This window comes from Erigeron canadensis, chromosome 7 (assembly GCF_010389155.1).
Source record: "Erigeron canadensis isolate Cc75 chromosome 7, C_canadensis_v1, whole genome shotgun sequence".
Taxonomy (NCBI): Eukaryota; Viridiplantae; Streptophyta; class Magnoliopsida; order Asterales; family Asteraceae; genus Erigeron; species Erigeron canadensis.
The window spans coordinates 1,516,132-1,660,310 of NC_057767.1; the positions used below are offsets into that span (position 1 = coordinate 1,516,132).

Below are 144,179 nucleotides of genomic sequence, written 5' to 3' on the forward strand. Positions count from 1 at the left end.
TCCTATGACGGTTTTTATATGAATAGTGATAAATTATCCCATAATATCATTAGTCATTCACTCTTTTCACATAAATTTTTTTTGGATCAAAATATTTAAAGGTGAAATTTTTAGATTAAAAGTTGAGAAAATTTCATTACATACCCCTGTGGTTTGCCATATTATCAAGTTTCACCCCTCTCGTTTAAACTTATTATTAGATACCCATATGGTGAATTTTTGTGTCATTACATGCCCCTGTCACAAACGTCCATTTGCACCCAGCCGTCAACCCCCTCACGTGTGTTCCACGTGATGGTATTTATGTCCACACGCATCATATTTATCTATAAAACCTTTTTTTTTCCCTCCATTACTCTAGAACGCATCATATTTCCCCCCCAAACCTTATTTTTTTCCCCCCCCAAAACTCTTTTTTTCTATAAAAATTAGGGTTTTCTGCATAACCCAATAAATTAGTTTTTACATACCATTATGGTAAACTACTGTTCGTGTGAAAATCCAGCAATCGTTCTAACCTCCTGGACCCCTAATAATCCTGGTCGAAGGTTCTATCGATGTTCAAGCAATGTAAATAATTGTGGGTACTTTTTTTTGGATCGATCCACCAATGTGTGATAGAGTTGTGGATATAATACCTGGGTTATTGAGAGGAAAAAACAAGCTCGAAGCTACATTGTGTATTAGAGATCAACAAGTATGAGAGCTGAAGATGTATCTAATTTGTAGTTGGGTAATATTTTTATGTATTTTAATCTGGGTTGTATGAATGAACACCAAGTTGTAATATTTAGTTTTTTTTTGCTTAATATTCTCCCTTTTTATGTACTTTATGAAGTTGTAAGCTTTGTGTGTAATGAACACCAAGTTGTAAGCTTTATGCTAATATTCTGTCAAATTGTAATATGCAATATATCTAGAATTTAAGCATGTTTGTAATGAAGCTTTATGCTTAATATTCTGTCAAATATTAATCAGCAATATATCTAGAATTCTGTCAAGCATATATATTTTGCCACTAAATTTTGCATTCATATACCAAAACTTGCTTATAACAAGCATCATACAAAATAGTGGCAGTTACATACCATATTACACCAAAATTAAAAAGTCATAAGTCATACAAATCATAAGATAGATAAGTCATAAGTCATACAATTAAAAAAATCAACAATACACAAAGTCACATGGCAGCAAATCTTTTGACTTTCATTTCGGGACTTGCATTTTTTGTTTGACTTGAAGCAGCCTAAAATTGACTTTGAGTGTTTGTAACTTGACTAGTTTGGGTTGGTTGGCTTCCTTGAGCTTGAGTTGTACATGGATTTGCTCTACTTGCACTTGCCCTAGTTCTGCTTGCACTTGCTTGACTGGTTTGGGTTGGTTGAGTTCCTTAGAGGTTGACTATCACCACAATATACAAAAACATTTAACTAAACAATTGCAAATACTAAACAATGTAAATTACAGGAAGCTAAACAGTTTACCTTGGTTTTTTCTTGCCTTTCTTTGACTTGTTTTGCTTACTTGAACTTGCTTCTGTTTGACCTTTGCACTTTCTTAAGTTATGTCCTTTATGCTTACACTTTGAGCATGTCACAATCTTGCCAATCCTAGATGATTATCATGATCATGCACAATCTCATAATAATCAGTTTCATCAAATTCATCATCATACATAACAGTGTCATCATTTGCAGTCACCTTTTCTACATTTGCAGTCACATTTTCTACATTTGCAGTCACATTTTCAATATTTGCAGTCACCTTTTCTACATTTGCAGTCACATTTTCAATATTTGCAGGCACATTTTTATCATTTGCAGGCACATTTTCTACATTTGCAGTCACATTTTCAATATTTGTAGGCACATTTTCATCATTTGCAGACACATTTTCTACATTTGCAGACACATTAACAAAATCATGCATAACATATTCAACATTTGCATTCACATTACAAGGTTCATCCATAAACAGATCAGCATTGATTTCAACATTCTCACAGCTTTATTGACTTGGACCTTCTAATAAAAGTCTAGTAAAACTCCTAGGGGTTTTTAGTTCAATATATTGGCTAGGTAAAATTTCAGTATCATCATCTAATTCTTCAATGACCACATTACTTTCACCAGTGTATTCCCAATTTTCAATAGTTGTTATTTTATGCTCAATGTAAAACTCAAACATATGATGCTTCCCAACATAAGATACCATTCTTTTCACATCTAAATCACAAGCAAAAGGTAGCAAGCCAATATCTAAATCAAGTTTATCAGGTCTTAGAAAATGATAGAACATTACCAATCTTGAATCATAACCTAATTTAGTAACAAAACGACTAAAGGAATGGATTGAAAACTTATCACTCTCTATGTAATCCACAACTAACTCTTTCCCATTATAATATATCCTGTTTGGAGGTTTTGTGAAGAATCCAGCATGGTGAATTCGTATTGAAAAATAGCTTGGAAAATTCTCTGTAATGCAATCAAATAAGAAAAATAAATGGGTAAGTTGAAGAAAATAAACAAATTTTGTATTTTCATTGATCAAATAAAAAACCCCCAAAAATAGTTAAAAAATATTTGGTCACTTACTATAGTTGTTATCTAGAGATCTCTGCTCTATTTCACCGAATTTTCGAGACCTAAACATTGAATAAACACTTTCTTTAACCATTGAGTCTTATTGATTGAAACCAGAGGGGTGAAATTTAAGGTTGGGGAAGACGAAATGGGTGTTTGGGTTGTGTGTAATCGAGAGGGAAAGCAGTTGGGTTTTTTTGGTAAGTATAAAGCATTAAAGTGAAAAAGAAATGAATATATATGATGCGTGTGGACATAAATATCCTCACGTGGAACACACGTGAGGGTGTTGACGGCTGGGTGCAAACGAACGTTTGTGACAAGGGCATGTAATGACACAAAAATTTACCATATGGATATCTAATAATAAGTTTAAACGAGAGGGGTGAAATTATGACAAACCACATAGATATGTAATGAAATTTTCTCTTAAAAGTTTAAGATTAATCTAAATCTTGACCTTGAGATTGCGTGGATCATAAGTTGACCCAAAATCCGAAATAGACCGACTTGAACATATAATACTCCGTAGCCTTTACTTTAGCTTAAACCCTAACAAGTAACAATAATAGTAATCTAACAAGTGTGCTAAAACCCTCTGGTCATACACAACCATTTCACACAGCCATCATCATGTACCGGATTCTGTCATCTTTAACTTCCTCAATCAGGTAGCACTAGCAGCCTTTTTTTTTTTTATATTTTACATATACTTATACATATATGCTGCTAAATAATATATTCTTGAGATATCCATGAAAGAAAGTTGATTAATTTTGTCACAAAATTGCTGCTTTTTTAACATATATATATATATATATTTTTTTTATTATAGGTCATCTACTTCAAGAAAACTGGTAAGAATCTAACCTACCCTCCTTTCAGATTTTTTCATTTTTTTTGTTAGTCTTTTACAGTTTGTTTTTTGTTTTATTTTTAAAGTTGTTTACAGTGTTACTATTTTTTTGAGCTTAAATCTTTTTGAGATGACTGTGATTAGAGCTTATATGTGGCGCTTTTATGCTTATCGTGTGATAATGTGATTGTATTTCGGTGATGGTTAAAACAGATTATTAGATGAGATGCTTTGAAATGACACCGATTATATTTTGTTTTGCATATATTCAAAAAGTATGACTACGTCGGCATTACGTTGCCACAGAAGCTATAATTATGGTCACTTAGTTAAAAAGATGCCCAGAAGTTTATTTTTATTAAATGATCCAATGTTCCTAGTAGATTGTTATTTTATGGAAAAATGTAACCTTTTTTTTTTGTAAGGGATATTTTTCTAAATGAGGGATTAGTTAATTCTATGATATGATTTTTTTTTAATGTACATGTTGTTCTTTTTATGCAAGTTATAAGGTTAATTTGATATCTATTAAGTTTTCATGAATGGCATATTCGAAGGTATCTAGTAGAGTTTCATGGAGCAGAAACTATGTTGCCAAAGATATCGAGTTTGGCACTCGGGCTAGGGCTTCCATGTTGCTTGGTGTGAACCAGCTTGCTGAAGCTGTAAAGGTCACAATGGGACCGAAGGTAATTTATTTAAGTGTTATCGAGAGTGTTTTTTGATCCAAAATGATAATTTTTAGAGAGTAATTTTGTAGGATATGTTTTTCTGTACACATTGCTATGGCAAATGTAGTTTAAGTTCACTGGCAGCACTATTAGGGGATAATTTGGTGGCTTGGGTGGGTGGGTTAGATGATGTGTCAAATTGAATAAATTTCTCCTTTCTTTTTGAAATTTGTAAATGTTGAATGTAGCAAACATAGTGATGATTTTCAGTAGAATGATATAAGACAATGTAAGCATATGAATACACATTAGATGGCTTTTAACACATTTCATTTTTTTTTTATATTTACTCGTTTGAGCCATTACCAGCAAAGGATATCTCGAAAGGACCCTGTTTTTACATAAGTGGTAGAAGTTGACACCATTAGGCTAGACCCATGTCCATGGAATGCTCATATCCTTTGGGATTTGGCAAATGAAAATGGAACGCTCTGCATATTGTATTATAAGAGTGTATATAATATAATCTAAGATACAGTTCTGCTCTTTTAATATTAAGTTAACTAACAGTATTATTTTTACTCCAAATTTATTTCTTGCAATCAGGGACGTAATGTGATTATAGAGCAAAGTCATGGAAGTCCTAAAGTCACAAAAGATGGTGTTACTGTAGCCAGAGGTATCAACTTTGAGGAGAGGGCTAAGAACATCGGAGCTGATTTGGTGAAGCAGGTTGCAAGTGCAACTAATTCTGTAGCTGGAGATGGTAAAATTTCCAACATAAGTAGCGTTGTGATAATTGATAACAATAGAGAAACTTTTCAACCAATGTCAATAGCATTAGCAATTAGGCTAATGGTTTATGCATACATATTTTGTGAAAGTTTTAATTTTTCCCCTTTTAGTAATATTGCACATCCCAATAAACAAAAGAATTGGTGCGTTGAAACAATCTCTCTTTGGGCCTAGATGTTCCATGAACTCATATGAACCCTGGTCACAACATGTTGCCTTTTTATCTACTAGTTTTTTGAATTCTCTTTGTCTTCCTTTGTGATGATGTCATTACTCTTGAATAGCTTTGTAGGACTAGGAGTCATGTTAGACAGGGATGTGCATATGGGTGGTACCAGACAGTCTGGAAAACAAAATACATTGGAACTGAAAGGGACCAATCAATAGCTGTCTGAACTCAACTTCGAAAAATAAAGACAAACAAAAACCAGTTCGGCTCTCTTTTTGAACTGGACCAGATTAAATTGAGTTATGAACCAACTTTTGAAGAAGTATTGAATCGAGGGCTGGATCTAAAACCGTTTTCTTAAACAATTTAGGACTAAGAAAGGATTAGGACCAGGAGTAGATAACTTCACGCATGCTTGTTTAGTCGTAGGAATTCTTTACCCATTCGAAGGGGTGTTAATTTTGAATTAGCTAGAACTGATTAACATCGTGTTATTTGTTAAGATCTCATTTCATCATATCTATGATGGCATAGCAAAGCTAAGAGATGTACTAAGTTACAATCAGCTAAGATGTATCGACGTTACGTTATGTACCAAGATCTTATTTGATGATGCATATGATGCTATTACGTTACAGGTACAACTTGTGCCACTGTTCTGACTCAAGCAATATTCACGGAGGGTTGTAAGTCTGTAGCTGCAGGCGTAAATGTTATGGATTTGCGAAGTGGTATTAGTATGGCTGTTAAAGCTGTTATAGCTGATTTGAAAAGTCAAGCAGTTATGATAAGTACACCAGAAGAAATCACACAGGTTTAATACTTCTCTTCAAATTTTTGCTTGAGTAGTGTTTGGATGTTCAGTAAATTTGATTAAGCGATATCCATTAGTCAAAATCAGATTTCAGCTGTAATTAAGTGTGTCACAAAAGATAGAGTTTGAATGCTATATGAAATTGAATAATCAGTAGTTTGAGCATCTGTCAAATTCTGGTTGTTTAAGGATATACATAAGAATGACCAATAAGGATCAAGGAAAATCAAGTGACTAAAAGCAGAAACATTTTTTCATCTTATCAGAAGATATGTTTGGATGTGCTTTTGTTATTTAAAAGTCTTAGTAATCAGTTATTTGAGTGTTTGGCGAATTCCAATTATATAAGAAATATATATGCATTATTATGTAACATGACCAATACGGGCCATCTTGATACAAAAATGAAGTGACTTTCTGTAAAAGGTCAATGTTTAAATTCACCTTTTCCGTTAAAGGTTGTAATATTTAGATAATCAGTGGTCTGATTGTATGACACTGTTGATTATTTAAGAAATTTATCCATCAAATGACGATGGTGAAAAGGAGAGATTTCTTACACGAGATGACAGTGAAATTCTAGAATTGCTTTATAAGAATCGGTAAATAGGTAAATCTTTACTATTTGATTATGATTTTTGGTGTTGCAGTTGGTACAAAACTGACTATTCAACTGAAAGCACTTTCTGTTTATCCAAACATTAGAAAAGCTGATGTTTATTGGATTATCTTTTTCAATGCGAGTCCAAACACTTCATTAATCCATTGGTATAGGGGATCATCCAAACTACAATGCTTTTCATATCGATTTTTTTATTCTGGATATCTTACTTCAATTAGGTAGCCACCATCTCAGCGAATGGGGAGCGTGAGATTGGTGAATTGATAGCAAGAGCTATGGAGAAAGTTGGAAAAGATGGAGTCATTACAGTTGCTGTAAGAATTTTATTGAATCATTTTTTTATTCATCTATTATTGCTCCTTTAATTTATTAGATTGAATATTTCTGCAGGACGGTAATACTCTGGATAATGAACTAGAAGTTGTTGAGGGGATGAAGCTAGGTAGAGGATACATCTCTCCTTATTTTGTTACCGATGTGAAGACACAAAAATGTGTATGTACTATCTCTGCAAGTTCCCTATCTTACTGTACGAACAAAACTAAAAACGTCATTCCCGTGGTCTGAGAATCTTTCTGAAAAGACCCATTGACTACTAGTTTGGCCTTTCAATGCTTACTTAGTTTCAACTGCTCATCACCAACACAGTTTCAATTGAAGTTGGTTTTGGCCGAAAGAGACCAAATCAGAAGTCATTGGGACTATTCAGAAAATATCTCGAAACACATGAATGGTTTTGTGATTTACTTTTAACTATATGTTGATAGTATTTTAATTAAGTTTTATGTATTGCTACAAGCCTACAACTTGCATCAAGATTTTCCTTCAAGTTAAGAAAAAGGGGGTCTGAAATGCAGATGTACCAATACGTCATTCTTACATAGTATTTAATACTTATCAATCTATTGTGCTCATCTTTATGTTGGTTACCAATTTGATCCCCCTATATTGGTCTATTGTTGACACTTAATTTCTAAAACAGAACATGGTTTTTGCTGCTACTAACAGTTTCTCATAGTATTCGAACATATTCTTTGGATGTAGACAGGAATTGGAGCATCCATTGATCTTCATTCATGACAAAAAATTATCAGACATGAACTCACTTGTCAGAGTCTTGGAGCTAGCTGTAGAGGTAACTGATACACGCCCTTTTCTTTCGTGTGGATCAATAATAACATAGGATTAGATGTGGCAATATTATCAAGCTCAGATGTATTGGTTAACGGCTCAAAGTGGGTAATTTTTTCTGTGCGTATAATTTCCCTGATCTGCAAAATAAAAAAAAAATTATGTTCCAATTTCGAAATTTCTAAAACTAATAAATTTTCTAAATTTGTGATTGCAAACACGTTTAATATCAATTATTTTCTTGCTTTTTTACAAAGCAATATGTAGGAATTATGCATTTGGATACACTTCAGTGACAGTTGACCACTTTGACCCGTTAGAGATAGAATGGGTTGAAGTTGCCAGCTATTTCATCATCTGGATATATATTAACCTTCCTATCATCAATTGAATCGCCGTAACAGAATCGTAGACCTCTGCTAATTGTGGCTGAAGATTTGGAAAGTGATCTGCTGACAATGCTGATCATTAACAAGCATCAAGCTGGACTTAAGGTAAGCCTTCGTATTTGCTTCAGTACTATGTTTAATGCCATTAATATGCCATTGTTACTCTCCTGGAACCCTTACCATAATAAGTTCAAATCTTGTAGGTGTGTGCGATTAAAGCTCCTGGATTTGGAGACAACAGGAGAGCCAATCTAGAAGACTTGGCAGTGCTTACCGGAGGGGAGGTGAGAGAAGCATCGATGTCTTTAATCACAACCAGAGGTGGCAAGCACTTCTGGGAGGTTGAGTAAGGATTCAAATTGTGTTCAATTGGGTTGGACTTATCTACATACACTTCTTAACAATTTTTGTGAATTTTATAAATAGTTCCCGTGTCAAATATGATCACATAAACTGCATTTTACAATATAAATTAGTACACCTAAGTTTCTATTTCCAACTTATTTGACCAGTATACTTCTTAGTGAAATCTTAAAGTGTAATCCATTTGACCCGTTAGATATCAATCACAATCAAGATCGACATATTTGTATAATTGTATGTAATGGGTTAAAGTGCCACCTCTCGTAACAACCATATATGGTTTATACACTTATACGGGTATTATGCAGGTAATTAGTGAGGAACGTGGATTAAGCCTTAATGATGTTAAACTTGAAAAACTTGGTACTGCAAGAAAGGTTTGTGCTCTTTTTTTTTAAATGTTTGTTTGACGAACCCATGACAATAAAAATATTCTGTGATTGTATTATGGTTTTTTGTGTACCAGGTCACTGTTTCCCTTGACGATACCATTATTCTACATGGTGCTGGTGATAAGAAGCAGATTGAAGAAAGATGCGAGGAATTAAGGTCGACCATTGAGAACAGTACTGCCATGTTTGACAAGGAGAAAGCACAAGAGAGGCTGTCAAAGTTATCAGGAGGCGTTGCAGTCTTCAAGGTATATATCTTGCACATGAAATGTTTAATACCACTATAAGTTGCAAAATGGGCTTGCTGGATTATTGGGTTGGTCCACGAACACTGCCTTTGCTTAATTTTGAAATATAATATACAAACAAATGAATTAAATATAATTGCAGAAACTGTTAGATAGTAAAACATGATCCAGTTGTTTTCGGTAAAGCATGTTTAGAGGTTGTTGATGCTCAAAGACACTTCAATTAAGTTTAAACAGTTTGCCTTGTTTCCATCTGGTTTATCTTTTTTTTTTTGTTTTATCTTGGACCCGTTATATATGTTATAACCTAATGCATAGCTTTTCGTGTGAGTTAAAATCGATCCCTAAAATAATTTCTTATAATTGCTTGTGGGTATTTTTCTGTAGGTTGGAGGGGTTAGCGAGGCAGAAGTTGGAGAAAGAAAAGACAGGGTTACCGATGCTCTGAATGCTACAAGAGCAGCTGTGGAAGAGGGAATAGTTCCAGGTAAGTTTATGTTGGATGTGGAACCCAAATTTGACTGTTTTGTTACTCTAAAATTCTCTTGGGGGTGTTTCAGTACTTATTTTAAAGTTGCTTATTATGCTTTATTTTTTATCAATCATATATTAATATATTCTTGTATCAGTTTCTCATGTAATTTATGCAAGATTCCAGTCACCATATTATGTCATTTGTAGGTGGCGGGGTTGCCCTCCTATATGCTACTAGGGTTCTTAAAAGCCTTGAAACTGCAAACGAGGACCAGAGGAGAGGAGTTGAAATAGTCGAGAATGCTCTCAAGGTATCTTCTTTGGTACTATAAATCACTATCATGATAGAAAAGCTATTTCTAAATGTAGATACTCATCTTTCTTTTTTTAGGCACCTGCTTTCACAATCGTCTCAAATGCTGGTGGTGATGGTGCCATGGTTCTTGGCAAGCTATTGGAGCAGGATGATCTTCATTTTGGATTTGATGCTGCCCAAGGTTGGTGAAACTCATTCTTTTATGCACAAATCTGGGTGTTTATGTAGGCGGTGTTTGGATTTGTGTTTTTGAGGGGATTATCTGAGTCACAATAGTCAGATTACTTATGGGTTATTATTTTCTTTTGTAAGTTTCATACCAGTTGCAACAAATTGCTAATTCAATGGCATATTTACCCATTTACTGTTTTTCATACCCTCATACGGTAGACATCTACTGCCATCTTATGGAAGGACTCTCTTTTCACATAAAGTGTTCTTTTCGTCGTATTATCCATTGAATCTATAAATAATCAGAACGTGTAAAAAACTCAAACTTTGGAAGCACATTTCCCCACCATACACACAATCTCACGCCCACAAACAACATAAGTTTTTTTTATCTACATTTATATGAATTTTATCTACAGAGAAGGATACTGACTTGCAAATGTGGTTCTTGTCTGTTAAACAGGCAAATATGTAAACATGGTGAAAGCTGGAATTATAGATCCTCTGAAAGTTGTGAGAACAGCCTTAGTAGATGCTTCGAGGTATATTACATTATTAATATATCCTCTATTCTTGAAAATTGCAGTACTTTTGTTTCTGAATCATTGAACATTAAGTTATTTTTGTGTCCACTTTTGACACTACAAGAGAAAAGATGCCGACATTTATGGCTGGCACTAAAGATTAATTTACTCTTTACTGGTTGCATGACGGTTTTGGGTAAAATGTAGGTATTTTCTAAACAAGTTTAATTGACTAGCTGACAATTTTTTTGGAATACACAACTAACAAATATACTAAGTATGGTCACAGTGACAAATAAAGAATTTGGAGGCTGTAAGTACTTGAATCTGGTGTGGCTCATCGATTCTTTCAATTGGTCTCTTTTTGTAGTTAAGTTTATTATTTAAACCTATTTGGTCGTTATTCGGAAAATATAACCCAAATAACTCATTTACATGAGTTGAATTCTTCTCCTCTAGTCTTCAGTGGTCAAGTTAACTCTCTTTTTTTTTAGAATGGCTGAAATCAAGTTAACTCTTTAATAGTTAAATTCTGAATGATGTTACTTGTCCAATTCTTACATCTCTTTGTCATTTGCTAACAAGCGCTGTTAACATGTGTAGTGTCTCATTGCTATTAACAACCACGGAGGCTGCTATTGTTGACCTTAAAGGAGAGAAAAACCCACTTGCAAATCGGATGCCTAACATGGACGATATGGGGATGGGATTCTGAGGCTATAAGGAGTGGACGATTATCTGCAGCAAAAATCTCTATTCTGGTATTCTACCGTGCAGGCAAGTACGCTTGCAACATATTCAAGTAATGGACTGGATTATGACCCTTTATTTAATCATTGAATTGTATCATTTTCCTCATAAAGGCTTTGGCATTGGTATTGTTGTAGGCAAACTATGATAGAAATGAGGTTATATAGAATTGGAATTTTGGAACATGATAGTAAGATTTGTTAAGTTCAGATCGCTAACGGTTCATTTGCATTTTTGTTAGCTTATGCTTTTGTTGAAGTAATTCACTGGGAATTATTGGCAACTTTTTCAGAGTTCATGTTTAGGTTATTTCTCAATACAAAGATGTCAGAAGATTGATTACAAAACTACTTGTGCCGAAATGTTTACAAATGGAAAGAGGTAAGAAAAAGAGCTAAACTTAAGAGTAATTTCAAAGATGACCAAGCTACAAAGATGGTTTAAGAATAAGCTGCATAAAACAAAATGAAAAAACATTCCAAAATGTCTATCTTCATGCTTCCATCCCAACTCGAATCAATATCCGTGACCAAATGAGCCTGTTTTTCTATCCGAGAACTTCCATAAACCAGACCCTTCCAACTTCCATGTCTTATTATCACTATCTGTTCTTTGTTTCTGCTACATTGCGGTAAAATTTCAAATGTCTTGCGTCGTTTCTTTGTCTTTGCTTTCATAGATGGGTTTTCCATATGATTCAATTGCCAAAATGCTGTTTTTTTTTCTCTCAAGATATTCAAACATGAATGTAGGAAGAATGTCCAAAATTCTTAATAAAGTTTGTGCTGCATATAGATATATGCGTGTTTTTTTTTTGTATCTATTTTATATAAAGCAAGAACATGGTGTTCTCAAAACAAGCATAATAATTCTTGTTGCTTACTCTCAGTAGCTGCTACAATTAGTTAGTGTAAACAAAGTTGCAGCACCCTTGAGATCATGGTCTTCATTGTGTTGTTGGTAGCTCACATTCTCTTCTTTTGTAAAAAATGTCACATTCTCTTCTTTTGTCAAGGCTTTGTCATTTGTTTCATTAAATAAGGTCTCTTCACTGTATATATGCAAAATCAAATACAATATGTACATACAAAGGTAAAGATGTGTACGGGTAAGAGACTACTAACCTTGGCTCGTTTATGTCGTCGAAATCAAATTTGAATTCATGTCTTTCTCCTTCAGGAATTTCATTGATCAGAAGTGGTTTGAAGTCGTCGCATATGTCATCCACCGGTGGCTTAACCTCCAAACAAATTGTGGAAGATGACGAGTTATTTATGTTAGCCCATGAATTGATCTCTTGCAATTGCACCACATTATCACCTTCACAACCATCATGATTCTCATTCAAATTATGTTCTTCGCCCAATATATACGTGTCATGATCTTGAACTTTGTGTTCTTGTTGTGGCGTTATTTGGCCAAGGTCAAGATCAAGACCATCTTGGTACATATTTGGATCATCTGGATTGCTAACAAGATGAAAACCGCAATCTAGACCATCAATCAATATTTGGTCGTTATGATGAAGCTGGTTCTGGATCTGGTTATGGTTATGGTTATGGTTATGGTTTTGGTTTTGATTTTGATTTTGATTCTGCATGGCATTTGCACGATAAATTGCAAGCTGGTGCAAGACAATCTCGAGCTCAGCTCGAGAATACTCAATCTGACGTTGTAGCTCATTTATCATCCTGTAACACCCGCCAACAGGATCATGAGCACGAATGTCAGATTGAAAAATAATCGTCCGCATGGCTTCCTCTTTTTTCGCTGGCTCAAGATATCTTATAATTTTCGTAATGTTGCTAACGCCAAACAATTTATGCGCGTTTTGAAATTGTCGTTGCCTATCGTGTGGAAAATAAGGTGCCAAAATGCAGTCCGGGGCACACTTTCTACGTTGATATCTACACGCGGCACAAGCTTGTGTTGTTGAGTTTGACCGTGTCGTGGATACAACAGACGACGGGCTAGGTGTTGCGGTCGTGACCGTGGATCGGTTGCTTGTGGTAGGTGATGGCACAATATTTTTGCGATGGTGGTGGTGGTTTGATATTTTGTTATGGTTAAGGTTACGATTATAAATATTGGACATAATGTGAGTTTGTTTGTGTTGTGTTGTTAATAAAAAGAAGAAATGTTTTTTGTGAAGAAATGCGGGTGCGGCTGCGGGGGGATTGGCGTGGGGGTGTTGGTTATTTTTTAAGGAAAAAATGTGGGATGATGGGGTAGCGGTTTATTAGGAACACGTGGATAAGATGGTTGTTTGACACGTGGTATTGGTCTTTTGGGTTTTGGTTATATGATGTACGTGTGTGGTTAAAATGATCAATCAACTGTTTGTCCGGAAATTAAGGTAACTAAATTTTACTATTTCCTTTGGTTAATTACAGTAGCATGTATACTCTCTAATGAACTTCCATGTAATTTCTTTTAAATTGTTAATGTATATCTTTTTAGTGAGTGGATCGACCAATCGTATTAATAGTTTGATGAGGTTAATTATGACAAATTAAAATGAAAACCAAATCTTGGTTTAAGAGGTAGGAATTATGATCGATTGTCAAAATGAACTATAAATAATAAATGTATTACAAATATATGGATTTTGTTAACAATAGGCAATAGCCCAATAACTATATATGACTACAAAAAATTGACTAATTGACTATGACTATGGTGAAGAAAAAAACAAAAAATTATATGATGATTATTTTCTCTCTTGATTTTATTAGTTATATATATGAGTTTGTAAGAGCTTGTTTGTAATTCATTTGTAGCTATAACATTGCTCTTGGACGACGTAAAACAAAAATTTGGAGTACACCAGTTTTACTAAAATATACTCGTATCTAATAACTCGCTAGTCATAATTTAAACTCTCGCGCTTAATACCATTGAAAGTTTTACAACATCCATACTTAAACAGTTAAACTAACATTAAATAAGCTCGAATCATATTATTTAAAGATCAAAACTGATAGGCAAGCCCAGGAATACCCAATCAGTGCACTGGACTCGAGCCTACTAGAATCAAGCCCAGATACAAGCCCTATGGACTCGTGTCAGAATCAGCAGAAATTAAGACCATATTTTTGCTCCTTGGATTCAATCTTTTCTCACTTGATAGAACTCCTTATTTTTGCTCGTTTTTTCTTTCGTTTGTAAGCAACTTTATCCTCGTTTTTCTGGACGTGCAAAGAGCATCAAAATTTATTGATGTTACGGGGAAACACTAATTAATGATTCTGCATCTAGCTAGATGATAGCTGTTGTAATATTAACATATTATACATATAACAATTACGTGTAAACGAAACGAATAATAAATCATGTATAAACATACAAATAATTATTATTAATATATAGAATAAATAAATAGGTTTAATTGATTACCGGCCTCTAACTGTTATGAGTTTTCTAAAGGATGGATATTGGAACTAACATTCAAAAGTATGAATATCGGATAATCCACACTATACTTCAACCAACTTCAACACACTAAATATAATGGAAGGATATTTATAAGACATATCTCTAAGACATCATTTTAATAACTAATGATGTCTAGGTCTATAAGTGTGTGACATCGTAAACTTAGGTATATTCCGAATATGTATTTATTTGTGACATGTACATATCCAGTGGCGACACTACATATAAATTAAGGATAGTCTGAATTACGGATCCGTTAAATACATGTAGGTGATCTTTTTTAAAGAAAAATGATGTACATTTTATTGATGTTTCAAATAAATATAGAATATCGTTCAATTTAACTAAATTTTAATTTTTGAAAGATTTTTATAACAGTAAAACTTATAAGAACGTATTTATACAAGAATGAAAGTACCAAAAGTGACAAAAAAATCTTAAAAACCGCAAAAATAGTCAAAAGAATCATTACAATTTATCGTTATCGTTACTTTTCACCGATATAAGGTTAGTGAAAAAAATGCTACGAGTTACTTTAAATTCTAGTTCTTCCACTTGACATATCCTAATAATAGCCTCTCAAAAGCTTCCCCGCCCAGGTGTGTGGTGGCATATTCGGTTTTGTTAACATGATTACTAGTATCTTATATTCCTTGTTTTTCGGTCTATAAAAAATGAAAATGATATATCTTTTTAATAAATTGGGCTAATAATCCCTTTTAACATCGAATCATGATAGTTATCAAAATTAATGAATTAAATTAGCTAAGATAATGAGTGAATTAGGCCTATCCTTATAAATCGTCTAAGCCACGTCCGACGTACGACCCGTTTTAGTGTGTTATCCCGTTCGTTTGTTCCGTTGTAGACGCAGTGGAGTGGTAGTCATGTGGGTCCCATTTTGTTTGAATGTGACTAAAATAAAAATAAAAAACAATTTTAAGTGTGTGCTTGCGTGTGTAGTATGTGTGCAGGGATATATATATATATATACACACATATAGATGTACACATAATGAAGAAGACGATGTACAAAGACACTAATTTAATACTCACTACGTAAATGTCTAATTTTGAATTGTCAAGTCTTCTGTTTGCAACTTTGACTATAAACTATTTTTTTGGTGTTATATAAAAGTTGGCGAATGTTATATCAATAAAAAGTACATTGAAAACTCAATCCGTCTATATATTTTATATAAAGTGTTATATAATATATACAAATATTTTTACGGTCAAAGTTTAAAGCAGAAGACTTGACAAGTCAAAATTGGACATTTAATATGGGACGGAGAGAGTATTTATTTTCATTTTTACCCCTGGACTTTATTATATTTTGCAAACTGACTGTTTCAGTTTTAAAAATTTTACCTCTAACCCCCAAACTTATATATAGATTTTTTTTAAAATATATAATATTTGTTTATTAATTTCTTTTTAAGTTAGTATAATTTTGTATAAGAAAATAAGATGTAATGTTATATTTTCAAGTAATGTAATGTGTTTTAATTATAATAAAATGTGTCTTTTTTTGTGAAAAATAAAATAATGGATGAATAGTGGAAGAAGTGGGGGTTATAAGGAGGGAGTGTTCTTGGGGTGTTTAAAAATGAGAGAAACTAATAAATAGTGAAAGCAGTGAGTTAGTTTTTAAAGTATTATAAGGAGAAGCCTTATATTTGTGAAGTTTTAAGATTCTATTAAGCTATTTTATTAAAAAGAATTTATCATTATCTATAGACAAATGTATGTGGTCACGGATGCGCCTTGATTTTCCTTGTTCATTTAAAACCCCACTTTCTGTCTGTCTTAGGTAGGAGATGTCTAGACTCTAGTTCTGTCCTTTCATGAATTTTAACACATTTTTGTTGCTAATGTTATTGATTATCGACATGTGGAATCTTTGTATCCGGTCACCATAATTTTGGTGCGTTGCATCAGATTGTTTTTTTTTTTCTTCCCAACTTGTTCAATGTTGTTCACTTGTTTGTAAGAATGGCATTGGGCGGGTTCGGGACGAGTAGTGTCAAACCCGAACCCGAAAAGGAATATGCAACCCGAACCCGATCCGATACTCATCGGGTACCTGATTGGGAACCCCGTCGGGGGTAAAATAATGCCCCAAAACCCGACCCGTTATGAATAGTTATTTTTCAATAATAATAATTACCAAAATCTTGTTTAATTTGATAAATGATAATGCTTTTGATGTTTTGAGAAATGGATATGAATGTATACATATATATAGTTATTGATATCGGGTCGGATCGGGTCGGGGTGGACATGTCCCACTCCCTGCCCCGAACGGGTTTGAGTATCGGGTATTCTCGTCGGGTATCAAGTTTCCCCGTCGGGTCGAATTATTTTTGCCATCCCTATTTGTTTGGATTAGTTTGATTCTATAAAAGGGTAGTTTAGTACAAGAGAATCTAATAATCTTATTTGCTTTCTTATTGTATGTATCTAATTTAAAAATCTTCAAATTTTTATCGAATTTACTCTGACTCTTAATTTTTCACAATTGATGTAACATATCATTTATGTTTAAAAATGATACACACAATAACATAATGACAGAAGTTGGGTACATACAATCCGTTCCGACTTAACATTTTATAGTGGTTTTAGACGACACCAATATCAACAGCTAGCTTTTGAAGTCTTTGACAAAAACCCTTTTCCTTTATACGGTGTTGTGATCAGAAAAATAACCTTTTTAACTAAATCTTCATACTCAATTTCATAAATAAGTCTTTTGAATTCTAATCTTATCAACTACAAGCCTATAACTGCTTTGACCGAAAATACCTTAAATATACTAAGGTTTAATAAACATCTTATAACATTAAATAAGTCTGATATAGTAGGGTGATCATCTATTTTTATGGTTTATCAAATAATCTTTTATTTTTATAAGTTATCTTCTTATTTATTAAGATAATTATAAGTTGATTATTATTGTTTATATGAGATTTGACATTTTGTCAAGAAAACCTATATGGTTTTGGTCTTTGATTAATCATTTGTTCTTGAGCCATTTGAATGCGCTTCTTCCTGCATCAGTTGGTATCCGAGCTCAGGTTAATTCAAATGGCTTTGCGTGATGGGAACCACTTTTTTACTCGCCGAATCGCCGAACGAGGCAGCGTTGAAATCGTGTTCTATTCACAAGATCGCAAGATCCAGTAAACGGACCCAAAAGATGTCATCTGGGATGAGATCATTGGGAAAGAGGAGCATTCTGAAGATGGCAATGATTACAAGTTTCAAGAAACCGACTCAAATGTTGGGGAAATTCGTGAATAACGAACAGATAACCGGATATAATCAAACTCTGAAAGGCGTGTAATCACTTTCAGATTGAATCAATTTGGCGGTTCACCCAAACTATTCAATTGGATACAATTCAGAGAATTAAGTACGTTCTGTGTGTTTATTATTTAAGAGAAAAGAACCAGAAAGAAGAAAAAAAAAAGAATGATCAGAAAGTTTGTTACGGGTTGTATAAATCCACCAGAAGGCAGTTATTTGCAAGGTTTCGAAATTGCCATTTTTAGTCCCTCAAGTTCCGAAATTTTAATTTTCGGAGGGATTTTTACTATAGCAATTTAGTCCCTCAGCTCGACCCCAGCCAGGGGCTGCCGCCCCTTGGACCCCGCTCCCAGGGGCGCTGCCCCCGGACCCCCGTACCTTAGGGGCTGGTCATAATAAATTCAAATAGGCGTGCACTCCGCACCACCAATCCTATATGATGTATTATTATGACAATACTGATCAAACAAGTTAACCCAATTACACTAAAATATCCAACATCAAAGGCTTTCATCCGGGATGAGAACTCCGGAAAAGAGGAGTATCTTGGGAATTGTAACACCCTCTATCAATCACCTCATGTGTTTGATGAGTATGAAGATGAAGAATGGTATTTTTGGACAACCGGTAGTCCATTCGTTAAAAGAAGAAAAAATTCTCGACAACAAGCTAGAGATAGTCCATTCGTTAAAGAAGAATGATCGATTTCATACGGTGATGTTGTTCAGGAAAGCATTATCTCATATCTTGAATTGTGGGATTTAACTTTGAGTTTTGAAAGAAAATTTCGTGGCCGTCATTTACAATATTCAAATACAATCTTGAACTTAAATATCATATTAAATAGAGATGTTATATTCTTGCAAGACAAGATATTCATAATTATGGAGATGGTTCTTTCAAGAAAAACTTGTTGTGCCATTAAAATTATTTGGCTAGTCACTTGCTCACTGCAAGTAGTCAAAGACCCAGATTTTATTTTCAACGAAGACAAAGAGGCGACTCAATCTTCCATTTGATCCAGGTGGTGCTTTACTCAAATTGCTTTGGTTTGCAGACAAAACTCGAGGACGGGTTTTTTCGAAGAGGGAGAAAATGATGCAGTAGAGTGATCTTCTATTTTTATGGTTTATCAAATAATCTTTTATTTTTATAAGTTATCTTCTTATTTATTAAGATAATTATGAGTTGATTATTATTGTTTATATGAGATTTGACATTTTTGTCAGAAAAACCTATATCGTTTTGGTCTTTGATTAATTATTTATTCTTGAGCCATTTGAATGCACTTCTTCTTGCATCAGAGTCAACAATAACAATTGTTTTAACAGTACAAACTATATGTATATATAGATAACAAGAATAAAAACTTAGGGTTACTTTTTGAAGAAGGTTTTGGCTTTATATGGAAAAACTTTATTTGAAAAAAATAAAAGCTCGTTTTATCAATTGGTTCAATTAAAAAAGCTAGTTGGTTCACTCATATGCCGATTTGTTTTAACTAAAAAATAGTCCTAATTAAAACGGTCAGTATATGTTTTTTCAACGCCACTCGTGTCGTGGTCGTAGTCTTTTTCTAGTACCCAATAATTTTCATTTCGTATTTTTGTTTGTCTTTTGTGTTCGATTATTGGTATTTGGTTATAGATATTCTATGTTAGGTATGTTTTTTATTCAGTAGCTTTTGCTCTAGTGCTCTCATTTTAAAACATTCACAATATGCTTTTTACACATAAAACTTATCATTTAGAAGTCTATATTATTTAATTTAGTATGTATACACTTACCTAGATCCAGTTATACATAGGTAATGTGTAAGTTATTTGGAAGTACAGGTTATGTAGTCTTAACCGTACTCACGTTACGAAGTTATCAGTATACATAAATCTCTGTTTAGTTGTTTCCAAGAGACATGAAATTAAGTAAATTCCCCACTCTTTATTCACCCAAAGGCAAAGCAATAAAATGGTTATTCACGGGTTTGATTCTCATCTTATATAATGGAGGGCCTTTTTTTAACCAAGAAAATGAAAATAGTCTCCCACTTAGGTAGAGATAAAGTCTACCTACATCTAAATCTCCCTCATACACCGTCAAAATAATAGGGCTTCAAACCCGCAAAAAACGACCTGAACAATTTTTTTTTTCTTTCTTTCAGAAGTGGTTAGATAATCCATGCTTGTTCATGACCATACATGTCAATTTTCAAATTTCGTCTACAATACGTAAAAGGGTAATAAAGTTAGTGTTTATATTTTACCTTTTTAGGTATTATATTTGATTTTCCATATTTTGTTATTATTATTATTATTATTTTGACAAGAAAAATGACTAATCCTCCAAACAAAATAGCCTAAAAATCCTCCTAACATTTTAAGAAGGTGACATGTGGTATCCACTAATTCTCTTTCCTAATCTTGCCCCCTGATTTTTCTATATGTCACCATCCAATAGTTAGGAGGATTTTTAGGCTATTTTGTTAGGAGGATTAATCATTTCCCTTTTGACAATTATCTTAAAATAACTAATTATTTACTCTGTTTACCATTTAATGTCTTAATAAATTAAAATGTTAGTGTTATTAATGATAATCTATATCAATATTATCTAATAAAACAACCCACCCCTTTTTTTTTCTTATAAACTTTCTACCTTTGAAAAACTAAATACACCCTTCTTTTTTATTCACTATTTTAAACATCTCAATCTAATATATTTATAATATCCTTAATGAAATAATTTACATTATAGATCCTCCAACATTTAAAATAACTACAATGTCACCTTTAACATCAATTACTTTTACATTTATCACCATCTTTGCCCACATCACCCCACCACCGTCACCACCACCAATATTCACTCTTATGTGATTGACATTATTCGTATTTATAATCTGCATAAGAAAATGGTAAAAACTGTATTAATTACATTATTAGGGATGTTATTTTTAAATCAAAACTATGAGCTGTTATTAAGTTTGTATATAGTTATACTTTTATCATGATTCATGAATTAGTTTTGATATGAAATATACAATTTTTTATAAATATTAAATAAAACGACTATCATTAGCATTTTTTTTCAATCAATCTCACAAAATAATATACACCACTTGCAAAAAATATATCTTTTTTTTTTTCCTGTTCCTTATTTCCTTTTAACACATTTATTTAGCGCATCAATTACATATCCAATAATCTAACGGTCCTGACTACTCAACCCTTCTTTATAAATACCTTTTTAAACAATCCGTTTTATCATGCAATACACATTCAAATCTAACCCAACGCATGGCTAGAATTCAAGAAGAGGTCACTCGACCTGTTGCAAATTTTCATCCCAGCCTTTGGGGAGATCAATTTCTCGTTCATCGTGAGGTTTGTACACTAACACTACAACTTATTAATTTTATAACTTCAATTAAAAGTGCAAGTGTTTGTAATGTGTAGTTCTAACTTTACAAATACTGTCTACAACTTTTATTAATTATTAATAGACAATGTATGTGTCAGTGTTCGTAAAGTTAAAATTACACATTATTGAGTAATGTAATCAATGAAATTCGAAAGTTTCCAACAACATAGGCCATGTTCATTAGACTATATGTTTGGTGAAAAAAAAAAGTTTTTGGATAATGAGATTACCATATATAAGAGCACAGTGACATACAGTGTCGACGTTGACCCGTTCTTGGTTCCAATTCGTGGTGAGGCATTCAAATGTCAATAATACTAGGACTTGCTTTTAAGCGTGAAAGTAATAATGACAAAAAAATGTTTTATGAGAAATGAGATAAAGTTATAGATCGAGCTTGTTCGAGAAGGTGAAGTTGTTGCACACTTCTAATCTTTCTTGTCTCCTCTTATAAATTGAAAAAAAAAAAATGTTCTTTCTCTCAAACATGAATATGTGGATCTAAAGAAGAACCTCTTGTTGTCATTTACTTGATGAATGAGTAAAAGTTGATTCCTATGAGGGTTAAAAATTAAACTGGAGAAAAATGAAGTTAATTAAATTGGCTTGTATTTTCGCTTTAGATGCGATTCCGTTGTGATGTGATCTACAACTTACTTGCAAGTCTAGAACAAATATTATAAGCATGGGAAATGCTAAATACAGCCTTAAAGGGTTGTATTTAACGTGCATAAAAATAATTGTACCTTTCATATTAAAAGCCCACCCCCTGATTTTCATGGTAAATGTACAAATAATTTATGCACCTTAAATACAGCCTTAAAGGCTGTATTTAGCAAACCCCAGTAAGTATTATCATTAATTGCATTCGAACTTTTCTTTTATATATGAAGAGTTTTTTTAATGAGGGCTATCAATATTAATAATTAATTTGATTTATTAAAATTTATACTTTGTTCTGTGAAAATTCAGCAGACTGTTAATGAAAACCCTTAGGGCTCATTTCTTTTTTAATATGTTGTAAAGTCCAACTTAAAGAGAAACTTTTTTTATATAAAAATTAATACCGAGTAATGACATAAACGTAGATATTCTCATGAAAATATACGTGTACGTACAATAAATTCCGACACGTAAATATACTTGAAACGGCCAACAAGCCGTAACCACAACTAATCAACAACTTATGAGTTATTCTTTGAAATCTGATATAGACCTCAAACCCATAATCATTGTAAAATATACTCTTTTACCTTTCCGAGTATACCTCATTCGTTAAAAACGGAACAATTCTTGGATAGTTGTGACCATTAAACGATTATAAAGGACCAAAAATGACAATTCAGGCCCATTGCTGATGACTAACGTTTGCTAAAAGGCCTATTGGCCTTTAACACCTATAGGACCAATTTTGCAACACCTTTTTAGCCACTTTTCGCAACAGCTTATAAACGACTTTTCATTCGATAAAACTAAACATTTTATATACCGTTACGAATCGCATTGGGTCTACTTTCAAACTCAACAAATAGATATATATTATCAAAAACTTGACCCATTTCAATCTATAAGCCCTCAAAATGGGCTTCGTCAATTTGACATCAAACATACTAAACCAATGCACCAATATGTGCAGATTTTGACAACTAAACATTTGAATTATATCGAACTCATTAGACTTGACATTTGAATTATATTGAATTATAATTTGTCATACTTTATTTTGAAAGCCGAAAACATTTATCGTCATAGTTTTTATATAGCTTATTATAGACTTACTATTTCAGGACCCCATGAGTTATAATCCTGGATCCACTGTGCAAGACACCTAGAAATCTTTTCATCAAAATCCCATATATGTAAATTAAGGACCCTCTTGATATTATATCTTGGATTTGCCACCGCTCGCTCGTGCAATAATATATTTATCAATTCACGACATATAAAGTGCTAGGTGTTAGAAAAAACCTTAAAATTAATTACTCTAATGATAGATTTGTGAGTAAATGTAGCAAGATCAAGCTCCTGTAGAAGAAATAATCGAAGGATTGAAAAAGGAAGTGAAGAATGAAGTATTGTTGGCCTTACAAGATCCAAAACAACATACTAACTTGCTGAAACTATTAGATGCTATCCAACGCCTCGGCGTAGCCTACTATTTTGGAAAGGAGGTCGACCAAGCCGTGCAACATATATTTGATAGATATGGCAATGAGTGGGAGGGCGGTAGCCCTGCCCTTTGGTTCCGACTTCTCAGACAACATGGTTTTTATGTTTCTTGCGGTTAGTACGTACAAATGAATTTATTGATCAAACTTACTCCAAAAGAATCTGACGAATTTTTTTTATATGAAACATCATAGATGTTTTTGGCCAGTATAAGGGAAACAACGGACTATTTAAGAAAGCATTAGTAACCGACGATGTTGAATGCATACTTGAGTTGTATGAGGCAGCACATATGAGGGTGCAAGACGAATTTGTACTAGATGATGCTCTTGTTTCTACAAAAGGTTATCTTGAGAACATAGCCAATGATCCTCATAGCAGCTGTACTCTCACCAAGAAAATACGGGAAGCACTTGAGCGACCTGTACAAAGAAGGTTGCCAAGACTAGATGCATTGCAATACATACCTTACTATGAACAAGAAGTTTCTCATAACAAGTCCTTGCTAAAACTAGCCAAGTTGGGGTTCAACCACCTTCAATCCCTACATAAGAAGGAGCTTAGCCAACTTTCCAAGTATGCATGCACCTATGAACTTTGCATACGTTTTCCTTTCTTCATTAGTCAATATATGATTCATAACTTGAATGTTCTTAGATCCTTCATTCGTCAAAGTTACTAACAAAATTTTAAGATGTTCGATCTACTCATATAGTTATCATGTTCATTTGTGCGCAGGTGGTGGAAATGTTTTGATGTTCCAAAGAATTTCCCTTTTATGAGAGATAGATTGGTTGAAAACTATTTCTGGATCGTAGGTGTTTACTTTGAGCCCCAATATTCTCATGCTAGGATTTTCTTAACTAAAGTGATGGCAATTTCAACAATATTAGACGATACTTATGATGCTTATGGTACTTATGAAGAACTTGATGTTTTCACCCAAGCAGTTCAAAGGTACATATATACATTACACACATATATGTAACTAGCTAGCATAGCTCATTGATGAGCATATGTAGGTTCACAAGTTTTAAAATATCTTAACACTTAAGTTCTTAAGTAATCTCATGTTAATGAAGCACAGGTGGTCAATAACTTGCATTGATGAACTTCCGGATTACATGAAACTGCTATACAAAGGCCTCTTAGATGTTTATCATGAAATGGAGGAACTCATGGGAAAGGAAGGAAAAGCACACTATCTTAACTACGCCAAAGAGGCGGTTAGATTGAGCATATATGCTTGTTTAATTAAGTTTGATCGATCTATTATTTCATAACTACATAAGTCATTTGATTGATACATATTATATATATATACAGATGAAAGAAATGATCAGAAATTTCATGACCGAAGCGAAATGGAGAAACGAGGGGTATATACCAACGGTGGATGAGCACAAATCAGTTACATTCATGAGTTGCGGCTACAAAATGCTTACAATTGCAAGTTTTGTAGGCATGGGTGATATAATCACAGACGGGTCATTCCAATGGGTTCTCGCCGAACCTCCACTTGTCAAAGCTTCATCAGCAATTTGTAGGATTATGGATGATATTGTTGGTCACGAGGTAAGTACACCTAATTATATTTATTTGTAAATTAAGCAGCCGCGCGCTAATCTCTTGCTAATATAAAGTAAGATTAACCTCGATATATCATAAACAAAATTGTAGGTGGAACAAAAAAGAAACCATGTTGCATCAATTGTAGAATGCTACATGAAGGAACATGGTGTCACTGAAGTGAAATGTGTCTATGATTCACTGAATCAAGGAGTAGAAGAAGCATGGAAAGAGTTAAACCGAGAATTACTTATATGTAAAGATGTCCCTCTACCTCTTATTATGCGTGTGATCAACCTGGCACGCGTAATGGATACCCTATATAAATATGAAGATACTTTCACACAAGTTGGACAAGAATTTATTGATCATATCAAAGCTTGTTTCATTCAACCTATACCAGTTTGAGTTTCCATCTTTCATTTAAGTCGCAATCTACAAAATAATCCTTGAGCCTTAATTAAGCTCCATCTTGTAGTATGTGTAATAATCCATCGACTTATTTGTAATAATGTTTTATTCCTATCTTATTAAGTAAAGTTTGTATTCAAACTTATTCTATATCTTAATTTAAATAAGACGTGCATTTTGTCAAAAAAGTTTTCTGACAACAATTTTATATAACTAGTATTTCCGGCACTGCAATATCCGGATGGGTCCACATCATAGATTTTTTTCCGCTATGTGAATCCTGGCAATATATGTATATTTGTATTATATATTCTTTTTAGTTTTTGTCATCTATTGAAATTTGACAATCTTGAATATTCTGTACGGCTATTAGTTTGTTAAGAGATAATTAACGATTTATTTAAATGTTTGTTCATAAACTTCATTTTCAATTGAAATTTGTATTTTTGAACTTCGTTCTAAAATTCGTTACAAGTTTGTTTATGATCCATTTAGCTTTGTGTTAAGTTTCGTGAAGTTTCAATACTTTCCGTTCATTGGAATGTAAATTAGTTCGTGTGTTCATTACCATTGATTCGATTGGAAATTTACACATGCTAGAATACATTTGGTCTAATTAATGTTGTTGAGACCGACCCCCTTTGTTTCTGCACCCATATAATCTCTTATTTAAAAAAAAGGAATTTTTTTTTTTGGGACTGAGTTTTTATTTTAAAAAAGTTAAAAAATTAAAAATTAAAAAACCAACCAAAAAAGAAAAATAGAGAGAAAAAATAGTAGTTCTCACAGTATACTCACAACATAAAGTTTTATATGACGAACTTAGCTCTTTGATATCTTTCAACAATTAAAATTCGAATGGGTAATATTTTACCAACTTATATGCATGTGGTTCACTACTAACTTAATATGGTTTATGTAGCTAGGTTTATATGTTGAGGGAATGATTGTGTAACTTTTAATGACAGACATGCATAGGGATTAGGACGTACATTTGTTCATATTTTATGCCGTTGTTTTTTTGTATTTATACCATTTCTACGTCGATCTTCTTTGTCTATCGTTTTTGTCCAAACTTGAAATACACACAAAATATATTATCATAGGTCTATTCTTATAGAAAATGAATGAAAATTTTCATTCTTAGACTACTTAATATATATTCAGTCATCCTTTATGAGAGTACTAGTTCAATATAGTTATATGTATTAACAACCATTTAAATAGTAAGCTTACAACTGAGTAGTTATTCATTATTTTGTCTCAATCTTTATTCAATGGATTATAATATTTATTTGCTCGGAATTAAATGTTGGGTATTTTAGTGTGATTGGATTAATCCAATATCGTCATAATAAAAATCATATAGAATTTGAAGTTACGAGGTGCACGTCTATTAAATTACTAGGGTGAAAATCTTTCAAAAATTTAATTTTCAGAATTTGAGTGACTAATTTAACAACTTTGAAAACCCAAAAGTAACGGCCTAAAAGGGTTAATGGGCCAAAAACCTCTTGTACGCACATACATTCTTCTTCTGATCGATATCTTTCCCTAGTTCTTTTCTTTTGAACAAGCATATGAAAATTATAAATCCCTGATTTTTATCCAAATAACTTAGATGAACCATCATATTGATTCAATATAAAAGTGATTACGCATTTTTCAGAGATTTCAATTATCTGGTTGTTTTGTTCTTTACTGTATATCCCAAACATTGAACACGGTTTTGCAATCCACACCTCCCCATAACATGCCCATGCTGCAGCCTCGGCGATGGTGCTCACACGACTTGGCTTCAGGCTGCATCCCATATGGGTGATGCCAATCCCTTACATCTATGCAATTCCATTTAAAATTTAAGACATTCATACTTCCCTTTCCTATTTTAAATAGCTACAAAACCAATCTTTGTTTTTACCACCCAATTTAGGTTAAAATTTCCCCTATAAATACCTTCATCTTTTGGTTTACACACATCAATGACATAGCCCACAAAAATAAATCCATGGAACTCATATTGGTGGTTCTCGCTTCCATCATTTTCTTGGTATTCTTACTTCATTACATAGATGTATATGGTAAAAGGAGAATGCCTCCGGGACCTACCGGCCTTCCCATCATCGGAAACCTTCTTGATATTGGACAAAAACCTCATGAGTCCCTAGCGAAACTCTCCAAGATACACGGTCCTCTTATCACGATCCAATTGGGAAGAGTCACTAGTATACGTGCTGGCGTCAACACCTGCCGCGGCCAGAGATATTCTCCAACGCAACGATGACACTTGTTCTGGGCGTACGATCCCAGACGCCGTCACGGCATCGGGGAACTATGACACATCCGTCCTATGGGTTCCACCCAACCAAGAGTGGCGAACCATAAGAAAAGTTGTCAATACATGCCTCACTCATCTGCCCAAACTTGACACCCTTCGTGACCTTTGGGAGAACGTTGTGGAGGGGATGTTGGATTTTCTTAAGGAGTCATCACTCAAAAATGAGGTTGTGAATATAGGAAAGTTGGCATTCGCAGTAGCACTTAACCAAATGTCCAATACACGCCTTTCACAAAATGTGACTAATTACCGAGTCCGATGATATTGGAGGGTTTAAGAGAGCCGTGAAGACATTGATGGAGGTCGATGGGAAATTTCCTATCTTGAAGCCATTAGACCCACAAAATATACGAAGACAGGCCAAGGCTGCTTATGGTTGGTTTGACAACGTGATCGGACGTTTATAAGTGAAAGGTTAAAGCATCGAAAGTCCAAGTTGCCAAGGTTTGGTGATATGTTGGATTCCATGTTAGATTTTAGTGAAGATAATGCAGCCGATTTCAATCTTATACACATCAAAACTTTACTAGTGGTAATTAAATCTTGAATCTCCTCTTTATTATATATATGATCAAAATGGACAAAAGACCAATTAAGAAATTTTGTTACTAATAAAACTTGACACTTGTTCAAATATGTATAACTCTTACTAACATAAATTTTAACATGTACCTGTCCAATCAAAAGCTAGAAACTGAAAACCTAAAAATACTATACTACTATGAAAATGAACTAATATAAGACATTTTTTTGCGAGGACAAACTGTCCTCACTACATGTCACTGTACGACATGATATTTGCGAAGAATTGATGTTTTAATTTGACCAAACCTTTAGCTAGGACAAGTCCTCTCTACATGGATCGCCAGGTCGGTACATACATATGATGCTATAAGCGCTAATCTTTTATTATACTTTGATGCTATAAGCGCTAATAGATATGATTGTCATGGAATGAACATGATACTAATTTAATTATAATTTGAAGTATAGTTTTAGTTTCTATCACTACTACAAATTTGGGGTAATAGAGACCAGTCAAATGAATAGAGATCAGTTGCTTTTTAAAATGGTGGTCCCTAAACTTAATCAACTGGTCTCTATATTAACATGGGAATAGAGATCGGTTGCAAAAGAATAGAGACTGGTTGCGTACAAAACAAGTGGTCTCTTGTTTTATATCTAACCGGTCTCTATTCTTAATATTAAATGCTATTTTTCTTAAAATGAATAGAGACCGTTTTATTTATAACAAACCGGTCTTTATCTCTCCCTCACAATCATTTTAATATTTTATTATATCAATTTTATATATAGATTTCTTAATATATCTTTTTTCTTTTCTTATAGTAGACTTATGCTTGCGTAATGCGGCGGCGGTAGGGTAGTGATGGCGGAGGTGGTGGTGGTGGTGGGGGCAGCAGTGGGGATGGTGATGGTGGTGAATGTAAAAGTAGTGTGATGTAAAATGTGGTATTGTAGTTATTTTAAGTGTTGGGAGATCTACAATGTAAATTATTTCATTAAGGGTAGATAGGGATGTTTAGATTAGTGAATAAAAGAGAAGGCTATTTTTGATTTTTCAAAGACAAAAATGTTAAAGGAAAAAAAATGATGGTTTGTTTTATTAGATAGTATATATATATAGATATCTTTTGTTTTGTATGATATAAATTTGTTACTTTATTTTAATTTGGTTCTTTTTAATATCACTATAAGAAAAGTGGGTCCATTCTTACGAATAACAAGCACACACAGTAGTGGTGGATCTTGACTCATCTAACCGCGGGGGGATGAAAGTAATGAGACCAAAAAATAAGACTAACAAAAATACTCAAGGGGTGCCAAAACTCACAATATCTTAAAATAACACTAAGAAAAGTAATTTTTTAGAGGTATAGCGGATTAAGTTACACTATTGGACGAATAAACGATGGGGGTCGGGGGGCCCTCGGTCCCCAATAAAGCTTTGCCCTTGCACACAACCTATATGTCCCATTTGTACAAGTGTTGAGCATATTGGGGCCCAATAGACCCAATGATTACACACATACATCCATACATTCATACTTATCGATGCATCATGTTAGGCACAATCGAATGATCGAGAAACATGTTGGCCTCAATAGGCCTAATGAGATTAAAAAAAACGAGGTTCAAGGCCCCAATGGGTCCATTTGAGTGAATGACGAACATACATAACTTATTTAGCCCGTTTATACAAAAGGTGAACATATTGGGGCTAATAGGCCCAACGATTAGACATACATACATATATACACACATCCATACTTGTCAATGAATCATGTAAGCTCAAACCAATGATTGAGAAACATATTGTGCCTAATAGGCCCAATGTGATAACAAAACAAGGTTTTAAGGCCCAAGAAGCCCATATAAGTGAATGATGAACACACACGACCCATTTAGCCCTTTATACAAGTGGTGAATGTATTGGGCCCAATGATGAGACACTCCTACATCCATATATATATATATATATAGGGGTGGGTTATTTGTAGTACATGTGTAACATGTGTAACTTAACTTACACACTTCTTTTTCCATCCATCTCCGACCACCACCATGATCATCTCCGACCACCGCCATGATACTCCGGCGACGACGACCATCTCCGGCGAGAGTTACACATGTGTAACTACATATTCGGGCTATTAGGCCCAATGATATAATATACGAGGTTTAGGGCCTAATAAGCTCATTTGAGCGAACGACAAAAAAATTAGTGTATTCTTCGAATTATAGTTAGATAAAATATATTTTCCATATTAAAAGTTAACAAACATGATAAAGCCTGTATTGAAATTTAACATGTATTTGTCATTTTTTCTTTCGATACCTTTGTCTTATTAGCCCCAGAAGCTGATCAGTTTTTGATAAAGTATAGAGGGTTGTTCATAGTAATGTCTCAACCCTAGGAACCAATGTCATAGATGTTTGACACATGTATCATGTGTTTTTTTTCTCATAATCTTACCATTCATCATGAAATGTGTCATGATATTATTTTTAGGTATATTTTAGACATAATTATTAGACAAATCTATCATTCTCTAATTTAAAACTGTAATCAATTTTTATGGATTTGTGACTTTGTATAACATAATACATTTATAGATTGTGTTGAAAATTAAAACAAATACAAATCTCTCTATATAACTAAGAGATAATATGTTTTTTTCTATGTGACACTTCTCTTTTCGTGCCAACTAGACTTTCTGCTTAGGTGTCATTTTTTGATAATTTTAATGTTTTTTTAAGATGTATTGACATTTAAATTTATATTTTCTAATGCTCATGTGACACTTCACTTGCCACGTCATTATTTTCCTACGTGGATATTTGTCTTTTTAATCAATTTTAATTAGCAAATAAAAAAGCTAAATGCAAGATTTGAACTCATGACCTCTGACTTTTAATATTATGCACAAACCACTTGATCTAACTTAATATTTATTTATTTTTTGCATACTACGGTAGATATTCATCGAATACAACTAATTAAAAGACATTGATAATATATTTTTGATCTTTGCAATTTACCTTTTTCCATCAATGTAATTATAAGTTACTTTTGGTTTACGTTCTCAGTCAATCACGCACAACGTGTGAGTTTGATCTAGTTTTATATATGCAACAAAATCTTGAATAAAAAAATATTAACTTGTGGCTAATGCTTGTCTTATAAAAATACCAAATAAATAAATTACATAAACGAAAAATTATATAACAAAATAAGAAAAATTGTGTTCAAAGAATAAATCAATAAAATTAAAAAAAAAAAAAAAATCGTCTCGTAAAAACACACATACACAAAAGAAAAATATTTCCCCAAATTTAAATGAATTGAACCGCCATTACTTCCCTCCACTTATCCAAAAAATTTTCAATTAACTCATTTTCCCAAATCTTATTTTTCCCCCCCTTTCTCATCCCTCTAAATCTGACAAAAAAAACAAAACCTAACTCTATCAGCCGCACCACTGCAATCAGCCTCCATCCCCACATCAGCGATTAATCTCCATCACAGCGGCAACCCAGCTACTTCAAGGTATTCTTTACATTGATTTTAAAGTCATTTATCGGATTTTATTCTTATTTATTTTTATAGTGAGTTTGAGAATTTTATGCTTAAATTAATAGATTGATTATAGTGTCTTTTTATACTTGGTTTTTTAACAGTGATTTAGGGCTTTGTTGAGTGTAGGAAATATTGTTAAGTCACCGTTTTGGTGCAGATCGATGCTTTGATGTACATTACCTCATACCTTTTGTTTAACTTAGGTAATTTTTATATTAAATATCTTTTGGCAGCCGACCTACTGATTCTTTTTCAATCTATTTTCTTGATTTTATATATAATAAATGTATTAGATGTGATTATGAAGTTATTCCAAACAAATTAGATATTAACATTAAAAGTAATAGTCTATTTTTTGTAATAGAGTAATTTTGGAAATGTAAATATCTGAGAACACTTTGTGCGATTCTTTCAGTTCTGACTTATAGTACTTGCAATGACTTAAATCATTCGACATTACCAGATTCATAAAATTAGCTAACTTTTTTACAGTTACGTGCTTCTGAGGTTGTCATGGATGGCTTGGTTTATGAACGTCATAACAAGAACGATACTGTTATTTTCCATCGCAGGATACAAGTTTGTTTTTTACAGTCGATGAATAAAATGTTTTTGAGCTTGTTTTATAATATTTAGTTGGTAATGTCTTTGGTACTAGTTACTTTTTTGTTATCTTTCTTTGTTTATCTTTCTTTGTTTGATATGACCTGCATATAAGATTCATTGAAAAATGGACCTGCATATGTCTTTGGTACTAGTTACTTTTTTGCAATGAATGGTCCTGCTGACTTTTCTTAAAATCTTTTGCATGCATGATTTGCGGCTGGTACATAGTGATCTGAAGCCTGTAAACATTCTTCTGGTATCTCGAGAGTATGTGAAAGTGCCTGACTACAAGGTATGGATAAGTTGCCACTCTTTCTTACAAGGTTTGTCTTTGTTTTAGGGCTCATCAAGGTCACCAAAGGATAGTTCTTATTCAAAAAGGGTTCCTTTGCTGAATCTACTTTTTTTCTTTGGTGATTATTGCTCTTTATATTCCATTTTTTGCTGTGTATACTATCCCATTTGATTCTTGTTCATGCACCCTCAAACTTTTTTTTTTTTTGCTTTCTTCTATCTCTGTTTTTTTAGCAGATTTATGGTTGTTTCCGACAGCAGATAAGCTGTGTTTTGAGCAGTTTTTCTTGACAGTAATTGGGCGGTTTTTTGTGCAAATTCATGGTTGTTTTCAACAGCAAAGATGCTGTGTTTTGAGCTGTTTTTCTGGACAGCAAATGGACTTTTTTTAGCAGTTTTTAGCAGCAAATGGGCTGAATTTTTTGTGCAGTTTTTTCGCACTAATTAGGCTGATTTTGACTTTTTTTTGGTTTGTTTTCGACAGGTGTATCATGGATTACAATCAAAAGTTGTTGCTCCGCATTGTTTTCGGCAGGTTTAATTCTTTGTTTTAATGTTTTTACTGGGTGAAGCTTTGTTCCATACTCATGAAAACGTAGAACATCTTGCAATGATGGAGCGTGTTCTTGGTCTGTTGCCTATGCACATGCTGAAGAAAGCATATTAAGTGTACTTCCTGTTTTGTTTTTCTTTCTTCCAGCGTTTCCAACCTATGCGAGAGTGCCTTGACTCTAACAATTACGACTAACCGTATGCTGCTTTAGGTCCAACCGTCCAACAACAAGAATGTGGTTACTATGTGATATGATTTCCCGCCTTTTGTAAGTAATTTCATATGTATTGTATTATCTAATTTGGTTCTTGCTATTTGTTTTCTTCTATATATATATATATAAGTAATAATATTAAACTTTTTTTTCTTATTATATTTGTAGATACCTTGGAATAATACAAGACATTACGAGCACTCACAGTTGGATGCTATGGTGTGTTTTTGGATAAGTGCAATTTCGATTCAAAACGACTAAAGTATGGACTATCCATTGAATTTTGACTTTATTATTAAGAATTTTATATGATTTTAAGAACATTAACTTAGTTTAGTTTTCTGTTTTTCAAAGATGTTTAGCTTTTAAATTCTATTTAGTGGTTTGATTGAGCATTAGGTACTAGTAGTTTGGATTATTATTGAGCATCAAGTTAATTTGGTTTTGGTATCTATTGATGAGGACCAAGTGTTTTGGTTTTAGTATGAACGTTGAGAGCAATATATGTTGTTTTGGTATGAATGTTGGGATGTGAGAGCAGGTTCTGTTTTGGTAAATATAGCATAGTAGGTTTCAGCAGCCATGGCAAGTTTGCTGCAGGTTCTTTTTTTTTAAATTAAAAAAATGAATAGAGACCGGTTGGGTATAAAAAAACAGGTCTAAAAGAAAGATTAGAGACCAGTTAAATTATTAAAAACTGGTTTCTATTTGTTTGGCGGGAAGATTATATAAGCGGGAATAAAGAATAGAGACCTGTTAGGTTAAATGGAACCGGTCTCTATCAGTAGCCATAGAGACTGGTTGTAAAACAGGTATCTAAAGTACTTTTGACCGGTCTCTATAGTTTTTTTTTGTACTAGTGATATTAAATAGCAAATGGACAATTTATCTAGTTCTTTTAAAAGTTGGTTTGTATTTCTAGCTGTAAAATGATACGATTTGGTACACAAAGTAACCGATTTCTTCTTTAATTTGTGTGTAGTGTTTACTTTTATCTGGAACAGAAACAAGCTCAAATACAACAGAATGGGCAATGACTGAACTTTTGCTTAATCCTACTATATATGTTCTCAAGGGTGCGCGAAGAAGTTTCTTCAATAGTCAGAGAAGATGGGAAAATCAAGGAAGCCAAGATCCTCAAGTTGCCATATTTACATGCTGTGACTAAAGAAACCATGAGACTTCATTTGTCTGCACCTCTTTCAGCACCACATAAAACCGAGAAGGAAGTTAAACTTGGTGAATACATTGTCCCAAAAAACACACAAATCTTGGTGAATGTATGGGCAATAGCGCGCGATCAAAGGTATTGGGAAAAACCATTGCAATTTATGCCTGAAAGGTTTTCGGGTAAAGAGGTTGATTACAAGGGTCAATACTTTCAATCTCTACCATTTGGGTCGGGTCGAAGAATGTGTCCTGAAATTCCCTTGGCTCATCGGGTGGTGAGCTTAATAGTCGCGTCATATGTATACCATTTTGATTGGAAACTTGCACACTCTAGAGAAGAAATGGACATGAATGATATATTTGGTCTAACATTGTTGAGGGCAACCCCAACATTTGTTAAATACCAATGCGCGCAATCAAAGTTAACATGTACTTAATTATCGTACTTGGGCTCAAGGAATAAACTCCATTATTTTGTTTCTAGGACGATTGTGATATATGCTTATGCGATTATCAGTTTGTGTACGTGTCACTTATAATAAATAAGTATTCGGAGTTTGCTTTGTACGAGTAATATATATTTATATTTATTATTTTGGTTATAGTAGTTCTAAATAACAGTGAGTTGTTATTTAGACGGGCCAGTCCATAAACGGGCTAAAACCGGGTTGAGTCAATAAAGTTAAATGTTTTGCAAACAGAACGGAGTCGGGTTGTCTGATTTACTTTTAGTTAACTATGATGAAACAATTACATATTTTGCTTTACAAAAACTATATTAGTCTGGCCTTTTACATTATATCATCTAAAATGTCAAAAACATTAAAGTACACTTTGGATAACCTTCGACACCCGTTCCCATTTAAAATAGAGTTTTGTTTTTGCACATTTGATCCGTCACCGATTGTTTACGTCTCATCTCCGTCATATCTCGTTTTTAATAGGGTTTGATATTCTTGTTGTTTATATTATTCGCTAGTCAGTTTAGAATCCGGTCAATGGCTAGCACCTTTTCGAGTTATCGCACCTTCAAACTCAACAGTCAGTTGTTATCCTTCGTATGTGTCAATCGAGCACATTCATTGGATTTGTTTTTGTTCTTCATTTGAGTTTGGGTAAAACCGTAAAAACTAAATTAAAAAGGTCCATTCCAATGATTCTGAAGATCTAGCGACACATCGTTTCACCTAACGTAATAATATATAAGTGTCGAGATTTTGACAATAACAATTATTAATGTACATAGACACATTGCTAAATTTTGTAAATAGCACTTCCGTCCAAAAACCAATTTTAAGATTTGTTTGTTTTTTTAACCATTAAGTAATTGAATTAATAAAGTGACTAAATGGATAAATAATGTCTATATCAATTAAGGTAATATAATTATTTTTTGTTTATTAAATCATAAAAACAGCTTTTTATTACTTAATGCATTAAATATTTTTGATTAAGTCATAACTTTTTATATTAACTCACTAACAAACACCACCTTAGCTAATCAATGTTTTAAAACCCATGTTTTTAGCTAATTAAGTTAGTTTGGTGCATGGTTTGTTTTGTTTTGATACCGAGAGTTGTCATTGGTCAATAAGTTATTACAGCAATTGTGCTTTTGTATAATAAAAGATTTATTTTTTTACAACGATTCAGTTAGTTTATTACCAAATATTCATAATAGAATCAATAATATTATCAAACTTATAATTCAACGAAACAAAGTTATACACTTTAAAATGACCTTAAAAATATAATAATCAAACAACAAACAATATTTCTTTATACACTATACGAATATCTTTTAATATAACATAATTTTATATATATTAAAAAAAAGTTAATGACACGAATTGTTCATATGGTTTACTGAAATAGTCATATTTCTTCTTTAAAGATTAAAAACCTCATTGACAGTCCTTTATAAGATGATAAGGTTTGTATTTAGTCTTTTGACTTGTTGACCGCCATCTCACCTCCGTTAACACCCTCATATGTCTCCCACATGAGGGGTATTTCAGTCTTTTCCGCCCTTTTTAACTCTAAACCTCATCTTTTTTCACTCCCTGGTCAAACAACCTAAAATCTAAAAACTAACCTAGATCTAATATACTTCTTTTACTTTTATACACATATAGTATCATCCCATTCATCATCTTCACCATCCACCACACTAATACTTTCATCTTATTTTCTCCCTTGATTCGTTGGAACTGTTTATCGGAGGAAGAAAAAAAAATCACCACCAAAATTAATATAACCAGATATTATGAACAATGAAAAATACCTGCTTATTGATAGGAGCAAGGCGAAACTGCCATCACGTGAATGACCAAAACAAAAGCAAAGGTATAGATCTAGGTTGGTAATATTCTAGATCTGTCTGTATATATATTTTATATCTATTTTATGGAAATTTAAAGGTTAGATATATATATATATATATATATATATTAAAATAAATAAATTGAAAGGTTGGGGTTATCGAGTCATTTGATGGATGTTCAGTGTTTTTTTTTTTGTTTTTTCCAATGTTCCAAAAGATGGTGAATTATCATATATCATGTATATATAGATATTTTAAATGGGGTGTTTGCATTAGTTGGAAAATACGGGTAATGTTTTTTTGTTTCAACATTAACATATCTTCATTTTCATCATCATTCTCTGTCACACTTAAGAAATCAAACCAACCAAAATCAAATCTAAATCCTAAAATATTCATACCCATATCCAGAAATTAAGAAAAACGTCATACATAATTCAAGAATCAAGAAATCAAGACAACCTAAAAATCTAAATACGGGATTTTCAATTTTCAGGCGAACCTCAACTGTTGGATTTTCAATTGTTGAGTTTCCACGGTGGATGGATGGATGCTGGAGGTGGTTGCCGAGAAGAAACACCAAAACAACCACCAGACCCATGGGGATCAATAATATTATTCCGATGGTTCTCGATGACGGTTTTAAAGTAGTTGCTTAACCACATCATCTATGGGGGCGAAAATGGAGACCGGTGGTATTGATATATGAGAGAATATTGTATGGTGGTGGTGCAAAAATAAAGACGGTGGATGGTGATGAAGAGGGTGGTGATTCCTTGGTGGGTTGTTATGGGTTTTTAATTTGAGAGAATAATATGGTTGAGAGGAAAGTTTAAGATATCGACAATGTTGTAATGTATTGCCAGTAGTTATTTTGAAGAAAAGGCTACTGTTAAGAAGATGAGATTTGGAGATCACAAAGTCGGAGGAAAAGACTGGAATACACCTCACGTGGGAGGCATGTGAGAGTGTTAACGGAAGTGAGATGACGGTCAACAAGTTAAAGGACTAAACACGAATCTTATCTTCCTATAAAGGACTGTCAATGAGGTTTTTGAGCTTTAAGGATGAAACATGACTATTTCGGTAAACCATAGGACGATTTGTGTCATTAACTGTTAAAAAAAATAACCGAGCTAATAGCTTGTTAACCAATCACATCGCTCAATTTCATCACATTAAGATTTGATGCTGTCATAAATATGAAAATTACGATTTAAAATTTACGGAAATCTTTATATATAAAAATTCAAATTTAACATACATACAAATCTATATTTATATTATAAAAAGAATAGCCTCCATGTTAAAAGTTACATGGGACAAATGTCTAAAATACCCTTAATTATATACGGAGTATTATACTATCAGTGATACATTATCCTTTTACATCAATTATCTACATTACTCAACAGTCGTCCCCGACTACCACACCATTGTCGCCATGAACATCGTCGCCATCATGAACACCACCGCATTACGCGGGTAAAAGGTTAGTATATCTAAATTAGTTACGCATGAAAGCCTATGGATAGCCATTATGGATGTTTGTTGATAAAAGGCAACTATATATATATATATATATATACTAGGACTTTTACCTCGCGCGATGCGCAGTTGCTTAAAAATATAGTTCAATTAAGTGTTGGCTAAAATTATATATATATGCTAACAATTATTAACAAATTGTTTTCCTGCTTTAATACTATATATGAACCCAGTCTATTATTTATGTTGTTAATTATTAATTAAAACCAAAAAATTTATTTATAAATGAAAGATTTTTCACTAACACCTTTGATTAACAACCATCATGAGATTTGCCATTAAAAATGGTCACCCAAAATCTAAGAAAAAATTATTGTAGTTGAGTAACAATAACAATAAAGCAAAGAAAAGATAGATCTTAATTAAGTTATGCCATAACTAATAAATTAAGAAAAATAAAAAAGACATGCAATAAAACACATAAAATATAACAAATAGGTTAACTTGCATATTGAAAGTGGTGAATAACAAAATTAAAGAGAAAACCTAAGAATTTTATATAATTGTGTCGATGAGCATTAAGATACATATTTGTTTAGAAATAAACAATATATTTACCACAAGTAATGTGTGTATTTTTGGAAAAAAAATCAAAATATATATTTAATGATTTTTATAAATATAAATAAATATATTGTAAAAAAATATTGGGATGCCACTTATGATAAATCCTATATGACAATATTTAAGGGTAGCTTTATAATAAGGAGGATGTCTTAAAATGCTTGGATAACTACTGTTTTATTAATTAGATATATATATATATATATATATTTGTTAAACTTTTTTGTTTCAAATGAATTATTATAATTGAAAAATAATAATATATAATTATCCAATATTTACTCATTATCTAAAGATATTTACAATTATATATATATATATACCAATAGTTTACACATTTTAGTCTTACTAATTATTTAATTATACATTTTGTAGCCATCAACTTGAAATTTTTATTCTATTCTTTAACATTTAGTTATTAAGAAAATCAACATATAGTTTAAAAAGAATGTTCATAAAATATTTAAAACTTTTTTTCTTTCGTATAATATTAACACTTATATAGTTTTAAATCATTAACTATTATTTCGTTAATTTAAATCGATTTTCATTTATTGGTACGAGAGTAACTACCCGCGCATTGCGGCGGCGAGATGGTGGGGTGATAGGTCATAAAGTGTGATAGTTCATGAGGTGTAATAGCCAAATGCCTTAACGTCCGGTTTCCGCCCTCGGATTTAAAAATTCATCGAAAGTATATCGAATGACATCTCTAATGAAAGAACACGAAATTTTAAGAACACCCATATAAAATCTATAATTTATCGATGTATGGTTTTTGAGATAAAATTTTTTGAATGAATTGGAGGAATAAATGATTTATGGAGGAGAGAAAAAAAATTATTGGTTGAGATTTTAAGAGAGAGAAAGGGTAATTTAGTTATTTTAGATAAATATAGAATAGATGAGATGAACATTTTGGGGAAATACTTAAAATCAATATTGAAAATTTAAGTTCAATGTTGAAAATATAGAGACTTTTTGCTTTATAATATAGTATAGATATATGTCAAAATCTATCTTTTAATTCGATCATGAACTTTAAATATTGCTCTTCAATCAATATATATATATATATGTATGTATATATATATATATCAATATAGAGTAACACTCTATTGAGAACACTTTTAAAATAAGAACGGTGAGAACACTTAAAAACATCATTTTGATGCATTAAAAGTCCATAAAACTAACACAGTGCATAACTAATTATCATTATTTAAGTGTTTAACAACACATTGATCCTTCAAAATCGAAAAAATCACGTTTTTTGTTTTGTGCATCCATCTTGGATGCATATTATCAAAATGATGCATCCAAAAAACGTGATTTTTTTCGATTTTTACGGATTCATGTGTTGTTAAACACTTAAATAATGATAATTAGTTATGCACTATGTCAGTTTTATGGACTTTTAATGCATCAAAATGTAATTTTTAAATGTTCTCATTTGTTCTCATTTTAAATTGGTTCTCATTTGATTGCCACCCTATCAATATATATATATATATATATATATTTGTATGACAAGTTGATACATTATTTTGAATAAGAAATAAAAGATACAAAGGTCATGTAAATTGTTATTTACTACTTTTACTAAACTTGGTTTCTAGCTACAATCTCCATTTTTCAAGTAATTGTACGTTGTAATATTTCGAATAAGATATAAAGTATCTTTAGAGATTAATAAAGAAAAAAATGTCAGATCAAAAAATATAAACAAATATTATCTACGAATCATAAAAGATGAAATACAATATATGTATTCAATGTTTTAAAAATTGTATTAATTTAATTTGACTTTACCTATATTTTTAACATTTAAGTATACATATTTAACATTTATCTTATATTGAAAGTTTTATAAATATTCAATTTATTTGACACAAGCCAAAAATCTAGTTTACCGGGAAAAAAAATATACACAAACTTCGGTCAACCTGGTCTGATTGGATCGACGGCCGGTACAACTAAAAACTCGGTACGGTCAAACCAAAAATTGTTCAAACTAATAACGAGCTACAAACACACCGATACCTAGACTATTTCGGTTCAACATGTTCTTAAAAACGTTACTGTCTTAAAAACAATCTTATGGATTGACGTGAGATATGAGTGTAGGAGTGATGAGCCCACCTTAATATTATTATAGTGATTCAGGTGTTTGTGTAATAGAAGGCCAAATCTCATTATCTATTCACAGTTTTGGGTTGTGGGCAAACATGTATGTTGGCTTAGTTTATTCGCATGTTTTAATTGTTTGTATTTATGTAATTAATCTATTCCAATAATACCTTATAATAACAATGGCGTGCGGAGCTATATTGTGGTTACATCATAACTTCATGATATATATAAAACTCTATATTTTTAGCACTATCTTAATTTTATGTATTTTATTTAATTTTAAAAGTAAATGACAACCTCAGACTGAAGTAATTTAATTTTGTAATTAAACTTACGTTTGTTAGTATTATGAAAAGCTTTTCGACAATCCAAAGTCCAAATTTTGACTCCACCAATGCTTTATAATAATAATAATAATTTTACACTCGTATGTTGAAAATTACATTTTTAGTATATGAAATATTACCATTGCACCCTATATAATTAAATTATAACACAAATCTTTTATTTTCAAATTTTAAGATATTTTCACTAGCATGTTATATCAATTACTTATATCACTCGACATTCTTGAGTATTAGCTCAGTGGTTGAAAGAACATCCCCTGATTCAAGAGGTATTGTGTTCAAACCTTAGGGTGGACATATGAAGTCTCTATGAGGGATTGACTTGGGTATACCCAGGTTCAACTCTAAAGGAACAAGGTTTACCCCAATTAATCGTAGTGTTTTCAGACGGATTAGTAGGGGGTTTTCACCCATTGGGTATTTAGGCAATTCTACTTTGTGAGAGCTTTCTAGCATTAACCCAGTTTAGACAACGTATGTTGGACCTCCCGCTGTCAAATCGCGACACGAAGTTCCAAACGAAATTCACCTTTCAAAAAATAACTTATGTCACTCCTGCCAAACTCGCCTCCATATTACGCGAGTACCTCTTTAGTTAATATGTAATATATATATGTAATCTATAATATAACTAAAAGAGAGGGTTGGGGGTACACTTGACACCCCTAATTCCTTTCTTTTAGCCTAATACTCCCCCTTATTAATCCTCTATTTTTTAATATTTAATTAATAAATGACTGACCTTTAATAAAAAGATCTTATAAAAAATCTTTATTTTTATTATCTATGGTATATATATATATATACAATCTAGAAAAAACCCTCACATACTTTTAGAAAAAAAAAACCCTATGGCAAAAAAAACCCCCTAAGATCGACTACCAAAAGGTTTTTCTATTTATATATTTTGTTCAAATTTAATTATTATTATTATTATTTAATATTGAATTTTTATATTATTGTTATTATTATCTCTTTTAATTTAGTTTGTTGTCCATTATAGGTTCATTATGAGTTATTCTTCAACAACAAAAAATAAGACCACATTAGTTCATCTTGAATATCTTAAGCCAACACATGTTAACCATCATCTATGACTCCGTGTTGTGCATGTATGGACTGTTTCGGAGTGAAACAACTCGAAGAAAATCAAAACGTTTGAGATGGTCTTTGTTGATGAATTGGTATGTAGTTTTCAAATTATATATTAATTGTATACTTTTTGTTTTTCTTTTCATTTAACTAAAGTTGAAAGAAAAATTGTAAACTGCAATCAATATTTTATGTGGAGTTAATTTTCATATGTTTCCTCTTTAACTTTCGTATTGATTAAGTTGTGATATTGGTCATATTGATGCTTTAAATCGTCTATATTTGATGGAAACCAAAATAAATGACTGTTTGTTCGCTAGCTTTTCGATGTATAAATAAAACACTCTTAAATTAGCTTTGACTAAAAGAACATCAAAAGTTGTCATCAAGAATCAATTTACTAAGAATATATATATAGATTTATGAAGCAAAAACTTACCCATCAAAAATTAGTACTTGATCTTTGTACACAATGCAATTTCTTATAGTTTTTAATTATTATACATGTTTATGTTTATTGATTGATATTTAGTTTAATATAAAAGTAAGCTCTGTTTCGACAGACATGTACATTATTAATAATACATAGAAACTTTATAACCAGATTTTTTCATTTTTTTTTAATACTTGAATTCCAAATTTTTAGCTTTAATTAATATATTCTGAGACTACCCGTCACATTGGACGAGCCTGAGCACTAGTTTAATATATGTATAGTAACAAGAAATTCATTCAATTTCTAAAAAATAATTTTGATTTGTTACAAAATAACACAAATTACATTTATCTTATAATCCGATTTATCTAGAAAAAGTAAGTATGTAATTAAGTACCCACAACCATACTTTACGGATTTTAGGTCCCAATATATCTAGATGGTGTAAGAAGGAGGTTAAGATAAAGACAAACTTACCTTATTATGACGGTGTAGATAAACTGCTTTTAGATACTATCTAAAATAAATAAAAAAAAAAAAAAGACCATTAGCATTGCAAAGCATGAGGATAGTTACCTTGATCCAACATTGTTGGTTTTAAAGTAAGTAAGCAGTCAATGTCTTTTTCCGCGGATTCTTGGATCTCAATACCCTGACGATGTATCAAGGAAGTTAAAATATAGATAACCTTACCCCTACCACAATAGTGCATAGATGCTACTTCCATAATCTATTCAAATAGAAAATAACCCTTTTAGAAAAAATAAAACATTAATTGTTCATCATGAACCCTACCACAACAGTCTTGTAAGACATGAACCCTCATTAAAATTCTAACCCCTTTTTATTCTGGAAATAGTTAAAAAAAAATAAGACATTAATTGTTCAACCCTCCTTTTAAGAAAGACTTATATGAAATTAACTAATTGGTCCATAATGAATTAACTTATATCCAAATCTTTATCGTACTAACTTACGTCCTAGACCTTTATATTCTAATATATCTTCATTGCCACCTTTACATCAGATGCATTTACATTAATTTACATCACTCGATGTTGTCATCATCACCAATAATCGCCGCCGCCATCCGTCGTCGCCACCATCAGACAGCCGCCCCCGCTGTCTCGGGTATCATAATAGTATTTATAAACTCAGTTTCTAAACCAAAAACATAAAGGTTTATTTATCTCTTAAATAGTCAAATAAAAGTTTCATAAAATAAACAATTACTCGTAAGTTATATTAAAAAAATTATCCATAAGAATTAATTTTAAATAAAATGTCTTTAAAAATTAATATATAATTTGAACGATTTAAACTTCTGACATCTGCTTTATGGAACTATATCGTGATTAAATTTATCATTTTTTAATAAAATAAAACATTTTTTTAGAAAACGTTGTATAGCGAGATATCCTTGATGTTGAATACTTAAAATTTTTATTAAGAGAATATGCGACTTGCAGCTATTGGATGTCTGGGGTATTAATTGATAATGTAAACTTGTATCATTCAATTATGTTCATAAAAAAAGACATGTTTATATGCAGCTAAACTGCTATATAAAAGTGACTATAACAAATGTAAGAATTTTATTCTCATATCATCAAGCAAAATTTAATCTTATTGGGTTTCACTAGCATATATAGATTTATAGAGTAGTGTTTTTTTTTTTTTTTTTTTTTTTTATATTTTTTTCCTCTAAATATGCGAAATACGTTTATACTCAATAATCATCTTCTCATACCCAAAATTTCACATTTTGGCCTCCCCTTCAACTACGCGTTGCAGCGGATACAATTGACACCACAAAATATTTCCTATGTACACCAACTAAGTCTCTACGGATGTCTCAAGAAAGGAGTTTTTCTGAGTCCCCTTCTCAAAAATGAATTTGGCAGTAATCTCCTACCAAATCGACACAATTATATAACCCGAGAACATGCTTGGTACAATATTCGGTAGTAGAATAGTACCATCAATAAAATGTAATATCTACATAAGCCAGCAAACGCTAGTGTATATATATATATATATATATATTTGCTACATGTAACCAAAAGATACAAAGTTCCAACATTTCTCCCTTTATTATGCCATAAATTCAATGTAGTCATGTGCAAGGTAATGTACCCAGTGTGTATATTCTACATGTAATAAACCAAAAGGAGAAGCCAACATTGAACAATTGTCGTTGCACTTGTCTAATGAGAATGCTTTTCGACGCTTAAGAATGGACTCAAGATTCAGCCACTTTAGTCAAGAAACTAACGATGAAGCTTAAAGGAATCATTACATTCATCTCTCATCTACAATGGGATCTGAAGTAAAGTTTGATGTTCAAGCTCACCATCCTGGATCCAACTCATATCTAAAAAAATATACAAATGACAAATTAATCAAAGTTTTAGAGTATATCATTTCAATTACGATTAGTAAATTGCTACCAACTTATACTTGCTTCTAATATTTTTACAAAAAGCCACATTGCTTCTATATAGAAACCATGCTTCTATAGAAACCATGCTACCAAGACCATTCCAAATGTGCCCAAGAATAACAAAACAACATCCATTATTCAAGTTGGCCAACAAAACAACTATCCTATGTTCGTTGATAAAAATCATCAAACCCAAAATTGAATGCGCTAGAGCTATTTTCACGTTTTATACCCATTGTCCAATACACTGGTCACTACCTTTACCACTATCACATAAAATTAAACAGTAGAATGGTATTTTGTACTTTCATTGGTTTCAAAGTTTTTACCTAAATTGGTTTTGGGTCAATCCAATCCAACCTGTCCATCCAATTAACCTATCTTTAGTAACCGGTGCAAGATGCGGTTCAAGAGTAGCAAAAGAGAGTGACCAACAATTAGCTATAACCTGAAAAAAGATGCATGCATGGATATAAACCTTTTTTAATTAACCAAATGTGTTTATTAGCATTTCCTGACTATATTACAATATCATGTCATTATTTCATAGTTAAAGGAGGCACACATTCGAGATGTGTAACAATACATGATAGCTTTTAGGCAAATGGGCCACTATTTTTGTAGTAGACCAAGTGGAGTTGACCCACGACCCATTTATAAGTAATTGGCCAAAAACTGATAAGTTTATATTGGATGGGGAAGAAAAATGGGAAGAAGAACCTGAACCGATGATGCCGTAGTGAGGAGGCCAACTACATTATCACCTAAAAAACAACCATCTGGCTTACAGAATGCCACACTTAAGCCACCCGTTCTACTATGTTGACCAGCAAACTCTGACAACATAAATGCGCCAGAAAGAGAGGATCTCTAATCGTCCTTGCATTAACAATATTGAAATACATTTTAGGTACCAAAAGATTAGAGTGTTACTTAAATAACATATCCTTTACTATAATGCATCAGGTTGAGGTAAGCTTAACTTTGTTTAAAGAACCTAAAACACCAAATGCAGTAAAATATACGAGGCAGAGCCAGTTAAGTAATGGTTGAATGGGCCAGGTCAGTTGACATAGAACACTTTTATCCAAAAATTTTTTGCATGTTGCAACTTCCATTACATGAAACATAAATAACTGTGTTGTAATATTAAAACTTGAAAAGTAAGTGTTATATCAGATCTAATCTAAGCAAAAAAAGAAGAAAATAAATAAAAATACTAATCCATGTGATGGCGTCGATAGCAATTCTGTAAATTTCAACTCATCAGCTGTAAATTGGGTGGCTGAAAAACCCAATTTATCCAATCAACGCATCAGCTGTATACACATATACCTGTGTATCGAAAAACATGTCTACAACCCATATTTTTAATCAACAAATCGTCCCAAAATCAAGCAAAAAATCAACAAATCGGACGATGACAATTGGATGATGAAGTTTCCCCGATGAATGAAGGGAACAATATGTGGTGGTCGATCCCAGAGAAGAAAGGAGGCGGTTGTGATGGAGGTGGTAGTGATGGTGGAGATGGGTGATGGAGGGAGGCGGTGGAGCGATAGGTGATTAGACAGAACCGGGAATAGATAGTTTTATGTCTAGGGGCATTTTGGGAATGAAAATTATGCTTAAAATCTTAATTCCAATACCTTTATAAGGGTTTATAGATAGATTATAGATAATCCCACTCTTTTCATACCGCCGAATCACCGGGACACACCATCTTTTACTAGTTTCCTTTCGTTACGTGGATCCGCTACACCATTGAATTAGGGTCTAGTCGAAACCATCCATATCAACACTTAGCCCACTTAACCCAAATGTAAAAAAGTTTATTCCCAACTCATCAAATAACAATATAAGCTCTAACGGGTTTCACTCTAATACCATGTGGTAATAAAAGGAACTGTCGAAAAACATATATACATTTAAATTTAGGGTTTATTCTTTTTCTTATGTGCATATAGGTGTCCACCCAACAACATACGAGTATATTGGTATAAATTGATTAAGAGAGACATAATTGTGACTATTTTGTTTGTTTTTTTTGACAAAATATTTTTATGACTGTTATTTTTTTTTCTTTTTCTCATTTTCTGACCACCTCATCTATACTATCTAATAAAGATACAACCCTCTTTTTTATTTGAAGCAATTATGTCTTTAAAATCTTATAAATACCCTTGGACTTTTTATAATACATCTATCGATACTTCTATACTACTATATAAAAATTATACTTCTATGTTTCACTACTATCCCTAAAAATCAAATATCTTTGTATCAATTACCATCACCACTTGACGCCGACGCCACCACATCGCAACTAATGTCATCGTCGCCGCATTGCGCGGGTACCATGCTCGTAATATCTTAATCAGAATTGTAAGGTAAAATTAGAAAACAATTATCAACTGATAGAACGTACGTATACTACTATTGATCACCTTATAAATACACCTTCATATTTTGGTTTACTCACCTACTACTGACATAGCCCAAATAAAACAAGCCATGGAACTCATCTTGGTTCTTTTTTCCATAATTTTCTTCTTATTCTTCCTCCATTGCATAGATGTATATGGTAAAAGGAGTATGCCTCCTGGCCCTACCGGCCTTCCCATCATCGGAAACCTTCTAGATATTGGACAAAAACCTCATGAGTCCCTAGCCAAGCTCTCCAAGAAACACGGTCCACTAATGACAATCAAATTGGGGAGTGTCACTAGTGTGGTGGCGTCAACACCTGACGCCGCCAGAGATATTCTCCAACGCAATGATGACGTTTGTTCTGGGCGTATTATCCCAGACGCTGTCACATCGTTGGAGAACTATGACACATCTGTCCTATGGATTCCACCTAACCACGAGTGGCGAACCATTAGAAAAGCAGTCAACACCTTCCTCACCCATTCACACAAACTTGACACCCTTCGTGACCTTCGAGAGAACGTTGTGGAAGGGATGTTGGATTTCCTTAAGGAGTCATCACTCAAAAATGAGGTTGTGAATATTGGAAAGTTGGCATTCGGAGTAGCACTTAACCAAATGTCCAATACATGCCTTTCACAAAATGTGACTAATTACGAGTCCGATGATATTGGAGGGTTTAAGAGAGCCGTGAAGACATTGATGGAGGTCGATGGGAAATTTAACATCGCAGACATATTCCCCGTCTTGAAGCCATTAGACCCACAAAATTTACGAAAACAGGCCAAGGCCGCTTATGGTTGGTTCGATGACGTGATAGAAGGTTTCATAAGTGAAAGGCTAAAGCATCGAAACTCCAAGTTGCCAAGGTTTGGTGATATGTTGGATTCCATGTTAGATTTTAGTGAAGATAATGCAGCCGATTTCAGTATTATACACATCAAAACTTTGCTAGTGGTAAATTCTTAAATCTCCTCTTTATGTTGATCGAAATAGATAAAGAAAAAAAAAGCAATTAAGAAATTTTCATACTAATAAAATTTGACAACCCATTTGTACAAATATGTACGTATAACTCTTACTAAGATAAAGTTAATCCAAGTCAACGTAGAAGACTACTTTAAAAATAGCTTTTCAAGGATATCATGCAGATTTAATACATACGAGAGTAAGTATTCGCGTTGCGGCGGTGAGATAATGGGGTGATAAGTTATAAAGTGTGATAGGTGGGTGTGATAGGAAAATGTCTTAACCGTACGGGTTCCACTTTCAGATTTAAAAGTTTATCGAAAGTATATCGAATGACATCTCTTATGAAAGAGTATGAAATTTTAAGAACATCCATATAATTTTTATAATTTATCGATGTACGGTTTTCGAGATAAAAGATTTTGAATGAATTAGAGGAATAAATGATTTATGGAGGAGAGAGAAAAAAAAATATTGGCAGAGAGTTAAAGAAAGAAAGGTTATTATAGTTATTTTAGGTAAATGTAGAATAGATATATTTTTAAACTTAATTAGGAGGCATTCAAAGAATAATTCCACAAGACTACCTTAACTACGAAGATTAATAGAGGTGGAATATTATGCATTTGTCAAGATTCAAATCTTCGTGTAGCGAAGTAGCGAGTAAAACTCACTGGCATGTGATAAATAAACCTAACAAATCAACCTAAAATCTTTATCACATGACAAGTGTATTCTACTCATTTTATTTCTCTTCCTTTGATGATAACACTTGACATAATCCTGCTGTTAGGTTGATTTATCATTTTCCTCACTCAAATGACTCAACCAGAGCTGGTTATATCATTGTCTAAGATTATAACTTATTTATATCTTGAATTTTAGCTTTAGTGTTAATAACGAGATTTTAGACCCGTGTCCAATATTGGACACGAGATTTACGATATTATCAATATTAGATTTTCATACATTTAAGTCATAAAAGCTTATAATTTTGAAAATATACGGTTCCAAGTGTTATACTTTGCAAGTTGTAGTACCATAATCTCAGGTTCGTCACTTTCATTATTAGCTGAGACATATTGATGGAATTGTTTGCCGTAGTCATTCCACAAGACACATGTTATAATAATTTTTCTATCATAAAATTTTTTGAAACCAGTTTTACTCATAATGTGATTTTTTTTATAAAAGATAATTAAAAATTTAAAATACAAACATACTTGTGATCCTCTAGTTGACGTTCAAGTATATGTATTTGATCATTATGTGGGTCTATAACACGAATAGGTTTAATTCCAATGATCTATTCTATGATAAATTGATAATTAGATAACAATTATGATTATTTTCATATTCTTTGATAACAATTAGGACTCTTGATTTGAGTGACAATTGTAACTTTAAACATTAATACATAAAGCTAATATATAAAAAAAGATAAATTATGTACTTTTTTTATTGAGAGATTATGGTGAAATTTTTTTAATTAATTAAATGATTGTAAATTTTAAAAAATTCTCTCAAGTTGATGGCTAAAAATAAATATAAGTTAAGTATTCAGGACTAAAAGTTGTAAATTGTTGATGGAAAACAAAAATGTGTAAATTAATGAGACTTTTTCTACAAATTAATATAAATATAAATATATACTAATATAATAATATATTTGAATAATGATTATTAGGATTTTTAAGTTATAGTTTATCTACATGATAACTTAAGCGAGTGTCAATTTGATAAAATCAAACGATTTAATTAATTAATAAGTAATTAATTAGTTCAACTGTCTTATGTCATATTAAGATTAAAATTGCATTAATTAAATAGCAAATGGACGATCTATCTAATTGTTTCAAGAGGTAGTTATATATTTTTGGTAAATATTTTATTTTAATTAAGCATGAAACATCATTACATTTGCTATTCAAAGTGATGATATCTTGTTTAATTTAATTATGTATAGGATTTATTTATAGCTGGAACTGAAACAAGCTCAAATACAACAGAATGGGCAATGACAGAACTTTTACTTAATCCTACTATGTTCTCAAGGGTGCGTGAAGAAGTTTCTTCAATAGTTGGTGAAGATGGGAAAATCAAGGAAGCCAAGATCCTCGAGTTGCCATATTTACATGCTGTCGTTAAAGAAACCATGAGACTTCATTTATCCGTGCCTCTCTTAGCACCACATAAAACTGAGAAGGAAGTTAAACTTGGTGAATACCTAGTCCCGAAAAACACACAAATCTTGGTGAATGTATGGGCAATAGCGCGCGATCAAAGGTATTGGGAAAAACCATTGCAATTTATGCCCGAAAGGTTTTTGGGTAAAGAGGTTGATTACAAGGGTCAATACTTTCAGTTCCTACCATTTGGATCGGGTCGAAGGATGTGCCCAGGAATACCCTTGGCTCACCGGGTGGTGAGCTTAATGGTCGCGTCGTATGTATACCATTTTGATTGGAAACTTACTCATGCTAGAGAAGAAATGGACATGAATGATATATTTGGTCTAACATTGTTAAGGGCGACCCCGCTTGTTGCTACTCCAACGCTTGTTAATTAGATACCAATGCACAAAATCAAAGTCGACATGCTCTTGAATATTGTTAATTGGCCGGGCTCAAGGAAACTACATTATTGTGTTTCTACTTTCTAGGACGAGTGATATAATTATCAGTTACAATAAATAATTATTTGGAGTTTGGTTAAGTGAAGATTAGAATATACTCTTTTTTTATCATACACCTAACATTGCGTGCATTAGGATAGGGTTTGCTATTTAGAAAAGGGGTGGCGGCTTAGCTTGTTGTTCGTTTATCTATCATCGTGTTGTAAAACAAGAATTTAATATATATATATATATATATATTACATTTATAAATCAGTGTATGTAAAACAAAAAAAATGATTTCATCGTGCGGTAATCTTTTCGGTAGTAAGGTACACACGTTGTTTGTCGGAATTCAAATTTTGTAGCAAATAAGATTGACCAAAAAATCCATCCATGGCATTCAACGAACGTACATGTTCTTCAACCAAACAAAGATATCCTATGAGAATTGATATTAATATCACACTATATATTTGATTATATTACCAGTATATTTAATATTTGTACAGATTACCATCTGTAATAATATTTATACATTGTGATAAAAATATTAAAACGAATGACTCGGATATCATCCTTATACCGAAAATAAAAACTATATCGCTTATAAGACAATTTTTTCATGTAGCCGCCAAAACATCACTAAACAACAAAACAAAGTTGATTTTTGACTTTTTATGGTAGATTGGTTTTGTGTGATGACATGTCATCGCTAAAAGATTTGTAATACTAATTTTTAATTTATTGTACAAGTCATACACACCGAGGACATAATTGATACGAAAAAGCTTTATATCCCAAAAAATCTTTTGGTAATGCATTTTATATTTTCCCTAATCTAAAATAAAATCCCGTCGAATCTTTGGTGCAACGATGTTATTTCAAAAAACTTCTCACTATGCTAGCGACACAATATTGTAGGGGAGGTGGGACAAATAAGGCCCAAGTCTAAGGCCCAATTACTGCAGGGCACGTAATTTTTTCTTTATAGCTATAGGTTTAATTATCTTTATTACTTTAAGTCCAAATGAAAAATTTAATAACACAATGGGAGTTTGATAAACAGACATGTAATGGAAAAATCAACAAAGATCAGATTAAACTTCTATAACTTTTTTTACTTACTAGCACGGTATCCGCGCAATACGATGCTGGTCATGACGATGACAGTATGATGGTGGGACAATTATTGATAATAAAGGACTAGAGGCGACGTCTAGGGGTATTTTCATGCATAGGTTTGATATGACAAAACGTAATATTTTTGGATAGATATAATATGCCAAAGCATTATGTTTATAACCAAGGCCGGTTTAGAAGGTGGCCAAAGTGGCCGAGGCCCGATTTTTTAGGGGGCCCAATTTTTTCTAATTTATTGTTATGTATATACTTATGTAATTATTTAAGCTTATTGTAAACTGTAACAATTATCTAAAAACTAAAACATATAATTTAACTCATAAAAAGCCCATGTATATAACTTTTATTAGATTAAACAAAGAGTTATCATTACTTATCGGAAACTCCAAACGGATCAAGAAGCGTCTTTTCAATATTTCATTGTTCCACTTTTCATTAATTTGACATGACAAGTATTTACTTTTGTTTATTATTTATTGTAACTAGATTTTTATCCCGCGAGAAACCGCGGAACGATTTTAAAACAACTAAATTTTACCAAAAATATATAGCTATATATAATGTGAAAGTAATGAAATAGCATTAGATATAAACCGGACAAAGTAAAAGTTGTACATTAGATATTACAAATAGTAACAAAAGATATTAAGCCGGGATTTATACAGGACATTAAGCGTTTGTTTAGCAAAACATTCCTGCTTGAATGAAATAAGCCATGACTTTGTTAGCGGTATACTAAAAATAGGTGGGAAACAAAGTGTAGACATTTTGACCAATTTTGACTTGACCCAACTTACCAGCAAAACTATTACACCCAAATTGTCAATTTCAACACCACATATATATGCCAAAGAAACATTCACGACAATATATCTAGACAAAAATAGGCACCAAGTAATTATCAAAATCAAATGTTAAATGACATTTGTTTTGTTACATGATTCACATGAAAACTTGTTTGTACATATAGCGTAAAAGGTAACAAACTTCCAATATTGATTAGGAGATCATTTACTCCTTTGAAACAGCTACAGGCCTCACATAAGTGAACACCTTTAAAGGATTCTTCTGACATTTGGGGCTGGCTAGCGGGGAATCCTAAACCGGGGTATGTAGTTCCAACACTCTTTGAAATTTGCAATGCATAAATGTTCTTGGTAAACTCTTCCCTTAACCTCTCTTCTTTCTTCAAAAAGTTTGGAGAAGCATATATATATGAACAAAAATATGATCATGAGAATATAAGCATCATAAATAATGGTTCAAGATAAGTTGAAAACAACTTCCAAAAGTGCCCAAAACATTAGCAAATCAGCCTCCAAATTACATACTAATAAGAAACAAGATCAAGATAAGATGAGAAAAATTATATAGATATAGAATGTGTGTTTTTAAGAGAGAGAAAAAAAGGCCTGAGTGAAAATGAAATACAGTAAAAAAATCAGACTACTATCTAATATTTTATTCATTCTCTCTCTATTCGCCCTTCAGTCCTTCACTCTATTTCCTTCTACTTTCAAAATTTAAAAGACCCGCCCATTTTTACACCTCCTCTAACACACACCATGTACTACAACCTGTCTTATTCCCCCTCCCAAATACCCTGCCACCTTGACACCTAGCAACCATACTCCCGCCAAACACCTTATTTGAACACCTGCCTTATTCCCCCTCCCAACACCCCCCCCCCCCCCCCCCCCACACACACACACACACCAAATACACCATAAAATACGGTGGTCCAACTTTAAAGTCATGATTTTTATTTTACTTTTTCTTATATATATATATATATTTTATAATAAAAAATGACTAGTTTTCTAGCTGTGTAACCAAACAATATAATGTTTTCTAACACTTTTTGCAATTCAAAAGTATATAATATTAAATACTACTACCTTAATTTTACTTACAAATTTTTTGGTTGAAGCATCATGATTTTATGAAAATAGCATCTCAAAAGTTAAAATTCATATATACATTTGACGAAAATGTATAAAATATTAAACACATACATTTAATATAATAACAATAAAAATCTTAATTAACTTTGAGTACTGCAAGGGTATTATCAGGGGTTAATATATGTACTGCAGCTGTACATATTTATGGGTACTGCAATGGTATTATCAGGGGTTAATATATGTACTGCAGCTGTACATATTTATGGGTACTGCAAAGGTATTTTGCAAAGGTATTATCAGGGACGGTTTTTGAACATTCATAATATTTGAAGGTTAAATTTGTAATTATTATTTTAATTTACTTCTTAGCTGTACATATTTGTGTACTGTATTACTTTAACAGTATCTATTATTTCTCCATAAAAAAAATTAAAAGTTAAAATAAAATATTTAAAATGAGACAGGTGATAGAAATATACATTTAGGTGTATCAATGCTTTTTTCTAAGGGGATAACTTAGATGATGTTAACATTATTTTGGTTGGATGATGTTGCTCTTACAAACCATTAAAATCATGAAGGACTTTTTGACATGTGTAAAAATTGATTTAAGTTAGTTTGTGAGAGCAACATCATGCAACAAAGATGATGTTAAATTCATAAATCATTTTACCTTTTTCTAATATACTGTATCTTGCAACAAAATTTACCGTATTCCTAAAACTTGGTTTGGTTCGGTTCTTGCTCATCTTTTCTATTTTCTTCCGAGGAAAATCTGGGGTTCGTTTCTTTCTCCCTTATAATAAAAAAAATCCATCTTTTATCTTTTAGTCTTATTTATTTATTTATTTTTGCTCAATGCAATCTCAAGTTCTCAACTCTATTTGCTAATCATTTTAGTTATTTAATTATTATTGCTATTATTATTTAGGTTTGATATTCTTAATTGTTGAATCTTGATCTATCCCAATATCCTTTATTTATCATATGGGTATGATAAAGATTGAATCTTTTTTGCTTTGATTAACTTGTTATATAATATTTTGGATGAAAAGATTTGTTGGTATTTAACTATTGTTACTTTTAGCCTTTTAGGGTTCATGGGTAAACAGATGAGGTTTTTTTGTATATGTTACCTAGGTAAGGAAAGTCTTTGACTTCGATGTAGCGGCCTAATCACGTTATCCCCGTGACTGTTTTCGAACTGATTCGGTGGCCACCCCTAATGTTTAGCTAGTGAGGTTCGAACCCAAGACGTCTTGTGAGGACATTACCTTGGTGGTGGTTCTAATATGTTATAAATTGTGTATTGAAAATAAACAGAAGTTAGACAAAGATGGCATTAAAGAAACTTACAGCAAGACCTTGGTTGTTATATATGATCATCTGGGCGAATTAAGTTGAAACGTATCCAAGTATATGTGTTTTCTGCTGTATTTATTATATTTTTAAAATTTTGCTTTCGTTATTGTATGTATCTGGCCTATTATAACTTGTAAACTGATGACAATGTTCTGTATGATGACGATTCCCCATTGTCAAAAAATTGGAAAGTACTGTTTACCCGATAAAGAGGTCATCAGATACATACAAAAAAGATCAATTAGTTTATAGTTTGGTTATTACAAGGTAGGATTTGTAGTTCAATACATAGATATGTTACATATGTATGTATGTAGTAGTTTGATGTTAATTTGCTATGCAAGTTTATATAGAATACATAGCTACAGTTGAATAATGTAGTTGTATGTATGATTGCTGCAGTTGCCCTGTCTAATGTCACATATAAGAATATCCTTTTGTGCTATGTTTGTGTGGTCTTGTAATGTTTCTTTTTGCTGTGGTTACATAACTATGTGCAAAATTGAACACTGCATGTATCAAACCATCTTCGTTGTTGTTGCCCTGTTCCCATAGAGTACATAGACAGAGTAACTATTGAATTGTGCTATCAGATTTAGGAAAATAATCTAGAAAATGCATGGAAGTGGTACTTGACTATGTTTCATGGGTGTTTTGCACTAAAGTAATGCATCCATATTGTATAGCAATGTTTTTAAAAAGTTTTGCTAGTTCCGGTAAAATTGGTTATGAATATGATTAGTTTTGGTAAATTTAGTTCTGGTAATAGTCAAACTTGAGGAAGGTTATAAGAGTTGTTATATCCCCCGAACTATATTTGCTTTCACGATATATGATTCTGATTCTTTAGCTTTTGATAATTATTATTTAAACACTATTTTCTACACCCCAGATAATCACTTGAGAATCAAGCCCAAGTTTACCAATATCATGCTTCCTAGGATGATTTTCTGACACAAGCATCAATCCTTTATATTTTAATGTAATCATGTTGATGTTATATTGAAGATAGTTATGCTTGTATTGGTCACAAGAATGATGTATAAAGAACCGGAGGTTCTTTCTTATTATTTGAAACAATCACCTTTAGTTGAGGCATCATGGATAATCTTTTTTTTTTTTTGTGGTAACTTGTATTAAAATGTTAGACCTGAAATAAAAGTATTGCTACATTGCAGAGTGTAGAGTGTAGAAGATATGACTGTGAAACCAACAGTTGCTCTTAGGGCTATATTCGTCGGAGGTATAGCCGCCTTTGCTAAGATCGCAGGAGCCGTTAAAGCTGCAGGTGGTGCAAAGCTAGGTGCAGCTGCAGTTGCTGTGACAGCTGCTGCTGGTGCCACCATGTCAGGACAGAAGCAAGATTCTAACCAACAAACCAAATGAAAGCTTCATACAAGTAGATAGGCGGATGTTTTGAATAATCTAGTCAAGGTGGTTTGCCTTCAAATGTGTTTGTGAACTATTGAGGGGTTTGGTCCTACCGGACAATTCTGAACGGTATATGTTCTACTGAACTTGTGACTTAAATAGTTATAGTTAATTTGATATAAAAATGGATACATGTAGTTTTGTAGTCATGTATTCTGTATTTCACCTATAAAATGGTGACTGTTAATAGTACCACGATAGTCTGAGGATCGACTTTCATGTACTTTCATGATTGAGTATTTACCTTCTTTTGAAACGAATGTTTTGTTTCCAAGAAGAGCAAGTTGCGTAAACTAAATGAGTTTTCCTGTTTCAGAATATGGAAGGATTGTTTTTGTAGCAGAATATAACAACCAAGCTGTCACTTGTGAAATAATTTGCTTACATGAAGCAATTACTCTTGTTCTCAAAGTCCTGGGCAATGAGATAATTGCCAAACATATTTTGTTGCAAAACATATCCTTGGAACGGGTGATTTTCAAGCGAACTTTTTTTTAGTTTTCCTTTTTTTTTTCTTGACTACGAATTAAACCTGCTCTACTAAAAATTCAAAGTAAACAGTAAACTAGGCATCAGATATGTTAACCATAAACGAGTTCGTTACATGACATAAACATTTGTACCTAATTATCTGTTTATTTAAAATATAGTTTCCTAAATTTTGGGATTTACTTGTTATGATTCTACACTATAAAACGGGATCTAGGTTTTGTTGTTTAACAGTTTCATTGTTTGATATTGAATAATAAGAAGCTTGTTCTTGAACCTTTTGATTCCTTTTAAGACTTTGAATAGTCGTTAAGCTATTGAGCCATTTGATTGCTTTTGTAACTGCATCAGGAAGTCTATTTGTCCCTGTATCATATTTGATAATATGGGCATAACAAATTAGGCCTTGAAAACAACTTCAAGTGTTTGTACTTTTGTGTTATTTTATTTGGTTTATAACTTGAATTTCAGTCCAGTTTTTGAGCAGAGCACAAAGGTGCAGTACGTAGCTTATTAGACAAGTTTGTTAATTTGGGATTTAAGGCTTAATTACAATATGACTAATTAGGGTCAATGTAATTAATTAACCCATTGTCCTAGAGATCACGATACAGTACAATTAACATATGAGATTATGGTAGCGGAGTGTAACTAACTATGACTCAATGGTTAAGTAATGTAATGACCTTTCAATTTGGCTATCTGATGTAAGTACCTTTCATTTTTCTTCTTTTAATGTATCGGTTGACCTGTTGTACCGGTAGCCGATAACAATGTTAGTTTTACTTTGGGATTATGGCACCAGAGTGTAACCAACTATGACTGAATTGTTATGTTATGTAGTGATCTTTAAAACTGCTATCTAATGTAATAACCTCTCATTTTTGTACTTTTCATGCACTGGTTGGCCTGTTGTACGGTCATGCTTACGGTTGTGAGTTGTGAACTCCAACGAGATGGATGGTGGATGGTCTTAGACTCTGGCGAGGTTGTAGTGGGTGGTCTCAGTCTCATTTTTCCTTCCATTCAAGAGGTGCGGCCATCTCTCTACCGTCTCCACATCCGGACACGTGCCACCGCTGATTGCTACAAATAAAATAAACAGATGTCAGCCGCCACCCAGACAACCACCGTCTTCATTCCCTGTCAAAATTCCCCACTTTTACCCCATTGTAAACCAAAGTTGTTGGATCTTGATTGTGGTGGCAATGGGATTGCCGAATCTTTATGGTTAACGATGATGGGGTGATCATAACATAATCCGATTTGGGGATTAGGGTTTGAGTATGATTATTATTGAATCGTGTTTTGAAATCAGTTAATGTATATATGCATCTATCTATATCTAGTGTTGATTTGTGTTCGGGATTGAAATTAGACATTGAGTTACAGTTTCACATTTGCTCTCTGGAAAAATTGTTGTTACCGAAGATAGTGCTGGAAATAAGCCGAAAAAGATCACCAAAGTATTAAGTCGTCGGAGTAACCCGGTAGGATACATCAAGTGAACAAAACAGGGAGGTTCTTACATCAATTTTAACACTTTCATAGGTCACTACATTACATAACCATTCACTCATAGTTGGTTACACTCTGGTGCCTTAATCCCTATTCTTTTTTACGTCCAACGTGACGTTACCGGTTACAAATAGGATGTTACCCGGTAGGATACATTAGAAGAACAAAAATGAAAGGTACTTACATCAGATAGCCAATTTGAATGGTCACTACATTACATAACCATTTAGTCATAGTTGGTTACATTCCGGTGCCATAATCCCTTAACATATAGCTAGTGATGTGAATCCAACTAAATAGTGCAAATGAACATTGTGACACATTTACATATTAGCAGATAGTGTTATCAGAAAACATAAGTAAAGCATCTAATTGATGTGGTGACAGCAAAACATTAGACAGTGAAAATCAAAACTAAGCAAAAGATGCAACGAACGGAAAGGTGCGTGTTTTAATCAAATGTCTATCGATATCACAGAGCATGTGAAGAGTCTTCGACAAAAGATTGTATTTTACAACCTTTCCATTTAGGTTCATCACAACGAACGATTCCTTTTCTTTTTCTCCCATCACAATAACCAGGACGTTGAAACCAATCCCAAGGTAGACATGTGCCAGGTTTTAAGAAACGCCGCAATACTAGTGTCTTCGTACTTAACAATGCTTCTCATCGACCAACTAGAATACCCATCCTTCATCTCATAAATTTCCAAGTGTGTGGGATTAGGATCGCCGCACAAGCAAGCAACAAACAACCACGAGACTCAAACAACTCTTTATAGCCAGTCCTATCCAAGGTTTTCGGGAGTTGTGTGATTCTATGGTATGGATTCTCTGCATCTAACTTGAATTCCATAATCCAATTTGTATCATCTAACCAATGAATTGCATCATTCCAATATACTCCCCTGTCAAAATTCCCACAAAGCCATGTCCGAAGATATATATGACCAAAACTCCAACAGCCAGTTTCTGAAGAGTAAATCCGTATTTGAATGCAAAGTTTTGGTGGTCTAGGGCTACTAGAAACTATCTGTTGACTATGCAGTATTTTGTAGTGTGGTGATTTTTTAGGATCATAAGCCAGTCTCATACGGTCCGATTTCAAACCATCTGGAATGCTGGTGGAAGCATCTTAAACATATTATTGCACGGATTATATACGTAAATCTTTCTAGGATTAGTTTGGGTAACACACAAAACCAAACCATTGCATGACTGCAAAACCTTCACATTACTGCCCGGGGGGATGCTACTATCCAACGAGACGAAATCGTGTTGAAAGTGGTCATTGGTAGAATTTGTTTTATGGAGAAAGAGACCAGACAGAGGAGGGATATTTGGAAACCGGGTGAGTGTAGATTGAAGAAAGCAGGGGAGGTGATGAGAGATAATCAGCGTTTGGATACGGACTTTAAGAAAATGAGTGAGATAAGAGGTAAACGGAGTAAGATTTCGATCAGAAGGTCGTCGTTGAACACGACTTGGTGCACGGATGATGAAGGGTCGTCATCCGCCATCAGCCTTTTGGATAATGAAACTCTAATGTTATTACCACCCTCGGCCATGAACGCAAAAGAAAACCCTATAAATCGCAAATTTGACGACTTAGGAGGTTTTTAGTGATTAATTAGTTGAGGGTGGGTACGCCTATTTAAATTAGAATTTGAATCCCTACGTATAATTTAAGATTAATTGAGGATATGACTTACCCTATACGGATCTTATTCATATTTGGAAATTTGGAATATGGTATGTATGTATACCATTAATTTTGAATATCTTATATTGTAATCTTCAATTTTTTGTGATAAATATGCCTAGGCTTAGGACTTTTATGGGGTTTTTATTTTTTGTCAACTGTAATTCTATATGAAGTGGAGTTTACATACTAGAGACACGAATTTGGGTCAAGTCCATGGACCTACAACTCGTATGGCCTGTTTTGTTGGCCTGTCTAGTTTGTTATAATTAGTGATTAAAAGTTTAAAACATAGGATTAAGGTTAATCATCGGTTTTGGTTGGCGTTGTTAGCTACATGAGCTCGTGTATTCTTGTAATAATCATATGTATTTGGAATAATACAAGACTCCAGTTATTGTAATCATTGTTCGCGTTCATGCTTTTTTTTATTTTTTGGATTGTTTCGATTTAAGGATTCCACACTTATACATATAGTTGTTAACCACATAGATCCAGGTGGCTCTGGACTTACAAGTGCTTTCAGAGTCACCGGTTGTGTTCCATTGGTTCGAGGTTAGATTTTCAACAATTCGTAAGGAATTGTCGTTCAAGTTTCAGTATCTTTCTGCATCAGATTTCGATGATCTGGGATTTGCTGTTGGTGTTCATAATCGAATTTTTAGATATGAGGCTAAAGCATATGCCACTCTTGCAATGTGAGGAGATCCTGCACACCTCTGAAAATTACACTAGATTATACATTTGTATGTAATTCTTGTTTATTTGCAATGTAATTAAGTTTGTAAAAAATGCATAGATACATGTGAATTATAAAGTTGTATCAATGTTAATTATCCCATTGTACTCGGGTGCTAGAGATCTCGATACAGTACAAATCAACATATAGCTAGTGATGTGAATCCTTGTTCGATGGTACAAATGAACATTATTGTGACACATTTCGGGTAACATAATAGCCATAGTACTGTTATCAAAAAACACAAGTAAAAAGCACCTAATTGATGTAATATATGACAGCAAAACATTAGTGATTGAAAATCTAACCTAAGCAAAAGATGCAATGAATGGAAAGGTGCGGAATTTAATCAACTGTCTGTCGATATCACAGAGCATGTGAAGAGTCTTCGACAAAAGGTTGTATTTTACAACCTTTCCCTTTAGGTTCATCACAAAGAACGATTCCTCTTCTTTTTCGCCCATTACAATACATAGAACATTGAAACTAAACCTCACGTTAGACATGTTCCAGGTTTTAAGAAACGCCGCAATACCAGTGTCTTCGTACTTAACAATGTATTTCACTGACCAACCAGAATACCCATCCTTTATCTTATAAATTTTCAAGTGTTTGGGATGTGGATTATTGACTGCACAAGCAACTAACAAACAACCACGAGAGTGAAACAACTCTTGATGGCTGATGAACTTATCCAAGGTGTTCGGGAGTTGTGTAGTTCTAGAGCGTGGATGCTCTACATCTAAATTAAAATGCAAAACCCGATTCTTATTATCTAACCAATGAATTGCATCATTCCAATACACTCCACTGTCAAAATTCCTACGAAAGTATCTTTCAGGAAAATTATAACCAAATTTCCAACTACCAGTTTCTGAAGAGTAAACCCATGTTTGAATGTAAATTTGTCGTTCAAGGCTACGAGGATTTATCCATCGAAAATGTAGTATTCTGTAGTGTGGTGATTTTGTAGGTTCATAAGCCAATCTCATACGGTCCGATTTCAAAGCATCTGCATATATCGGTGGAAGCATCTTAAACATGTTATGGGACGAATTGTATACATAAACTTTTCCAGGATTAGTTTGGGTAACACACAAAATCAAACCATTGCAGGAATGCTTAACTTCCACATTACTGCCCGCGGGGATGCTGCTATCCAACGAGACGAAATCGTGTTGAAAGTGGTCATTGGTAGAAATTGTTTTATGGAGAAAGAGACCAGACAAGGGTTGGATATTTGGAAACTGGATGACCCGTAGATTGAAGAAAACAGGGGAGGTGATGAGAGATAACCAGCGTTTGGATACGGACTTTAAGAGAAAGAGGGACACAAGAGGTAAACGGAGTAAGATTTCGATCAGAAGGTCGTCGTTGAACAAGACTTGGTGTACGCATGGTGAAGCGTCGTCATCCGTCATCAACCTTTTGGAGGATGATACTCTAATTTTATAATTACCACCCTCGGCCATGAGATCAGAAACGCACACTAAAACCCTATAAATTGACGACTTGGAAGGTTTTAAATTAATTCGATTAATTGAGGATATGGGCTACCCTGTACGTATCTTAATATAAATTATATATATACCATGAATTTTGATTATCGTATAGTAACCTTCAATTTTATATCAGACTATATGAGTGTGTGATGCATACTTGTCATAAACATGACTAGGCTAAGGACTTTTAGGGGTTTTTCTTTTTGTCAAGTGTAATCCATGTGACAAAGCATACTCGAAAAACTGTACTTGTAATGAACTCTGACTTTTTTGAGTGTTTATGTACAAATTTCAGTCTAGTAAACTCGAGTTGAATAAACCAGAATTTGTTATTAATTTAGTGTAATTGAGGGATATGATTATGATACTTTGGGTTTGGAGGTACGGAGTGTACGCCTATTAAGTGAATAACATCCCGGACCTTGAAAGCATTGCAATAACTGATGGTTGCTGTTAATTTTATAATAACTGATTGACAATCTTTGATCACATAATAGTAACGTTTTTTTCATGAGATTTACAAGAATGACAACTTTGAAAATTGAATTGCATGAAACATGGAAAAGTGAAATGTGCAGTAACTTTGAAAATGAATAGCAATATAGGCTAGCTACTGTGGGCTAGTTTTTCACTTCATCAATTTACATGCCATATTCATGCTTTCATTTTTAGTTCTTTATTTTCACATACAAAAGTCTTGTTTCATTATATTATGTGATCTAATTTAAACATGTGGACTTTCCAACTTCTTATAAATATATATCCATGTAGAGATGCATGAGTACACAGAGAACACATATTGAGTTCATAGTTATTGCAACTTTTGGGTGTCTCTGTCTTGAGAATTATACGTGAGAAAATAGATACAAAACACGAAATACTTTTTAGCGAACGGGTTCTAGATTTCTGCCAAAATCTTGAACATTACTCTTTGTATTATCCCAAAACAAAATTTGTGTAACCCAGGCAGATAGGGTCGAATTGTTGTTTTCGGAAAGTGATATCACGATACAAAGAGATATCTGGTTATTGATTTCTTACCCTTGTAACTTGAAATTCCCCAACAATCGAAAACAACAATTTTACTGAAATCAATGGCGTCTACGATGAAGCATATGACTGCTAATTTCTACAAGCTCGATAAGTTTGAAGGAATGAATTTTCGTAGATGGCAAAGGAAGATGCACTTTCTCCTCACCACCATGAAGGTGGTTTATGTGCTAAGCACTCCTTGTCCAGAAGATGGTGATGATGCTACCGTTGATCAAATTCGGAAAAGGAGCAAATGGAAGAATGATGACTACATTGCTTGAGGATTAATCCTCAATGGTATGTCTGATGCTCTTTTTGATATTTACCAAAACGATGCTTTTGCTAAAGGACTATGGGACTCTTTAGAGACCAAGTATATGACTGAGGATGCCTTTAGTAAAACGTTCCTTGTGAGTAATTTTAATAATTACAAGATGGTCGATTCTAGACCGGTCATGGAACAATACAATGAGCTCATTCGCATACTTGGTCAATTCACACAACATAAAATGAATATGGATGAGACTATTCAAGTCTCTAGTATCATTGATAAACTCCCTCCGTCGTGGAAAGAATTTAAGCATTCTTTGAAACATAAGAAGGATGAGTTAACTCTTGTTGAGTTGGGTAGTCATTTGCGTATTGAGGAATCTCTCAGGGCGCATGATATTGACAAATCAAAAGGCAACAATGTTGTTGGCACGTATTCAGTCAATATGGTGGAACATAAAAAATCCACCGGATATAATGACAAGAAGGGGAAACGTAAACATCAAGAAGCTAACAAAGTTGGTCCCAACAAGAAGTCTAACTTGGCTTGTTGGAAGTGTGGCAAATCCGGACACTTGAAACGGGATTGCAGAGTTAATATTGGTAATAAAAATACCAATGGATCTGGCACAAGCGGTTTGGGAAATGGTTTTAACAACCAAAACTCGAAAGGTCAATATATATATAATGATTCATTTGAGAATTATTATGTTTCATATATAACTGAGGCTGATTTTGTGCAGGATGATGATGTTGCGTGGTGGGTTGACTCGGGTGCTAATACCCATGTGTGCAAGGATAGATGTTGGTTCAAGACTTACGAGTCAGTGACTGACGGATCAGTTCTTCATATGGGAAATGAGTCAACAGCCCCAATACTTGGACGTGGAAGTGTGGATTTGAGTTTTAATTCTGGAAAAGTTGTTTCTTTATTTAATGTTTTGCATGTACCACAAATTCGTAAAAACTTGGTTTCAAGTAGTGTTTTAAATAATTGTGGTTATAAACAAGTTATTGAATCTGATAAATTTGTTTTGTCAAAACATGGCATGTTTGTTGGTTTTGGTTATTTGTGCAATGGAATGTTTAGACTTAACATTAATCACATGAATGTCAACTTTGCTTTTATTTCAACTTCTAGCATAAATGATTCTACTTTTTGGTATGCTAGACTAGGACATGTACACTTTAAAAGAATGCAAGAAATGTCTAAAGATGGATTAATACCGGCCTTTGACATAAACTATGAAAAGTGTAAAACATGTATGTTGACAAAGATCACTAAGAAACCATTTCAAAATGTGAAACGTGATTATGAAATTTTGGAATTAATACATAGTGATTTATGTGATTTGCATGCAACTCCTACTTTAGGGAATAATAAATATTTTGTGACATTTATTGATGATGCTTCTAGATATTGTTATGTTTATTTATTACACACTAAGGATGAAGCATTAGATAAATTCAAAATATTTAAAGCTGAAGTAGAATTGCAACAAAAGACTTTGATAAAAAGGCTTAGAACGGATAGGGGAGGTGAATATATTGATCAAACATATTTCCAATCCGTTGGGATAATCCATGAGACTACGGCTCCGTATACACCACAACAAAATGGTATATCAGAAAGAAAGAATAGGGTCCTTAAAGAAATGGTTAATTCCGTGTTATCCTATTCAGGTTTAAGTAATGGATTTTGGGGGGAAGCTGTACTTACAGCTTGTTATTTGCTTAATAGAGTTCCTAACAAAAGGAACAAGATTACACCTTATGAACTTTGGAATAAAAAGAAACCAAACTTGAATTATCTTCGGGTGTGGGGTTGTAGGGCTATTGTAAAATTGCCTGATCCCAAGAAGAAAAGTTTAGGTGAAAGAGGTATAGATTGCATATTTATTGGATATGTTGAACATTCCAAGGCTTATAGGTTCTATGTTATTGAACCTAATGATTCATATGCGATTCATTTCGTAATTGATTCAAGGGATGCAATCTTTCATGAGAATCGTTTCTCATCTATACCTAGACCAAAGGATATGGTTTCTAGCTCCAATGGAACCGATAAGGATTGTAATGTTGAAGTCTCTGAAAAGGCTGTTGATCAGTCACTTGAGCTTTGGAAAAGCAAAAGAGAAAGGAAACCTAAATCATTTGGACCAGATTTTCAATTATACTTAATTGAAGGTTCCAGTGATGATGCTTTTACCCAATATTCATATTGCTTCAATGTTGAGGATGATCCAAAAACATTTGATGAAGCAATGAAGTCTCAGGATGTTGCCTTCTGGAAAGAAGCAATTGATGATGAGATAGAATCCATTATGGGCAACAACACTTGGGTGTTGGCTGATCTACCTCCAGGTTGCAAACCATTAGGTTGCAAATGGATTTTCAAAAAGAAAATGAAGGTAGATGGAACTATTGAAAAGTTCAAGGCAAGGTTGGTCATTCAAGGCTTTAGACAAAAGTCTGGAATTGACTATTTTGATACTTATGCTCCAGTGGCTCGTATCTATACCATTAGACTGCTGATTGCTTTGTCAGCAATTCACAATCTGGTCATTCACCAGATGGATGTGAAGACAACATTCTTGAATGGTGACCTGGATGAGGAGGTTTATATGAACCAACTTCAAGGCTTCGTCATGCCAGGAAATGAAAACAAGGTTTGCAGACTTGTTAAATCCTTATATGGATTAAAACAAGCACCTAAACAATGGCATCAAAAGTTTGACGAAGTGGTTTTGTCAAATGGTTATCATTTAAACCAAGCTGACAAATGTGTATATAGCAAATTTGATGATTCTGGTAAAGGAGTCATCATTTGTTGATGACATGTTGATATTTGGAACTGACCAAAATCAGGTTGACTTAACAAAAGACTTTTTGTCATCAAAGTTCTCCATGAAAGATATGGGGGAGGCTGACGTTATCCTTGGTATAAGGATCAAACGTGAAAACAAAGGAATTTTAATTTCTCAATCTCACTACATTGAGAAGGTGCTAAAGAAATTCAATTGTTTTGACTGTACTCCGGTGAGTACACCTATGGATCCAAGTATGAAGCTGATGCCTAACAAAGGTGAAGCTGTATCACAACTTGAGTATTCTAAGGTGATTGGCTGCTTGATGTATGCCATGACTTGTACAAGACCTGGCATTGCATTTGCTATGGGAAAATTGAGTAGGTATACTAGTAATCCTGGTACTCATCATTGGCAAGCAATTAGGCGGGTACTAAAGTATTTGAAGAAAACTATGGATTATAGTTTATCTTATACTGGGTTTCCTTCGGTTTTAGAAGGGTATACTGATGCGAGTTGGATAACCAATGTTGAAGATCATTCTTCTACATCTGGTTGGGTATTTTTGCTTGGGGGAGGTGCTATCTCATGGGCTTCCAAGAAGCAAATTTGTATTACCAACTCAACAATGGAATCTGAGTTTGTTGCATTAGCTGCTGCTGGTGAAGAAGCAGAATGATTAAGAAACTTGATTTATGAGATTCCATTGTGGCCAAAACCTATAGTATTTCTATCCATTGTGATAGTGCCGCTACATGGCCAAAGGCTTATAGCCAGATGTATAATGGAAAGTCTAGACACTTAGGTGTTAGACATAGCATGATTCGTGAACTTATCACGAATGGGGTGATTTCTATAGAGTTTGTAAGATCTCAACAAAATTTAGCTGATCACTTGACGAAGGGATTAGCTAGAGACTTGGTTAATAAGTCTGCTGAAGGGATGGGTTTAAAGTCCACCTAAATTTCTAATTGTGAGATACCCAATTCCCTTTTGATATTAATCAGAAGCTGAATTCAATGTGGAAAGCTTACACTTAGAACTTGGAGCACATGTTTTTACATATCATCCCAAGGTATGTGCTCAGACCTGCAGATAGTTAGGTTGAAGTGTAGCTTCTTAATAGTTCCTTTGAAAAAGTGCAATAGCAGGTGCATGAATAAAGTAGAACTACCTATATGAATGTGAAGTTTTGCCGCTTCAAGAAAGCTTTGGACTTTTGGCTTTGGATACATTCATGAATGGATATGGACGCAAGGCTTGTATAGCGTCAAGATAGCTTTAGAGTGTTTGAAGGCTTATGTGTATATTATTTTCAGGTATTCAAATGGGTTGAAGGGTTCAATTCTTAGAACACCCTGATTCTCGAATATTTGGAATGGGTAATATACTAAGATGAAAATTCAATCTTCAAGACATTTTCATTTACGCATAAGTTTTGTTTTGACTATTTTCTCATATATTGGAATTGCACTAAATTGGGGTGGATTGTTATTAATTTAGTGTAATTGAGGGATATGATTATGATACTTTGGGTTTGGAGGTACGGAGTGTACGCCCATTAAGTGAATAACATCCTGGACCTTGAAAGCATTGCAATAACTGATGGTTGTTGTTAATTTTATAATAACTGATTGACAATCTTTGATCACATAATAGTAATGTTTTTTTCATGAGATTTACAAGAATGACAACTTTGAAAATTGAATTGCATGAAACATGGAAAAGTGAAATGTGCAGTAACTTTGAAAATGAATAGCAATATAGGCTAGCTATTGTGAACTAGTTTTTCACTTCATCAATTCACATGCCATATTCATGCTTTCATTTTCAGTTCTTTATTTTCACATACAAAAGTCTTGTTTCATTATATTATGTGATCTAATTTAAACATGTGGACTTTCCAACTTCTTATAAATATATATCCATGTAGAGATGCATGAGTACACAGAGAACACATATTGAGTTCATAGTTATTGCAACTTTTGGGTGTCTCTGTCTTGAGAATTATACGTGAGAAAATAGATACAAAACACGAAATACTTTTTAGCGAACGAGTTATAGATTTCTGCCAAAATCTTGAACATTACTCTTTGTATTATCCCAAAACAAAATTCGTGTAACCCAGGCAGATAGGGTCGAATTGTTGTTTTCGGAAAGTGATATCACGATACAAAGAGATATCCGATTATTGATTTCTTACCCTTGTAACTTGAAATTCCCCAACAGAATTTACATACTAGAGTCGGATGGTCTTACACGAGTTTGGGTCAAGCCCATGGACCTACAAACTCGTGTGGCCTGTTTAGTTTGTTATAATTAGTGATTAAAACTTAGAATTAAGGTTAATCGTCAGTTTTGGTTTTGGTTAGATACATGAGCTTGTGTATCCTTGTAATCATATGTATATGGCATTAATACAAGACTCCGGCTATTTTTATCATTGTTTGCGCTTATGCTTAATGTTGATTGCTTGTATTCAAGGATTCCACACTTGAACATATAGTTGTTAAGCTCATAGATCCGGGTGGATATATATGGACGTACAAGTGCTCTCAGAGTCATAGATTGTATTACATTGCTCTCAAGAGTCAACTCTGCCTTCAGGTTCAAGTTTTTGGCACCAGATTTTGATGATCTGGGATTTGCTGTTGGTGTTCATAATAGAATTTTTAGATCTAGAAATTCGATTGGTTGAGTGCGCTTTTTTTCAACAATTCGAGATTGTGGGACTTTCATATTTGAGTTCAAGAAACTCGAGTCGGACAACTCGAGTGCGGCTAACTGGAGTATGACAACTGGAGTGTGACCAACTGACGCAAACGAAAACTTTAGATAAATAATTAAACTTGTTGATTCACGAGAATACCATGAACGATTCTTTTAAAATTCGTTGATTCAAAAGAATAATAAGAATTAGAGATTTTCACACTAACATAATGTGTATAGGGAGTACACTGAATTTTAACTGAGTAACCTATTAGGTTTACAATCATATATAAAGTAGAGCAAAATTTGAACAGGCCTAAAATAACAAGTGGGACAAAAGTTATGACAAACAGAAAATAAAAAAAAACCCAAAAAGTAAATAAAAAAGCCAATAACTCGTACAAAATGGCGTTTTGGGCCCGAAGGTTGACCGGAACCGCCTTCACTGTTTGCAACCTGATGCTTCTCGTTCCATCAGTCGTTTTGACTGGTCGTATGTCGAAAATGGAGCCCTGAAGCAAAAGTTTTGCGCATTTTAGTGAGCCACCTTTAAAAGTTCTATTTTTGGCCTTAAAATATATCATTGTTTTCTCTTCAACACTTGGGCCGCATCACCACCTATAGTCTAACAGCTTGAGTTTGTAAATTTACTCGAGTTTGGGTTCTATAAGTTCTCTAATTCATTGCTCTGACTCTGATCTTACATAATTCCCTTGTGCTACTCTCTATTTAACCTTGCTTATGGATTCAAAAACTATGCTATGTAAGCTAATTGAGATGGAGCACATAGTTGGAAAATCAAGTTCTCCTCCAAAACTTTTAAGGCCTTAAGATTATCCCAGTTTACTGATGTGAGTATGTTGATCTGTATTGATGCTGGCTTTGATGAACCTACAATAATATTTTAGAGATGCCAAATTCACATGCGCACAGCATTGACTGATAAAGACAGGTATATGTTTGAACTTTGGGGCAGAAGCTAAAGCATATGCCACTCTTGCAATGTGAGGAGATCCTCCACACCTCTGAAAATTACACTAGATCCAAAAAATTGAAAAAATGCTTTTTACCCGATTAAGAAATCAATAAAAGGTAGGCTTTATAAGTTAAATACAAATATACATTTGTATGTAATTCTTGTTTATGATATAAAAATAACAAATTGCACTGTAAGTTTGTATAAAATGCATAGATACATGTGAATTATAAAGTTGTATACTTGTATGTATGGTTATCCTTTTGTGTTATATTTGTGTGGTCCTGTTGACTTTTCTTTTTGGCTTAGTTACAATATGACTAATTAGTGTCAATGTTAACTAACCCGTTGTACTCGGGTGCTAGAGATCTCGATACAGTACAATTAACATATAGCTAGTGATGTGAATCCTTCTTCAATGGTGCAAATGAAAATTGTGACACATTTTGGGTAACATAATAGCAGTAGTACTGTTATCACAAAACATAAGTAAAAAGTGCCTAATTCATGTAATGACAACAAAACATTAGATATTGAAAATCTAACCTAAGCAAAAGATGCAATGAACGGAAAGGTGCGGAATTTAATCAAATGTGTGTCGATATCACAGAGCATGTGAAGAGTCTTCGACAAAAGATTGTATTTTACAACCTTTCCATTTAGGTTCATCACAACGAACGATTCCTCTTCTTTTTCTCCCAACACAATATACAGAACGTTGAAAACAAACCCCAAGGTAGACATGTTCCAGGTTTTAAGAAACGCTGCAATACTAGTGTCTTCGTACTTAACAATGCTTCTCACTGACCACCTAAAATACCCATCCTTCATCTCATAGATTTCCAAGTGTGTGGGATTAGGATCGCCCGCACAAGCAAGTAACAAACAACCACGAGACTCAAACAACTCTTTGTAGCTGTTCCTATCCAAGGTTCTCGAGAGTTTTGTGATTCTATAGCGTGGATACTCTACATCTAAATCAATATGCATAACCTCATTCGTATCATCTAACCAATGAATTGCATCATTCCGATATACTCCCCTGTCAAAATTCCTAAAGTATCCTTCAGGAAATTTATGACCCAATCTCCAACTACGAGTATCTGAAGAGTAAATCCCTGTTCGAACCTAAAGTCGTCGAGGAGCTATCTCTTGAACAACCATTATTTTGTAGTGTGGTGATTTTGTGGGGTCATAAGCCAATCTCATATGGTCCGATTTCAAACCATCTGCATATAATGGTGGGAGCATCTTGTACGTATTAATGGACGGATTGTATATGTAAATCTTTCCAGGATTAGTTCGGATAACACACAAAACCAAACCATTGCAGGACTGCAAAACTTCTACATTACTGCCTGGTGGGATGCTTCTATCCAACGAGATGAAATCGTGTTGAAAGTGGTCATTGGTAGAACATGTTTTCTGGAGAAAGAGACCAGACAAGGGAGGGATATTTGGAAACCGGGTGACTCGTAGTTTGACGGTAGAAGGGGACGTGAGGAGAGATAACCAGCGTTTGGATACCGACTTGAAGAGAAAGAGGGTATTAAGAGGTAAACGGAGTAAGATTTCGATCAGAAGGTCGTCATTGAACATGACTTGGTGAACTGATGATGATCCGTCGTAATCCGTCATCAGCCTTTCGGATGATGATACTCTACTGTTATAATTACCACCCTCGGCCATGAGATCAGAAACGCAAACTACAACCCTATAAATCGCAAATTGACGAGGTTTTTAGTGAAACTAAGATGTTCAGGTCAATTCTTATTGGGTGGGTATGCGTATTTGAATTTGAATCCCTGCAATTGAGGATAAAATTTTTTTTTTTTGAGGATATGGACTACCCTAGATATAATGAACTCGAGCTTGGGTCAAGCCCATGGTCTGCAATGAGTTTGGGTCAAGCCCATGGAGCTACAAACTAGTAGTTTGGTATAATTAAATGATTAATTCTTAAGATTAAGGTTAATCATAAGTTTTAGTTTTGGCAGAGCTCGTGTATTCTTGTAATTATACGTATTTGGCATTAATACAAGGCTCCGGCTATTGTTATCATTTTTTGCATTCATACCTTTTGTTGATTGCTTGAATTTAAGGATTCCACACTTCAACATATAGTTGTTAACCTCGTTAATACAGGTGGCTAGGGACTTACAAATGGTATTAGAGTCAAAGATTGTGTTATGTTGGTTTGAGGTTACATTTTCAACAATTTTCAAGGAATTGACATTCAAATTTCGATACAATGCCGCATCAGATTTTGATAAAATCTACTGGGAATGGTTTTGGTGTTCATGTTCGAATTTCTAGATCTAGAAATTCGATTGGTTGAGGATGTTTTTCAACAATTCGAGCTCGTGGGACTTACAAATTCGATTTTAAGAAACTCGAGTCTGACAACTCTGAGTATGATATGATGATATGAATGTAAAACCAATCGTTGCTTTTAGGGTTATATTCGTCAAAGGTGTAGCCACCTTTGTTAAGCTAGCAGAGGAGCTGCCAAAGCTGCAGGTGAGGTAAAGCTAGGCGCAGCTGCAGTTGCTGTGATAGCACTGCTGTTGCCACCATGTTGGGACCGAAACAAGATTCTTACCAACAACGAAAAGAAAGTTTCATACAAGTATATAGGGAGGATTTTTAAATGATCTAATCAAAGTGGTTTGCCATTGAATTTATTTGTGAACTATTGAGAGGTTTGATCTTGCCGAACAATTCAAGAGCGATATATGTACTTAAATTTGATATAAATATGGATATAAGTAGTTTTGAAACAAATGCTTGTTTTCCTGAATAGCAAGTTGCACGTACTAAACGACATTTCCTGTTTCATAATATGAAAAGATTGTTTTTTTAGCAGAATATAACCAAGTTGTCGCTTTTGAAATAACGTGTTTACATGAGGCAATTACTCTCGTTATCAAATCCTGGGCAATGAGATTTAGTTTGCAGCAACTTATCTATGGCATTCTTTTCGTATATATACGTAATTCATGTTATCATTATTAGTTCATGGTGCAGAAGGTTCTATAGATGTGAACAAAACATATTACGGTCTTAGCACATCAAAACTGGAAGATAATTGGCAAAATGGTTAAGGGGATGGATTTCAAGTTAAATTGAACTTGATTTTGGTAAATTTAGAGTTGTAACATGGTCAGGACATAGATCCAATATGGAAAAGCTCATCTTAGCAGTATCTAAAGCCACACTAGTAACGGCACCAAAAACTGCCACTGTTTACAGTCTAATGATGGCAAGTGATATCGACAAAAATAAAGGGCAGTCCTAAAACATATACTTTTCAGTTGTGCCTTTGAGATATTCTAATATGTAACCTAAGATGACTAGACACAAAAATCAATTCCCATCACAATAGGCCCGTACAATATGAACCAAATTGAAAGCTACTTTTTCTGGCACCTGGGTAGTCGTTCTCCCAGGTCAACAACACTGCGTTGCCACCCTTTAGCAGTTCACAGTGACAACTTGTAAAATAAGATCCTGATGAAATCAAACACAATTACTTTATTACAGGACTGATTCATGTATCTTAAACTTGTGTCTGTTAAACTGCAAATCGCAGTTGCAACCTATTTAGTTAAGAACATGTACTTAAAACAGGTGATTTTCAAGAGATAACTTTTTTTAAGAACTACGGATAAAACTCCAAATTCATTTTATTAAATGAGATATAGAATTCTTATCTTAAATATAAATTTTGTGATTACTATCGATACACTGTTGGTTATAATAGCTTTTAAATTTTGGACAGAACAAGTTCCTGATCTAAAAGACTCACCTGTTCAATTTAACCAGTCCAAAGTGACCCATTTAATAGCCAACCGTTGTCCCTGATACCCAACCCACCCAACCTGCCCAGTGCCCACATTTGCCACTTGTTATCAAAACATTGACAAAGAAACTTACTTCTTTTAGGCTTGCTCTCTGCTTCTCCTTCACCATCTTCCTTATCCCCATCCTCATCCTCGTCATCTTCATCGTCTTCAATATGATCATCATCCTTATCATTAATACCTTCAACATGAACCAAATATAACATGGGGGATAATGTTTTCACGTATGAACACTTCAACTGCAAGACAAGTGAAATACATATGAAGTACCACAAATTTAAGCATCTAAGTACAGAACCAATTGCCAACTTTCAAAGCGAAACAAGTCAAGCAAAACACGTTACTATTCTCACCAAATATAAAAATCCTGTTTGAACAGGGTTTGAAGTTTTTCAGCCTGCAAATAATATTGAAAACAGTTTAAATGAGGATTATCGGTGGCAAAATGGATGGATCTAAAGGCGGGTCAAAACTACTACGAGTTGAAGTGGGTCACTTTTAGTTCGGGGCGGGACATATTGGGTTGCCTTGCAAACACTTATATGCCATTCTTTAAAAGATGTATAAATGATCAATCTGTATTACAATAGTGATCTTAAACTTCAGATAGAAACAATTTAGAATCTGGGCGATTTTGCTCATTTGTCTAGTTCCCCTATTAGGTTATTTTTCTTTTTCATCTAAATTTGCCGTTCAAAATTGAACATAACTAAACCAACCCATTCCTAAACAAATGGATCAAAATTTACACCTATAATCAACAGCTGCAAAACTGAAACATATAGGATCTTACCAGCTCTTCATCAATTTCAGGCATCTTTGGGGGACTAAAAACAGTTGAATAAACTTTCACAATTCTAAGTCTTTGCAATAGGCTTAGCATTGTTTCATACCTCTAAGGCTTAATTTGAGGATCATCCTGTCAAACATTTTCCGGGTAACCATTTAATATTTGTCCTAGAAAATTGCAAAAAATACAAGAGCTTAGTGATAATATATGCTACAGCCTACAGAATGTGTCATAAAGTAAGGATTGATCAGGTTACCCTATTACTTTCCCTAACACACGCTCATGCTCATCATCATCAATCACATGGTAAACTTACATCAGAGCAGAATATTTATAAAAGGATTGGTATAAAAAATAACCTCAATCTTGAGAACCCCTAAAATCATCAATAGAATTTCGTTCTGTAATCTGGTGGAAAACAACAATCATTTACTCGTTAAACAAAATTGTACTTTTATCACTGAACACAACCAGAATACAGTTATTAAGAGGGTGTGCACCAGTTCTGCCAAAATTTTGTTGGTTTTCAATTTTCATCGCAGTCAACCGAACACTAGGCACACCCTTTTTCTGTTAAAAATGTTCAAAATAAACCATATACTTGTCAGTAAGTCATCAATAAAATAAAATCGGCAAATTTAACACCTTTTTGGCTTTATTATCTGCGCACCTGATCCATTGCATCTTCATCCTTATCTCCATCAACTTCAACAACACCATTCACTGATAATCTAGGATAAAAACATATTTGACAAATGAATGAAACAGCATCCATCCTATCAAGCAAAACATCTTATGCAATCTACACAATGAGGATACCAAAAACCTACATATTCAATATCTATTCAACGTAATAGTGAGATTTAAATACTATCATGCAATTAGCGTCAATTTCATACGCACTATACTCTATGCTAAAACATAACAGCTTAATTCCTACTTCCAGCATTCCAACGGTAAAGGGACAAAAATGAGTATGGGCAATTCCAACTTCTGGCATCTACTCAATCATATAACAATCATATATAAAATAAATAGATAAAGAAGATCATTACATATAATATAAGTGGTCATAATTCACTACATTCCAGGCTATAATCCCTAATTAAATTAGTAGTCATATTACAAAGATCAATATATTAGAAGTCATTTCCCGAAGACTGAAATTGATGGGTGTTAGAATTCTCGATCTGCGGCCCCAGCCCAAAAAATAATCAGCATTTGATGATAAGTATCCATGTGGAAGAAAAGAAAAAAGCAGCACACTTAACAAGAAAACTTGCCTCAGACTCGGATTTGGTTGGTAGCATGTTTACACGTATCGCATTCCAATTTGTAACAAATTTCCTCAACCCCAGAGCCAACAACCTGACACGTATAAACATCACACATTTTCAGCACATCCACAGTCATAGTTTTTAATCAAAAGTTAGTAGTTTCAACTTACTTAATTGTGGTCGATTAGAAACATGAACAGGATACAACTCCGGCTTGAAAACGCCATCAAATCTATCCATCAATTCCGCCACCTCTTTCGGAACCAAAGGTTGATTACTAACCCCGACAGCATGAGAATCGTGAAGTCCTACTGGGTCAGAGTCTGGCCCTTCGTTGATCAACCTTTGGCGATATATAGCAATGGCTGTGAATAACAAACAACAACGAAAATCAGTAAAAATCGAGCAACAGAGAAAAACTTAGAAAATCAACAAGACTTTATATGGACATATATACCATATATCAATCATAAAGTTTCTCACGCTGTCAGCCACATCCAGATCGTTTACAAGATCAAGTGAACCTGAAATCATTGCTTCCAACTCAATGACCATATCTTCTTTAGAACGGTCATGAGCAATTATCGCGTACGATTGGACGAGAAGTCGGATATGATCCTGGCCTGAGCAAGCATTGCACATCCTGTTGTTGGGTGGGGTTGTCATTTTCTTACGAGTTACCTAAATTAACAAGAGAAAATAAATTTATTACTTACTAATTCAATACGATACATTACTTATGCTATAAATCCTCAACATATTATACATTACAAACTTTACATAAAAACCCAAATTACATCAAAATAGATACAACCAGCAGTTATAGCAAACTGTTATTATGAATTTATATATATATATAACAAACTTTACATAATAATCTAGGAATTTATATAAAGTGTCCGATTTAAATATAAAGAGAATTAATTTAGTAGCCAATTTTAGTTTCATTTTAAATAGTTAAACAAGAAACAGAAGAGTTGATACAGAACTGAAATTGATAGAGGTGACAATTACTTACTAATTAATACGATACACATTCTTAAATATACGAGACTCGTATGGAACAATACATACTGATCCTATGCTCACGATTTAATAAAATATTCAGTTATGAACATGACCAACAAAAAAGATGAGTTTAACTGGTTACTTGAAATACCGTTCATATATATTAATCAAACATGAACCTAAGGTGTATTAATTTAGAGTTTTTATTGTGTGGGTATATATACTTTAAAAAGTATTCAAAATTTCACATTGTTTATTTTATATCTTTTAATAGCAAACTTTACATAATAATCTAGAAATATATATTGAAAGTTGGAATTAGTACAAAATATAAAAGTACAAAATAATCAACCAAAAAGGATCAATTAGTAGCCAATTTCAGTTTACATTGTAGAAGTTATATAAGAAATAGAGTAGTTGATACAGACCTGAAACTGATAGAGGTGACAAGCAGAAGTGAAGGGATCAGATTGAAGGCACATTGTTTATTTTTTATTTTTTTTTTATTTTTTCCCCTTTATCTATTATCCATTTTCCCCTTTTATCTATAGGTGTTCATCAAACCGTCAAAACCGGATCAAACCGGGATACTTTGATTGGTTTGGTCGGATTTAGTTGTTAAAGTCTGGCTTGACGTTTTAATTTTTGAAAAACCGGGTTCCTTAGTCCTGTTACGGTTTGAGCAAAACGTAAACCGTCAAAAACCGGACCGGACCAAAAGATATATATGTATATATATAATATATTCACTTCACATATTTATCAACTTTTACTGAAGATATTCTACTTACATATTTTAGTATTATGCACAATATATTATCAGGTATTTTAGTTCAGATATATTATAAAAAAAAAATTTAGTAGACAATTATAAGATATTCTAATAAACATTTATTTATATTATATAAATATATACTTTTTCTTTCATTCTTTCCTATTTTTAGTTTATCCTTTTATTTTTTTCATCTTCATTACTTCACTATTTTCCACTCAAAGATCAAAATTATAAGACTCGAGTCCTTCATCACCTTTAATATTTCATATTTTGTGAGTATAAAACACAATATAATTATAACTTTATTAGTGTTTTTATTAATAATATTAAGATCATAGTGTTCGTGATATTTATTTGAGTAATAATAGAAAGAAAAAAATATATATACGGAATATATACGTATAAAATTATTTGGGGGTAAAAATGAAAAAAAAAATCACGAAACCGTTGAACCGGTCAAACCGGACCGGCTTACATGGTTTGGTTTGATCCGGTTTGACAACACACCTAGTCCGGTTTGGTTTGAAATAAATTGAAACCGCGAATTCTGGTTTGGTTTGAGATTTAGTCAAAACCGGACCACGAACATCCCTACTTTTATCTATACTCAATTTTCCTGATCATTAATTGGGGATTTGGGCCTTTTCAAATAAAAAAATAAAAAAATACTCGTAATAAATTGGGGATTTGGGGATTGTGTTGTTTACTAAGTAGGACGATAACGGCAGACTAATTTAAGTATCGGAGTGATTATATGGTTTTAGACTTTTAGCTACCTAGCTTCACAAACTGTTCTCAATATTGTCTAGAATGAAAACAACAATTTAAAATGAATATCATTCATATTCTATGGTTGAGGTTTTCACTAATGCAGTCGTTAAGCCTTGAGTTTAAAAGGGAATTGAAGTGCAATAATCAAGTACCAAACACTCTATAAGAAAAAGATGGCTAAGCAACCTCCAAAATTAACTAAAACGTGATAATGTAGTCCATAAATAGATCGATGTGATCTAGTTAGCTTTTATACCGACAGGTGACCCCGATTAAATACTTGTCAATTTCAAATTAATAACATAGGTAATATATGAACCAAACGATTAGGTCATGAAGACATTGGCCTTGTACTCGTGTTAAATCCATCATGCTATTGTTAATTAACCACTTAAGTGCATCTTTTCTGTCCACATGGATCTATCATTTTACAAATATTTTCTGCTACAACAAACCACTTTCCAACCACTAACTATTTTAATTTTTAAATGACTTCAAATGTAAATAATTATACATGAATGTCACAAAGTATAGTCGTGTTGATTGTTTATATCTTAGTATTTAACTTTCAGACTTTTAACATGTATTAAAAGCTAGCAAACTTACTACTTGACACTCGCCGTGGTAGCATTCAATGTTAAAAGTTAGAAAGTTATAACTGGATTCATACAATAAATATTCGTGTATCATTATATTTGATAAATTTTTAAGTCATTAACCCAAGTTAATTAATAAGCTAACAATAACCTTCCAAAACGAATATGCCAACATGGTGATTGTGGACTGTGGTCCATAAAAAGTTGAATGTGACTACCGTTTAAATAATCATCATCTACAAATAGCTAATTATCAATACTATCAATAAAACGCTCTAGTCCTGAAAACACATTTGAACTAGTCACACACGTATAGATCGTTCAGGGACCTTTTCAACTATACATATACATGATTTGAATTTAAAACTACAAATTGAACTAGTGATACCATACATAATTACATATGTATAGTTCAAGGAACTTTCAACTTGATATAATTATACAATAAGTCCAGTGGCGGATCCAGGAATTTGACTTAGCGGCTGTAAAAAATTTCCGTAACAGCCAAATGGTAATACACCGACATAATATCAACTAAACATTATTAATAGCGGGAAAAAAACCGCTAATATAACATAAATAGCTTATTATTTTGATTATATTATTAGAAAACACGTAAAGTAGAACTAACTAACTAAGACAACAAGTCATCAATAATTTAAAAATTATAAACTACAAATTTCTAAATAATAAACAGTTAATATAACAAAGAAACCTATAACAATAATATCAGACTCAAAACCTCATATTTTACTGTGTCTCCTAATTACAATAAATTTTAGATAAATACATTAAAAGTTAATGTTACGACATATGGTTGAGAAAACAAAACTGAAATATATAATCTCTCAGAAAGTGAATTATATCTAATTTCTAGCAAACAATCCTATTATATCCCACATCCTATTATGTCATATATAAATTCTAACATTTATCCCTTTTTACTACTTTGTTCTCAAAACAAAGAGGGCACCGTAAAATTGAGTTGAGGGCATCATTTAATTGGGTCAGGCTTTAGATTGAAAACTATTAAAATTTCATTACATAAAGCATTGGTTTGTCGGGGGCAATACCCCCGGTGATAATATAGTGCATCCGCCCCTGACAATAACTAGCCAAATATCCGCGTAATGCGACGATGAGATGGTGGGTGATGATAGATCATAGAGTGTAATAGGTTATAGGAGGTGACCGATTATAGGGGTGATTGGTCATAGGGGTGATCGGTGATGGTCTTAAAGGGAACAAAATTAGAAAATTCATGAAAAATAAATCTAAAAGGGGACAAAATGTTAAAAACCTATAGAAAATTTTTAAAAATTTATGAAAAAATTACATGACAAAATTTAAATTTTGAGGGGGGGCATTGGACCCCATTGCCCCTCCTTTAGTACCGCTATTGAATCTACCTGGACGAGCTCCGCCTTTGGATTTAAAAATTCGTCGAAAGTATATCGAATGACAACTCTAATGAAAGAGCATGAAATTTTAATAACACTCATATAATTTTACTAATTTATCGATGTACAACTTTTGAGATAAAAGATTTTGAATGAATTTGAGGATTAAAATGATTTATGAAGGAAATAAAAAAAATTGAGTGGTTGAGATTTGAGGTGAGATAAAAAAAATGAGTGGTTAAGATCGATTTAAAGGTATTATAAGTATATTAGATGATGATATCCAAACTAATGTATAAAAGTCAGAGGCAATTTGGGTAGGGTTTTTTTGAAAAAATGAGAAGAGGTAAATACTTTATAAGGTAGTTTAGATTTAGATTAGATGATGATGATCGAATGAACGAAGATAACACAATGATATTTTCAAAACTTCAAATATTTCCTTTCATAAAAATGATTTTTGTCTACTATCTAGTCTTTTGCGGTGGCTTGAGGGAGTTCTTGATTTTGGATAACATCTCTAAGGTTTTGCATTTTGTTATATAAGCAAAAAACATGTTTTTTTTTTTGGAAATGCAAAACTTTCATTAACAAAATTAAATGGAGCTCAAGATGAGCAACCAACAAATTACAACATCAAGAGAGGGTTAGAAAGCCATTGCTCCCATTTAATACATAATCTACGGTTTCTATGGTTATACCAATCAAAAGAATAAAGCTGGATATATTCAAAAATGTCGCCTTGTAAACTATCCGACGACTTAAAAATCAACGTATTCCTTATGTGCCATATGTACCACCAAGCCGTGAAGATGATTGAAATAGTCAATTCTTTAGCATCCGTCTTTATTTTGGCGTTGTCCACCAAGTCAATCAAGAGGTCTGGGCGTACCGCGGCAATACAATCTAAGTCTAACCATACTCCTATACAAGAGATAATCTGAGAAGCCAGGGAGCATTCTGAAAATACATGAGAAGTGGTTTCTGGCCGAGCATTACAAACTGGACATAAAATGACATTGATTTCCAGACCGCGAGAAGATAGATTGAATCGAGTAGGAAGTCTATCGATCAATAAACGCCAAACAAAAATGTTTACCTTCCTTGGAACGAATATTATCCACCTGGTTGAACGATTGATAGTAGGCAAGGAAGCCGAATCAATTAGACATCTTAATTCTTTCACAGTGAACGTAAGGTTATCATTACTATTTCATACTCATCTGTCAACGACATTAGAGAAAGAACAGTTACCGATGAGATTCAACATCTCAGAAAAAACATGTTCTGACAAGTAGTTTTTAAAGCTTTTCACAAAACTTTTAACTAATTACTTTTACACACGGTCTTTGTTTTCTTTCTTTTTTTTTTCCCCCTTTTTGCATATTCTCTCCATTTCTTAAAAACTTCTAGCTTTGAAATATAAAACTTTGGGTTTTGGTTAAATTAAAGAACTTGAGTTTTCTGGTTTGGTTATAAGATTCTCCAAATTTTTTAAAGTAGATTCTCCAAATTATCAACTATTAGTTATTGATATCTTGAGATATACTGTTAAAGACGTATTATCCATTATATAATTTTAGGTTAATGCGTAGCAAATATCAACTCATGTTAACAACAAAAGGAAAAAAACTTATAGAACATACTAAAGATTCAAACTTGTATATTTTGTAGGTGTACGACACCATTTAACCATATTAAAGCAATGTCAAATCATGCTAACAAAAATAAGGATAAAACAAATAGAACAAATCCATGTTGTATATTTAAGACAAGCAAAACCACCAAAATCATACTATGAGACAAAGATTTGATTTAATTTAGTAATACAAGGAACTACATAATTTCAACGACAACGAAAATTATTAACCCGCACATTACGCCGGAAATAAGAGACATTCTTCTAAGTTTTATTTTTATTTAAGCTTTATTTATTTATTTACACATGTTTTAGCCATAACTTAAATGTGAAGACATGTATGAAAATCAAGAACTTGAAAAAAACTGATGGATCGTTAACCTCAAAATAAAGTCATAAATTAACTTAAAACAAGCTAAGTCTAACAATTGTTAGCTTCACTGTCGTTTTACGCCACCGCTAATGTCAGCATTATGCGGGTATATGACTATTATTACAATAAACTCCCACCGTCACGACATGCAAATCGTTTCCAAGATAAGGTGGTAAGCTAAGCTTCAAGTTTTTCCTCACCTTATAGGCATCGATGACACTGAATGTTATGTTTTCACCCAGGTAAAAGGTGTTCGACCATGTTTTTTACCATGGTATTCCGAGAGGCTTAAGACCATCCTTATCAGTGAACTATGAGATGGTTCACCAATTAAAATATTAATAAAGCATGAGAGAAGGAGGAACTGACACACAAACCAAACTCCATTTCAATCTTGGATAGCACACAAAAAGACAAATTGACTTTGCACACTTGTCATTAAGTGAATGGTGACCTTTTATAAATATATTATTATTACAAATGATTTAGATTGGGTTACGAATATAAGTGAAAGTTTAAAAGAAATTAGGTTGTATATATAGATAAAAGAAAAAAAAAACTAATTTTTAATTAGAAATTGGATTGATAGAGTTGACTAACGTGGCCATGTGGGTAGTCTAAGGCTTTGATTATCGTTCACGAAAGTACACTCAGAAAAAAAGTACTTGATTTATATATAAATCTAAAATTTTATAAAGTACTTGGTGGTGTAAGGTATCTTTAATTATTTCTCTAATTAACCATATTGCTCCTATCCTGTTCACCTTTGTCTTTTATGAATTAGTACTAAAAATAGGAAAGAGTCAATCTTCGATATTTGCCACTGCCTTTGTTTTCTTTATCGTTTGTAATTTTATTTTATGCATTTTGAGATTCATCTTATTTTTATATCTAAGTTTTGGCATTTTCTCTTTGATTTTTCAATACTATGCATTTCCTCAACTATTCCACATTATTATTTTAACTAGCGATGAAGTCAGTAAAAAACAAAATAACCTTCACTATATATTGGGCACCCCGGAATCAGTAATTCCACACACAAACATACCACAAAAAACATAGAGTAAAAATAAAATTAAATGAAGCAATCCATAATTATCTTTTTTCTTCTCTTTAGTCTAAACATTTTCTTACTCATATCATGCAATCATGCCCAATCCATTGAAAAGTTGAGTATCGAAAACACAACTCATTTGGGGAATAATGTCAAAATTTTAGATCATAACACACAAGCCAAGTTTCATGCTCGCTCACTCCTTGCATCCGGCAATACAAGAGCGACTATGACGATTAATAGCTTCGAGAAGGGTGGGGACGGTGGTGGGCCATCTGAGTGCGACGAACAATACCACTCAAATAACGAACGTATCGTGGCATTGTCCACTAGGTGGTACAATAACGGGCATAGATGCTTAAAGTATATCAATATATATTATCGCAATAGAAGTGTACGAGCCAAGGTCGTTGACGAGTGTGACTCCAACGACGGGTGCAATGACGATATCGTGGACGCGTCTAATGCGGTTTGGGTTGCCCTTCAGGTGTCGAGGAGTGAATGGGGGGAGACACAAATTACTTGGTCAGATGCATAATATGTGCGTGTGTTTAAATAACGTCTATATATGTGTTATGCTAAGTTTATTTGCTTTCTAAATGAAGTGGTTCCGTACGTTTTTATATTACTTTCTTAGTTGGCATCGATCGGGCCAATATTATATTGTACTCCGTATTATTTAGTACTCTCGACTTTGTAAGGTCTCCTTTAATTTGTTGTTGGGTTTTCTATTAATTAAGAGAGTGGATGTTATCTAGCTACTAATCTACTATAAATTGCTAATATAAAGAAAATAGAATTGAAAAAAATGCTATAGCTACACATGACATTATCTACATTGACTTGTGTCACTTTTAAACAGAGCAATTAACTATTAACCAATATTAATTAAAAGAGTCTTAAAATGGGTGGCTAACTACTTTAAAAAAGGCAGATGGCTCATCAATAATTCAATATATTGAAATGAGACATAACAAAGAGATTATATATGTTCAAGGCTAAATAGAACAAATGTTATGATTTTTCTTATTAGGACAGTATTCTCTCATATGACGAGTTTTCTTTCATTATGAGGAGATGATAAAGTGGACCTGTGGTCAGACTTTATTTTCAATTTACTTTTTATAGAGAAACTATATATTTTTAAAAATGACAATGAGAGGTAACATAAGTAGTTCGAAGTGTTTATTGAAATGGTATAAAAATGGGATAGATTTATCATTAGAAAAAACAATACTTATCAAAGAGAACTCCCGTCCCTGAATTGAGGAATGGACGAATGGTTAGAACGTTTAGTCACGACTACTCGTGCCCAAAAATTGGTTTTGGGCCAAACCGGTTAGAGTTAACGCGATCAATAACTGGTTTTGACCAAACCCGAACCGGTTTGAAACTGGTTTTGGTCAAAAGTTGAACTGTTTTTTCACAAAAAAATAAAACCGAACCGATATGAAACTGATTTTTTTTCCAATAAATAACACTTTTCATTGATATATATAGTAATTTACATATAATTAAAAGGCAAATAGGCAACAAACTGCGTTGCCACTCCTTTTTGTATAGCAAATATAAAACGTTTAAAAACTACATTCATCGATCGTGGCGTCATGACATTACTATACATGACCCGTTGAACCCTTCCAAGTAGCTCGACGGCCTCCGGTTTCAAACCAGTTTGCATTACTATGAAACCGATTATAGCAACCGAAAACCAAACCGGTTTCAAATCGATTGTTTATATAAAAAGCAAACCAGTTTGCGAAAAACTTGTTTTTTGGTGTCGATTTGTGTTTTTTCGAAACCAGTTCTCCCAAAACCGTTTATTTTGGGCAGATCTGGTCACGACTCACGTGCAACAAATAAACAATCCGGATTAGTCCAGCCCATACACATACCCATACCAAAAGGCCAAAACAAGGCCCATATCTTATAGTAAAAAAGAAAAAGTTAAAATAAAATAAATACAGAAACTATAAAAGCAGTTAGTCGGCAAAATCCAAAAACTGAAAAAACAAAAGAAATGGAAATTGAAAGCAAAAACGGTTCCAAAATCCAACTAAAAAACCCATCAGAAATAACCAATTTCGGTAGAGAATCAATGATACCCTTTGACCCCATAAGCGAAAAAACGGTCTCACGCCATCACATATCCTTCAAAGTCAACGAGAGTCAAACTTCTGTTGACTTTAAAGTCAAAGGCAAAAACCCCATCTGGGTATTACACAAAAACACAAATGAAATTAAGGTATATAAATGTTCAGAAAATGGTTCAATGAAAGCAGGGGATTCCTTTTGTGTTTGTTCAAAAAACCCAGTTTGGTTTCATTTGAAAAAAGTTGAGAATGATGAGGTTTCGAGATACGACGACGTTTTGGAAGAGAATTTTGAGGAGGTTGGTTTTGGCGATGATGTTGAGAGTTTTAGTTGTGATGTTATAGATATTGATGATCCTATTAAAGGTTTGGCTGTCTTATCTTAATTCTTATATTTCATTTTAATTTTCAAATTTCATTTGTCACGTTTTGTCGCTGTATGCGTTAGGATTTTAAATTTTGTTTTCCTTTGTTCCGGCTCATTTTAACTTTTTAAGTAAATGTAAATGTAACACCTTCGTCTTCACGTGTTTTGTGTCCGAATACCTCGTGTATGGGTGAGGTTGAGGTGCAGACACCCTTACTTCTACCTAGATAAAAAATGTTGCTTTCAAGTTTTATCTAAATGATAGAAAAAGGACCTCCAGCCTTTTCCGGCCCATTTTAAGTGTTCACGTTTAATTAGAATAAAGGTATCTCAAAAATGACAACTTTAGTCTTGTCTAATGATTTACTTTTGAAATGGTAGCCATTTCATAAAAATAAATAAAATATATGGGTTTACTTTAGGAAGATACATATACACTAATAGCAAAAAGTTAGAGAGTTTGGTGGACACAGTTGTGTATGTATTGCTTAGGCGAATCCCCACATGGGCAATAGACAGTAATATTTGGTTCATTACAAGCACTCTTTATTCCCTTAGAACTTTTGTAGGATGCCTCACCTGAGTGTGGATAGCGGACAATATAATGACCGTTGTAGGCTGGACATTACATAAGAATGATTGCTTTAGCAAATTTAACGATCCTTATTTGGCCGGGGAAAGGTTAGGCTTAAGTCAGTAAATTTTGAGATATAGACCCTATACATAGACACATAGTTTGAAACACAGTACCATTCCGAAACCCATATGGCTGTGGTACTTAAATTCTTAAACTTCTGGCACTGGTACTACAGTTAGGGAAGTGTTGCGTACAACGTACATTAGTTTTATTTGGAACCCGATTATATTTGCCAAAGAGTTGGAGGTTTAGATATAATTTTCACAAAGGCTTTTTCTTAAAAAAATATGATTTTGATTGTGGCTATTATTGATATAGAAGGTAAACTTGTAGCTTTAATAAGAACTGAATATTTGTTTACTTATTTAATACATGATATTTGATGTATCTACTTTAAAAAATGGGCGATTTTTTCATTGAACCACTGGATAAATGTGTGAATTCTTTTTTAGTATAGTAACCAGATTCTATAACCGGTGTGTTGCAGAGTTTGGTTTTGTTGTAATGGGACATGAGTTTGATAGCTACCCGAAGAAAATGGTCCGTGATATAAGGAATTGGGATTGGTTTCTTGAAGAATCTAAAGAAGAAAGTGATGACGATGAAGTTAGTGACCGAAAACCCAAAAAGGGTTCAAGACGAAAGAGGAAGAAGGGTGGAGGAGGAGACGACGAGGATGATGATATTTGGACAGGTGAGAGTGAAGAAGATACAGAGATTATTAAGAAATTGAAAAATGACCCGAAACCCAACTACCCCACAAGATCAAAGAAGCAAGAGAAAAACAAAAAGGGTGCAAGTGGAAGTAGAAGTGTTAAGGATACTAAACAGAAGGATGCAGTGGATGATTTTGACGATGATGTGGAGGATGAAGATGAAAATGATGAAACGTTGGGTGGTTTCATTGTTGACGATGAGGATGTAGGAGAAGCAGACGACGATGATGATGAGGGTGAGGAGGAATTTGTAGAGGATGATGAGGAGGATGAATAATTATCTCAATGCCACTTTGGTTGTTGCATTGTATCGTGTGACATAGTTGTATGCTGTAACCATGTTCGCTTCCTTTAGGATACTAACTGTATCATATTAACACCCGTGTGTTCAGTTGTCTCAATGTAAATGATGTCTTTCTAGATCATCATACATGTCAACATGTGTCGCTTTTTGAGTTTTTTTATACGATGGTTGTGTAATCTTATCGCAGACAGCCAGATTATCAATGTTGCATGGTTTAGTTTCATTCGATTCCTCTGTTATGATGCGAGTTGTCCGATATACAGGATCAATACTAGCTTCTATTAACAACTAAAATGTTTTTCGTTTGCAGAACCCAACTATTATGATAATCCAAAATCATTACTTTTTCATCATATTCAGCAGAATGTTTTCACTCTTTGTCTCTGTATAGGGTTCTACTGAGTCTATGATGTGGTCCATGTGGATGGAAACGACTAAATCTATGTGCAGACTCGATGATTATCTGTGACGCTGGATCCAAAGTGAGCTCTGGGTTATGTGATAGTGAACTCTTGCTAAATCATGTTTCTATGACAATGCAATTGGTAACGGTGAGATTTTATTTCCTCTTTATGCCCGGGTAGAAAATGGAAGCAACCTCTTTACTTAGGTAGAGGTAAGGTCGGCCTACATCTTAACATCCCCCATACACCGTAGAGGTATTGGGGTTCAAAATCCGTGGAAGGCGGCATTGAGCAGTTTCTTTATTTCTTTGCCCGTGTTCAGAAAACTTTATTTTTTTTGCAATATAGACAGGTTAGGTAACGAGTCAAAATATAATTTGGTCAAAATGGTCTGTTCAAAGTTCTTTAATCTGAAAATACAATCCCAAACAACCCCTTAGAATAGTGTCAACAGTATGTGCACATCATATTTATAAATCTAGACATATTAATTTTATTTCAAAATTGCAAATGTAAATCTTCCTATAATATAGATATAGATAGATAAATTTATTTTTTATTTTTCTTAATTCCCCGTTTTTTTTTTTTTTTTTTTGTTAATTGTAACGTCCATAACTTTTTAAACAATACAAAATGATATCAAAAGAATATATTGATTTTGTGATGCAAGGTTGTATCGTTAATGACTAGCGAACGAGCAAATATGGCCGAAGAGATTGGTTAAGATAATGATGAATGATTTAATTAACTTTTGTAAGTTTATGGGTGAATGACGGTCGAGACTAATGAAATTATGGAATATATTTTATTTTTAAACCAGTATTTGGCTAAATCATAAGAAGATTTTAGCTGACAATTTCTTGTATCTCACGAAAATCATCTCATTCTTTGAGATAAATGTTGAGTTGCTTTATAAAATTAAATTTCCTATAATTAAAGCTTATGAAATCATTAATATTATTATGCCTATCTCACGACACAATTAGTAGATTTCATTCATATTAAGATTACTTTCTTGGAGCAAAAGTCGTATATATATGAAAGTTTTCAAATAAATTGTGATAAAGCCACATTAAATTTTAGATTCTTTCTTTTTTATTTTATCTTTTTATTTAAGAAAATAAATTACACTGACGTCTAGTTTTATTGTTTTATTTATCCAGGGTTGTGATCAAATGAATCTAATAAAAATAGTGGATATCAAGGACTTAATCACAGCCATAGGATCAGATGAAATAAATGGTCCAGATTAGATTTTAAAAAAACACACGGAGAGGTAAAATGGTAAATTTACCTCCTATGCTCACCTAACATTATATAACAGATCCAGAATCCCAATCAAAACCCTAAAAATCAAAACAAATCGTGAAATCAAATGGAGATTTCTCCGGCGATCAAATCGTGAAATCAAACAATCGTGATATCAAATCGTGATATCAAATCGTGAAATTCCGACTAATAACAATAAAAAACTCCGGCGATCTGGAATCTGTGAGCGGTGGTACAGCTAATTGACATAATCTTTGTTGATAATCTTCAATAATTCAGTGATGGAATCAATAGAAGAATTAGTTATGGAATCAAAAGAACATGATGTTTCCGACGACGAGATTATTGAAGATGAAGAAGGGATATTTGCAGACGAGGAAGAAGACAACACAGGTACATAACCAATCAAAGTTGATTTTACATATAATCGTTGATTTCACATAGGAATATAGTTTTTCAACTTGAAGTAACATGCCTAATAAAATCAAAGTTGATTGTACATAGGAATATAGCTTTTATGCTTACAATCAAGGTTGATTCTACATATGCATGTAAATTTTGTGTTTGAACTAATCTGGCTAATCCAATCAAGTTGATTGTACATAGGAATATAGCTTTTGTACTTACAATCAAAACTGATTGTACATAGGAATATAGCTTTTGTGCTTACAATCAAGGTTGATTGTACATATGCATCTAAATTTTGTGTTTGAACTAACCTGCCTAATCCAATCAAGTTGATTGTACATAGGAATGTAGCTTTTGTGCTTACAATCAGAGTTGATTGTACATAGGAATGTTAATTTTCTCCTTGAAGTAACCTGCCTAATCAGATCAAAGTTGATTGTACATAGGAAAATTTTGTAATTAAAATAACATGCCTAATGCAATCAAAGTTGATTGTACATAGGAATGTGGCTTTTATGATTGCAATCAAAGTTGATTGTACATAAGAATATAGCTTTTGTGTTTGAAAATAACCTGCAAAGTCAAAATTGATTGTACATAGGAATATTGCTTGTCTTTGTCTACATAAGTTAAATGATAATATGTGTATTTCCTTTTTCATTACAGTTTATACCGTGAATGTAACGCCTATAACATTACCAACAACTACAATAATCCAAACACCAGGAGGATCAGAGTTTTTTGCACCAATAGTAGATCCAAGAATGTTACCGGTCAAGGGAAATATTTATGGAACACTAGAAAATTGTGAAGCATTTTATAAAGAGTATGCTTCTCATGCTGGATTTGATGTTAGGAAATCTTGTCAGAAAACTACTAGGTCTGGATGGATCAAACAAAAGTATTATCTTTGTAGCAGGCAAGGAACACCGAAGAATGTTTCACTTGATACTTTAGAAACAAAAGAAAAACAAATTAGGAAGAGTACTCATGAATGCACTGGATGTAGAGCTAGAATTAGATTTGATTGGATATTTGATACCGAAAGCTACAGAGTAGGTCTTTTTGAACCACATCACAACCATGAGATGCTTCGTCAAGAGTACAGGCACTTATCGAGGGCCGAAAGACAACTAAAATATGCCGAGCAGCTTTTTGTGTACAATGCACACCTTGCAAACATTGGACCAACAAAAGCTCATTAGTTGTACAGTAACATGAAAGGGAGCTATCAGAATGTAAATGGGACAGTTGACGACTTCAGAAATTGGAAAAGAGACCTGAATGTCTTTATTAATGAAAGTGACTCTCAAATGTTAGTTAACAAAATGGAGGAGAGAAGGGAGTACATTCCGGGGTTTTCGTTTGAATACATTCTTGATGACAGTCAATTGCACTCACTTTTCTGGGCTGATGAGGTGGCGAGGGTCAACTATGAGGAATTCAGTGACATTATGTCTTTTGATGCAACGTACCGAACAAACAGGTATTCGTTTTTTAAAAACCATATAGATCAATCAAATGTGATTGGAAAATAAAAGTTTCATCAGATTTGATTGTTTTTTCTTTTTTTTTTGGCAAAAGGTACAACATGATGTTCGTACCATTCACTGGAATTGACAACCATGGTAAGTGTGTAACCTTTGCTGCTGGGCTGATAAGAGATGAAAAAGCAGAGACCTACACATGGCTTTTAAACTGTTTCATGAGGTCATTCAATAAAGAGCCAACGATGGTGGTAACCGATCAGGATAAATCGATGGAAATTGCAATAAAGAATGTGTTTAAGACGGCAAAGCATAGGCTGTGCATGTGGCACATAACACAAAAGTTGCCAACAAAGGTAATTTACTTTAACAATCAAAGATGATTGAGTGCTATTTAATGTTTGAATCTTTTTTAAAATATGCTTTTGTAATGACCAATAAAATGTGATTGGATACAGGTTAAAGAGGCAATTCTAAGTATTGAAGAAGAATCAGAAAGAGACTTTAAGAAGAGGTTTGACAATATAGTGTGGAATATGCACATCGAGCCACATGTTTTTGAGGAACAGTGGGATAAACTGATGAGTGATTTCTCGTTGAAGAATGATACATGGTTCAAGTACATGTTCCAAGTTAGATCAAAATGGATACCTGCTTACTTCACAGACACTCCAATGTTCGGTCTGATGAGAACAACCTCAAGGTCAGAAAGCGAAAATGCTTTTTTTTCACATTTCACAAGACAAGGAGCAAATTTGGTACACTTTATGAGTGGCTTTGAATTTCCAATGTTGAAGCAAAGGTCAACACAGAAGAAGTTGGATGCTGATGACATCAAAAAAAGCCGAACATTGTGCACCAAACTGAATATTGAAAAGCATGCTTCAAAAATATACACAAAAACAATTTTTGAGATTGTTCAGAAAGAGATAGAGGCTTCGCTGTATGCATGTTCAGTGGATCAGATGACTATCGAGGGTGATTGTAAAGTTTATCTTATTAACGAAAGATTAGGGAAGAATCCACTGGACACTGGAAAAAATGTGATACAATACAAGGTATGTTTCTGCTCTATGCACAATCAATCAAATATGATTAGTCAATAAAAAAATTTTAAAAATTCTTCTGTCCATGCAGGTACTTTATAACCGGCAAGATGGATCGGTTATGTGTACTTGTAGACACTACCTTCGTTACGGTCGCCTATGCCGACATTGTTTTGTGGGTCTGAACAACAATAATGTGGAAGAGATACCTGCACAATACATAATGAGGCGATGGACGAAAGGAATCATACCACCAGATTTGAGATCGAGGAGAAACAGATTCAACAATGCAAATATGGGTACTCAAAAGCTGGTTACTGATGTAACCTCGCTTGTTGAAGATTGCTTGCATCTACTTGTTAATGATGAAAAAAAGCTCACAGAATTTCTGGAAAAAATGAAAGACTTGAAGAAAAAAGTTGAGGATGAAATACCGAAACAACCCTCAAAGAAAAAAAATGACGTTATAGAAAAAATGACGGGTGTTCCTAAGCCGAATACAAATAGAATAAAAAACCCACCAGTTAGCTCATACAAAGGGTGCTTCAGAGACAAACGTTTGATGGGTGGAAAGAAAAGGGGATTATAGAAAGCAACAAAAGAAAGACTAATTGCAGCCTGTGTGGAGGGACAAATCACAACATGAGGACTTGTGGAAAAAAGAAACAAAAACCGAATTAGAGTATGACTTCTGATGTGTCTCAGATCACCTAGCAAGACACTATTTATTATTGCTATTTTTTTCCTATTTTGCAGATTTTATTCTTGGGTTGATAGATTTTTTACAGCTTAAAAATTTATACCTGGTTGAATATTTTTAGTGACCAATCAAACATGATTTTCTATATCCAATCAAAAGTGATTGAAAATGTGATCTGCTTGAATATGTATTGTGTTACATTTCTGTGTATAATGTGATACATTTCTGCATCTAACCTGCTTGAATCTTGTATAATGTGATACATTTCTGCAATGTGGTCGTATTTTGTCACAATGCAAATAGAGACCATCATCTCAAGCAAAATGGAATGGGAAAAGGGCAGGTTGTGGTATTATCAAGCCAGCCTATCCGTATTTGCTTGATGGGTCTAAATTTACCAAAACTGTGTGCAATCAAGTTTGATTGTACAACATTAAATTGTAATAATCATTTAACTGCATCTTGTCACATTCCACTAAATTCGAACACATTCAAAAATACACAAGTCTATTAAACGATTTCAACTACACAAGTCTACTAAAACACCATTCAACTACACGAGTCTACAGCAACCAGTTAAGCAAAACAGTGTTAGATACCACGATTAGGATAATATTTCCTAAGACACTGCAGAGTTTCTACGCTTCCTTTCATCCCTACCTGCTAGAAAAAGCTTTGTTATTGCTGCCCGGGAATATTTTTTTGAAAACGCTCTAAAATCCTTTAGAATCATTCCAGCATGTTGGTTTATCTCATGTGTCAGAATCTTTACAGTGTACCTTACCCTCAGCTTCAACAAGACATACTTCTGGTCTCTAGATTCATTCGGAAATCCACAATTCCATGTATCTTCAGACTGTCCCTTAAACGATTCCATGTGGCGCATGAGAAACACGCCACAATCCACAAAGTTATCTTTTGTATTCCAGGTGAGGCTAAATTGTGTAGGCTTAAGACCTTTAACAAGTTGAGCAGAAGGATGTTTCACATGCATCAAGTGAGCCGAGAACAGTTTATGCTGTATACAACAGTTTTTTGAAAACTATCAAAACAAATGTACAACTTATATTGCATATTACAATCAAAGTTGATTGTACATATCGAATACATGCAATCAAAGTTGATTGTACATATCAAATACATGGAATCAAAGTTGATTGTACATATCAAAGTTTATGCCTATATCAAACGTGAAGCCAAAAATGAAACGCAATCGACTATTGTGACAATTAGTGAACCCAATACATGCTTAAATCAGACCCAATACATGCACTAACCACGGATTACGGTTGATATCATATATAACAAAGATACGAATTGATTTATACTTACCACAGTACTTGTCACCTTCTTGTATTTTCCATTAAAGGTTCCGACATCTTCAGGAATCAAATTGTCGATTATGTGCAATGCCGGTTTATCCCTTATATCATAAACCAACAAATAAAAATGTGATGAACGGCAGAGAGGGAAAAACACCTGTATGTATGATAAAGGTAAAGTCTTAAGTCTCCAGAATAAACACTTACAACTATAGAATCAAGAATGATTAAGTATAAGAACAGAAAACTAAAGGCTATACCAGATCAAAGTCTCTGAATGACATTCCATCAGAATGATTGCCAAAGAAACAACGCAAATTATCCTCAAATAAAGTCGTAAGCACTTTGGCAGATTTCTTCTTAGACTCAAAGAATTCTTCCGACTGTTTGATAAAAAAAAAAAGGCTAAGTAAATAAAAATCGAGCTTGTTAGTAGTTACAAAACTTGTAACAGATTAAAAACTTACAAGAATAGCTGTATTGAAGAACAATCTAGATACTGCATTTGGTTTCCTAGTTCTTTCTTGGAAATTCAACACTGCAGCCCAACAATCTATGACACCAGCTTCAATATATGACCCGGGGGCTAAAGATTGGAACATAAAACGCATACCAAAGCTTGATCCATATACACCAGGAGACTCAAAAAGCATTTGACTATAAATAATAAAGAAAAAAAACAGCTAAATTATGATCATTTCAGTTTATGAAAATGATAAAATTAATACTTATACGGGAAGTGGGAAACTTACGTTCGAGAACAATCTAATTCTGAAAACATTTGCATCGCAACACACAGTTCTGAATGACAAATACGCGAATTAACGGGGGTTTTCGCATTGACATATGGGGATTGCAACACAGGAGCTGGTCTACGTCGTCGTTTACCAAATGCTGGCTGCAAAACAGTTGGGCTGGACGGAGGCTCTGGATCTACAACTTTAGGAGGAACACTCATATCTTCTTCAGTCTCCTGAGTCAAAATATGAAAAGTTGGTGTATACCTTAGCTTCTTTTTCGAGGGTTTGGGAAGGCTAAGTGAATATAAATCACTTCGATTGAGAAATTCTTTCATATCACGAATTACCTCATGCTGATCGAAGCGCAACCACTCTGAAAATAACTCATCTTCTTGGTCAGTAGCAATATCGTACACTTCTTCATCAGAAAGATGATCATCTACTTCTTTATTGTCTTCACTCATCTTCTCTGCTTTATCATGAACATCAGCTTGAGGATTATCAACAGGTACTTCATCGGAATAAAGATTCACACCATTTAATGCTTCATTTTCTTCTTGATTAACAAGAACCGGAATACCATCATCCACTAAATCTCCTGACTGCATCACATCACCAACTGCATCATCACTTAGAACACCTTCTTTCACTAATAGAGACGCCAATTCATCATCATCATCACCTGATTTGCCCTCAAAATCTTTCGATGAAAATATATCAATCATCTTCGCACGACAAACTTTGAAAACTTTATCATCACCAAACTTGGCAGCCACATCTTTGAAAGTATCCACTAGTACTTTCTTCATACTTGAAACGACATCTAGATTGTCTTCAATAAACTTTAGATACTCCTATTATAATATAAAAACAAATAACCACATCATATCCAGTCAATGATCACTAAAAACACATACCAAAATTAATCAAAACACAAATTCTTTACACAATCAAAACTGATTGTATACACTTATTCTATACACAATCACATATGATTAAAAACATTCAATAGAAACTGATTATATACAGACTACTTGACCTGACAACATATTCAATCAAGTCTGAACATATATTGGTTTAATAGAAATCAAAACTGATTGTATACATTGATTCTATACACAATCATATTTGATTAAAATAATTCAATCAAACCTGATTGTATACAGACCACTCGACCTGGCAACATATTCTGATCATATTTTAGTTAAATACAAGTAAATGTATATTTATCTGACACCAATGACCAAACGGTAAATAAGTAATGTAAATAATCACTAGTCATTATAGTACCTTCTTCTCATCAGAAATGCCTTCCTTGTTAGAATCACTAACATGCACAAAACCTTCACCCGAATCTTCGTGTTCAACAAAATCAGGGGCAAGTTCGAGCAAACCAAAACCTCCATTGAGAATTATCTTATCAACACGAGCTTCAATAAAGTCACTCCAATTTCTAAAGACTGGACGTTGTCGGCAAATAGGAACACTCAGACATATCGTACGGTCAAGATAAAGGAGCTACAAAATAAAGGGGAAAAAGAAGAAATTTTAAAACCAAGAAAAATATAAACAAACGCATATAGAATATACATAGGCATGCACTTACAGTTAAGAAAATAGTTGGACCGGCATAAGCATTTTTTTCAGGATGAAGTCGGTTCCATTGACTTTTACTATACTGTAATTTTGTCAACAAGTGACCACACCAATCAATATCAGCCACTTTTGTTTCCCTAGATACGTAATCCAACACATCATACTTCAACAAACCGTTGCTGTCACTACATATCATCGTATTCCAAAACAACATTAAAAAGTTGATTGTAAACAGAAAATCAGCAGCACCATCGGATCTACTGATAACAGTTGCTAGTGACAAATTTCTTCTACTTCCACTAAATTGACTTAACCATTGCTTACGGAATTCAGCATCAGGCTGAAACTTCCCAGAGTGCAGATCAACATCACCTTTTCGAATCCCTAACACATCCAAAACAGCTTGCTCATCACACTTAATGTCCCCCTTCGAGGTCCTAATGACCATATCTTTGCCATCAAACGAATCCACGACATAGTAAACAAGTTTTGGAGGTAAACTCTTGATATTAAAACCTATAAGGGAACCAAAACCTAACTCGCGGAGCAGCTTCTTCTGAGCAAGACTAAGTTGAGTCATAACACTAGCAAATGCACTAGGTGTGGTCCTGTAGACGATAGAGGTAAGATCTGAAGCATTAACTGAACATTTCTTGGGAGCTTTCTTAAGATCTTGTCTAGGACACTTAGTGGAGTTCTTATCAGAAGCTAAACGAGCAGCATTCAGGGACGCCTTCTTCTTCTCTTTAACACGACCCAATTCAGAAAGAGGTTGATTTAAATCATCCGCACAAATGGCATTGTTGGGTTGCTTAGACACCTTGGCCTTCTTATTCTCTTTATCAGGTTGCAACTCTGCAACATTTTCAAATGCAATAGACAGAGAACTAAAATTTAATACATAAACTACGCATGAACAACCAGCATAATCTGATTAAAACTACGAGAAACAAATTAATAGTGAAGACACTAAAATTGCAGATTTTTCGCTAAACAAAACAATATCAACGACATAACCAACACAACAACTACACATGAACAACTAGATATTTGACTGTAAAATAACACACATTCATATCATATTGAATAAACTACCATACAAACATACTTGTAGCAAACAATCATACATGCTTAGATGTAAAATTTAAACAGTACATCTACAAACAAAAATTTCTAATAATCTACAATTAAAATTTACTAAAAATAAAAACCCTAGAAATTAATAAAACACTAAAAATAAATAAAACGCATAAGTAAAGGATAAAAATGAACAAAATGAAGAACATAATACACGTACCAGACAACGACTGTGTAGAAATATTCGGAACTACTTGATTATCACTCGGAACGACTACTTGATTACCAATCGGAATGACAGATTTACGTTTTTTTTTATACTTCTTCATTAATTCCGGTGAAGATGACATACTTAATCGCCGGAAAAAACGAAGGTTAGGAAAATCGCAGGCCGGTGAAGTGATTTGGGGGAGAGAAACCCTATAATGAATGTGTGTGTTGATTTGGGGGAAAGGAAGAAGGTCGGGGAAATGAACGAGAGGGGGGAAAGGAAGAATGCGTGTGAATTTACGGATATAACCTTCCGTGTGTTTTTTCCTTTAAATACATCAAATGAATCTGAACCATTGATTACAAAAAATGAAAGGTGGGGATGTGTCCCTTAATTTCCATGGAAAATTAAGGACTCAAATGAACAAATCACATTTATGTAAATACCGGATCTTAGGAGATCGGATCCTGGAGGCTAGGCTAAGCTAGGCTAGTCGGGTCCTCATACTATTAAACATATTATATATATATATATATAGGTAGGTCGGATCCTCCTCAAAAGAAATATGAGGAGTCGAAACCTAAAGGTTAGGATCTAATCAATATTAACATATATATATATATATATATGAGGATCGGAACCTACAAAGCTAGGCTAAAGAGAGAGGATCTTCAAAGATCTACTTTAGTCGGATCCTATACATATGTATATATATATTCGAAGTTAGGCCAAGGAGAATCCTCAAGGTGGGACCCGACTGCCTGATGATCGATGTCGTTGGACCGATCAAAAATATAAACTAAATACCACTAATTAGTTAGGGTAAGTCGAATATCGTTCCACAGGGAATCACGGGAAAGTGTTAAACAAGTTTACAAAATTAATTAATCTAGACATAAACTTAAAATCGATTGATTGATTGATTTAGTTAAAACTAAAAATGATTATTGACTTAACACAATAATTCAATTAAACAAAATAGACCATTCTCATGCTCCCAATTATGTTTTCAAATATGTAATCTAACTTATACTCATTGGAAATCACATAGACATGATTTGTTATAACGTTTGGATTGAATGAATTCAAGAACTAGATTAGTTGGTTATGATGATTCACGATAATGGAAACCGGGGAATTGACACAACTAGACTTCTAATTCATTGAAGTAAAACTACAAGTTCATGAGAGATTCTTTCAATAATCCATGATAAACAATAATTTGAAATCAAAAGATAGATGAATTTCATTCAAAGTCATAAACAAGTAATCATTCAAACAATCCAAAGAACATTAGATGTAAAAGACTAATAAGAATTAAACATCTAATCCAATATGAATATGAGAAAGATTGAACATAAATGGCTTACATAATTGTTCACATGAGAATGATCAAAAGAAAACCTAGCCTATCATCTTCATCATTGAATCTTCAATTTGAATTGTCATCTTCATGAATTGGTGATTTGATGATGATTTGGGGTCTTCTCTATGTTAGGAACTGATATTGTGAGTGAATATTATGAATGGTAACTTCCCAAGTCGTCAATTGAATTGTATATAACTGAAAGTTAATTAAAACCATAAAAATCGGGTTTCTGATCTGCAACTGGCGTAACCTACTACCCCCTGGGCGTAAGTTACGCCCCTTGGATTTTCAACTGGCGTAACCTACTGCCAAGTCTGGCGTAAGTTACGCCCTTTGTAATTTCAGAATTCCAGATTTTTGCTTCTTGGTTCCTTGACTCGTTTCTTGATTCAATTAGCTCCATTTCATCACCTAGTGCCTGAAACACTTAACAAACATAAGAGTACCCCTAATCGTCTATTAAGCTTCACAAAACAACTTGATTTTACATCTTAAAATTATGCATTCTAGGCGTTTATCACATTCCCCAACTTAACTCTTTTCGTCCCGAAAAGACATTCATCATGTGTCAAAGCTAATTTACAATCCTATAATACTTCCTATCATCAAAGAAACACCATATAAGAATTATATCAACTATACATACTTGTAAAACTCAATTTTCAAGCAACCTTCAAAGTACACTTGGGCAAAACTAAGCAATGCAAACCAAACTACATAACACAACCAACTCATGAGACTTACAACTATCAAAAGATTTACAACTAGTAAATAAAAATATATAAATGTACAATTAAACCTAATAAACCTCAAATTCGTCACAATACATGCATCACACTCTCACAATGTGCACTCCCCTCGGTTCATATTTGAGTGAATTAGCAAAAGATGTGCCAATATATATATGAATATGAAGCTCTCAACTCATTATTGCACACTAAAAGTCATAGGCTAGTACACAGATCGAATCAAGACCTCATAACTCAAACTATTACTTCGGTATTCATACAAGATTGATGGAATGAAACACAGTAATGATTCTCAATTGGCGATTTACTAGAATGATTTTGGAACAATTCACTTTTGGTTCTTTTGGATCAACTTACATGGATAATTGACTTGAATTTGACTTTTAACCATATACTTTGATTTTTCAACCGGATATTTCAATTTGACTTCAATTTGTTCTTTCTTTCGATTCATTATCATAAACAACACAACTTTGAACTATTAACAGATTTTATGACGAGGTGAAGTGAACTATGGAGTGATTTGTATGATTGTTTTATGATTTTAAGCACATAATTCAAGCTAGAGGTCTCGACACGGTAAGTATACTAGTTCTAACCTAATGTACAATAATGATTCACACAATATGATGATCACGAAAAATAATGCTACGCTAACAATCTAAATCAATCGTCGACAAGGCGTTTTTCTCTCATGAAATTGAAGGATATAACGGATAAATAAGTATGATGCATGCATTATAACTCACAATTGGCATATTACCTTCAATTGTACATTTCTATGTTTTTACTTGCTAGCAACTCTATCAAGCGGCTTATAAATCAATCATGTCATGCAATCTAGCCTATACTACCTAGCTCCACTTACATATACTCATCTAATTACAAGAAAATCTCATTTTACAAATATGTATAACTAATATAACTCGAACATTTTGTCTCTTTGATTCAATTCCATAATACAAGAAAGTAAATTAACAATAAATTAACAAGAAATTTGAAATCTACCTATGAATTGAAAATGCAAAAACACAAAAACAAATAAATAAATAATCACATAATCACACAAGAAATAACAAAAGTAAAAATGAAAAGAAGGTACCGATCACTGTCGTGGACCTCGTGATCCAAAAATCGATTCCATCAAACCCCGATAGAGAGATTGGGCTTCAAATGGATCCGAAGCTGCTGGTGATGCATCCGAAGTATCCTCGACCCGACCGACACAAGAATGTCGGGGAAACCATTCAGAATCATAACTTTGAGGATATGCTGGATGAGCTGCAGGATTAAACGGCTGTGTATAATCGTATGGTGGGGGAGTTTCTACATAATCAAGACCTGCAATGTGGTCCTGATGATGGCGGACCTGCTCATAATAATCGAACTGTTGTCTTCTATGTTGTTCATGAGCATACGCCATAGCTAATTCATAACTCCGCCTCTGTACACCACTCTGAGCAGTAATATCCCACATACTCCTCTCATAGGAGGTCCACTGATCATACTCCTGAGGCCTATCATAACCAAAACTCGGCCCTGTACCTCCTACCCCAGCTCCCAGCAAACCATCTCTTCTTCCTTGAACACCTTCTTGAGGCCTACTTGATTCACCCCTTTGACTAGCACCCATTGATTCCACCAGTGCTATTGCCTCTTCCCGAGTAACCCCCTGCTTAGGGGCTACCAAGTACCCACCCACCTTCAAATCCTTAAGGAGTCTAAACTGTGGATGATCTTGAAACTCCCATTCATTCCCTTTCAACAATCTCTTCCTTGTATAAGGAGTACCATCCAAAAACTGTAAATTAGTATCCTTTGGGACTACCTTATTGATTTGAAGTAGGCGAGAAATAAGTTTTGGGTGAGGGATGACAAGCTTGTTCCTCTTGTTCCTTGCCTCCCAAATATTAAACATCATAATCTGTCTAAGTGATAAGGCTAGGTTCCCCGTTACCAAGGCATATAAAACAATAACATCCTGATGCCTAACCATACTTTTATCACTGGTTCTGGGGCAAACATTCCAAAGTAACATTGACATTATCAACCGGGGCAGTGGTTTCAACAAAGAACGCTCCAACCTAAATGTTGTGCTCAAACTGTCTCTTCTAACATCAAAAATCTCAGAAAGCATATCAATCCAATTAGGTGGTGTTTCCGCCCCTGCCAAATATTTCTCATCTACATAATCACAAGCCCTTCCCGACGTAGCACCCGTGTCAAATTTTGCTATTTTATCTAAAGTAGCAAAAGACATTATCACCTTCTTTCCATTTACCGTGCCTACTAACTTAGAAGACACAGGAGGGTTACTACCATGAATTAATTCTAAGGTACTTAACCAATCCATAATACCATTTAAGTACACCTCAGAATTATCATTATTAGTCCAAACCAAGGCTTGTTTCCACCCCATTTGCTCAAAGGCCTCAATCATCCCAAATCCCCGAAATTCTGACAAATCAAGTGGCCTTTCCCCCAACAATTGATCCTCAAGATGTCTAGCCTCCCCCATTTTTTCTTTAAACAAAATTGGTTGCCATTCAAGAGGTAATGTAAATAAGGGGATACCTTGACGCCATTCCGGTTTATCCACTTCAACTTCCATTTCATCACTTCTCTGCTGTGAGTTTTCTTCTTCTGATGATGATGATGATGATTCTTGAATAACCACTTGCCTTCTCTTCTTCTTTTGTTGACTAGAAGAAGTGTCACCTTTCTTGCTTAAATTCTTGACCATCTTTCCTGCCTTTTTTAGAGCATCCATGTCAACAACTAACACAAAGTAACAACTTTAGCAAAGGTTAGTGAATTAAACAAAAATTAAGAAGAAATTTCAAAAAAATTCGAAATTAAACTCACATGAATCTTGAAAATTAGGCTGAAATTAAACAAATAAAGATAGGGGTTTTGTAGCCCTCGAAAAGTTATGCAATTTAGCCTAAAGAATTGTTAGAATTGATGAAGAATTGAAGAAGTAATTAGAGATTGAAGGTTAGGGTTTTGTGGAAAATAATTGGGGAAGAAAGAATTGAGAGATAAAGATATGTTCAGATATATGTGTGTGAAAAGAAAAAGAATTCTGGTTGTGATTGTAATTAAAAAGTTTTAAAATTTTCTGGATTTAAAAAAAAAAAAAATTCGACCTTCTGTTACCGTAATTTACGCCAGGCAGGGGCGTAACCTACGCCGGTTGTCTTTTCTGTTGCCGTAACCTACGCTGGGAAGGGCCGTAACTTACGCCAGTAGTATTCAGACATAAGTCTCAGTTATACTTACCGTACCCTACGCCCTATGTAGGCGTAACCTACGCCTGATCAAAAACACTTACCGTAACTTACGCCAGAAAGGGGCGTAACTTACGCCTATCTGGAAATAGTCATTTTGGCGTCTTCGGAGGCGTAAACAGAGGATTTTTGGCGTAAACTAAAATAGCCACTTCCAGGGCACCGTAACCTACGCCAAGTCTGGCGTAGCTACGCTAAATTGAAATTTTGCAAATCCTTTGTACCGTAAGTTACGCCAGTTAGGCCGTAGCTTACGCCCTTATGAATATCTTTTTTTTTTTTTTTTTTTTTTTTTTTTTTTTTTTTTTTAACTACAGCCACATTGATTGCAATTGGTTATAAAAATAGAATCCCTTCCCTAACTTAAAGGCACATTGTCCTCAATGCACGCCCGAAATTAGAGATGAGTTACTCAACTACGTAACTTGCAAAACGTTTTCCTTTTTCACCCAAACTGACCTTCCCCAACTTAATTCTCAAACATAAGTGCTGGGAATTAAGTTTTCATGTGTGATTATGCTACAAAACACTCAAACAAATAAATAAAAATGCAAACAAGCTAACTTACCGAAAATGAGGCTAGAAAACAAACAAACAACGGGTTGCCTCCCGTTTAGCGCTAAGTTTATTGTCCTCAGCCCGACATTACCTCAATTTGATTCATGCAAGATCATAAGATGGTGGACTTGAGATGAAGTTCACCATTTCCTTTGTAGAGCCATTAATGTCACTTGCATCCAAATAAGGCTTCAAACGGTGCCCATTGACTATTTGCTTCACTCCATCCTTTGGATCCTCAATTTCAATTTCACCAAACTTTCCGACTCTTGTAATAACATATGGACCCATCCACTTGCTCTTGAGTTTTCCCGGAAAGAATTTGAGCCTTGAATTGTAAAGCCACACCTTTTGGCCAACTTCGAACACTTTTTTCTTTAATTTGGCATCATGAACCGCTTTCATCTTGTCTTTGTATGTTGATGCGCATTCATATGCTTCATTTCTCAGTTCTTCCAATTCGCACAATTGCAACTTTCTTTCCTTACCTGCACTCTCAAAATCCATGTTAACGGCCTTAACGGCCCAAAAAGCCCTATGTGCAAGCTCAAGTGGAAGATGACAACCCTTCCCATAAACCAACCGATATGGTGTAGTGCCAATAGGTGTTTTAAAAGCGGTTCGATAAGCCCATAAAGCATCATTCAATTTTGTTGACCAATCCTTTCTATCGGGCCTAACCGTCTTTTGCAAAATTTCTTTAATTTGCCTATTGGAAACCTCAACTTGACCACTCGTTTGTGGGTGGTAAGGAGTAGCAATTCGGTGGTTCACGCCATACCGTTTGAGAAGTTTGCCAAACTGAAAATTTTTAAAATGAGATCCCCCATCACTTATGATCACACGAGGAATTCCAAATCTTGAGAAAATGTTACTTTGAACAAACTTGCAAACAACGGTATGGTCATTGGTTTTAGTGGCAATGGCTTCCACCCATTTTGAAACATAATCTACGGCTACTAAAATGTAGTAATTACCAAAGGAATTAGGGAATGGACCCATGAAATCAATGCCCCAAACATCAAAAATATTAACAACTAAAATAGGTTGCATGGGCATTTCGTTTCTTTTGGTAATACTACCTAGTTGTTGACACCTAACACACTTTTTAACAAATTCAGCGGCATCTTTAAAGATACTAGGCCAAAACAAACCACACATAAGAACCTTATGACCTGTCTTTTGGCCGCTGAAGTGACCTCCACATGCAAATGAGTGTGCATGAGTCAAAACCTCTTGAATTTCTTCTTCCGGAACACATCTTCTCACCAATTGATCCGGGCCCACTTTAAACAAATCCGGCTCATCCCAAATGTATTGCTTTGCTTGTGCCAAGAATTGTTGTTTCTTTCTCTTAGGCCAATGTTCTGGTATCTTACCTGCAGACAAGAAATTCACAAAATTTGCATACCAAGGAACAATAGAAATGGTTAGTAAATGTTCATCCGGAAACGTTTCATTGATCTCCTTGGTTGATCCATCATCCATTGATTGAATCCTTGACAAGTGGTCCGCTACCACGTTCTCACTTCCTTTCTTGTCTCGAATCTCCAAATCAAACTCTTGTAGTAGCAACACCCACCGAATTAGCCTTGGTTTTGCATCCTTTTTCTCCATCAAATGCTTCACCGCGCTATGATCTGTGTACACTATCACTTTGCTACCACAAATGTAAGAACGAAACTTGTCAAGTGCATAAACAACAGCAAGCAATTCTTTTTCGGTGGTTGTATAATTCAATTGGGCATCCGATAAAGTTTTGCTTGCATAATAAATCACAAGGGGTTCTTGTCTACCCGTTGCCCCAAAACAGCCCCGATTGCAAAATCACTTGCATCACACATAATTTCAAATGGCATGGACCAATTTGGTGATTGCAAAATGGGGGCTTCAACCAATTTCTCTTTCAAGGTTTCGAAAGCTTTTAAACACTCTTCATCAAAAACAAAAGGTACATCTTTTAGTAACAAATTACACAAAGGTTTTGTTATGACACTAAATCCTTTGATGAACCTTCTATAAAACCCGGCGTGTCCAAGAAAAGAACGGACACCCTTAACATTGGTTGGAGGGGGTAAAGTAGAAATCACTTTGATTTTGGCCCGGTCAACTTCCATGCCTTTATTTGAAATTACATGACCCAAAACCGTCCCCTCTTGAACCATGAAGTGGCTCTTTTCCCAACTTAAAACCAAATTTGTCTCAACACATCTTTTCAAAACTTTGGTAAGCTCATCAAGACAATTATCAAAGGTTTGACCAAAAATTGAAAAATCATCCATAAAGATTTCTAGTGATTCACCGACCATATCTGAAAAGATACTCATCATACACCTTTGAAAGGTGGCTGGAGCATTACACAAACCGAATGGCATTCGCCTAAAGGCAAAAGTCCCATAGGGGCATGTGAATGTGGTCTTGTGTTGGTCATCGGGATGGATAGCAATTTGATTATAACCTGAATAACCATCTAGAAAACAATAAAACTTCTGACCTGCAAGTTTTTCAATGATTTGATCAATGAATGGTAATGGGAAATGATCTTTTGAAGTAGCGGTATTCAATTTCCTGTAATCAATGCACACCCTCCACCCGGTGATGGGTCGGGTAGCAATTTGCTCACCACTATCTCCTTTCACCACTTGAATTCCGGCTTTCTTAGGTACCGTTTGTGTTGGACTCACCCATGTACTATCCGAAATTGGGTAAACAATTCCAGCATCCAACCATTTTAGCACCTCCTTCTTCACAACTTCACGCATATGAGGATTCAACCTTCTTTGAGCATCACGTGAAGGTTTTGCTTCAGAATCGGTGATTATCTTATGCATCACAATTGATGGACTAATACCTTTTAAGTCGGCAATTGTCCACCCAATGGCCGCCTTGTTTTCCTTGAGCACTTTTAGCAATGCCTTTTCTTGCACTTCTTCCAAATTTGATGCAATAATCACCGGTAAAGTTTGTTCTTCTCCCAAAAATGCATACTTCAAATGAGATGGGAGCTCTTTCAACTCAACTTGTGGTGGACTTTCAATGGAAGGCTTGAGATGAGTATCAATATGATCCGGTAGACTTTCCACCAAGTGAGTCCATGGTGGTCTACCTTCTTGAATTGCCATGATCTCCCAATCTTTCTCTTCCTTCTTCAATGTTTCACTATGCTCCACAATTAACCTGTCAACTAAAGCACAAGACTCCCGTGTGTCCTCCTCATTTTCATGAGAAATACACTCATCAATGACGTCCGCCATAAAGCATTCGTCACTAACTACGGGGTTAGGAACACTAGCAAAAACATTCAATCTAATCTTACGGTTGCCAAAGGTCATTTCAACCGTACCCCTTCTACAATCAATTAATGCATTAGCGGTGGCCAAAAAGGGTCTACCCAAAATAACGGTGGGTTGCCTAACATTACCGCTTGGTGCAAAATCAAGTACCAAAAAGTCTACGGGGTAGTAAAAATCCTCCACTTTAACTATGACATCTTGGACAATTCCCCTAGGGAGTTTGAGTGACAAATCAGCCATCACCAAGGTGGTGTCGACTTTTTCCAATGGTCCAAAGTCATATTGGTCATACAAAATACCCGGTAGGATACTCACACCCGCCCCAATATCCAAAAGTGACCTTTTCATCTTAAAATCACCAACTTGAATTGTAATCAAAGGTGCTCCTGGATCTTGGAGTTTGGGTGGGAGTATGCCCATCACAACGGCACTAACTTCCTCATTTAAAACAATTTTCTTTGGAAGCTTATGCTGCCGTTTTTGGGTACACAAGTCCTTGAGGTATTTAGCATAAGCCGGAACTTGTTTGATTATGTCAATAAGAGGTATATTGATTTTCACTTGTTTAAAAATTTCCCACATTTCTTCCTCATGGGGACCTCTTTTCTTAAGTGTAGGCCTAAGTTTTGGATCAATCAAAGCCAAAGGGAAAGGAATGGTATTACCCTCCATATCCTTACCTTGTTTTTCAGAAAATTTTTCACTAGACCTATTGTTTTTTACCTCTTTAAAAGACACTTTTTTACTTGGTTTAGGCAAAACAAATTCCGGTTCATGCTCACTATCTTGGTCATCATCAACTTCCTCCACCACACCATCTACCAGTGATGATGAAGGTTCAACTTTATTATCATAAATCCTACCACTACGAAGAGTACTTACATTATTTATCTCCACATTCTTGATATTCTTTGAGCCGCTACTTTGGTGTTGTGGATTGATCTTTGTGTCACTTGGTAGCTTCCCCGGATCCTTTCTCAACGCAGCCACATCTTCCGCCAATTGACCAACTTGCTTTTGCAAACTTTCAACCGTTTTGTCCCGAATCTCATTTTTTCGATCCATTTCCTTCAAGTACTCCATAATCTCCCCGGTTGATACCTCATTACCTCCCGAATTCCCACCTTGGTTATTACCTTGTTGATAGTTCCTTGGATAGCCTCTATTGAACCCTTGATTTTGGCCACCTTGATAATTTCCTTGGTTGTAATTTCGGTTTTGGAACGGTTGAGATGGTGCTCCACTGGTTTGGTTGTTTCCTTGAAAGTTCGGGTTGAGTTGGTTTGATGAATTCCCATATCTAAGATTGGGATGGTTTCTCATTCCCGGATGATAAATGTTGGAGTTCATGTCAAATGGCCTCTTTTCTCCAAACACTTGATTCACCTCTTCAACTTCTTCCGGGAGTAATGGACATTGCAAAGCCGTATGCCCAAGCTCATCACAACTCTCACAAATCGGGTATTCTTGAGAAACTTGAGCAACACCCCTATTTTCAGCTTTCCCCAACTTAGCAAACTTTCGCTCCAATGCCTCAATTCGATCTTTTGTTGCTTGATCACTTGTTGATGATAATGAAGCAATTGGATGCCTTGCCCTCCTATTTGATTGAGCTTGTCTCTTTGAATTCACACTCATCTTCTCCAAGAATTCCCAATCAACATCTTCGGGATTTGTCAAGAAAGTACCATTGCTAATAGAATTCACATCTCTTTTCTCTTCCGGTAACAAACCATCATAGAAAGCCGTGATCAACTCCCATTTAGCAATCCCATGGTGTGGACAAGTTCTCAACAACTCATTAAACCTCTTAAATGACTCATGAAATGTTTCACCCGATTGTTGTTGAAAGGTTCTAATGGAGGTTCTTGCGTCACTAGTCTTTTGCATTGTATAATACTCATCCAAGAATTGTTGTTGCATTTCAGCCCATGTAAAGATACTACCCGACGGCAAAGCTAAGAACCATTGCTTCGCTTTATCCTTCAAAGTGAACTGAAACAAAACTAGTTTAATCTCATCCGGTGAGAATCCTTGACCTCCAATGGTACCACAAATAGCCTCAAACTCTGACAAATGCAAATAAGGCTCCTCCGTTGCTTTTCCATAGAAACTCGGTAATATACTCAAACATTGAGGTCTTACCTCAAACGCTCTACCCCTCAACACCGGTGGTACTATAGGTGAAGCATTAACGGTGATGGTGGGTCGAAAATGACTATCAACTCCTTGTGGTGGAGGTTGATAGTTCATGTTTGGAGCAGCTCGATTACGTGGTGGGTAAATTGGGTAGTTTCCATGACGGTTGTGGTTTGGTGGTCCTTGAGGAAATCTTTGGTTAATTGGAGGTTGGTTAAATTGCGGGTATTGGCGGTTTGGTGGTTGAACATAATCCTCCCCATCATTCCATTCATACCCATCCGAATGATCATCAAACCTCCTATCATCCCAATTAGCAACTCGATCATACACATCCTCCGTATACCGTGATCTATCTCCAACATAGGTTGGTGTTCCAAATCGGTGAGGAGTTGTAAAACCACTCCTCTCGGATCGGGGTGGTTGTTGATATTGGTCTTGATGTTGGTAGTTTGGTTCAAAGTTGGGTTCATGTTGAATTCCGGCGGGTTGGGTCTTTGGTGGAATGTTTCTTTGTGAATTACCGGGGTCACTCATAGTTGCACGGTGAAGTATTCGGTTTCTCCTAGCTGTTTTCTCAATTTCCGGATCAAACAACAATGGTGACTTCTTCTTTGAATACCTCGTATGCATATACAAAAAAACCTGTAGCCTACATACAATGAACACACCTAGCGTAAAACTGAAATACAAGAATAAAAAGGAAATAAACAAACTAACAACTAAAACTAGACTACTTCTTTTTGGAATTTTTTTTTTTTTTTTTTAACAAATTACAAACAAACTTTAACACTTTGCACACCGATTCCCCGGCAGCGGCGCCAAAATTTGATCGATGTCGTTGGACCGATCAAAAATATAAACTAAATACCACTAATTAGTTAGGGTAAGTCGAATATCGTTCCACAGGGAATCACGGGAAAGTGTTAAACAAGTTTACAAAATTAATTAATCTAGACATAAACTTAAAATCGATTGATTGATTGATTTAGTTAAAACTAAAAATGATTATTGACTTAACACAATAATTCAATTAAACAAAATAGACCATTCTCATGCTCCCAATTATGTTTTCAAATATGTAATCTAACTTATACTCATTGGAAATCACATAGACATGATTTGTTATAACGTTTGGATTGAATGAATTCAAGAACTAGATTAGTTGGTTATGATGATTCACGATAATGGAAACGGGGAATTGACACAACTAGACTTCTAATTCATTGAAGTAAAACTACAAGTTCATGAGAGATTCTTTCAATAATCCATGATAAACAATAATTTGAAATCAAAAGATAGATGAATTTCATTCAAAGTCATAAACAAGTAATCATTCAAACAATCCAAAGAACATTAGATGTAAAAGACTAATAAGAATTAAACATCTAATCCAATATGAATATGAGAAAGATTGAACATAAATGGCTTACATAATTGTTCACATGAGAATGATCAAAAGAAAACCTAGCCTATCATCTTCATCATTGAATCTTCAATTTGAATTGTCATCTTCATGAATTGGTGATTTGATGATGATTTTGGGGTCTTCTCTATGTTAGGAACTGATATTGTGAGTGAATATTATGAATGGTAACTTCCCAAGTCGTCAATTGAATTGTATATAACTGAAAGTTAATTAAAACCATAAAAATCGGGTTTCTGATCTGCAACTGGCGTAACCTACTACCCCCTGGGCGTAAGTTACGCCCCTTGGATTTTCAACTGGCGTAACCTACTGCCAAGTCTGGCGTAAGTTACGCCCTTTGTAATTTCAGAATTCCAGATTTTTGCTTCTTGGTTCCTTGACTCGTTTCTTGATTCAATTAGCTCCATTTCATCACCTAGTGCCTGAAACACTTAACAAACATAAGAGTACCCCTAATCGTCTATTAAGCTTCACAAAACAACTTGATTTTACATCTTAAAATTATGCATTCTAGGCGTTTATCACCTGATCCTAAGAGACAGGAAAGAACCTCCCTAGAGGTCAACAGCTTAGAGAAAGAAATGAGAGCCTGGGTCCACGGCTAAATCCCAACCTCCAAATCATATAAGTCATAGGATTTAGATTTTCTATACTTAATACCATCGTGTTTATATTTATGAATACAAAACATGGACAACCTTATTCTTACACGTGGCTAACTAACTTACTCAAGAATATTTTATACCTTGTACCTTGGTATTTGGGCCAGCAGCCCAATACGACCGATGTACGAGAAAACCCTAATCTGACAGCCTATAAATACCCTCATCATTGGTTGTCAGATTCATTCCATTCATTCCATATACATTCTCTCATTCACACGCACATTTATAATATTCTCTGCAACTGCAGAGAATATACAGCAGTAGCAGTACATACATATTCATCAACATTCATTATCAATCAATCATTATATCAAAATCATATTACATCCATATCATCCATAGATCGATACATCTCTATGGGAAAATCATCTTACACCTTAGATTCGCCAAGAATTTATTAGGTTTGCACTACTTAGTAGGAGATCTTGATGATTTTCGTGGTTAAGCCCTCTTTGTGATTGAGCTCCTCATTTTCATGCTCAAATAATTTTTCTTTTTGGAGAAAATAAAGTTCTTATTAAAATAAAATTATGGGAACTAATATAGTAAAAATGCACTTGCTTAACTATAAAGTCATCTTGACTTCTCCCATAAATCATAATCCCTCCATCCCATATTAATTGTCCACATTTGACATTTTGAGTCTTTTTTTTTTAAAGTTTAACCGTCAATAACTTTGTTTGTGTTATATACAAGTAACTTTTAGTATAATAAATATTTATAGTCAAAGTTTAAAAAAAAGAACTTTGAAAGTCAAAATATAAAATTTAAAATGGGATGGAAGCACTAGTACAGATTTCTACTATAGAGACCGGTTATTCGGACTTTAGAGACCGGTAAAACAACAAGGTGTCTATGGTCTCGCTCATAGAGACTGGTTGTCAATTGGTCTCTATAAGTATAGAGACCAGTTTTATTCAAAATAAGTGGTCTCTATTCTTTATTTCTACGTTAATCATACGCAAAACACATAGAGACCTGTCAGCTATTATTTAACTGGTCTTCATTCTTTATTATCTATAAAAAAAAAAATTTACAGCCCAAAAATAATGCTACCCAACAATCAAAACCAAAATTTACTAAAAATATTAAAAGAATACTTTATTCAGTTAAAATATAAGTTTACAATTAAAATATGTAAATTCACATGTTGTAATAAGTTAGTTATGATGAACTGTAAATACAAATAAAAGTAATATACAAGCTAAGTCTCATCTAATCCCATCTCCAAATCGTATTTCAATACAAACCGCAACGATTTTTGAATTTTCCATATGCGATATACCTATTGTAAAGCCAAATCAAAACAAAGAACATCAAGATCTAAAAAAACAAAGAACATGAAATGATATAACTATTAAAAAGCTCACAAATGAAATGCGAGGTCACATTAAGAGGTCTCAAGTGAAATTCGAGGTCTCAATTGAAATTCGAGGTCTTAAATTGAATTTGGAGTTTTATTTCACTAAAAGACAAAACTGAAATTAAGATTAGTAAATCTGGGTTAGTATTTCCAAATACGAGGTCACAAATGAAATACGAGGTCACATTTGAAATACGAGGTCGTAATTGAAAATACGAGGTCACAAATTGATGGGGTCGCAAACTGGGCTATTCTTCCCCAAAATTCATTTTAGAAAACCCTAATCGTATCTTTCATTCTGGAAGGTGTTTTTATCATCAGATTGTACTTTTAGACTCCCTAATATAATGGGAAAACAATACTAAAGTCGGAAACTCAAAAAACGGACTTAAACTCGAAAACCCATTTGAACAAAGTTTATAAAAAGTGTACAAAAATTCTTATATCTCAAGATTTTGTTAACGAAATCACTCGAAACTTTGACAAAAGCTGTAGTATATGATTCTAAATGTTTTGGACGTAAAAAGTTTGATACTTGGCGGGTGTAGTGTGTGTATTAAATGAAAAACCGAAAATATTCAAAAGAAGAGCATAAAAAGGGTTTTGATTCTTACATCAAATTTGACCAAAGTAGATGTTTGTGATGATGCTTAAAAGGTAGAAAAACAGTTTTTGATACTAAATTTAAACAAAAGTAAGGTTGGATTTCATTAAAGCTTGATTTATGGGGTAGCAAAGGTGAGGTAGTAAAGTGAGATAATAAGGGAATATGGGAATATGGGGTAGTAAAAATGGGGGTAGTAAGGGTATGTGTGTGTTTTGCTTGGAGGTTAAGGTGATGGAAAAATGAGAATGTGGGGAGAATGAGAGTATTTATAGGTAGGGTTAATTAGGAGATTCAATACAAGGCCATATTACTCGGCCGAAACAAATACGAGGCAGACACACAAATATGAGGCTAATCTCCAAATTACGAGGTCAACACAAATACGAGGCTGAAACCGATTTACGAGGTCGTATTTACTGAAAGGTTTATTTTGACTCGAAATCTTAAATGGTCAACTCACGGGTGTTACAGGATGCTAGCTTGCTAAGCGCATACGCTTTTTGGTTCTGGTTTCTCCTTATATATTCTATTTCGAATGATCCGAAGCAATTTATCAATTCGTGAACTTTTTCTAAATATTTTTTTAATTGTTGGTTGTTTTGCTTCGAACTCCCCTTGGACTTGTTTGGCTACATACACGTGTATGTGTCAGACCTTCATGTCCTTCGCTATCCGAAGTCCTGCTAATAATGCTTCGTATTCTACTTTGTTGTTTGTTGTCTCAAACTTGAATCACAACGCATAAGTGTACCCCTTCTTATCAGGTCTAATTAGCATTAGGCCCGCTCCAGAGCCGCTTTTGCTTGATGCCCCGTCCGTATATAGCTGCCATTTGCTGCTATCGCGCTCTTCAGTGATGGTCAGTGTGCTTGAGTGACACGCAGCTCCGGTTTCCTTGTTGCGCCGGGTTTCTGCTATAAAGTCTGCCAACACCTGACCTTTTGTAGAGCTTCTGATGTGACATATTTTATACCCATTTCCCACAGCCAATATGGTTGATTTAGCATGTTTAATGAGTCGTTTTTGTATAAAATTGGTGCGTTTATGGTATTTGTTAGTGTTTCAGGTTAATAACAGGTACTTGAGCGTATTTTTGAAGAAAACGACATTCTTGAAGTGAAATAAGTTCTTATGGATGATTACCAGGTCGTTTGGATGAAGTTTGGAGAAAGTCAACAAAAGTCAAACTTGGAATTAAGAAGAGCTGAGCAACAGCTAGTTAGCTGAGCCGCAGCTATGAAACAGAAGCACTTAGCTGAGCAGCAGCTTAGTAAGCTGCGCAGCAGCTCCTCTAATACTGATCTATGCGAAGTCAATGGAAGTCAAAAAGTCAACAGCAGTTAAGGGTAGCTGCGCCACAGCTTACTAGCTGCCCCGCAGCTTATGCCGAATCTGCACAAGAATTTGTGGAAACATATAAATAGCATGCTTAATCATTCCAAAACCCAAAAAACTTACTTACTCCAGCCGATTTTTGCATCATTCAAAGAGGTTTTTCATCAGTTTATTCATCCTTGAAGATCAAGATTACGATTGGATTATTCTCATCATTCCGTATTAGATATTTAGTCATTCTTGGAAGGATTTCTACATTCGGTACATTATGCTTTCATATACTATTGTTTGTTTTCATCTTTTCATTATGAGAGGCTAAATCTCTTTACACCTGCTTGGGTAGTAAACATGTCATAGGGTCATTTTGAATGTTACTTGCAATCGTTGAACAAGATTTTCATGTTTAATCGAAGATCCATATTTATTTGAGTTTAAATGTTGTTTTTTATCTTTTATATTTATTGATTGATAATCGTAATTAGAAGTTCGGAAGAGATCTATGTCATTATCAATGAGTTTATGAAAAGGTTAATCGATCTATTGTTAACCTAAAATTGTTGGAGTTCGGAAGAAACCAACAGTAAAGATTGTAAACAATTAAATTCATTTCGAATGTGTAAACACTTATGATAGAGGAATCTGATTAGGTGAATAAGCAGTTCGGAAGAAAGCTTTTATAGGTTAAATCGTGAAAATCGACTCAGGATCTTAATGCTTCATTGTTTTGGGTAGAAATTAAACGCGGAAGCGATAACTATATTTAGAGCAATTAAAGTGTCAAGTATAACGGAAGTTCGTCTTGTCTATCTTTTGAGTCGTTCAACAAATGCGAGTAATGTTTAGACCCGATGATTGGCATGTGAGCTGATCCTAGTGGGTGTCCTTTTAAATTATTGTTCGAAATTCAACAACAAAATATTCTCTTGCGATTAATCCTACGGGATTACTGACTTTTCTTACTAACTTTTGCAACGTAGCAATTCGGCCACAAAACCCCCTTTTAATCTGAATCATTTTATTGTAATAATTGCTTAATAAGTCCTTGTGTTCGACCTCGTACTTACCAAGTCACTATATTGCATACGAACGGGTACACTGCCCGCAAGTGTGTAGTAGACAGTTACTAGGTATTTCGTGATATAAATTTAAAACTAGAAAATACACATCAGCTTCAGGGACGGAATTCGATGTCATGTTCCCCGAGTTCGATGGCCCATTTGGCCATTCTTTCGGACTTCTCGGGTTTGAGTAACACTTGCTTAATTGGCTTGTCTGTTAAGCTTATAATGTTATGGGCCTTAAAGTATCGTCGAAGCCTCCTGGCTGTATGGACTAATGCTAAGACCAGTTTTTTGAGTTCTGGGTATCGCGATTCTGCTCCTTGCATGATCCGGCTTACAAAATAGATGGGAATTTTCTTCCTATCTCTTTAGGCCAATAGCACGAAGCTTACACATTCTTCAGATGCCGCAATGTATATGTATAAGGTTTCTCCTGCTATCGGGGATATCAAAGTTGGTAGCTCCGCGATATATTTTTTCATCTGCTTGAATGCTTCGTTGGCCTTAACAGTCCATTTGAAAGTCTTCTTGTCTATACATCCCTTAAGTGTTTTAAAAACTAGGAGTTGCTTTTCAGCGCCTCTGGACAAGAATCTGCTTAACGCTGCCAAATTCCCATTCAGACTTTGTACTTCTTTTATTGAGGTTGGTGGGAGTAACTGTGAAAGCTTGTTAACTTTCGACGGATTGGCTTGGATCCCTTTCTTCATTATGTAATATCCTAGAAACTTCCCCTCCTCTACGCCGAAGGAGCATTTTTTTTTTGGGTTGAGTTTCATGTTGATTCCTCTCAGAGTGTTGAAAGTCTCCTGTACGTCCGTCAACAAGTCTTCTTCGCTTTTACTTTTTGATGACCATGTCGTCCACGTAGGCTTCTAGGTTCCTGCCTAACTGATGATGAAAGACTTTGTCCACGAGTCGCTGATATGTGGCTCCTGCATTTTTTAGGCCGAACGACATTTTTGTGTAACAGTATATTCCCTTGATGGTGTAGAATGATGTCTTTTCCTCATCCTCATTGGCCATCTGTATCTGGTGGTATCCTTTGTACACGTCTAGGAAACACTTTAGTCTGAAATCCGCTACGGATTCGACCTTTCAGTAAATTTCGGGCAGAGGATAGCAATCCTTGGGTGTTACTTTGTTTATGTTTGTGATGTCTATGCACATCCGCAATCCTTCGTCGCTCTTTTTTACCATAATAGGGTTGGCTACCCATGTGGGGTACACCGATTCTCTTATTATCCCGGCTTTCAGGAGCTCGTCTACTTCCTTTAATGCGGCTTGATCTCTTTCTGCTGCAGAGATCTTTTCTTTTGGTGGACTAGGGTCAGGTGCTTATGTTCATTCAACCTGTGCTCCGTTACGAATTCCTTACCTCAGACTGGTATTTTCCGGGGTATCCCTGACATATCGAGATATTCCCATGCGAAAACATCCATGTTGTCTTCTAACAGTTTTCGAAGTTTCGGCTTGAACTTTTCCTATTAGAATTAGTTGCTCCGGGAAAGCTGGGTTTATCGCAATCCCTTCCTTCTTGTCCTGTTCCTTGGCCGTAGGGATAGTAACCTTTGTTTCTTCCCAAGGCCGTTTCACATCGTGGACATGTTTCTCGGGACTACGGAGGGACTCTATTGTCCCCACCCCTTCTGGAGTCAGAAACTTGACCACGGAATGGATCGTTGATGCAACGATTCCCATTCTCTTCATAACAGGTCTTCCTAGCAGCACATTATAGGGCGAGGGTGACCTTACTATAACGAAGTCTAGATTTTCCGACCTGATCGTGGGGGATTGGCCAATTCGGACGGGTAAGCTAATTTCCACTATCGGCCAAGTCCGCTCCCCTACAAATCCGATCAGGGGTGCCTTCGGGGGAGTCATTAAACCTCTTACTGGATCGGGAAGCTGCAGAAAGCAATGCTCATAGAGGAGGTCGCATTCGCTTCCTCCATCTATGTACACCCTATGGACCAGGATATCACAGACTGTGATCTGTAACACCAACGGGTCTTCCGAGAATTTGTCGGTTCCTTTGGAGCCGAAAATTATGTCCGTGACGACATCCTCGGCATCCTTCCTTTTACTGCCGATCTTTGGAGGAGCCCAAGGCGACCTATAACTGTCGTTTTGAGCGCTCTCCGGATCTCGGTCGACCATATGTAGTCTTTTTGATCGGCGGCAGGTTCGGTTTTGTGCTTAAAAGGTCCCACGGATGGCGCCAATTTGTTTGATCAAATAATCGCACTATGGCTCAACCAGAGGTGTGAGTTGGGTTGTTGGTGTTTATCGGCGCTTCCCTTATAGTCAGAGGGTCCGAGAGGCCGCTTTACGCGGATGGTTTTAAGTCTAAGTCGATGAAGTCCCACTTAGGGTTTATTTTAGGGTTTACTCGGAGGTCGAGTAAACTAGGTGTTAGGGTTTATATGCGTGATGCGTATAAGTCCATATGCCGTGAGGCCCTTCCTCTATTTATATAGAGGGTAAGCAACTTGGAGAGGAGGGTAAGAGAATTAGGTTAAGTCTCTTTCTCCTTTGTGAATATCTTGTTTCCTTCTTGAGGAGATTTGTGGTAATCTTGTTACCTAATTTTGTCCGAGTATATTGGGGCATAATAATCGTGGTAGAGATCTTGCGTATTTCCTCGGAGCTGGGTTTTCGCTACTTTGAGCTCCGAGTAAATTGTTCTTGGGCGGGGATCGGGCTCCGTTATGGCTAAGTATTTTTACCTATTCGAAGGTGGTTCTGCTCCTGCTTCGGATACGGAGCTAGAGCTCCGTATAGGTATATCATCATTAGTGTTTTTGATTTTCCACCTATTACAACTCGAATCATTCGAATCCATAGGGCGTAGTTTTGGCTGTTTTGGATTTGAGGGTTGTTGATTGACATTTTGTCGTAATAAGTTGGCTATTTGGGTTGCAAGATCTGTCCCTGAGCTAGCGGCTTCATCAGCCATGGTGGCTCGGGATTTGATTGATGATTTTGTGAAGTTAACTGGTAGGTGATGAGACCAGAACCACCATGGGCTTTCATGCCATGTAAACGTTTATAAAGAAAGATTAAAGAGATGAAAAGATGAATATGAATTATGTTATTTGATTCATTACAATTGTGAAGCTATTTATACAAAAACGAGTTGGCTAAATATGGTAACATGGCAGTCGATGACTGCCTCTTTGCTGGTGATGAGTAGACTGTAATCTTCTCATTTATGTGTGGAATCATTTATTTAGGGAAATGATGATATTGATCTGATCCCATTCTTGTTAACAATGATCTGATCCCATTCTTGTTAACAGGGACATCCACGACATACTAAATTCGATTATCATTATTCATTCCTACTCATTCAGATCTAAAATCATAATAGCACGATCTCAATCGGCTAACAATCAAATCATAACTGATTGGCATAAGAGATTCACTCTACCTTCAGGGATCCGCCAACAAACAACAAAAAACACCCATCATCCCCGCTTCTAAACCTAATCTCGGTTTGGTGTACAATCAGGTATTAATCCCAACAATTTAGATGATTACTTAATGGTTTTTGATTAAACTTGATTTAATTTTAGTTTACTTAAGTTTAATGGGTTTTGAAAAATTCACTTTTCATGGAAAAAATGGAGTTCGTGTGACACGAGCTTGACCTCAGGCTGGGCTGGATTCGGATTTGAATCGGCCGGTTTGGTCAAAGTCCAACTGAAGTCACCTTAAAAACCTTTTTACCTAAAATCTTTTTCACTAAATTTTTTCACTTTTACTTTCACCTCTTTTTCTCTGGCTCGTGAACACACACAACTCGAATAAACCCTAAATGCCCACATAACAAACACAAACACACACACTCGTCCACAAATCTGAGATTGAAGGAAAGGGTTTTTGGGGTTTGAACTGTTGAATTATCAAATTAATTTGGTAACTTAAGTTGTTTATTGTGATATATTATTAGGAAAAGGACTTTGAAGCACACATTGGATGAAGCATGGACTAAAGCTGAACAAAGGACTAGGACCATAGATGCTGCTTAATATTACAAGAAGGACTGATACTGTCATGTTGATGAAACATCATATTCAGGGGCTAAACCACGGTGACTCATTCTAAAGGGACCGTATGTGTAAATGTTCTTAGGGTTCGTGTATAAAAGCATCGATCATCCACTGTAGCAACCTACCTCTTTACATTGTTGCAGCCTGATTTAGTACCGTTAAAAACCCTAACTTATTTTCGATGTAATCGTGTGTTCTTCCTTTGTTTTATGGTCTATAATCATCTTTATTCAATGTTAATCAGCTCTTTCGTTAATGGCTGCCTTGAAGAGTGTCTATATTTTCTATAAATTTCTACATGGTATCAGAGCTTAGGTTCATTTTTTTTTATTTAATTCAAACTCTTTTATACTGATTTTTTGATCGATATATATACATATATACACAAAATATATATATAAATTTACTCAAACCTTTTTTGATAATACATACTATTGGTTTCTTTTATCTGATAGTGTTAGGGTTCAGATCTTTGTAGATCTTGGATCTTGATACTTGTTGCTGTATTTTGTCAAAAGCAGATCTAATCTTTTTAGATTTAGGTTTGTTTACTTGACATATCTCTCCTATTTTCTAGATCTATTCTTCTTGAATGGATACTTGATATCTCAGGAGTACATTGTTGCCTTTTTTTTTTATCTCTGGAATTACTGTTGGCGACCCCACTGTAAAGATTCTCTCCTACCCTTCTAGTAGCAAACCGTTTCTCACTTGGAGTGCTCTGAGTGGGAAAGGCTTGGCCTATCAGTTGGGATCTCTTGTTTGTGGATTTCTTGTCATTCTTGGTTGCAATATGAGTATATCTGTCTATTGTGAGATTGTTATTGAATCTGCTCGTATTGTGGTTAAATGCTATGTGAGGTTTGCTTAATCTATTATTATCATTGATTATTTAACATCTTGTTTCTTGTGGTAGAAGAGAGGAACCTTGAGTATACCTGTCAAGACACTTGAGTGTTCTTGAATCTAGCCTCTGCTCTTGCTTTCCTTTAGGTTTATCTCTGTTCTTGTTGGTTTTTTGTTTCTGTCTTTGCTTGTTCTTTGTGTTCTTTGTCTTGTCTGTTATTATGGATGGGTATGTTGATGATAATCTGGTACCACCTGAAACTGATGTTGAAGGTGGAATTAATGCTTTTGGTACTCTTATTAGCAATCTTGATTTTGGTGATCCTCTGTATTTGCATGCTAGTGACACATCTGGTGCTCCTTTAATTAGCCTAAAACTAAAAGGTACTGAAAATTATAAAATATGGGCTTGTGCTATGGAACTTGCTTTGGAAACCAAAAACAAACTATGTTTTATTGATGGTTCTTTTGAAAAACCCACTGGAAACACTATTCTTGCTAAACAGTGGGATAGATGTAATTCTGTTGTTCTTTCATGGATTCTTGGTTCTCTGTCTGAAGATGTCTATTTGGGTCAAATCTTTTCTAAAATTGTTGTTGATGTTTGGGAGGAACTAAAGGAGACTTATGATAAGGTTGATGGGTCAATTACTTTTAACTTGCATCAAAGAATCAATTCTCTAAGTCAAAATGGTAGTTCTTTGTCTGATTATTATCACAAATTGAATGCCCTGTGGAGGCAGTTTGACTCTCTTGTGAAACTTCCTTGCTGCACATGTAATGCAGCCAAGGGGTTTCAAGAGCACCACCAGTTGATAAAACTCATGCAGTTCCTTATGGGATTGGATGATGTGTATCTGCCTATAAGAAGTAATATCTTGACCAGGGATCCCCTTCCCAGTGTAAAATCTGCCTTTGCTATAATCTCTAGAGAAGAATCACACAGGGGTACACCTGTTGATTCCCATTTGAAACATCAAAACTCTGCTTTTGTGGCTAAGACTTTTGGAACTAAAAGGAAACCATTTGAAAACAAGTTTTCTGAAAACAGAACTTTTGAACCAAGAAGGGGACCCAATATGAACCTTAAATGCACCAAGTGTGACAAGTTTGGTCATACCATTGAAAGATGTTATGAGATTGTTGGTTACCCTAATAATTACAATAATTCTTATAAACCTAATGGCACTTTTAGCAAGAAAAATTCATATCAAAACTTTGGAAAGAATCTGTCTAGTAATCATGTGGCTGCTTCGGAACCACACAATTCTGCTGTACCTTCCTCTTCTTGTTCCAGTTCTGTTCCTGGAAACCCTGGGACTTCTTCTATGCCATTCACCAATGATCAACTTAATCTTTTGATGAAAATGTTCAGTGACAATTCTATCCCCAAATCTCCTCAAGCCAACATGGGAGGTACATTCTTCAATTCAAATTCCTTTTTTAACTCCAACTTCAAAAAATTTTTTTGCTCAAATCATTCAAAGGCTATTGATAAAATTATTAAAGGATGGATTTCTGATTCTGGGGCTACTCAACATATGACCTATACTGATAAAAACATGACTAATGTTGTTGATGTCTCTAATCTTGGGTTAACAGTAGGCCACCCAAATGGCACTCAAGCCAAAGTTAGTAAAATTGGAAATTTGAAACTGACAAAGTATATTACTCTTTATGGTGTGCTTGTTGTACCTGAGTACTGTGTTAGCCTTCTATCTGTTCACAATCTTGCTAGAGATAATAAGTTCTTTATAGGGTTTGATGAGTATAATTGCTATGTTCAGGACTTGAAATCCAGAACAACTGTGGGGATTGGTAAAGAAAGTGATGGTCTCTATTTGTTTGATGATTGTGATATTGGTAAGAATAATGCTTCCTGTTTTAATTCTGTGTTTGCTTGCAATGTGTCTAAGTATACTTGGCACTGCAGACTTGGTCACCCTGCTGATCAAGTCTTATATGTGCTTAAAGATAAGTTGAAATTAGATAACATTACTCATAGTTCTTTATGTGAAACCTGCCATAAGGCAAAGCAAACCAGGGAACCCTTCCCTCTAAGTGAACATAAAACCAAAAATGTGGGAGATTTGATACACTTGGATCTTTGGGGACCTTACAGAATTCAAAGCAGAGAAGGGTACAGATATTTTCTAACCATTGTTGATGACTATTCCAGGGCTGTGTGGGTTTTCTTGTTAAAAGGTAAGGAAGAAACTTTTGATAACATTGTCAGCTTTTATAATCTTCTTCATAACCAATTTGATAAAAGAGTCAAAATCTTTAGAAGTGATAATGGGAGTGAATTTATTAACCATAAAATGAACAGTTTCATAAAACAGAAGGGTATCATACACCAAACTTCTTGTGTTCACACTCCACAACAGAATGGAATAGTTGAAAGGAAACATAGGCACTTGCTAAATGTAGCAAGAGCTCTTATGTTTCAAGGGGGGTTGCCCTTAAACATGTGGAGTGAATGCATTCTAACTGCCACTTATTTGATTAACAGGTTACCTAGTTCTATTCTTGGTGGAAAGTCTCCTTTTGAATTAATTTTTAAGTCTGCTCCTAATCTCTCCTATAGTCTTTGGATGTTTGTGTTTTGCCACAATTTTAAATAATCTTGATAAATTTAGTAGTAGGTCTGAAAAATGTGTCCTAATTGGGTATGCTAATGCCAAAAAAGGATACAAACTTTTTAGTATTGAGAATAAAACCATCCTTTATTCTAGGGATGTCAGTTTCTATGAAAATATCTTTCCTTTTAAAATAAAACAAAATAAACTGCCTGCTCAAAATGTTGAGAATGATATCTCTCATTTGAACTTCTTTGATAATTTCTTTTATGAAAATAAGGAACATTTACATCCAGACTCAAGTCCCAATGATGAAAGGAGAATTCAAACAAATAGTGAAGGCACTGGACCATCTCTTTCTGGCAGTCCAGCTAGGGTTACCAATGAGACTGGACCATCCTCCCATTCTGGCAGTCCTCTTGGGACTACTAATGGTGAAGATAATGCAACACTTCCTGCTGATATTAACAACTCTGAGGGCGATTCTGATATACATGATACTTCTATTGAGCAGAATGATAATGTTACCAATCTTAGAAGGTCTAAAAGGACTACTAGACCTCCTAAAATTCTTGATGACTTTGTGTTAGGTACCAAAACCAAGCACAACATTTCTAAACATGTCAATTACTCTAACCTAAATTCTGAATACATGTGCTTTGTATCAAATTTGAATAAGTATGTTGAACCTACCTCCTTCTATGAAGCATCAAAAAACCCTCTTTGGGTTGATGCCATGAATACTGAAATGGAGGCCTTGCACAAAAATGGGACCTAGTATCTCACTGAACTTCCTCCTGATAGAAAACCAATCAATTGTAAATGGGTCTATAAGATAAAATATAAGTCCAATGGTGATATTGATAGATATAAGGCTAGGCTTGTTGCTAAAGGTTGTAGCCAAAGAATGGGACTTGACTTTGATGAAACATTCTCCCCTGTTGTCAAAATGGTAACTATTAAGTGTTTGCTTACTATTGCTACTAAAAAGTGTTGGCCTATTTTTCAACTTGATGTTAATAATGTCTTTCTTTATGGTGAGATTGTTGAAGATGTTTATATGGTTCCACCTCCTGGTTACTATTCCAGTAATGATACTAGGGTTTGTAAGCTTGTAAAGTCCTTATATGGTCTTAAGCAAGCACCTAGGAAATGGAATGAGAAGCTTACTTCTGCTCTTTTGACATTTGGATTCACTCAAAGCAAGAGTGATTACTCTTTGTATACAAGAAACCAAAATGGTACCTTTGTTGCTTTACTTGTGTATGTGGATGATATCATAATAACTGGATATTGCATTACTGAAATCAATATATGCAAAGATTTTTTGAGCAAACAGTTTTCTATTAAAGATTTAGGTAAGCTAAGGTACTTCTTAGGAATTGAAGTTGTTGATACTAAAGATGGCATTTGCATGAATCAAAGAAAATATTGTCTTGATATTATATCTGAGTATGGTCTGCTGGGATGTAAGCCAACCCAAACTCCCATTGAACCAAATCTAACCTTCTGTGGTGACAGTTCTGATGATACTCCTTTGGAAAATATCACTGAGTACCAAAAATTGATTGGTAAACTTATATATCTCACTCTTACTAGACCTGATATTTGCTTTGCTGTTCATATCTTAAGTCAATTTATGCATAAACCATATCAGTCCCATTTCAAACTTGCATTAAGGGTTTTGAGATATCTCAAGAATTCTCCAGGTAAAGGTATTCATTTAAAAGGTAATTCTGATTTTTCTCTTAAAGCCTTTTCTGATTCAGACTGGGCCAAGAAGGTGAATGCCAGGAAAAGTATCACTGGATACATCCTTTTCCTTGGTGGCTCACCAATATCTTGGAAAAGTAAAAAACAAGCTACTATATCTAGATCATCTGCTGAAGCAGAATTTAGAGCTCTTGCAGCCATGACATGTGAGATTATTTGGGTCTTGAAGGTTCTGGGTGAGTTTGGAATTAGACAAGAAGAACCTGTACCTATTTTCTGTGATAGCAAGGTTGCTATTCAAATCAGTGCTAACCCTGTGTTTCATGAAAAAACCAAGCATTTTGAAATTGATCTTTATTTTGTAAGAGAGAAAATTAACATGGGTGTTATTGACACTTTCGAGATTGGGTCTGATGATAATATTGCAGACCTTTTCACCAAAGATCTCACATGTACTCTTCATAGCAAACATTTGAAGAATCTTGGCCTTATAGACCTCTTCCAAAATTAATTTGTGGAGGGGTGTTGAATTATCAAATTAATTTGGTAACTTAAGTTGTTTATTGTGATATATTATTAGGAAAAGGACTTTGAAGCACACATTGGATGAAGCAGGGACTAAAGTTGAACAAAGGACTAGGAACATAGATGCTGCTTAATATTACAAGAAGGACTGATACTGTCATGTTGATGAAACATCATATTCAGGGGCTAAACCACAGTGACTCATTCTAAAGGGACCGTATGTGTAAATGTTCTTAGGGTTCGTGTATAAAAGCATCGATCATTCACTGTAGCAACCTACCTCTTCACATTGTTGCAGCCTGATTTAGTACCGTTAAAAACCCTAACTTATTTTCGATGTAATCGTGTGTTCTTCCTTTGTTTTATGGGCTGTAATCATCTTTATTCAATGTTAATCAGCTCTTTCGTTAATGGCTGCCTTGAAGAGTGTCTATATTTTCTATAAATTTCTACATGAACTTGCTTGGATCGGGTTTGATTTACACGATTTGGGTTGGATTTGATTTGGAATTGCCTTGCTTTTGTCTTCTATTCGAATCTCCAACAAGTAAGTAATCTTAATTTCATGTTTCTTGTTGAATATTTGATGTTTGTGTTTGTTTATACCGATTGCAAAATCATGTTTTTATGTGTTTAAAGCCGTTTCAAACAATTTTAATCAATGGGTTTTGTTACTACCTGGTTTCTTTAAGTTTTTATTGATCGAATTTGTTAAGATCTTTGAGGTTGAAGATGATGAATAGTACATGGCTCGTGTGATCCACTAACTCGTTTTTTTTTTTTTTTAAATTCGAATTTCCTTTTTGTTTTAACTATCTGTTCTTGAATTGCTTGTGGTTTATGCTTAGTTGTTCATGCTTAATTTTGGTTTACATGCTTGTAATTGCTTGGCTCCACTCGAGCTCGACCCATTCGGGGCTGATGAAAGTCGAATTTTGGCCACAATGTGATATACCATAGTTACCGAGGCTTGTATATTCGAGTTTGGAGTTTGACCTCATCCGAGGTTGACTCGCACGAGTCTGACTTCATACGAGGTTGACTCAATTCGTGGTTGACCCATGCGAGCTTGACCCACTTGTGGTCAATGATTCGGGTTTGTACAATTTGAATTGGTGAAAGTCATCTCATACGAGCTCGAAAGCTCCTCGTTGGTTTTGTAATTATCACACATGGAGGGGAAAAAAAATGATACCTAATCACAACCGTAAGCTGATGAAAAGTAAGAGAATCACAAACCGAATCGAAGTCTTTATAATAAAGTTCAAATGCCATGAGTAAATCCCCATTCTCGCACCTCTCCAAACCAAAATATCTGGATATATTATCATGCCTTTGGGATTCAACTAGTGACGTATGTATTGTAGCAAATCCAACACTCAGACTAGTTCTCTTAACTGCAGCCCTCATTCCTTCATAAGCCCCAAAAAATATTTTGCTACTTCCCCTAACGTTGAGTAAAGGAGCATCAATGGTAATCTTTCCCGCTTCGATTTTACTAACTGTAGAAAAATCTGATACTATCAAGCCTTTCAAATAACCCCTTGAAAATGTGTAATTCATTCTATGTTGACAGAATTTGATGAAATCTTCATTACCAAACGTGTGATGAACACGGCATGGCTGAGCGATGCTCCACCCCTCAATATACTCAATATATGCTGTTGTATAAATCGAAAAGTTTAACGTCCAAATTGAAGTTTTTGAATTCCCGGACAGCGAGTATGTTCTATTTATTCGTAAGTTGCCATCGCCATGACGATTTCCGGTTTTCCAGTTGAGATAAAACTCCTCTCCAACGGAAAACATACAACTGTGTTGGAGAGGAGTTTTATCTCAACTGGAAAACCGGAAATCGTCATGGCGATGGCAACTTACGAATAAATAGAAGAACATACTCGCTGTCCGGGAATTCAAAAACTTCAATTTGGACGTTAAACTTTTCGATTTATACAACAGCATATATTGAGTATATTGAGGGGTGGAGCATCGCTCAGCCATGCCGTGTTCATCACACGTTTGGTAATGAAGATTTCATCAAATTCTGTCAAGATAGAATGAATTACACATTTTCAAGGGGTTATTTGAAAGGCTTGATAGTATCAGATATTTCTACAGTTAGTAAAATCGAAGCGGGAAAGATTACCATTGATGCTCCTTTACTCAACGTTAGGGGAAGTAGCAAAATATTTTTTGGGGCTTATGAAGGAATGAGGGCTGCAGTTAAGAGAACTAGTCTGAGTGTTGGATTTGCTACAATACATACGTCACTAGTTGAATCCCAAAGGCATGATAATATATCCAGATATTTTGGTTTGGAGAGGTGCGAGAATGGGGATTTACTCATGGCATTTGAACTTTATTATAAAGACTTCGATTCGGTTTGTGATTCTCTTACTTTTCATCAGCTTACGGTTGTGATTAGGTATCATTTTTTTTTCCCCTCCATGTGTGATAATTACAATTTTTTTTATCCTCCATGCATGTGATAACTTATTGCTTTATTTTGCAGAGGTGTGATTAGTGGGCTTGTCTATCTCCATGACGTTGGTCTAAGCTTTGGAAACATAACTCCCAAGAAAGTTATGATGTCGGATGAAATGATCCCTAAACTATGTGGTATCGGCAACTGTAAACCAGTCACCGACGAATTGATAGGTAAATAGCACTACTACTCGCTCCTTTATATGTCCCGGTCAAGAAGTATAATAGAACCGGGTCCTATTAAACAAGTTTTAATTGTAATAGAGCCCTACTTAACACACACACACACATAATATAGGTTTTAAGTTGGGCCTTACTTTTATCACAACCGGGTGTATTTCAGTTTTTGGCTTTTTCTTTTTAATATACACTATAGTTATATATATATATATATAGCTTTCTTCATCCATCAACTCTATGTTACATTACACAATTTCATTTATATTACACCAAATTCACAATAAAACTTCAAAATTGAAAGCAACAATACAATTTCAAGTTAAAACTAAAGCTTCGCTATAATGCATAATAAACCAAGTCACCCTAAACAAAGCTTTGAAAGTAAAATATTCTAAATTATCATATGAAATACAAGATTAATATTTGCCAGGAGGCTTGTAGGGATGAAACCTCCTGTGCCTCTTATAAGATGATTCGATATAGTGATTCACCATTGATACAATATATAACAGATTATATGCAGAGATATTGAATGAGATTTAAAGTGGGTATAGAAGAGATGTATACGAATAGTACCGAATAGATTGGATAATTGTAATTTACACACCTGTTGCATATATATACACAATAGACAGGCACAAGAGAATGATCACAACGTGTCATGATGAGTTATACTTGTAACCAACGCTTCTAACTGTTGTGTCGTTCCTTAATAACAGACTAATTATTGGGTTTTTATATTTATTCTATGTACAGGGCTTGTTGGCCTATGGCCCAAGCCAGAAAACTGATGACACAATGACTCATTACTTAAACTAGTAATCTTACTTTTGCCTATTTTGACATTATCGTCCAACATCACCCCCCTAATGCCAATGGGCATAATTCTTCTATCTTTGCAGCCTTCTTCAGATGATGATGACAAACTCATCACCTATATCATTGTTCTTGACTGCAGATCCTTCTTCTTCCTTATTTGCTTGATTGTTCTTTAATGCATCTGTTATGTCCAGCATTGTCTTGAACATTTGCAGCCTGCATTCCACCAGTCTTGGATTCGTTATGGAAATTGAGTACACCTTTGTACTTGATGGCTGTTCTTTGGCTATCACAGCCTTCATGATTTTCTGCACACTTTGTTTCAACCCCAACTTTTACTATTGGGGGCAATATTTGGGGAGTCCTATTAAGATTTGTGTTCATTTATGTTTGTACTAAGTTGTCGAACATTCTTAATATATTCTCACTTTTTCATGTCTACAACAGCTAAGGATTTCAAAGACTTAGGGAGTTCATTGCATATACATTTTGCCGTAAATCAGGGTTTAAGGCTTGCACAGAGGCTATGTACTACAAATTATCCAATGATGCCGACGAAATAGAAGCGTACGATATTGCTGCTTATTTAATCAAGTATGGACGGTGTTCAGAGAGAACAATTCTGTATCGCCCATTTTTGTGGACTGAAAGTCGTAAGCTTGATTTTTTTAGAGATGGTAATGACTTCATGAAATCAAATGGTGCATCAAAACCGGATGTCAAGGGTGAGAAGAAACCCAGGACACACAATGATTACATTATTTCAAATACCATGCACTTCACTGCTAAAAATGATGGGCCAGATGGTTGGATGAGCAGATTTCCAGAAATAGTTGTAAATTACATGAAAAATCCACCAATGTCTTTCGGTGCAGAACGTCCACAGTATCAGCCTTTTTCCGTGTTGGATCTCCTAAAATTTCTGAGAAACTTAATTGCTCACAGGGAACAGATTTACCTTGATTTGGATGATACTGATGCTGAAGATCTTGCTACTGAAGAATCATTGATCCAGTACATCCGTAAAATGTTTCCGCCATTGCTAACACGTGTATTCAATGAGCTTGAACGGAGCCATATAGCAAGATGGAAGTTGGCAAAGTACTTTGAACCGAATTAATAGTTGAAGTTTAGGTTTCCAACTATTTGGGAAGTCCAATTTAAAGTCATAGTGTACTACTACTGAACTCATATTTAGACTTGTCAATCTGAGATCTGAATTATTAACTTGTATTTAGACTTGTCAATCTGAGATCTGAATTATTATGGTGTTATGATATGTCCAATACTAGAGGCGTACCCGCACGTTGCGGCGGTAATTGTAACTCATTTAAGCTAGTATATGTCACCGAGTAATATTCAACTTAAGTTTGTAAAAGTTGCCGACTTTTCAGTCCATTGCCCAATTTCCAGTCCATTGATCAGAACATTTGATTGTCCAAGTATTATAACTTCAAATGCAACATCGTGGTCCAACTCCAAAGATCATGTTTCAAAACTGGTCTTATTACAACTTATAAGGCAATTAGGGGTGTTCACGGTTCTAAAACCGGACCGAACCGGATGTTTTGAGGACCGAACCGAAAACCGACCGGGCAAAAATGTGGAACCAAGGACCGGACCGGTGGCTTCGGTCCGGTTCATGCCCAGGTCTGTACTCGGTTTACAGGTTGAAAGGTTGGACCGAGGACGGAGTTTTGGGCCTTAACTTTTGTGTCATGCTTGTTTAATTTGAGACTTTCATTTATAATTTTATTGTAATTAAGTGACTAATAATGCAATTAAGAAGCAACTACATATTCAGCAAAGTTGAATTTGGCCTTTTTGTGTTTGCTTTGACCGATTCATTCATTCATTAGTTGTTCACTAATATAGTGTATACTACTGTGTATTTGTAAGAGTTAATTACTGAAATGGTATCTAACGTTTGCGCCATATTACTGGTTTTATACCTTTCCTTTCGAAATTACGTTAATCATATCCAACGTATGCAAATCTCCACTCAGACCATACTGGAGGCTAACGCCGTCACATGGCCGTTAAAAAACCCCCACGTGACTTGCACGTGAGGGGTAAAGATGTAATATTGCGTTTCTTAATTACTTAAATGGTACCTAACGTTTGCACGATATTGCTGGTTTCATACCTAATGTTTCTTAAGTACTTAAATGATACCTAATGCTTAATTATTAATTTTTTTAATTATTATTTTGAAAGGTGAATTCCGCTTCAAGCTAACGTCTTAAAAACTGGTATTTTAATCATACTGGTGTGGAAAAATTTCCGGTATTATAGGTATTACCATAAATACCGGCCGGTACGATTATTTTTAATTTGTTTTATTTTTCTTTCATAAATTTTTCAAAAACTTGTTACAGTCTAACGAAAAAAAGTTAAAATGCACTTATAATCCACTCAAAAATAATCCAAATAAGGTTTTCATAACAAAATAAAAGTTTAAAACACCAGTATGATTAAAATACCAGTTTTTAAGACGTTAGCTTGAACCGGAATTCACCTTTCAAAATTAAAAAAAAAATTAATAACTAAACATTAGGTACCATTTAAGTAATTAAGAAACATTAGGTATGAAACCAGCAAAATCGTGCAAACTTTAAGTACCATTTAAGTAATTAAGAAATGCGATATTACATCTTTACCCCTCACGTGTAAGTCACGTGGAGGGGTTTTTAACGGCCATGTGGAAATTTGCATACATTGGGTATGATCAGCGTAATTTCGAAAGGAAAGGTATGAAACCAATAATATGACGCAAACGTTAGGTACCATTTCAATAATTAACTCTATTTGTAATCATATCTTCTAAACCTACATGATGCATAAACTGCTATCAAGAAAGGAAAAAAAAAAGGAACATGTAGTCGTGTATATCTCAAATTTGTATGCTAATTAAGGCTAAATAAAATGAATATATCTATATAAAAGGCCTATAAATTGCTACAATATTATCAATAGTGAGAGTTGGAACATTAAAAGATGATTTCATGTACTTAGAACTGGGAAGAGTTAGAGTGTAATAATGTTTTAGGGCTTTGAAATACAATCAAACATATACAGCAATGTGTTCTTTCGACCCAACTGAAGAAAGCCAAAAGGTTAAGACTAAAAGTCTATAACAACGCTTAAAGTTCGAAACCTCTGAAACAGATAAAAGTTGAATATATGGATAACAGAATTTATGATATCATGAAGAGGATACTTCATACTTCGCAGAGGACCACCACTAAACCAATACGACATACCTCAAGTATTGTTATTAAGATATAAGATCCAAAATCCTCTCACTTTTTATGTACTAAAGTGGTTGTTTGGCCGTATTGGCCCAAACCTGTTTGGACCCATTTGTTACCCAACCAACCAGACCCGTGTTAACAACTATAGTACATAGACGGATCTACAACTTTTTTTATAAAAAAAAGTAAATCTTATATTTATACTCACCCCGGTAAATAACCGGCAGTGTGTATATACAAACCTATATTACTTGCAACAACTTAAAATTACACCAATCATGCCAAGAGAGGCTTCTATGTTTCTTTCTATTTTTGAACCAAAAATACCCAACTGACTTCATACTTTATATAATCTCCATTACATTAAGCGAAGCATTGTTAAATTCGATGTTATTCCTCGCCTTCTAAATGCTCCAGCAGCTTATTATGATGATGCCTTTAATTGCCTCTTTCTTCCATCTGCACCTGCCCGACATGCATTTCTAATAGATCTTTAATAATAAAGACATAAAATGGTGTCGTATTACACCAATCCCGATTTGCCCGCCAAATTCTAGCTGCCACCCCACACTCACAAAACAAGTGATCAACCGAATCAGTTCCATCGCCACACAACACGCAAATCGGATCTCCAAAAAAACAATTTCGTGCCTGTAATGCTTGCATTGTAGGTATACGATCCAGAACCGCCCGCCCTCCACATGAATTTTTTGTTGGAGTATGATCATGTTAAATAATAGAACGTATGTCCGGAAATAATTTAAGCCTACGGGGTCACACGAAATGACACGGTAACTCTGTATTATTAATTAATATATTAAAGTAATATATTAATTAATTTGATCATGAAATGATTAATTTAAATAAGTTAAAAGGTTAATTATATATAAATTAATTAGAAGGAGGTTTAATTATAAAATAAAATAATTAGGTTGGACCCTAATTGGACTAAAGGGGGGCTGATTAGAGGCCTTAATTGACTTGTTTACCAAGTCGTTATGCCCTAATATCTACCTATAAATAGAGGCTTAAATCTAAGGATTTAAGCATTCATACACACAAGAAAAAACCTCTCTTTTCCTCCTCTATTCCTTTCGGCCGAATACCCTCAAAGGGTTTTCGTTTCCATCCGTTTGAATGGTTGTCGAACTCAACATGTATGAATATAAGCATCTTGTATTAATTATATTGTTGAAGTTAAAGAAAAGGATTTAATCCCTTTTCTTATTCAAAGTAGTCGACTATATCAAAACAAAAGGATTTAATCCCTTTTCGTTTCAATTCCTTCTTTGTTAATTAATGTCATTACATTTACGTTATTTTTTCGCTACGTACTCGTGAATTGTTATATGTTTATGTGCTCATATTCTAACATTTTTTATGTCGCAAAATGAATTTTTGTTTAAGAGAACCGAAAGCTTCAGCAATATGTTGAAGGAGAAAAGTCGCGGGTCCGGCTAAATCAATAAAACAGTAGATGACAGATGCAATTTAATCTTAGAAAGGGTATTAGCTAACCGATAACTTTTATCTTTTGCTGCCTTTTTAAAATTGACCAACCCATTGGAGTAGTATATATTCTTTCATTCACAATACAATAGCCGCTTTTTGGCTTCTAAGAGCAAATAATCATGGAAATCAGTTTGTAATCCAAAACCGAGCCAAATCAAACAAACCAAAAGGGAATGCATGGGCAATTCATCACCTGGTCGTTAACGTTAATATTTGGGAACAATGACTGCCTAACATGCGCTTCACCACATAGAAATTAAATACTGCTGCGGTACAACTGATGTAACTAATTGTTTGTTGCAACCGTCTTGCTACGTGAAACCTATGCGTTGCACCGGTCTATTTTATTCCTACGTAATTCATCGTAAATGAAATACAATAAAAAGAATCTTATAACTTCAAGTGAATAGTTTTACACATAATAAAATACATATTCATACAAATTGTTGATAAGAGACCAAAACAATCCTCGATTACTACTACTATAAAGTGATAATAGTAATACCAAAATATATAAAAACTAAAAAACAAATTCGTTCAATCTGTCTCCATAATCACCAAAACAAAAGACATGCAGATAAAAAAGGATTAAAAAAAATCTTAAACCAATGAATAGCCACTAATATCATGTTACTCACCACTGTAACTCTGCAATGTGAAGCCATAAACCATCCAAGCTTGTCTCTTAAAATTATCTTTTATCAGTGTCACGATAGGAAACTCTCATTATCCTGTGTTTCTTGTAGTCCCATTAAGATCATGTCCATAGTTCACATGCTAACCATTGTTGTCTACTTGATATCCATCACCATCACAGCTTGAACCCCCTCCATGGTTGTTACCTCTAAAACCATAGCCATTCCTGTTGACACAAAAATCACCGCCTCAACCTAAACCCCTCCCGCCAACATAGTTTCCACGATCTCTCATGTCATCGTTCCTGAAACCCGTCTCTTGCACGGGCTACTTTGTTTTTCTAACTAATTCACCAAAAATGACATGTAATAAAAAAGAATCTTATAACTTCAAGTGAACTGTTATATATAATAGCTACATTAAATTAAGTAGGGCAGATGGTTAATACATGCCTTGTTGTATCATATAGTTTCCAATCAAAAATTAAGTAGGGCAGATGGTTAATACATGCCTTGTTGTATCATATAAAAATTGTCTTCGTCAAACCGAAACGACCCTCACAGAAACCGTCACAAAAGCTTGTCATGCACAATAACTAAGCTAGATCGGCTACCATATTAAGATTAAGAAAGCATAATATAAAAGGGCAATACAGGCGAGCCTGGCAGATTGGGCAACAGGTGAAAAAAGGTTCAAGGTAAAATGGGTCAAAAAGGGCCAAGTTAGGTTGACCCACAAACAATTTTCTAGAAAATGTATACAAAATTATTATATTCGGATAACTAAATGAAACCTCTAGTTACATGATATATAACTATATATACATGTAATCTAAACATATGCACAAATTTGTGAGAATAGTTCCAAAAATGAATTAGCAAGTTGGTGGGTATTTAAAGACCATATATAAGATATGGCAAGATAATATCACCCTTAGCATTACACCATCTTTGAACACATATGCGATGAGCATGCTACAAAAAAGGTAAAACTGGATATGAACCTTAAAAATGGATTATAAGGAATGGATAATGCAAGTAAACGACCCATACATAACACACATGGAGATGGAACAATCTTAAATAGTAGGGATGGCTACATGGGTGGGTCGGGTAATAGCCAAAAAAAGGTAATTAGTTTAAATGTTGAAATTGATCATATCTAGCAAGTTCGACTCGAAAAAAGCTTTTAACAAAAAACTATAAATATAATAGGGAAACAAATGGAATGAGCAAGTTGAAAGCCACCAGAGTATTCTTTTTCTTTTAATACATAAAGTTCCTAATCATTTTCTTCATGGAGTTAAATAATTATCGAATTATATAATTTCTATAATTTGGTTTCATTTGACCAATAAAAGATATAATAACCTGAATTAACCAAAATTTGATTAAATGGTTATAATGGTCACTCGTATAATAGGACCTTCTATCTATAAAGTGGTACAATAGTCAAAATATTTGCTGCTTCTATCTATCAACCTGTGATAATTTTCAACCTATTTTAAGTTAGGCCTTCAAATTTGTTGAACAACTAAAAGAGTATTGATGAAACTAATTACTTATGCAGCACACAAACACCAATACAATGATATACTCACTCTATGTAAACCAAAACAATGATATATAAATTTCTAAACAAAAAAAGGAAAAAACTAAAATCTGTTCAAGTCTAATAAATTTTAAGTAACCATCATGAATAGCAACAATCATAAACCATCTAGAAACTGCCGTGAAGCAGAGAAAACCATCAAACATTAAAAAACCGTCAAAAAACTATTCAAAAAACCATCAAAATTTAATGATTTCTTAGCTGATCAAAAATTGCAACAACTATAAGATTACATCGAAATAAACTTCTGTACAGGTGAACATATCAAGACAGATTTTATGCTAATATAAAAACCCATCGATATCATATAACATTACAACTTAACCACACAGAGGAAAGTTATTTTGAGAACCATAAAAAAAAAAAAAGAACGCAAGAACCAATCTGGGTCACACATCTCATCTCCTTTTTTCTCTCTCATCACTTTCATCCAAAATTTTCAAAACGTTTTATCTCACAAACCGTGCATCGTTAGACGAAAAAAAAACCATGGGTAGTCTTAGAATTTCGTCCTCTTTCATTAGAGATGCGACTTGATATACTTTTGACAAACTTTTAAATTTCGAAATTTTTTTTTTTTTCGAATTTTTTTTTTTTTACCTGCACATGTGTAGAATGTATAACCTACACATGTGTAGGATGTGTATGATGTATTCCCCTACACATGTCCTGCACATGTGTAGGACGTCCTACACATGTGTAGGATATCCTACACATGTGTAGGATTATCGCTAAAAAAAAAAATTAAAAAAAAAAATTGAAATTTAAAAGTTTGTCAAAAGTATATCAAGTCGCATCTCTAATGAAAGAGCACGAAATTTTAAGACTACCCATGCTTTTTTTTTCGTTTAACGATGTACGGTTTGTGAGATAAAACCATTTGAATGAATTGGGTGAAAATGAGGAGAGAGAAAATTAAATATCATCAAGATCAAAATCAATGGCCAGGATTGATTCTCGCGTTTTTTTTTTATGGTTCTCAAAATAACCCACCCCTAACCACATATAGGTATATGAATAGACATCACAGACAAATCAAATATAACATAGGAAAAACATTAAATAATCTAGAGAAAAACCAAATTGTTCACCATAATCCTAAGCGTAATTTTTTAAAGCAATCTGTATATTTTAGGCGATTTTTTGTTTTTTTTACAACTAAACAAATCATACTGATATGAATCAAACACATTGGTTTCAAAAAATTGGTTAACAAAAAAAATGGCTTTTTACAACTAAAAAACATACATAAAAAAATAATTTTTTTAATATATATATATATATATATATAACTTATAAACTAAGCATAGAAATCTTTTTATGTCATCCCTACATAATGCATCCGTTTTGATCCAAACGTACTTTTTCAACATGATAAATACATATTACGTCTAAGGTCTACCCGCTAGGCCTAGGCATGATGGGGTATCCGTAAAAGAGGTATGTTTTGATAGTTCTAAACTTTAAAATAAAGTTATACTGTTATAGTAAACTAAAATGCCTATATATTTTGAATGCTGATATATAAACACTCATACCACTTTAATAGCTATAATCAACATAATATTAATTCCTATAATTAAAAAGAACGTAAAACTGATTACATTGGTAAACCTGGATTATTCAGTTGAGGGAAGGGAATTAATTAAAAAGATAACCAAAAAGAAATTTTCATAAAGAGTATAGAATAAGAACATATATTGCCCAACTTAAAGCAACTGATGATAGTATGGGTTAACCGAAACTTACAATATAAAGCAAAACGAAGAGTAGTAAGAGCACATGCGTCAAAGCGAAGGATGAGAGTGAAGTTCATGAATTGTAAATTAACTTTACTGTCTTTTTCTGTAGCTATCAAAGAGATTAAATTAAGATATTAAAATGCAGCATACCCTCATAACATGCAAAACAAAGGCAAACAAAAAACATTCACTGTTTATATCATCCATAATTGACAGCAAATTATGAAGCATAACAACATTGAAACTGTCAAGTGAGCCCAACAGAAGTCAAAAAAGGCAATAATGATTACTGCCAATGTAGGCAAGATTACTTTAGCAAATTGAAACCCTCTTGCACAAAGTAATAAGAAAAATAGAACAATATATCGTCATCTTAAGATTGATATAATCGTATGAGGCTATGAGCAATGACATAGAATAGTAGCACATGTATAATTCTCTATTCCTAATTTACATTAATTAAACACCACTATCTATAGTATTGATTAAACAATAAACAAATGCTAAGTAGAGAAGTATACTTCAAACTTGTCCAAGTGATACCTGTTTACCATTACTATAAGTTTGTCTAATAATCCAAAATTCCAAACTTGTCCAAATGGTTACCACTACTGTAAATTTAGATCTCTAGATTAATTGACCTGACTCTCATATTACTTATAGTAATAAAAATAGTGATACATATAAATCTTGGAAAAACATATCAAACAACCCATAATTGTGTTATTAGTTTTCAAGCACAGTCAAAGAATGTTGACAATATAATAAAACACGGACTCTATACGGCATAGTATTTAAGAAACTCTATGTATTCATGTTGGCATGTTTATCATCATAATCATCAATTCAAAAATCCAAATTTGCTATTTGTAATGTCAAAAATTAGTACAATATGATACAGAAGATATAACAAAATTATATAAAGATACATATATATACATTACTAATAAAAATTTAAACCTTCTGTGAAAGGCATCATGGTTAAAATTTGAAAACCCTTGAATAACAACTAAAAAACAATTCAGTCAAGTACCAAACACAGAAGCACAATAACAACACTTATAGCAATTGATAATATAGAGATATAGATGTATAATCAATTGAAAATTATCTTTAGGGAGCAATTAATTAAGCTTCTAACAATTGGAAAAAGCTGGAAAAAGCCTGACATGGCGGGCTCAGAGAGCGCTGGGTAAAGCTGGAAAAAGCCTGACATGGCGGGCTCAGAGAGCGCCACCCAGCGCTCTCTGATAGCCTTTTATATATATAGAGAGAATTGGAAAACGCTGACATGGCGGAATCAGAGAGCGTCACCCGAGCGTTTTCTGATAGCCTTTTATATATATATATATAGAGATGCAATAAATCTACATATAAGTCTAAACTAATATTGCTATGTCGATCTCAAGGTATAACATCTTAGAACTCAATATTTGGTTGACTATCAATGACCTTTACCCATATTATTCATTTCACTTGGCTCAAATTGCAATATCAGATTAACTATTCGGATCCCAACTATATATTAATTTACCTATATACTAAAAACCAACTTGCTTTTTACAACAAATGATGCGTAAGGTACAACGTACATACTGATAAGCATAGGATACAATCATACAATAGACACAACCTTCACTCTATGAACCTTTTCATCCTTTCATATTTACTCCAATACCCAGTCTCTTTTGTAAATGACAATCACCTCGAGTAACAATCAATAGGAACAAACACCGGACTTCTTTCACCACTTGAAAAAATCACCGCCTCTAACAACTAGCAGCCTCCTTCCTAGATTCGCAGTCATTTGCTTCTGTATCAGCTGCTGATGCGGTGGCAACATCGGATCCGGCAGACGAACTCCTCTGAATGTTGACGACATCACGTTTTCAATGAAAACTAATTCAAATTATCAACAAAACATACATATATTTAACATCAATAATAATACGTATACATACCTCTATATGAAAATCTATATGTATATGTAACATTCAATGGAAATGAAATCCCGAGAAAGCCGTAAGAGAGAAAAAATAATTCTAGAGGAAAAATCAAATGTACGAGTGAAATATAGAAATTCTGTGGGTGAGAAATTAGTAGGTGGGCGGATCGGTGAAGAATGAGTAGTTAGTAACACATGGCAACTTTATGTGTGTTTACATATTCTTTCTAGCAGCCTAAGATTCTAACACGTATTTCAAATTTTAGCACAAGATAAATTACTTTTTTTTTATCCAAAAGTAAATAAACGCATTCCATTTATTAATTAGTAACACGGTAGTAGTTTTCTAAACTCAAATACAGTATATAAATTTCATTTGGCTGTTATAAATTTGGGTTGTTTATGTATTTTATAACCTTCTAAGTCTATCAACTATTTTAATTTGTAATATGGGTTTCTTAATATGTGCTTCAAAATTATTTATCACAACTTGAATATTAAAAAGGTTAACAAAACTCTTATTTGACGCAGCGAGAAAAAGGGGATAAATAAAGGATAAATAATTGATTCTGTTGATTCTAAGAATACCCAGAAACAATTCTTCTAATAATCGTTGATTCAAAAGAATACCGATAATTAGGCAATTTCACACACACTAACACACATTTATGTATAGGGAGGAAAGAAAATAACTTTCATATCATCAAAAAACTAACTAATAACAAAACTTAAATCCCTATTTATAAGGGAATTCATAATAATGAAACCAAACCATAAATATCCTAAACTAATTACATAAGATAACAAAGAGTCATAATAATAGATAAAATAAGTTCTAGATTATTCTGTATCAATCTAGATACTTTCGCATCATTCTCCTCCTCTTCGAAAAAAACTCGACCTCGAGTTTTATTTTGCCTCATCAAAACCACCAGGATCAAATGAAACCATCTTACACTCATCATAATCATATTGACTAATGTGTTTATCATAATCAAGTATAAACCGGGCACCATTTTGTATGGTTGGTATTTGGCCTACACCATTCAAGGGTTCCATATTTTCATGCTTGTTCTCTTCGACAAAAACATTCAAATGCCATATATAATTCTCCATGATCTTTACTCCTTTCTTTAACTTCTAGTCCATCTTTATTAGTGTAATAAAAACTTATCAAACTCTTTACAATCCCATTAATATCGGTTGCCTTCAACATCTTGTGTAATCCAAACTTTACACCTTCTGTACATTGGGATTGAAATATGGGAACTTCCATATTCACCAAATCACTTCCCATAGTCACCTTAATGACACAAATATCCACTACATGTAACACCCGTCGTTTAAAAATATGGATTTCCAAAAACTTTCGCCTAACGGCGTCAAAAGAAAGCGGAATTAAACTTTAAAAGTCCAAACCAACAAAACCTGTTTGGTTTATTTGTTAAATGGTGTTACTAGCCATATCATCAAAACAAGTGTAAATGGAAATCCATCGGTTGCCTAACATTAAACAACCGAGTACATTATCAATACAAGTCATTAATATTTAAACATAAAGCAAATGTCTAAAGCGAGCAGCCACTATGGGTAAACTATAGCTAGCTTCAACATCATCTACCCATGCCTCACATCTTCTCACATCTACCTGCTCACTATTGTTGAACCTGAGGGCACAACACATTTAAAAGAGCAAGTGTTAGCTAACGAATTAGCTAAGTAAGATAACACATAAGTTATAAAACGTTTGTCCATTTAAAAAAATAATATAAAAGTCATATTAAGTCGTTAAGGCACATATCATCAAACGTATCATCTCACATACATATCATAGCATCAACATCTTTCATATTAGGATGGGTCATCCTAAATGTGCTTAGTCATCTTTTGCATCATCACATATCACATTTGAACATCTTTATAATTGTGACAAAACTCACGCATCTCATATAACATATGCATCTCGTTAAGTGTGACATAAGTCGCACCCGACTAGATGAACCACCATTCAGTAGTACATCAATGTCGTTAAGGAATGGCAAGTCAATCCAGGAGTAATCCGTATGTTCAATGACAATGGGGTTGGTAAGACCTCCCGTATTACTCTTCACGTTGTACCATGTTGCAAGGAGCCACCCAAGCAACCACATCAACGCACTTAGCCGGGCTAGGGCAAGTACGGGTTAAGCTTAACACTTTCACATCAAATTTACGAGCTCGATTTCACATCACATATAGTTTAGGTGTTTACACAACCTAAACAATCATCACATATACATCATTACGTTTGGGCCCTTAAACGTGCACGTGTCATGGCAACATAATAAGTCTAGTGAACTAGATGAACAAGCCATGTAATCATGCACATTTCACATATCATCATCCTACATCACATTTCATAGCATTTCCTTTCATATCATCACATCTCATATCATTGCATAACATTTCATAGCATATCATTACATATCGTATCCTTGCATAACATTTCATAGCATATCATTACATATCATATCATAACGTCACATATCTTTGGGGTAGCATTTCAGGCTTCAATATGCATATACATAGCCCATATCACCTCCCGTATAATCCCGAATAACCATAAGCAAACAAGATACCATTTGGGATGTTATTATATGAAAACTATGTTTGTGTTGAACCCTCAGCGTGTGAAAGTAGTGTATCTTACCTCGTAGAAGCACACAACAAGTGATAACGTAAGTTACCGAGCTTTGAAAGTATTCCCGACTACCTATAATCATTCAACGACATAATGAGCTAATAAAATACCCACTTACTTGTGGTCATAACTCAGGTCTCGATACCTATAAACATGACCCACGACAAGACTTGATGCATTGGAGGTTCGATTAATGCTTTAGAACTTACATAACTCGACGAAACTCGACATTCACTCACTAAGTTAACCTTTCTGAACACTTGAACTCATCATCATCTTTTAAAAGCATAACCATTAGAAAGTAGACTCTCTCACGGTTCCGTGGATAGCTTATTTGTCAAAATCGGAGTTACGGTTCAAAAGTTATGGTCGTTTAAAAATGTTAACATAAATCAGTCCCTAACGGGAGTTACGAATATTTGTAACGGGAGTTACAGTGGGGTGTTATCGCAGTTACCCAGGTAACGGGAG

General features: G+C 34.1%; 12 protein-coding genes, 2 long non-coding RNA genes and 1 pseudogene across 25 annotated transcripts; 10 read left to right on the top strand and 5 right to left on the bottom strand.

The window, feature by feature from the left end:
* The first annotated feature begins 3,133 nt into the window (after positions 1–3,133).
* LOC122606923 (chaperonin CPN60-like 2, mitochondrial) lies at positions 3,134–11,491 on the top strand. The gene is made up of 17 exons (XM_043779816.1): positions 3,134–3,259; positions 3,424–3,445; positions 4,002–4,133; positions 4,722–4,881; positions 5,718–5,893; positions 6,734–6,829; positions 6,906–7,010; positions 7,564–7,650; positions 8,051–8,140; positions 8,239–8,319; positions 8,707–8,775; positions 8,865–9,038; positions 9,426–9,525; positions 9,720–9,823; positions 9,904–10,009; positions 10,463–10,541; positions 11,127–11,491. Exons 1-17 carry the CDS (start codon positions 3,222–3,224, stop codon positions 11,236–11,238), a joined length of 1,731 nt encoding a protein of 576 aa, XP_043635751.1. The 5' UTR covers positions 3,134–3,221; the 3' UTR covers positions 11,239–11,491.
* A 9,787-nt stretch (positions 11,492–21,278) lies between these two features.
* On the top strand, positions 21,279–25,727 carry LOC122607026 ((-)-germacrene D synthase-like). The gene is made up of 7 exons (XM_043779945.1): positions 21,279–21,400; positions 23,450–23,720; positions 23,801–24,182; positions 24,345–24,563; positions 24,694–24,832; positions 24,933–25,181; positions 25,287–25,727. Exons 1-7 carry the CDS (start codon positions 21,314–21,316, stop codon positions 25,581–25,583), a joined length of 1,644 nt encoding a protein of 547 aa, XP_043635880.1. The 5' UTR covers positions 21,279–21,313; the 3' UTR covers positions 25,584–25,727.
* Positions 25,728–27,594: 1,867 nt separating this feature from the next.
* On the top strand, positions 27,595–35,309 carry LOC122606465 (annotated as a pseudogene).
* On the top strand, positions 33,410–33,949 carry LOC122606466. Its single transcript, XR_006324912.1, has 3 exons — positions 33,410–33,461; positions 33,627–33,747; positions 33,862–33,949. It is a non-coding gene; the product is annotated as an uncharacterized LOC122606466 (long non-coding RNA).
* Positions 35,310–48,263: 12,954 nt separating the features above from the next.
* LOC122608763 (geraniol 8-hydroxylase-like) lies at positions 48,264–51,717 on the top strand. The gene is made up of 2 exons (XM_043781854.1): positions 48,264–49,136; positions 51,115–51,717. Exons 1-2 carry the CDS (start codon positions 48,264–48,266, stop codon positions 51,715–51,717), a joined length of 1,476 nt encoding a protein of 491 aa, XP_043637789.1.
* Positions 51,718–55,486: 3,769 nt separating this feature from the next.
* On the top strand, positions 55,487–57,879 carry LOC122607864. Of its 2 annotated transcripts, none has more exons than XM_043780933.1 (2): positions 55,487–55,589; positions 57,350–57,879. In XM_043780933.1, the coding sequence occupies exon 2, from the start codon at positions 57,369–57,371 to the stop codon at positions 57,555–57,557; it is 189 nt and encodes a 62-aa protein (XP_043636868.1). In that variant the 5' UTR covers positions 55,487–55,589; positions 57,350–57,368; the 3' UTR covers positions 57,558–57,879. The 2 variants fall into 2 exon arrangements, with proteins under 2 accessions (XP_043636868.1, XP_043636869.1); XM_043780934.1 differs by lacking the exon at positions 55,487–55,589 and adding an exon at positions 55,776–55,800.
* Positions 57,880–62,358: 4,479 nt separating this feature from the next.
* LOC122607122 (F-box protein At5g07610-like) lies at positions 62,359–63,522 on the bottom strand. The gene has a single exon (XM_043780040.1). It carries the CDS (start codon positions 63,520–63,522, stop codon positions 62,359–62,361), a length of 1,164 nt encoding a protein of 387 aa, XP_043635975.1.
* An 8,952-nt stretch (positions 63,523–72,474) lies between these two features.
* Positions 72,475–73,035, bottom strand: LOC122607124 (F-box protein At5g07610-like). The gene has a single exon (XM_043780042.1). The coding sequence runs from the start codon at positions 73,033–73,035 to the stop codon at positions 72,475–72,477; it is 561 nt and encodes a 186-aa protein (XP_043635977.1).
* A 1,420-nt stretch (positions 73,036–74,455) lies between these two features.
* LOC122607945 (pheromone-processing carboxypeptidase KEX1-like) lies at positions 74,456–77,256 on the bottom strand. Of its 11 annotated transcripts, XR_006325122.1 has the most exons (7): positions 76,670–77,253; positions 76,500–76,569; positions 76,359–76,407; positions 76,103–76,166; positions 75,563–75,606; positions 75,283–75,448; positions 74,456–74,856 (listed from the first exon to the last, which is right to left on the bottom strand). XR_006325122.1 is itself a non-coding variant. In XM_043781027.1 (5 exons), the coding sequence occupies exons 3-5, from the start codon at positions 76,383–76,385 to the stop codon at positions 74,723–74,725; spliced, it is 327 nt and encodes a 108-aa protein (XP_043636962.1). In that variant the 5' UTR covers positions 76,386–76,407; positions 76,500–76,569; positions 76,670–77,233; the 3' UTR covers positions 74,456–74,722. The 11 variants fall into 11 exon arrangements, 3 of the variants coding, with proteins under 3 accessions (XP_043636962.1, XP_043636961.1, XP_043636963.1); XR_006325125.1 differs by lacking the exon at positions 75,563–75,606 and having other exon boundaries at positions 75,283–75,390; positions 76,670–77,256; XR_006325123.1 differs by lacking the exon at positions 75,563–75,606 and having other exon boundaries at positions 76,670–77,251.
* Positions 77,257–77,277: 21 nt separating this feature from the next.
* Positions 77,278–78,789, bottom strand: LOC122607946. Its single transcript, XM_043781030.1, has 4 exons — positions 78,713–78,789; positions 77,734–77,957; positions 77,447–77,641; positions 77,278–77,367 (listed from the first exon to the last, which is right to left on the bottom strand). Exons 1-3 carry the CDS (start codon positions 78,764–78,766, stop codon positions 77,593–77,595), a joined length of 327 nt encoding a protein of 108 aa, XP_043636965.1. The 5' UTR covers positions 78,767–78,789; the 3' UTR covers positions 77,278–77,367; positions 77,447–77,592.
* A 6,332-nt stretch (positions 78,790–85,121) lies between these two features.
* On the top strand, positions 85,122–85,430 carry LOC122607125 (putative ripening-related protein 1). Its single transcript, XM_043780044.1, has one exon. The coding sequence runs from the start codon at positions 85,122–85,124 to the stop codon at positions 85,428–85,430; it is 309 nt and encodes a 102-aa protein (XP_043635979.1).
* A 1,467-nt stretch (positions 85,431–86,897) lies between these two features.
* Positions 86,898–89,237, top strand: LOC122607931 (nucleosome assembly protein 1;2). Its single transcript, XM_043781006.1, has 2 exons — positions 86,898–87,351; positions 88,477–89,237. Exons 1-2 carry the CDS (start codon positions 86,913–86,915, stop codon positions 88,980–88,982), a joined length of 945 nt encoding a protein of 314 aa, XP_043636941.1. The 5' UTR covers positions 86,898–86,912; the 3' UTR covers positions 88,983–89,237.
* Positions 89,238–92,307: 3,070 nt separating this feature from the next.
* LOC122607130 (protein FAR1-RELATED SEQUENCE 6-like) lies at positions 92,308–94,212 on the top strand. Its single transcript, XM_043780051.1, has 4 exons — positions 92,308–92,576; positions 92,675–92,933; positions 93,036–93,635; positions 93,715–94,212. The coding sequence occupies exons 1-4, from the start codon at positions 92,308–92,310 to the stop codon at positions 94,210–94,212; spliced, it is 1,626 nt and encodes a 541-aa protein (XP_043635986.1).
* A 32,929-nt stretch (positions 94,213–127,141) lies between these two features.
* LOC122607405 lies at positions 127,142–131,575 on the top strand. Its single transcript, XM_043780371.1, has 3 exons — positions 127,142–127,392; positions 129,358–129,503; positions 130,776–131,575. Exon 3 carries the CDS (start codon positions 130,855–130,857, stop codon positions 131,446–131,448), a length of 594 nt encoding a protein of 197 aa, XP_043636306.1. The 5' UTR covers positions 127,142–127,392; positions 129,358–129,503; positions 130,776–130,854; the 3' UTR covers positions 131,449–131,575.
* Positions 131,576–140,622: 9,047 nt separating this feature from the next.
* On the bottom strand, positions 140,623–141,241 carry LOC122606516. The gene is made up of 2 exons (XR_006324926.1): positions 141,045–141,241; positions 140,623–140,948 (listed from the first exon to the last, which is right to left on the bottom strand). It is a non-coding gene; the product is annotated as an uncharacterized LOC122606516 (long non-coding RNA).
* Positions 141,242–144,179: the final 2,938 nt, after the last annotated feature.

Bases quoted from the DNA above. Each gene is read 5' to 3' on its own strand.
- LOC122606923 (XM_043779816.1), top strand. From the start codon at position 3,222: ATGTACCGGATTCTGTCATCTTTAACTTCCTCAATCAG. The intron at 7,651-8,050 runs GTAACTGATACA...TCGCCGTAACAG, and splicing joins TCTTGGAGCTAGCTGTAGAG to AATCGTAGACCTCTGCTAAT. The intron at 9,526-9,719 runs GTAAGTTTATGT...TGTCATTTGTAG, and splicing joins GGAAGAGGGAATAGTTCCAG to GTGGCGGGGTTGCCCTCCTA.
- LOC122607026 (XM_043779945.1), top strand. From the start codon at position 21,314: ATGGCTAGAATTCAAGAAGAGGTCACTCGACCTGTTGCAAATTTTCAT. The intron at 24,564-24,693 runs GTACATATATAC...AATGAAGCACAG, and splicing joins TTCACCCAAGCAGTTCAAAG to GTGGTCAATAACTTGCATTG. The intron at 24,833-24,932 runs GTTAGATTGAGC...ATATATATACAG, and splicing joins TTAACTACGCCAAAGAGGCG to ATGAAAGAAATGATCAGAAA.
- LOC122608763 (XM_043781854.1), top strand. From the start codon at position 48,264: ATGGAACTCATCTTGGTTCTTTTTTCCATAATTTTCTTCTTATTCTTC. The intron at 49,137-51,114 runs GTAAATTCTTAA...AATTATGTATAG, and splicing joins ACATCAAAACTTTGCTAGTG to GATTTATTTATAGCTGGAAC.
- LOC122607864 (XM_043780933.1), top strand. From the start codon at position 57,369: ATGACTGTGAAACCAACAGTTGCTCTTAGGGCTATATTCGTCGGAGGT.
- LOC122607122 (XM_043780040.1), bottom strand. From the start codon at position 63,522: ATGGCCGAGGGTGGTAATTATAAAATTAGAGTATCATCCTCCAAAAGG.
- LOC122607124 (XM_043780042.1), bottom strand. From the start codon at position 73,035: ATGGCCGAGGGTGGTAATTATAACAGTAGAGTATCATCATCCGAAAGG.
- LOC122607945 (XM_043781026.1), bottom strand. From the start codon at position 76,774: ATGGATGCTGTTTCATTCATTTGTCAAATATGTTTTTATCCTAGATTA. The intron at 75,449-76,669 runs GTGCGCAGATAA...CTTGTCTTGCAG, and splicing joins ATGAAGATGCAATGGATCAG to TTGAAGTGTTCATACGTGAA. The intron at 74,857-75,282 runs GTAAGTTTCTTT...TGATTTCATCAG, and splicing joins AGAGAGCAAGCCTAAAAGAA to GATCTTATTTTACAAGTTGT.
- LOC122607946 (XM_043781030.1), bottom strand. From the start codon at position 78,766: ATGTGCCTTCAATCTGATCCCTTCACTTCTGCTTGTCACCTCTATCAG. The intron at 77,958-78,712 runs GTCTGTATCAAC...TTGTTAATTTAG, and splicing joins GTCACCTCTATCAGTTTCAG to GTAACTCGTAAGAAAATGAC. The intron at 77,642-77,733 runs GTATATATGTCC...TGTTATTCACAG, and splicing joins AACTTTATGATTGATATATG to CCATTGCTATATATCGCCAA.
- LOC122607125 (XM_043780044.1), top strand. From the start codon at position 85,122: ATGACGATTAATAGCTTCGAGAAGGGTGGGGACGGTGGTGGGCCATCT.
- LOC122607931 (XM_043781006.1), top strand. From the start codon at position 86,913: ATGGAAATTGAAAGCAAAAACGGTTCCAAAATCCAACTAAAAAACCCA. The intron at 87,352-88,476 runs GTTTGGCTGTCT...GGTGTGTTGCAG, and splicing joins TATTGATGATCCTATTAAAG to AGTTTGGTTTTGTTGTAATG.
- LOC122607130 (XM_043780051.1), top strand. From the start codon at position 92,308: ATGAAAGGGAGCTATCAGAATGTAAATGGGACAGTTGACGACTTCAGA. The intron at 92,577-92,674 runs GTATTCGTTTTT...TTTTGGCAAAAG, and splicing joins GCAACGTACCGAACAAACAG to GTACAACATGATGTTCGTAC. The intron at 93,636-93,714 runs GTATGTTTCTGC...CTGTCCATGCAG, and splicing joins AAAATGTGATACAATACAAG to GTACTTTATAACCGGCAAGA.
- LOC122607405 (XM_043780371.1), top strand. From the start codon at position 130,855: ATGTACTACAAATTATCCAATGATGCCGACGAAATAGAAGCGTACGAT.